This window comes from Lutjanus erythropterus, chromosome 2 (genome assembly GCF_056507025.1).
Source record: "Lutjanus erythropterus isolate fLutEry1 chromosome 2, fLutEry1.hap2, whole genome shotgun sequence".
Lineage (NCBI taxonomy): Eukaryota > Metazoa > Chordata > Actinopteri > Lutjaniformes > Lutjanidae > Lutjanus > Lutjanus erythropterus.
Genome location: NC_139318.1, coordinates 9259068 through 9403246, shown reverse-complemented (window position 1 = coordinate 9403246; position 144179 = coordinate 9259068). Strand labels below are relative to the sequence as shown.

General features: G+C 38.3%; 1 protein-coding gene across 1 annotated transcript; it reads left to right on the top strand.

Moving 5' to 3' along the window:
* The first annotated feature begins 49998 nt into the window (after window positions 1-49998).
* cntn6 (contactin 6) lies at window positions 49999-131849 on the top strand. The gene is given in 24 exon segments (XM_084744061.1): window positions 49999-50604; window positions 56104-56210; window positions 56213-56237; window positions 58981-59104; window positions 59450-59625; window positions 63468-63563; window positions 68680-68883; window positions 69430-69532; window positions 70443-70627; window positions 80041-80183; window positions 82923-83052; window positions 83376-83526; window positions 96022-96149; window positions 96729-96901; window positions 99938-100055; window positions 104362-104520; window positions 107621-107770; window positions 108410-108480; window positions 110294-110528; window positions 110621-110736; window positions 120809-120989; window positions 126984-127096; window positions 129093-129261; window positions 130739-131849. Coding segments are annotated over 24 exon segments (3207 nt in total). The 5' UTR covers window positions 49999-50543; the 3' UTR covers window positions 130828-131849.
* Window positions 131850-144179: the final 12330 nt, after the last annotated feature.

Here is a 144179-nt window from a genome sequence, read left to right as displayed (position 1 = left end):
TCACAGCACACAGTTTGAGAGCCAGTGGTCTATTCTACGCAGATTATTTCGTCAGAGGTTATTTCCAACACCACCAACATGAAAGATGTGTTGTCTTATAGTTAAAGTCGAACTTGTCTAGTGAACTAGCTCTCCCTCCTCTGTAGTTAGCTGTGTTTGTAGCTTAGCACGTTTCAAATAAGCTTGGAGTTTGGAGGAGTTTCTGCTTGTGTTTCTTTGTAGTGATGTTGTTGCAGTCTGAGAACACGTTTATTAACTTGGTGAGTATCATTACCAATATGTCCCAAACTATGAACAGAACCTAAGTTGTATGAAATTACAAATTCTGTTACTTTAGCAATACATTCAAAGAAAAGTTATAGATTTGTGGTTAATGATGCAATATTTATGACATCTTTTTTACAAAACATCCAGGGCTATAAACATTCTATATGGTTGTCTCGGGCCACAGCCATTAGCTGGGAATTGATTCAGACTTTCCAAATCGGTTCGATTGAACTCAGTATCTATTCAGTTGGGGATATTACAGTTACAATACCAATTCTCAGAGAACTAATGCTGTAAATTGTACAAGGAGCGTTCTAACCTGGTGCTTTACTGAAAATATTGTTTCCCCAAAGTAGTTACATTAATAATGTACCTTTCATTTAACATGACCTGAACAACACACTAAAATTTTTGTGTTGCTCACTGCTCACCACTGGAAAACTGGGCAGACTGACTTATCAAACCGGCAACAGAGAGAGAGAGATAGAGAGAGAGAGAGAGAGTGAGAGAGAGAGTGAGTGAGTGAGTGAGTCCTTGGACAAGCAAAGTGAGCATGCAAAAATGTTGACATGATATAGATTTTATTTGATCACGACGGCCACAATTCTGTGATTTACACTGCAGACTGGAATCTGGTAACAGTGAAAACCAGCTGGATATGCATTATATATGCTTGTCTCCTGCTCACTGCTGTCCAGGCACTGTATCTACCTATGGAAGCCCATTTCCACCAGTCCATCTCAGAATAATGACTTATTATCTCACTCACTGTTTTGAGATAGCATATACAGTATAGTATATAAAATGAATCAGACTTATTCCTTAAGTTAAATTCATTATTTCCATGAACTGTTATCTTTTATCTGATGTCTGTCATTTGGCATTTGTTCCCTGCTTTAATAACTCCATGTGTAGCCATGGCAACACAGGTTATCTAGCAAGCAAATAGCTAGAAATCAAGCGTGTTCTAATGAAAACAGCTATTAAAATTACATTCATTACTTTCGAGCCAGCTTGCCAGGTTAAAATTGTTCAGTGTATTGTTCAGTGTAATTTATTTAAAATGAAAACATGACTTTAATATTGCAAGAAAACACTGGTGGGTAACTGTCATGGTGTGTCAAAACAAGACGGTGGACCCAAAGATGCAGGCGAGCGAAGCAGAAATAGTTCAAATATATTTAACAAAGAATACAAATAAACAAAAAGCTTATGTAAAGGCAAGCAGGGCCAAAATCAAACAAATCCAAACAGGGCAAAACGAGGAACACAAACTCTATGAAAACAAATCCAGAGTCCAGCAGGAGGAGGATCAGGAGTAAAGGGGACGACAGACAGGGGTGATGACCAACTGACACAGAAACAGAGAAACACAAGGACTAAGTAGGCAAGAAACTAATTAGACACAAGTGGAATTAATCAGGCACAAGTGAAAACAAATGCTAATCAAAAAGGGCGGGAAAAAGACGGGAAGTAAAGTGAGGACACATGACTACAAAATAAAACAGGAATTAACTAACAAAAGCCCCAAACCATGACAGGAAACATTGCTAACAAGCAAAGTGTGTGTGTTGATTCAGTCATGAACAGTGTGTGTGATCTGATTGTTGTTCTAGGAGCTTTTCTGGAGCCACAAACAAAATTTTGTTCAGGGCCACCAAAACCCTAGGACTGGCCCTGAAGACGTCTATGTAATATTGGACTTTGTGACACAGTAACAGGAAAAACAGAGTCGAGGAGTCTAATTGTTGTGAAAACCACCCCAGCGTAAGAAGATGTATGATCTATGATAGCAGACAACACATGACAGCAGGGGATTCAGGCCGAGCACACTTGACATGTACAACATGCTGGAAGCTACACCACTGAAGTGTTTGCTGACTCAATTTGATTTATTGGATGAGAACAGTGTCGCTTGACTTTACATGGCACTAAATCTCAAACGTCATCCTCCAGGTGATCTGCTGTGAGGTTCATTAAGAAGAAGGACATATTCAGGCCAACTAGAGCAAATGACCAAAAAAAAAAGACTCCTGGCAGCAGGGAAGCTGCATAATAATCAAATTGAGTTTTTTCTTCACACACACTTTGCCAAACTTTTAATTGTTAAATTTGTTTGGACTCCCTATTGCTAAAATCTCCTACTTTATAGATTACAAAAAAACAATTGCTGAAGCTATTTCTCGGTCCGTGCTTTTGTTAATGGTCTCCGGTTCTCTTGAACTGGGCAGCTGGAAACTAAACAAAGCAAACACAAAGCTGGAACAAAACAAACTTTACCAGTGTGGAAGCAGGATTGCACCCAGACAACGCAACACTTTTGGCACTGGTCCATGACTCTGAGCAGAGAGAAGTGATACTTTAAGAGCAAACTGGCTTATACTAAAATGTACTAAAACATATCCGCTCAAAATAGATTTAACGCTTTACACAATCGACTTTGCTCTGGTTGGGTTATGCCTGCTCAAGTCTTTCTGTCTGCTTGCAAGTTGCATTTTTGTTCCCGCAGCTGGAGTTCCTGCTGCGTTGTTGGAAACCCTGCATGCGATCAAGCTTTGGCTTGTGAGCTCAGCAGCCCTCTGCCTCTCAGAACATTCGTCTCTGAAATGCAAAATAGCCTTTGTGGTATTTTGGAGAAGTTTGTAGTGCACTTTGAATTACCTTTTTTTGGGATGTTTGTCAAGTCTTCTTGGTATTTTTTTGTGATACTTTGAATACACTTTGGACTACTTTGGGTTGCTGGAAATGCTGGAGCATAGTGTTAGTTAGACAGAACACTGAAGTCGGGCTTGCAGTAGCTGAATGGCATCAGCTGCTCATTCACCAGCTCTTTGATTACTGTGTGATTCATCCAATCATATTCATACAGGGGTATAACCTGACACTTCTCATTATTGCTCTGCTCATGCCAAAGCTGTTTGCTACTGCAGATGCCATCACTACCCCAACCTTCTCCTTACTCGAAAGATTTTCTGTTCATTTAGTACTTTATAATTATCTTTAATAATTTGTGGGGAATTCTCCTCAAATTAGATTTAATACAAGAAGTATGTTCCCCCTATGTGACACAGCAAAGGTTAGGATGATGAGGTCACTGTGGATGAATATGTAATTTGACAAATGAGACCATTTTGTGTCCGATGCCAGGTCAACAATTCACAATGTTTGAAGAAGAAGGCATACTTTATTAATCCCTTAGGGGAAATTACATTTTTCTTTTTTTTACACATACATATGTAAGCACACATGCACACCCTCGCTAGTTGGCACCAGAAATTCTAGCTGGTGAAACTATTTATCAATATTTTATTCATGAACAATGCCAGTTTACTTTTGCCTCTAAGGTGTTATACAGCCGCCCGCCACTAGTTGGGGCTGTGGCCCCATCAGACGGCAGCCCCATCTCGTTGTGGCCCAGGCAACCCAGGATGTGTTTATCAGCAAAGTCGGACAGATGATAGCTCATACAACAAGCGGAGTTTGGCAGTGTTTTAATCTAGAAAATGGAAATAACGCTGAAAGTAGACTGACAGAATAAACTGTTATATAAACACTCAAGAAGAGCAATGTGACAACATTCAACACAGACATGGACGTTAACCTGCAAGCAGAGCAGCTACTAATGTTAGCCACACTGTGTAGCAGGCTGGCAGCTAACGTCAGGTCGGAGTGGTTTACCCACTGACACTGCGATCTGCTGTGGTCTGAGAAGGTGAAGCATTTAATGAGTTGTCATGTCTTGTAGGTTAATGTGTAATGTTTGCATTGCACAGTGGTACACATTTCAGCAGCATTTTAAATGCAATTTAGTGATTGCAGACTGTGATAAACGGCTTCAGATGGCTCTTACTACACACAGTATTTCTTTGGACAGTGTTTAACACAATCAATTAATAAGTTGTGCTCGATTTTAGCTGCTTTCTGAGTGTTTTCTTACTGTTAAATTAAATTTTGCATTTAATTGGCAGGGAAATTAGTTGCCAAGAAGATCCCTGAGCGGTTAGGGATTTGGTGCTGTTGTGCCGTACAAGGATTTCCAACAAAGGCCTACACTTTCTTTGTTAACTTTTGGGCCTACATGTAACAACCAAAGCCTGAGACCACATGTTGGTGCACAGAAGAACAAAGAAATCCGTCAACCCCCTCTCTCTGTGTGACTCAGCATCTTCAACCCCCAACACAGGGCCCCAGCTGACCAGCAGGGGTCCTGTGAAATCCGCAGCTCCCATTGGGTGAGATCCGCCATGGCCAATGACATCACGCAGCCTATATAATCACGAAGCATACCCGAAAGAAACGCTTCCGACTGTGACTCCCATAGTCAATGGAAGTAACCAGTAACTGTTCCTAAAGTTTAGCAACTCGTCCCATGTGGCGACGCTTTAGAAAGAGTTACTACAGTGCACCATTAGACGCAATTTTAGGCCTACGGATTTCCCTCGCTGGTCGAGCTGATCTCCTCTCCTCTCCCTCACTCTGTGCGCTGAGGAACACAGAGCAGCCCGGTACGAGACCACGGATTGACCCTCTCGCCCGGATGCCCGCGGATGCGAAGCCTGGCAGATAACAAGGACTGCCCGCTTCAAGAAGAAGGACAAGGACCCCTTCTTTCCCCAAGTAATTCCCTGCCACGAGCCGGAATTAACTCGCCTCGCCAGAGACTTGCCCCCTCGCCGAGGACCCGTTAGCCGCTGTGAGCCGCTAACCCCGTTACCTCTGCCACAACAAAGGACACTCTACTGCAAAGTAAGAGACTTTAGCTCTGGGCAGATACTAGCTAGTGTATGTTTTCTTTTTAAGTTTTGTAAAGGGCTTGTTGATACGGACCGCCGCGTCCGCTTTTGGCTGCATCAGTATTGTAAAATTATTGTCTGTGTTGCTGCTGCATATTGTCCTTCTGCTCGTTTGTGCCTGATTGTGTTACATAGTGATCCGACCTCATCGGACCGCTATTGTGTCGCCCCGCACGCAGATTGGTCAGTACTTCGATTGTGTTGGTTCAATGTCCAGATTCACGCCGCTCACCAGCTGAGCCGAGTGCGTCTCTGCGTAACACAGACGGGTTACTGCATCTCAATACCGCCTGCATGACCACACCTCTGAGTGCTTCACCTTCTATCTCTCTCTCACTACTAACCTACACTTGGAGCCGAGTAGCTTGAATTTCCCTCGCTCCCGACGCCCCTCCCTTGTTGTGAGTCACGTGCTTTCTTGGCGAGCCGCCATTACGTGACGTGGTCAGTGGCCCTCGCGTGACATAGCCTACAGCGTCACCGCCGCCATCTTGCCACGTCTTACCCCCCCACTCGGGCTCACACACCCCACTCACTCACACACACACACACACACACACACACACACACACACACTCGTTAAACTCCCCACTTTCTTCCACACCCTCTCACACACACACACACACACACACACACACACACACACACACACACACACACACACACACACACACCCTTCTTGATGCTTGTTGATTTTGTAATGTTTTATAGTTAATAGGGTTTATAGAACAATGTTGATGTTGGTTGTAAATTAATGTCCTCAGTGTGAATAAACCCTGTTATACTGCAAAGACAAGTTGTCCTGGTTTTTCGTTGTATATTGTGATAAAGCTGGTTGACAAAGTCAGTGCCTGAGCTCTTTGAGACTGAACTTACGCCTGATCATTGGTCTGGGTTTTCCCGGTGGTGCCCCGTTGTAAGTTGATTTGAATATTATGCTTATGTAATAATTAACTAATTATTAATTAATAAAATATTTTAATAATCCATAATTAATATGATTAATTATGAATTATCACCAATGATCATATGTAGCTCCTCCTCTTCCCAACAGTGCCTTGCTTGAGGGCACCTCGGCAGTACCCAAGAGGTGAACTGGCACCTCTCCAGCTGCCAGTCCAAACACATACTTTGGTCCATGCGGGACTTGAATTGGCCAAATTTTATATGTTTAAAATTCTATGAAATATGTATGTATGCACCAAAAATTAAAACTTTATTGTTGGCATTTTGTCATCACCAATTTGAACTTGAATGATTTTTTCTAAACTGATTTACAAAGTAGAAAATAATAATAAAATGTTATATGTTTTTTGTACTGGACTTTTAAGAAAAATTTAACCATGGCCACGATCTTTCTTTCAACTTAAATAGTTGAACCTGCTCAGCTAAAACCACCATCTGTCTTGAATCAGTGTTGTGAGGCAATAAAACATGGAAAATAGTACAGTATAGGACTTTAAAGAAGCTATGTAAGCACTGTTCACTTGCCGAATTCATACACCAAACAAAGTGGGTGCAGCATATTTCCAGACAGCTGAAGTGTCCACCCATATCATAAAAAACTTCAATTGCATAGGACAGCTGAAGATATGACAGAAAGTAGGAAAGAGAGTATGGGACCAGGCTACCAACAATACAAGTTACTAACTGTTTTTTTCTCATTTGTTTTGGCTCAGTTCTCGGAAGAAAATTAACAAAAAGTTCAAATCTCTGAACAATTAGTTTCTTGTTCACAACAGATTGGAATTTCTCATTCATTCATGTTAATTGCAGGTGTTTTGGCAGACGTGTGCAAAACATTAAGAGCAGTTGTCTACAATTAGCACAATAACCACTTGCACATGGTACCTGATCAAACTGATGAGCTGATTCTCAGCGTCAAACTCTTGACAACTTCTAAATATTCTTTCATTGTTTTAGCCCACAGCTACACAAAAAATGTACTGTATACATACAAATGTCCATATGCTTTTTCTGTGCACTACAGTGTTGTACAGTGTTGACTTTTCCAAGTACTGTAAACTTTTACCTGCTTTTGAAATCTGAATCTGAATATAAATCTTTGTCTCTGGCAGAGATTTGTAGAGAAACATTCACAGAGTTGACTGTCATGGTGAAATAAAAACATCTAAACATTTTGATCCGTACGGTTCACATGATGAGAAAACAACTTTTCATTTTGGTGGCATTGGCTCATATACTGACACAACAACTAGGTTTTGAAGGATGAGTGAAATGTTTTGGGTGAGTTCTGACCTTTTGAAGACGTGCAATGGATTTCTGATGTTCCATGAAACAGTTGTGACAACTGCACTCACAGTTTAGAGACTGTTTTGAAAAAACTGTAATAGCAATTGTTAATACTGTCAAAAACATTATGCAATTAGCTACCTTTATTAGCTATCACTAAATAGGCAACGTTAGCATTAACAGCTGGTTACTTACCAATCCAGGCAAAACGTTGCAAGTTCAGCATCAAAGTTCATCCCTGTACTCTGCAAGAGCTGCCTCCAGTGGTGTTACCATTGTAAACTATTGTTTTGCTTCTATTTTTGTCACACCAAATAGGGCTGCACGATATGTTTAGGGAAAAAAAAGCTGTTTGACTGAAATTGCAAGTATGATACAATTAGTGGAAATGATGATTTTGCCTCACAATTTTCATTTTCACTGAAAAGAATTTTTGGAATTGTGATGGTGCAACTTTTAAAAACATGTTTTCTTACATCTGGAGAACAACACCTTTAGGCCAGGACATCTCTACAGCATTACAGTACTTCATTACTATGATGTTTTGTCACACATTTTTTCTGTATTGAAAAACTGCACATGCAATTTCTGTTTTTTTTTTTTGTTTTTTTGTTTTGGGGGGGGGGGGTCTTGTACTTGGCCATATTGCGATATGGATGACTTTGCAGTTAATTGTGCAGCCTTACCATCAAGCATTTTGAGACAGGATGGACTGGAGCGAGTTTGTTGGCATTCTTACTAATGTAGATATCTCAACAACACAATACATACAGAGACATTTTTGACAGAGCACAAAAATAGTTATTTCTTCACATTCTGTTGATAATATTAGCTAAATTCTGAATGTTTTGAAATTAAATTTGCACATATATCTCTTTTAAAATTCTCTGGAGCACTTAGACAATACTAAATAAGATACATCAATGAGGATCCATGCTGGAGTTTATTTAACTGTGAAATGATAGCTATTCAGTTATGCATTACAAGTGCTCAACAAGAAAAGAATCAGAAATCCTGATTGCACATGATTGTCACTGTAGAACTAATGAGTGTTTCAACACACAATACAGATGCAGTTCTGCAAATGGATCCAGTGCATCTATTATCCCAAATGAAAACATGCATCAAGTTGGATCAGCCACACTTTATGTATCAGAATATAGGATCAACACTCTTGTTGCCATAGCAATGTGAAACTGAACTTAATATTTCATCCAAATGAGAAAAACTGAATGGGTGTCCTTGCTTCCACTTAGTCTTTACTCTGTCACAGAGAGAGCCTTGGCCTGCTGATGTGCAGCTGGCTCATTCACTGCTGCTTTGAAGCCTCTTGATGCCTTGGAAAGACATAAGGCCTGTGTGACCTGACATCACCCCGCGTGTCTACCTGGCTGTAAAAGCTGACAACAGCGCTGAAGTCCTGGAACTAACGTGTCTTTCTGTGTCTGCCAAAAGAGTCTGAACTACCACCACCCTCCCCACCCAGCCGTTTAGCTTGAGTCCAAATCTGCTCCCTGTCTGTCAGGACTGTGGAGCGAAGGAGAAGCTCGAAAAAAGTGAAATGGCACATGTGTATTTAACCGTAACAGAAGAGGAACCAGGCATAGTTTACTTGAAATGTGTTCACATTTTATCCTTGCTAACAGCTCTATGGATGGGAAAGTTGGTCCTTCGGATGAATCCTAAAGACTCTGATTATCCTCTGACCTTTTGTCCAGCACCGTGTACAGGTGTTTTTCTATTTTTCCTGTGAAATATCCCAACGTCTTCTGAATAGACTGGGACATCATTTGGTAAAGACATCCATGGTTCCCACACAATGCAACCTAAAGAATTTGGTGACCCCCTGACCTTTCCTCTATTGTCCCCATAAGGGTGGTTTTGAGTGAGTTTCAAAAACTGGGTGGACGCTATTATGTCTCTCTCAGGCTGATTGTAATAACATCAGTGATCCTGGGTTTTTCATCTAGCACCAGTGGCGGATCCAGACTGCCTGAGGGCCAGGGGTGAAAAAACATAAAAAGGCCACCAGCTGTAATGCAGCCCATATGGCACTTTTTCACATTTTCTGGAAGGGCGTCTGAAGGTGAACTAAATCATGTTTTGTCAACTTCAAGGGCATCCCAGATGACATTTTATCATGTTTAATCCACTGGAAGGGCACCTTAGAGGGCAGTTTACCATATTTTGTCTTCTTGAACAGCACCCTACAGGGAATTCTGTCCTGTTTTGTCCTCTGGAAAGGCACTTTAGAGGGGACCTTACCACATTTTGTTCACTAGAAGGGCACCCTACAGGGCATTCTGCAATGTTTCGTCCACTGGAAGGGCACTTCAGAGGGCACTTTTCCACATTTTGTCTGCTAGAACATCACCCTAGATTGCACTGTATCATGTTTTATCTATAGGGACTCCCAAGAGGATACTTTTGCATTGTTTTTCACTCTCATCATTTGTGCCAAGTAGCAAACATTGGCATGTTTCCAAGCTAAACTTAAGAGATAAACATTAAACATTAAGTCTGCTTAACATCAGCATGTTAGTTAATAATAGTGACATGGCAAGTAAGGGGTTCAAATCAAGTCAAGTCTATTTTATCTATATTGTCTCAAATCATGTAGTCTTTATTGTATTTACAGAGACCCAACAATTCACACCATGAGCAAGCACTAAAACTCTCATTTTAAAGGGTGAAACCTTGAAACCGACCAAATTCAGGTTGGGCAGCCAGCTGTTTGGCTGAGAGAGACATAGAAAGGGGAGAGAGGGGGGTAACCATAGAGCAGTTGCCATCCTGGGAAAAATGTGAAAACAATCTTTTGAAAACTGCCATCTAGCTATTATCACTGTTATTGAGCATATTGGGATTAATTGTTGGCCTTGGGGACATTCATACATGTGTTGAAGATTAAAATTTCCTCTAAAATCACGTCATTGAGGTCCTGTGCTGTACTTGAGCCAAGCGATGACACCTGAGCAAGGTCCATTCACTGAAGAACACTGTGGGATACAGTTCTGTTTAAAATTGCCACCACTTACCAAAGTTCTTAGTGAAAGGAATATAAATACTCAGATAAGGCTGCACTCAATGTCATCTTTTAAATTTAAGTTTTTTTCTTATTATTTTTGAAGTGCTTGCACACTTCATCGGAGACCTGATCTGACAAATTAAATAAGCAGCTTATTATTATAAAAACGATGCTAATATGTTGTGTCTTTTCTTCCCCTCCTGCTCCTTTTTATTGTGATTATTTGTATAGTCACTGTTATTTTTGCACCATTACATTAACTGATACCACAATTAATGACACATTTGGAGAAAATTCGGCATTCATTATCATTAATTAGGGTAAGAGGAAAGGCTCAGTGGATGATAAATGAGTTGAAACCTCTCAACACAGAGCCACCTGCAGTCAGAAGTGCTCTAAGTTGTTAATGATCACCGGTGGCAATTTTGCCATCAATTAAAGTGACAAGAGGATGTTAAAGGTGTCTCGGCAGGAAGTCTCTCTTCTTCTGTGTTAAAGCACCGACAGGGAAGTGAAAATGAGTCTTGCGGACTGCTGACTGCAGCGACACACAGTTCCCCTGTACGTGCCAGATAGTGCCACCGCAATTAAGAGCCGAGCTTGTCTAATGGAGCAGCAACATGAAGAATATGTGGAGGCCACCAGTGTGAAAGGCTCGACAGTCTGAGCCGCGAAGTCTCTGAGCTTCAAATAGACTTAGAGTAAAGCTTGTCTTAAATGATGGCTAGCAGATCAAAGTCACAGGACTTTAGCATGGATAAAGAGCCTGGGCATTCAGGGGAGTTCAGGGGAGTAATACTGGGCTTTCAGGGAATGTGGCTCTTAGACACAGAAACATCCATTTTCACACCGACTCGTAATCTCCGTACACAACAGCAGCAGAGGCCCAGGAGCTGCCTGCACCATTACTTAGCCATAGCCTCATGTATAATGGATGATGAAATGTGTTGCATGACTCCTGCGACCTTTGCTCTTATGATTACTGCATGAAAATCACAGTGTGTTACCCCGGCTGTGTGCTGTTGCGTTTGCAACAGAAAACGATTCCTCCTCTTTCAGCGTTTCTCCCATGTTTGAGTTATTTCTTGTTTTCTTAGAGAGCATGTGTAAGGTCAGGAACCACCGATGTCGAAGGTTTGTAATTCGCTTTGGGACATTGTGTGTGATATCAGCATAAATAAGCTTGACTTGGCTTGACTTCTCAGCGTTAAGAAATTGCATTTTGAGTGTCCCGGGCCAGCATCAGAAGGCACACAGAGATTTTTTGAGACATTATAAAGAATTACAGGTTAATGCCTGATATTTAGCCACACTGGCTGTGTGGCAATGTTGGCCTGTCAGTCGCTCAATGAATAGGTGGACCACTTTGGTCCAGGCGAAAAAATTTCAGCAACTGCTGGATGGATTACTGTTAAATTTTGTAGAGACATTCAGAGAACCAAGGGATGATGTCTACCAAATCCTCCAACATTTTCTCTAGCATCACCATGAGGTTTACATTTGTAATATTGAGTGAAATGTTACAACAACTACCGGATGGATTGCCATCAAGTTTGGTCAAAACTTTAACTAATTCAGTTTCTGACCAAATGCCAGCAAAACATTGACATCAGCCTTAGCCATACTTTGTGTTTAGAGCTTGTCAGAAATCGGTGGCTTTCTAAAATGTGAAACAACATTAGCATCTTTATTTTATTATTGTGAGTATGTTAGCATGCTACATTTCGTTTGCAGTACAGCGGCACAGAGTTAGCATGGCCATAGATGGCATTTAAAGTTAGCATAAAATAGAGTGATATGTGCTTGTTGCGTCCTGTTTCCTGTAAAAACAGGCAGCTATAGAGAAGGAATTTTTACGGACACTGATTGGCGGTAACAGTAGCCAATAGTGCTAACTGTGCGTAACTCGAACTGCTGTCCTCGTCCACCATGCATCAAGCCAAGCTGTCTTTCCATCAGATGACCCCGCAAACAGCTCTGGTACAGTCTTGCCTGTGGGTCAGTGTTCACTGGGAGGCTGTTGAACCCAGTTCTTTTGCTCAGTAATGGCAGCCAACAGTTAGGTTAGACACTTTAGTAACAAGTAAGCTACTAAAGCTAGCTGTCCATCAAGAAACTCTGGAATTTAATGACAGAAAGTTGAAGCTGACCAGCTGGAGGACAACAGAGACATAACGAGACAATATTTCATCTGTTAAAACTAAAAAATATATATATAATTGTGTTTTTGTACAGTGCACAAAATAAATCCAATGAATGGATACAGAAAGCGGCAAGAGAAAGGGTTTCATTATAAGCAGGAGTTTAAGCCCCCGAGTGCAGGATGAGTCATCAATAGTCTTTAATTGTTTTCTAGGAAAAAACAAACTGAAATACCCAGGAATATCTACAAAATGACTTTCTATTTTAATTGTTGAGCCACGTACTCACATATGTGATGTGTAACAGTAACAGTGAAACAGTAATGACAAAAAACAGCCTGACTCTGATCTGTCTGGCAATTTACATAACTTTAACTTTAACCTTTGTTAACTTTTTTTTATGGAATCACTGGAGGGGGGCAGTGGGGGGCCTCACTGTATTATTGTATTATTTACAATACTTATTTCTATTTTTTACTTTAGGTATTGTCCTTGTGTTGCACTTGATTTAAACAAAACAAAACCATTGATTTTCATTGGAGAGGGCACCAAAGCAACCTTAAGAGGAACTTTAAGCTGTTGACCCTAAGACTTGCCTCAGAGTTGCCCAATAAGAATGATTTTGTTGAATATTATTTAAGGCCCCTCTGGCTCCAGCACACACAGTACTGTGAGTGTTCACACACTAAACTGTGAGCTAATGCCATATTCCAGAGATACCAGAAATTTCTGCTCTTGAATAGACCAGAATGCTATTCAGAGTTTCTTAATGTTCAAGTATGATCATCACATCTTGGAATGTGATGCGCTAGCTAGAACTCACCTGCTGCATGTTGTTGATGTACTTTTAAGTGTAAATGAACGAAAAATAAAGTGCAATAAAAATGCACACTTTTAGGTCGACATGACAGTTTTGTGTTACTGTAGATTCATAACTCACGTTTTCAGCAATGGTTGGAATGTGCCGTTGGAGCTACAGCAATTTGTGTTGCCTAAATCCATCTTGTCATGTGCACCTCTCGAATGTGTGTCTTCATCTTAGCGTTATAAGACAGAGGTTTGATACATTCCTCACACAACCCTATTGTGCATTGCTGTGAAAAAAAGAAGTGTTTTGTTATGCAGCCGTAGCAGAGGCGGAATAAATGTTCTCTTATGCCTTTAAACTGCAACAAATAGTTTAAAATTACACAGGTTTTCTGGGAAATGGTTGTTTTCCTTTGAGAGAAATGTCTAGATGTTCCAAGTAGCTGCATAATTTTCATGAGACCTTTGTAAAATCCACTTTTACTATTGTCTTTGCTGCGCTGTTCACATTTTTAGTATTTTTTTGTGACACAATACTTGAACCTTCATACCCACAGCTTTACATACTGTGTGTCCCTGGTTTAAATGACAGGCAGTTAGCTTGTTAGTGTCTGACGATGGATCCAGGTGGCTCGCTAACCAAATATAGAGCAATCACCAAGAAGTGCAAGGACATGTTCATGCAACCTTCAGCACACCTCCATGCTCAGGGTGCACCTGTGCTAGAAAAAAAAAAAAAACACCATGCAGAAGTTTCCCTGACCTGTTTTCTTTTCTATCGCTGTGTTCACTAGCTCCAATTTTTCCAACAAATGTCACCGTACATCTTCAAATATGAACACATATGTCTGTATATACAGCTCTCATTCCAGATGTGGAGAATGGTGTCCTCACCCTCGTGTTGGAGCATTCCTTCCTCAGCCGTGTAGTCTAAATGGAGCTTGAGACCTGGCAGTAATGGGTGTCTTGTCTCCTGGGCTGATATTCTCAGGCTGAGACTCAGCGAGAGCCAAATTAATTGAAACCACTGAGGCTGTGGGAGGTGAGTTTGGGGTGCATGTGAGGGCAGGGGTAAAGGAGACTGTAGGGGATACTGCAGTTTGGACTAGTCATTTTAAGGTGGAACAGCCCAGCCATTGTTGAGACTTTTAAATTGCAGGCAAAAAGAGAGCATTTCAGTTTACTAAAACCTGGGTCTTATTGCTGTTTCTTTGGTTATCATCGGGGGTATAATGACATTCGAAAGGACATCACAATCACACAGTTTTGTACCAGAAGTGTGGTCTCACACATGACTTGGACTGGAGTCACTCACATAAAAAATGTAATGACTTTAGACTCGGAAAAATCAAAAAGCTGGACTTGCACTTTAACACCAATGACTTGTGATTTCAGTTGAATATGAGCCTCCTGACTTGAGAGTACTTGATAGCCTGCCCCGAGTCTGTTAAGTGAATCAGTTCATTTCCTAAATCAACTAACGTTGTCAGCATTCATACCCAGAAAGTCAACGCTTAATTTAATTCAAGTTGTAGGAGAAAACCACGCAGAACTTATTTTACATTGGTGAGCTCCACTTAGAAAAAATGATACCAAAGATAATTTTGTTCAGATACAACAACTACAAGGATTTCAATAAAGGGCATCCCATAAAAATTACTCCGCCCCAATCCCCTCAGTCCATAGTCCACACAGGGCATACACCAGAGCAGACAGAGCAGAAAAAAAATAAAATGGAGCAACAAGCATTATGTTTAAAATCTAAGCATTTATTCATATTAGAACTGCATATTTATATATTAAAACAAACTTAACCAGTTACCTTTTTTTCCCAGTCCCATAGTGAAATTGACTCCCATTCAATGGAAATCCCACAGGAATCCTGTGTTCCTTGGGATTCCCAAAATAACATCAGCCTCTAGAGGTTATCAGGAAACCACCTACAGTATGCAAAACCTATTACAGACAGAAACCCAACGACTTTCCCTGATATTTGAAGTTGCACAAAGAATGGCAAGCTGAGGCTAAAAACTAATAAACTAACTAAACTAATGCTAAGCTAACATTAGCTTCACACCTGAGTCTCTTTGTAAATCAATAGAGCTGGAAAACGGACTTCAAACTCAAAGTTTAGGACTTGGGACTTGCCTTATCTTCGAACTTAACCTGGGACTTAAGTGCAAAGACTTGAGACTTGCAAAACAACAACCTGGGCTCACCATCTGGTTAACACAAGCCAACAGCTTAGCCAATTATCTAAACCACATTATTTGGAGGTAAAATTAAAAGTGAGTGCACCCACAGTGTTAAAGCATGTTAAAGTATGTCAAAATAATGAGTTATTTAAAAAGAAATTTTTCATAATTTTAAGATACTAAGCCAATTTTCTGAGATAGTAACTCAAGATTTACAAACATTACATCGATATTTTAGCTACTAAGTCAGTTTCACGAAGTTTCTCATTATAATGACTTACGGGATTGTTTTTTTTTTTCATTGTATTTGAGGATACAGCAGTTTCATAAAGAACGAGCATCCAACTGAGATCAATCTGTCTGTTTTCTCACCAGAGACGTTAGTCTGCAGTGTATGTTCATACACTTCTCTGATAAACTGCAACAGTCTAGAGAAAACATCAGGCTTCTTGTCAAAGAAAGTGTTTATATCATGTTGACACTTCTGTCCATATTCATAGCACTTCTCTGTCACTCATCCTGAACTCTCTCTTTCTCTTATGTATGCTCTGCTGCGAGTTGATCAATTGAAGGTGTTTGTAATGCTTCCTGTTTCCTGGCTGTTTCAGCGCCCAAGGATCCTGTGCTACTTCTTTACGTCATTTGGTGCTGATGTGATGTGAGAGACAGCATTACACACTACACTGAAAGAACTTAACACTGAGAATCATTATTTAAAGAAACATCTCAAGTGAGATATTTAAATGATCCACCACCTCATACCTTTTCTTTCCTTAACAGTGACAACAAGTCAATACTTCTGTGAAGTTTTACATTTCTATTGCCTTGCTTTGAGTTAATGCTCAGCTTATATTATGATACAGAGGCTTTTAAATCCTCTGTGTTTGAAGCTGCATTGTGTGCAGGGATTGTTTTGCTCTCTAGGAGGAGGCAATTCTTGATTTTTGGCAGTGTATGACCCTGTTTGCTGTAAAAATCCCAAGCTATTTGCATTCTGAAATTGAAATGTCTCTGCTCTCAAAACAGGTGCAGTGGCGTCCTCTTTTGCTGTTTGTACACAGACCAGTGTTGTTAGATTTTCAATATATGTAGTCCTGTCAAACCCCCTTTTGGCCTGAGTGGCTGTCAGGTGAGATTTGACACTCAAAACCACCCCGTATCTCACTCATTCCATCTTGATGACTGTAGTCTGAACAGCCTCAGCCATCGAAACTTCTGATGAGCTTTGACAGCGAGCCTTCACCACACAAACAAGCCCTCCAGTACCAGAGGAGGGAAGTAACTAAAGACAAATACTTTTTTAACATACTTAAGTAGATTTTTCAGGTGTCTGTACTTAACTTCAGTATTTATTTTTCTGACATTTACTTCATAGATTTTAACATAAATAGCTGTACTTCTTACTCCTTACATTTTCAAAACCAGCTCCTTACCTCAGTTATAATGAATTTGAGGGAAACGGATTTCAGCCTATATTGATGGGACAATATCACACTGAAAAGACAATCCCTTGGTTTATCAATCACTACATATCACGAACGACGATTTACAAGACAAAAATGATATAGCGACCAAAGAAGACACAACAAAATGAAAAATTACGTAACAAGATAAGAAAGATGTAAGAAGATGAAAAAGACATACAGACAAAATACAATATAAGAAGACGAAAAATAACTTAAGAGATGTAACAAGATTAAAAGATGCACCGTGGTGAAAAATTATGTAACAAGAAAACAAAAATGATAAGATGTTACAAGGTGAAAAAGAGATGACAAGACATAACAAGACAAAAAGCAGTGTAACAAGACATAACAAGATGATGTAAGAGATGTGGCAAGATGAAAAATTACGTAAAAAGACGAAAAAGATAACAGGATGAAAAAATGTAAAAGATGAAAACAAGATATCAAGATATAACAAGATAAAAAAGATGGAACAAGACAATGAAGTAAAAAGACTAAAAGACAATAAGATAAAAAACAATACAAAAACTTAAGAGACGTAACCAGACAAAAAGACGTAACGAGATGAAAAATTACATAAAAAGATGAAAAAGACAACAAAAGGAAAAACAATGTAAAAGATGTAACAACACAAAAAACAACGAAAACGACATAATAAGAAATAAGACGACAACGGCGCAACAAGACGAAAACAACATAACAGATGTAACAACACAAAAAACGATATAACAAGACATAAGACAAAAAAGATGTAACATTATAAAAAAAAGTCATAAAAGGTGTAACAACACAAAAAATGACATGACAAGACATTGAACAAAAAAGACGCAATAAGATGAAAACAGCGTGAAAGAACTAAACAGACAGAGAGAGAGAGAGAGACTCGACTGCAGAGAAAAGTTGAGGCTCAGTTATCTTTGCACAGAAACAGCTGGTAGAAACGTCCTTCAGTGAGCTACTTTGTACATTTATACTATGAGTATACTTAAGTACAGAATGTGTGACTTTTGCCACCTCTGTCTGGTATAAACAGAAATGAATCTGCGGCCTCTGATGTTCTGGGAATGATGAAGAAGCAGCAGCAGAGACAATCGCTCCCCAGCATCCAGGAACAGAAGTGTGCTCCATGATTCAGCACCACAGTAATGAAAACAGAGAATAATGTACTCCATTACCTTATTTCATTACCTAATTTCCCACAGAGATCAATATCAGAGTTTGATCTAATCTATCTTAACTTCTCACCATGGATCTGTGGAGGAGAGTTAACGAAGCTTTTGGGGCCAATGTTAAATACATTTCAAGTAGATGGGATGTTTTTTTTTTAAAGGGCCACATCAAGTTGAGTTTACTTGTCACAAGGAGTGCTACTCAGCCCGTGAAAACACTTATAATGTCCTCTGTGGCTCTGGAGGAGCTTTTTAATGTAGAAGTAAATAACCTTGGTGATGTCATTAGGGTTATCTCAGCTTGTGCTGGGAGATTACAGAGCCTGCATTACAACTTGGCAGTGTGCAGTTTGAAAAACATAGCTCAGCAGTCAGGGAGGGAACAAAAGAAGTTATCCGTTCACACTGTGGGAAATGTAGGATTGAGTGGTTTGGGGTCACACCAGGGTCCACACAAGCCTGGATATATGGACTCCTGCTGCATTGATCTTAAACATTTTAAAATAATTTCCTCTGATGTTCCCTAACTTTATGCAGCTGTTATCAAAATCACTGGAATGAGGCTTCCTTCACAGTCATTTTTAATATAATGTCAAATGAATGCTTGAATGGATTACTGATCCGCTGCCCTGAGCTTCACCTGCAAGATGTTCAGCTCAACACGCACAAACTGACTGCAGAGAAACACAAAATGACCACAAGGACATGCAGAATGACAATGAGACAGAAGCTGAGTCCAACCACAAAAACATGAGTCATGAAAGACAAGACATGAAATAACTACAAGGAAATGTCTAGAGAGACACAATACAACCACAAAGAGACCAAAAAAAAACTACAAACTGTCATAATAATGATAATGAAGACACAAAAGAGACCACAAAAGACACAAAACAAGCACAAAGAGACAAACATTAACTACAGGGAGATAACATGACTACAAAGAGACACAAAGCAACCACAAAGAGGTGCAAAATAATTAGGGATATGCAATACAACTACAAAGAGACCGAAACTCATAGAAGGAGAAACAAAACAACCACAAAGAGAAACAATCAACCAATATACAAAATGACCACAAAGAGACACAGAACAATGACACAAAACACAAAGGAAAGACACAAAATACCACAAAATCACCACAGAAAGATACAAAAGACCACAACGATGAGCAAAACTGAAGCAATCTTAAAGCCGATGAGAGCACAAAACTACAGGTAAACTTATAACAATAACAAAAAAGTGCACAACAACCACAAAGAGACAAAAAATGACTACAAAGTGACACAGAACAACCACAAAGAGATGCAACAATGGCTACAGACGGCTGCAATTTGAACACAAGGAGACGAAAACAACTACAAAGAGACACAGAGCAACTGCAGAGAGACACAAAATGTCAGAAAAAAATACTAAATACCACAAAGTGACCACTAAGAGACACAAAACAACGTCAAAGAGACGCAAGATATCTACAAACTACATAATATGTATAAAGATGTATAACAACTACAAAGTGACAACAAAAATGGTAAATCAACCACAAGGGGCAAAACATTATTGCAGAGAGAGACAAAGTGACTACAAGGAGGCACAGATCAACTACAGAGGGAGACAAAATGAGGACAAAAGGATAAACTGACCACCAAGAGACACAAATCACAGAAAGATGTCTAAAAACTGCAAAGTGACAACAAAAAAAAAAGGCAAAACATCCACAAAGTGTGTGTGTCTTGCTCTGATGTAGGCGAGACGATGCCACCTTTTACACGTCTGTGCCCGGGGGCCTATTACATCGTCTCATAATCCGTCCATGAATGAATGATACTCTGTTGCTGATTGCTCACTTTGGCCACGGTGTAATTCACCACATTCATCATTTGTTTTATTTTTCCTACAGAAAAACAAAGCAAACAGCAGCTCATCAAGTAAAACCAACTCATTTTATAAGAAATTCTTTAATTCATCTGTACTATTATTCATTTTAAGACGTCTTCATAATGTTTTTTAGCCTGTCTCCTCAATCACCAGATAAGGCTAACGTCCTCACACTGTGGTGGTGAGAGTGTGTGGGTGGAGAGGAGGGGTTGAGCGGGACTGCCATCAATTGATGCTGACTGTCTCTGAGACCCCCAAATCCATTGGCCTTTGTCGTGTTAAGAGGCTTTGAAGGCCACTTCATCCTTACAAATTAAATTTAGACTTGAGCTTCTTTTTGCGCAGGTTGCAGGGTTGTGATCTCTCCTTTTGACAATCCCTCTCCCTCTCCCTCAACAAGTTAATAGACGTCTGGCCATTTGATCCACGCGCCGCCGCAAAAACACGAACTGCACATGAAAGGAGGCGTTGTTAAAGACTCCACAACATCAGACGTAAATATAATCTATACGGGTAGCCGGTGTCCGCCCCACAGGCTCCCACTCTGAGACTGACATTTCAAATCTCCCGAGAGCTGAGAGCAGACTCCTCTCTTCATCAGCCTTCTTCCAAGGAGCCGCCACCGGAACCTCTGAAGAGATTCAAGCGTGGAAGCAACAAAATGGCATGAATTTTTTATGTAGTAGCTGCATTGTGGGGCTTCTTCTTATGTTCTGCCACATTTCCTATTGAAGTCTCTCGCTGTGAGCCTCCCAGCCCGAGCAAACTCCTCGTAGGCTCACTTTCAGGGGTGTCAGGGGGGATAATCAGGCTGCCGCGAACCTGATTTTGTCTCCTGGCGCCGCTCAGTCAAAGCCTTGTCAGAAAGAGCAGTCACTGTTTATACCCCACCTTTGCTAAAATTAGTCATTTGCTGTGTGACCTACTGCAGGAAAGATGATAAAATCCCTCTCTCTTGTCTGAAATACCACCGCCGACTCCAACATTATTCAGGTGACTGACAGCTACAATTGCCCAGCCAGCGAGACGGCCGGGCAGCGTCGACAGAAGCCTGAGTAGCTGTGATGATACTCTGTATGGTGTGATGAAGCGGGTGTTACAGCATCAGCAATTTATGATTGAGACTTTTTTTCCTTCAGCAAAATTTGTTTTGGTGCTGTTTTTTTTTTTTTCTATGTCACACACAGAGCTGTCATTGCATCGTGCTGAAAACTGTAATTCTGAGTGGACCGTTTTTCTTCCCTCAGCTTTTTTTTTTTTTTTTTTTTTTATAGATATAATATGCCCAGGCGCTCACCAAAACACTCTTTTCATTTTCAATTTGAGTGTGCTCAACTGAGGAAACAAAGATGGGTTGATTGGTTTTGGTGACATTGTTATTCCATTTTCTTTCTTTGATTGCTTGACTTTTAAAGCAGTGAAAGTGCTGTAATTCAGCCTCGCAAAGTAGTCCTCAAAAGTAATAGGAATATTTACCCAGACGTCCTTGGATTTATCATTTCCACAGCAGTCAGTCAGAGATTCAGAGTTGGATTGTTGTCAACAGCAGTGTGATTATAATACCTGACCGATACTGGATTTTGGGGATGGATGATGATACAGATACTACGGACTAAAAATATCCAATATCCAACAGAATATAATAGACACATATATACATAAGCACATATTCTTTGCAATAATCCTTAAATGTGCTTATCAAACATTTATTACAAAGAAAGATATGTAATGGATGCAGGATAATTTGCATTTAACTATAAACTTTATTGTCAATTGTCAATATTGGGTCAATGATATTGCCAGGCTCTAATTGTCATAGCTGTCATGAGGGCAGTTTACATCATGATAATTCCTTCCTGGGTTGTGTTGTGTCAGCCCGTTCTCATTCCCAGCGTTTTGTCACTGCCCCTCAGCGACTACAGGCACGCACAGCGCAGGCTGATATTTTTCTGGGACTCCCGCGGGACAAAGCATACCTGTGGGATTCTTGCTTAATGGGAGTCAATTTGACAATTCTTCAGGGGGCTGGGATGGGACGTGAAAAAACAACAGAAGTGTGCGGGAGCGGGAACATAATAACAATAGATCCGTTTTTTTTTATAAATATATAAAAATGTATGGATTGGCGGGAGCACGACGGGATGGAATTCATCTTTCTGTGATATTTTTGTTGGAGGGGGATGGGGCAGGAGTTAAAATCCTCTCCTGTCTCACCCTTTAGCTCATTGGCAGCTGTATGAGACACACCAGGGTTTTTAACGTTGTATTAAGAGGGAGAAAGTCGGCGTCTGGTTGAGGTGGGGTGGATGAATGGCTCAAACAAACACAGGACTTTACCCCAAGAGACTGGGATTTGTGTCCCATATGGAGACCAAAACTTTTAAGGTATATGACATCACGTGTGTCACATGATTTGCAAGTCGTTTCAGTGACGTCACGTGACGTACATCCTTGAAGGGTCATGGTGGGGCTGGAGCCTATCCAAGCTAATGGGGTACACACTGGACAAGTCGCCAGTTCATCTCAGTGCTGATACACACAGAGACAGACAACCACTCACACTCACATTCACACCTATGGGCAATTAAGAGTCACCAATGAACCTAATTAATGTCTTTGGAAGCTGGAGTACCCGGAGAGAAACCACAGAAAGGCCCTACCCCAGCCACAAACTCCCCGGCCCTCCAGCCGGGTGGGGGTTTCGAATGCAGGACCTTCTTGCTGTGAGGCAATAGAACTAACCACTGCACCACCGTGCTGCCATGTACGTAATGTTACATCCTTGCTGTAACCCCAAACATCGTCTCACCCTACACCCACCCAAGTAATTTTGTTGCTTGAACGTACCCCAAGTGTGAGCGTCTGACAGTGTTAACCATGTGTTAAAAAGCTTCTTGGCAGCACTTCATACAGGCGCACAGACAGACAAAACATCAGTGTGTGACGAGTTGGGATGAGACTGATCGGATATGCCCCAGATCCAAAGCAAGCCTATAAGGGATTATTTTAGTGTCTCTGTATTAAATACATCATGTTGACATCATATCTGAATGAACTTTTTAACTTTTGATATTGATCTTCAAAGGTTTTGCAACAGACTGAGTGAAGTACTGACTGAATCTCAGTATAACATGCTGTCATGGGAGGGTAAATAATTAGCACTTTTTAGGACATTTCTCGTGTCATTTGTACTGCACATATTTGGCTTTTTGTGTTTCAAAAAACAACACATTTAGTCTGGTGTATTTTATCAGTTTTGGACATGGTAGCAATTGTCAGGAGACTTTCTTCATCATGGTTAGACCTAGACAACAAAACTAGATAGGTTTAGGAAAAGATTGTCTTTTATTTGGTAAAATAAGTATGTTAAAATAAGTCAGTGTTGATTTTTTCCTTCACCTGATATTTTTTTCTCTGTGACATTTGTTCATAAAATTAAATGCCATTTGTGCATAAGTCGGTGCAGACTACATGGTGTGAAGTAACACATGAAAAGCAAAAAACGTTGATAATATCATGCAAAATGACTTAAGACGCGCCATTTGGTGAGAGCAGGCTGGCAGGACCCGTTCCAACAGCTGAAATTACTGCAGGATATAATTCTAAAATGAACAACAACAGCACTTCAAAGCCTCCATTTCCTCAAACGCATCAGACAAACATTTCCCAACTGTGAGACTGAACTATTTGGGAACATGAATGTGTCAGGACAAACTGTGTGGGCTGGCTTTTCTTTCCATTCAAAAGCATGTTCGCGTTTAGGATGAATTGCCCACATCAAACTGATGAATTTGCCGCCAAGAAAGCAAGAGACTGTATGTTATTTATGTCATTCATGTTCTGTCATGTACGGTGAGTCAACGTCATTTGTTTGTTTAAACATGACAGGATTTCTCAGTGCTGCTGTACTAAAATGTGTCAACACGTCTGTCAGGAAACTTTCTCAGAGTTGTTATTTTCCTTTTTTTAAGGTGAGCAAACTGCTGCTTTAGCTGGGTGTGATGCTGTTGTAGCACCCTACAGAGCACACTGTGTTGAAGAGAAAAAGCACACAGACACACAAACATATTTGTTCATATTTATTTTCCTCTTTTCCTATTTCCATTCAACACTACAATTGCCAGAAATCCATAACTACTAGTGATCATTGTGACCTTTGACCTTAAAACTGCATTGTATTGCAATGTATTCATTCTGTTAATCTTTTTTTTAAAAATGAAATAACACCAAAATGTAAATTTTGTAAAATGCATTTACATATTTATCGATATGCATTCAATCGTATGTAGTAAACCACAATGATTGCATATATTCACATCAGTATGTGTCCGTAGGATAATAACCATCAGTGATCTGATTCAAATTTTAGATTAATCTAGAATTTATAAAATTATAAACATGTTATTTTAATATTAATAATACAAAATTTTCACCTAGAACCATCACAAAAATAATAATAGCCTGTGGGAAAGGTTTGGAAACAAGTACAAAAATAAAAACAGAACAGAATAAAAGCAAAAATAAGTAAGTATACATTCACACAAAAATTCAGTGAGTTATAGGTGCTGAGACAAAGTGTTACAACCGTCCCTGGTCTCCCCTACTTTGTTTTTAATTAAGTCTAATTAAATAATTATTTGTATTTTAATGTCGGGAAACTGGCAAACAAGGCAACCTCAAGTTTTATTGACAGAGACAATGATAGTTGCTAAGCAACCAAGCTGCATCTCCAGCTGTACAAAAAGTAACAATAAACAGAGGCAGTTTCCGTGTGGTCAGTATGACCGCCTGTGGCTGGTACAGTTAAAAAAGGCACCAGCAGCAACAGTCAACAAACATGAAATTGTGCTGCAGTTTAACTTGATCTTGACTAAGTGTGTTATCCTGTGGTTTGTATGTATGCAGTGATAAGTGTCTCTTATGCCAAGTTTGCGCAGGGCATCACACTCCTCCTGAGACATATCTGAGCATGGAGTGTAGTGTGTCTACACAGGATGCATTTAGGCAAGGTACTGAGTGTAGGTCACCTGTGTTTTGACCGGCACTAGACAGAACAGACTTAAAGCATAAGAACTGACTGTCACTGTCACTGTTTTTTGCACCTATAGTTTGAGTGAAACATGAGCGACTGGTTAAAACACAAACGTGAAATGGATGATAAAAAAAAATGCATGTGAAAGGTTCAGTCATAAAAATGTGGAATCACAATTTAGTTGCTTTTTGTGAGCTGACATATATGTAAAGTAATGTGTCAGATGGACATACTGTCCGATATCGATCGCAGGCTTCTGAATTGAATCAAATCAAAACCACACACTCGCAAACTTTGTGATATCAGCAAATATCATATCGTTATCCAAATAATCACTATGATAAAATATGGTATAACAGAATTTTGTATGATAATCGTATCAGGATGAAACTCGTGATTGACACACTATTGAGTTAATAAGTGTTTTTGCCCACTTGGGTGCAGCAGAACCAGCTGAAATCTGCATGATACAGAGTCCCACTTTGAAAATATATAGTATAGGTAACTTGTTTTAATTTTATTCTTCAGAGCAACAGTGTTGACACTCTTTCATTTACTTTGTCTCGGGAGCAACAGTGAGTCCGTCTCACGTTGTATGGAACTGTCATACAGTCTGCATGTTTACATTGTTTCCTTCACTGTGATAAAGAGTGTGGGTCATGGTGAGCACAAGATTTGCAGTGGAAATGGCTTTCCTTGAAGTGTGTTGCTGAAAAGGGGAAGATAACGGAGCCTTTTTCCAGCTTGCTTCATATTGGCTTTACTATGTGATGGCCTCAGGGTTGGCCCTGAATTTGTTCTTCCTGTTTGGCCGTGCGTTTCCCTTTGTTCGGGGAGGTTGGTTGGAGAAGCTGAGACCTCATCTGAGATGCAGCACACCTGAGCGGGCTGGGCTCAGGAGGCTATAAAGTAGACCTGCAAGACCTTCTCATCCTCTTCCCCTGGCCGACCAATTGATAGTATCAGTTGTTTGTACTTTGCATTCTGCACTCACACATACACACCTCACCACTCACTCACATCACCTTTGCATGCACACTCTCTGTAGCCCTGCTTTGTAGTAACATTTCTGAGGTGGTGTGTCGGCCACAGTGTAGTTCACTGCATAGCTATGAGGGCTACACACTAGTGGTGCTCAGACTGCAGCTACAACCACAGACACTGTGGTGAATCATAAAATTGGGTGGCCAGGGTAAGAGGCACTGTGTGCGCATTTACGCATGAAACAGCAGTATAATTTTGTTGATCAATCAATTCTGGGTGTCATCTGCTGAGTTTCCTCTGTCGTGTCAAGTTTAAAACTACAGTTTTTAGTTTTGCCTCTTAATGTCCACATATTTATGTAACATTACTGCAGACATTAAAAACACAAAACTGAAAACAGCCTCTCTAATCATAAAAGTAAATTGTTAAAGAAAACACTCATACATCAATACAACATATGATAAAGAAATCAAGGAATCAACTGCAGCTTCAAGTCATGATTTTCTCTGATTTCTGATTATTAGTGGCTGGATCGTGGGTGGAAAAAAGGGTGTGTCTCCTCAGTGAAAGAAAGAAAGAAAGCGACAGAGAGAAAGATGCTTTGTGCACATTTACACACAAGACAACAAAACTTCACTGATTATTTATTTATTTTTCCACTGGAGAGTTTCCTCTGTCCTGTCAAGTTTATCACTACAGTTTTTAGTTTTTCTGCCACAATATTTGCTGTAGCGACATAATTGAGTGCAGAAAAAAATATGAAATTGAAAGTAGCTCCTCTAATCGTTAAAGTAAATTGTGAAAGAAAAGATGTATACATTAATTCAACATACAATAAAGAAATCACCTGGAAAGCGACATAATTTAAAACAGGTGTCTCCCTCAAATGCCTGGATGACTTAGCAAAGTGTGAAAAATTGCAGAACACTGACAATGAGAAGTTTCACTACAAAATAATCTGTATCAGATTTGTATTTTACAGTAAAAATGTGTGAAGCCTTGTTGCGAAGGCACTGCCAAATTTTAGATTTTGATTAGATGATTTGTATGTCAGGGAATAACTTTACCTTCTTACTAATTAGCTTCCATTTGGTTGGTGTTGTGTGGTGATGCTAGCGTGAGTGGAAATATATGGACAATTGAGAGAATTTCTACAGTAGATCTTGACAAGCTGTTTAAATCACAAAGAAGTAAAATACTATATTGTAGTTGTAGATTGTGATCTGAATTATACTGCACATATACTGACAGTAGACTGACTAAATGTGGAAAAAAATGAGACACTGTTGAAATTTTTCATAAGACATTTGTGTGTTCATCATCTTTTTTTTTTATGAATGGGTGTTTCATTAATTTTAACATTTTCAGAATGTATCTGTACTTCTTCTCACAATAAAGGGAAACTTTGAAAGCATTATTTATAGGTTATTATGCAGTGGTTTTGCTGCTATGTCCCACTTAAGATCAAATTTGGCTGTAGATGACCCATGGACTAAAATGTGTTTAACAACCCTAATTTAAAAGGATGAACTCAGAGCCCACCCCATCTCCTTTTAGCTCTGATTTGGTCTCTAATAGTTCCTCGGGGGAAAATCTGTCTTTTTAGATGCTAAACGTTCCACTATGTTCTCCAGCTAGCAGCTAACTTTGTCTAATGGCTGTTTGGTAAAAGATAAGACAGGAGGGTTGAGAATAAAACAAAGACTTTTTAAGTTGCAAGCCATAAAACCAAAACACTGCTATAAAATGCACTTCATAGAGCTTAGGGGAACTGCAGCTTCATTTTACAAAATCATTCGATACATTGTTAGTATAAAAATATTTATTAGTGCAACTTTAAATTTAATAACACTTTAATAACATGATAAGTCATAATTACTAATATTATTAAACTTTGCTTAGTATAACTGAAATTGCTGTAGTGATCTCTGGCTGGCTAAATGTGTTACCAATTAAGAAAAGCCACAATATTACCAATATAAAAATGAACCTGAACCTGAAAATGAAGGCAAGCTAATGCAAGAAGCTCACAAATCATGTCTGAGGTTATCAGAGGCTGCTCTGAAAAGCACAGGAAAACACTGCCCTAGATACACAACAGAAAATGTACTTGATATAGATTACACCTCACATAAGTGAGAACATTATAAGATAACACTTTAACCGCATTGCCACTCTAAACTGGTGTTTCATTTCTATAATACATAATAAAATCCAAATCTGAAAGCACAACCCCCTCTGGGAGGTGGGTGTTTATGCAGATTATGCAAGCAGGGTTCATATGTCACATATCTGCAGGCCAGAGGGCAAATTATGAGCACAGTAACAATGTTACTGTCTCTTACAAGCAGCTCCAGGTGGAAACTAAGAGACACGGCTTCTCGTGGGTGGTTTATCCCTTTAAGCATTCTTCACTTTGAGTAGAACATTTATATAAAAGATGTGCAACTGTAACAACATTTATGATTGACAACTCTGACATTACTGACACAAAACACATTGTTTCATTAAAACATGGCTTCAGCAAGTAGCAGCAACTACTTACTGCACTGCACTGCAATGGTTGTCACCATTATTAGATAGATATGGGTCCTTTCTTTCTATTGAATGGACTCCCTGACCAGCAAATACATCACTTGTACTGGAGGCAATCAACTGGAGAGGAAAAGGCCTCGTGCAACACAGTTGACTATTTGGAAGCCTGAAATTTGAAACCATGAATTATTCATTTGTGGCACTTTAATGAATGTGAAAAGGAGTTTGCCTATCATTCATAATCTGCACAGCTGCCGTAATGTGACTCTCTTGCTGTGGGCACTTAGTGGGGTTTCCATCAGGCCATGTGATACCTAAGCGTGCAGAGAATGGGGTTGAAATGAATGTTCCGTGCGTGCAGAGATGGAGGAAAAGCTGGGAATTTTGCAACATATCTGATACTATTTAAGGAACGTTTCCCAAAAATTTCACTGAGGGCAATAAAAAGCATCTAGTTATTGAGATTTTCATCTTCAAAATATGAGTAATATATCAGCAGCCCTTAGAGAAACAATATCCAGATTGTCTGGGAGCTCAGGAACAGGGAATCTTATATATATTATTGTTTGAAGGTAATGCAGATCTTCACATATAGTAATAATTACCTGCTGGACACAAGGAAGGACACAGATGAATGATGACAGAGTAATGCATCATGATTCATGTTCCAAATTTCTGCTTCATCACACTGATATTGCTTTAAAGGATGGTAATCCTCTTCTTCTAGACACAAAAACTAAAGTATTTCATACATTCTCCCTTGAGACATTGAAAGGGAAATGTGAATTGCCCTTGAGTTATCACTTTTTTTATTTATGTGTTTCATGTTCCGTGGGTTTGCCGTCAATAAAATCAGCATCCCTCTATTTTTCGTCCGGACAGCCATGGTGGCTTGTTGTACATGTTAACTACTCAGGTCTCCTACTTATTCAAAACAAAGCCCTGTTGTTGCTGCCAGAATCATAAAATGCATTACTTCCTCTGAGAGTCTATATTCCCTGCAGTCAGAACAGACACGCAGTGTTTACAACATTGAATGCAAAGTTTTTTTTTTTCTGACTTGACAATAGGTTGAATTTACATAATGTTGTGTTCAAGGACAGTGAGATGATTATTGTTTTTGTAGTTGTGATTGGTACGTTTCCTTGATTATTTAATTGCATTCTGACTTTCCATGAAAAACGTTTGATATGTAAAAGTGAATGTATGCAAAGTAAATGTATGCAGAATCACAACACTATGTTTCCCAAATCTAGGTCAAACCGAGACTCAGTTCTTGCAATATGCATAGTTAATGTTTTTAGTAGTGTTTCACTCAGGCATATGCCTGAACTTTAGTGAATTGTATTTTGTTGTAGGCTGCTAAGTGAATTAAGTGCTTTTTAAGTGCCAGGCTGAAGTTTTTGTTCTGTTGTGACAGAAACAACACATATTTAAGCCTAATTTTTTAAAGGATCAGTGTATAGGATTTTGTGGCATCTGGCGGTGAGCTTGCAGATTGCAAACCTGTCACCTCAATAGCCCCTTCCTAGCATGTAGGAGAAACTATGGCAACCGCAAAAGTTTGGGAAAAGCATGTTTGGTGGTATGTAGAGCCAGTGATTGGTTTATTTGTTCTAGGTTACTGTGGAAACATGAGAGAGGACCAGTACTCTCTGAGGATATAAACGTCTCATTCCAAGGTAACAAAAACAAATTCTTATTTAACAAAAATCTAATTATTCTGATTGTGGGTCAGGGTTAGGGAGGTTAGGTGGTTATTCACTAATGAAAACATGCTAATGAATATTGCATCCCATTTCTAGCATGTTCTGCCAGTAGAACCTGTATATTACTGTTCTTTTTAATTAAAACTAGTTCAAAAGTTTACTTTTACTGACCATCTTCATGGCATTGTTAATGTTCTAAGTTGGTTTATGCTACACTCACAAAAGAGAGCTTCCCGAAAAGCTGATGTTCTACTCAGAACCATTTTCTTCTGAAGAACTCTTTTTGGAAGAAAGGGTTCGTCAAGGGTTCTTTGTAAGACATCAAGAACCCTTTTCACCAAAAGCAGCCTTCTTTATAAACCCCCAGAAGGCAAGAGATTATAGGTGAAACCCTTACAAAATATATTTTATATTTTCCCTGTGGGTGGGTACTACATGAAATCTCTCTTGGGCAGTTTCTAGATTTTCTTTTTTCTAGGTTTTTGTTGAACCCCCTGGGTTGATTCTTGTAAGTGCTCTTAGAAGGTGGAATGGGTCTGGATAGATCCCCTGCAGAGGGTTCTGAGTGGAACCATTACACCATAGAAGGGTTCTCTTGTAGAACCTCACATAGGCTGTGTTCACCAACTGATTCCAGCTCCTGCTTATGATCCATTCAGAGCGTTTCTACCAAAAATAAATTGCTTCGGAACCCAAACAATTGGTTCCCAGCTAGAACCAAATAATAGCAGGTTTTCCTTGGGAACCAAAGCAGGCATGTTAAAATGTTTGGTTTAGTCTAGTTGAATGTGTTCATCTAATCTGACTGACCAGTTGATAATTTGTTTTTTTTCAAGTTTTTGCAACCATGGCTCTGAAATATCAGCAGCCTATCAGTAAATCCATGATGCTGCCCATGGTGCTGAAGTAACAGATGGATTTGTAAGTGTGCTTTATCTCCTGTTAGTCCCAGTCTTCTGTCAGTTTCATCTTGGATCTATAATAGTCCCTAAACTATATAACTACTGAGAAGAACCAAAAGAGTTGGTTCTCTGGTGTATGAACAAAACAAATTGGGTCACTTAAAAAGAACCAGTCTTCTCATTGCCGGGATGTTCCAATTGGGCCATCCCCCCTGTTAATAGTGAACAAACCTGCTGGTTTTTCGCTTTGTGGGAGAGAAACATCTACTTTATGTGTGTCTGAAATGATGAGTGTAAAAGAAGCGTAAGAAACCTGAATATTTTCAGGGTCAAGGGACTGAATAACCAGAGCACTTCATGCATGGAAATGTCAAATACGGTCAAAACCAGGATTCACAGAATACTAGTGTGTGTAAACTGTATACCAGCATTGCTTTTTTTTTCTTTTCACTTTGCCTGTTTTGTGGAGACATGAGGTTGAATCTGGCAGGAAACCTGGCAGGAAAGTTTGGAGTGACCCTATGAATGTAGGCCTAAGGCTGAACATTTGAAGGATGTTAGAGATAGCCACTGCTGACTCGCTTTTCAATGATTTTCACTCGGAGACGGGCAGAGAGGAGGAAAAGAAAATTGTAACTGCAAAGATGAAAAGTGATGAAAGGCGTGGGTTGGATATATTTTTTCCCCCTACATTGAAGCAACTACCCGGCTTCTCCTGCCTATCACAGAAATAAAGCAGCTGGCCTTAGGTGTCTCAGTTGGCCGAGTCGATATGAATGAGCTTCCCGAATTCATTAAAGACGTTGGAACTTCGTCACTGTTGGCCTTGTATCATTGTATTGGTACAGAATCTAAAGGTAATGTACCTCGTGAGATATCACCTTTTATGCACTTCTTGTTAGAAAAAAGTCATATTCAGGGACCTATTACTGACTTATCTAGATGAAGTGCAGCATGTGAAAAAGATGTTCTGATGTGCCATTTGCAGACAGGGTCGAAGTTGTCAGTTTCAGACAAACAATTTGGCCTTCAGAGTTGATTATAATCAACTTCATTTTAAACTAGTAGAGTGCACTCAGTAGAGTGCAGACCTCCCAGAGTACAAAGCAACGCCTGGCAACAGAGCCGCCACAGCTGCCAGATGCAACCAGCAGAGATTTGCACGGTTCCACCAGCATGAACATGACCCCCACATACATTGTCCCCAATATAAAGCAGTTGTTGATCACTTGTCAAGTTGTAGTTTTCCATGTCTGTCCAGATTAATATGGTGTATGTAGTGAAGACTCTGAGCAAATTTAATATGGAACTTACCACTATATTGATCTGTAACTTTGAAGGAATTTAATCACGTATAAGTCACGTATATGTTTAATGAGGTCACTGTGACTTTGACCTTTGATGACCAAAATCCAGTTCATCCTTGAGTCAAAGTGGAGGCTTGAACCAAGTTTGAAAAAATTCCAGACACAGTGACCTTGAAAAAAAACTGTTTTTTCAAGGTTTGTGAATCACAGAGGTCCTTCAGCATGCAGTCAGGGATGTGAACTAAAAAAATTGGGCTTATCGGTCCAGTAGTATTCAAGATAAGCTGCGGACAACCTGCAGGTCCAGCGATGACGCACAAAGCGATTACATGATTAAGCCAACATTCACTTACCAAAGATGTGGTGATGGAGTTTTTGTTTTATGTACTGACTGTTTGACATATCCACCTCTGAAACTCTGCCACCGCAGCTTAGAGGTGACTTGAATTTCATTAGTGTTCCGCACAGCGCTGAAAAATTACATTTGAAAACCCCTACAACAACACATCTTTCTCTGGGAAATCAGGCCTCCCTGCCAAGCCATTTGAAGTTTCAGTGAAAAATGCTCACAGAGAGAGAGAGAAACAGCCTTGTAAAGTTGTTTTGGCTAACATTTTAGCAGCAATTGCATTTGGTAGTCACAGAAGAACATCAGTGTCCATTTGGAGTTTTGTACCTGTCCACCTGACAAATGCCTCTCAAATACTGGCACTGCTTTTATCTCTTTTTTGTCATTTTCTATGGTCATTTTCTGTGGTGAGCAAGTAACCTGGCAACATGGTGCATGATGTGTGTATGTGGCACAGTGAGCTGATGGACCAGACAGGTGTTTTACTCACCCATTATCACTACACACTACCCTCAACTTGCATGTAAGTCACAAAACTCAGATCAGTCTGTCAAACTAGGCAGTGCTGATCAAATATAACTCAAGATTCTGTCACGCTTTGCCTGTTTCTCACTTCAAATGTTTTCAGAAACATATTTCGTTGTACATTTTGGCAGTAATAAGAAGAAGCTGAAAGGAGACAAATCAAAACTGAGCACCACCCAACACCGAACGTCACACGAACAGCCGGAGCTTTTAGTGTTCTGGTGTGTCTAGATGGATCCCCACCAGATTCTTTATCTCTGCATCTTAATGCATGGGTCTTTTTTGCTGAAAACTGCTGCCATCTTGGTCATTAAAGGGAGTGGTGCGACTGAAACATACTCTAAATTTATATTGATTACTTTTCATGGCCTCTCGCTGTGTAAAAAAATGTCACTATGGAAACATTTTGAAGGAGAAATTTGTAATTTACCAGAATGAAGCATAAACTGTTTTTGTATGCCTGTTACATGTTAACTGGACTTAAATTTGACGTCAAAGGTTTGCGAATGAGTAACTAACTGTTTACGAATTGTAAGAAATCCCTTATAATCTTATAGAAGCCGTCAATGTTTATAATGGTTAAAGTTCAGAGTGTGTATTTTCAGAGCAGTGGGCTTTTGTTTTCGGGATAATGGGCTAATTGGTAGACAACTGACAGTTATAAACAGCTGATCAACTTACAGTGTAGGACTCATCCTCACTTGTTATTATCAGTTTACCCATCCTGTCCTGTGCTCCTGCAGAGTCAGCCATACTTCAACCATAGGTCATATGTTAAACAGGATTTCAACCTATTTAATATACAATCTATGGCTCCAACTCTATATTTGGACCCTTTTTTGCTACACAATGTTCCATCTTTGAAGAACTAAAAAGTGCTGGCAACAATCAAATCAACGTCTCCACATATGGCAAACAGGGCCCTGGTTTGCTGGAAAAAAATTTAATTCAACAGTGCAAACTTCAACATTTTAAAATGTACTCTTGCAGAACATTTCAGAACATGGTCTGAACATTAGTCTTGAATTTCAATGCATTTCACTTCCTGAAAAGTTTCCACTCTCCCGAACAAATTCTCAAAGGAGGCTGTTTATAGCAAGGTTCTATCATGTTTTCTGCAAGCACACCTCTTGCATAATACCTAAGAGCTGCTACCTATTTTTTTCCCAAAAAAAAAAAAAAAAATACTCCTTGGTGTAAAAATGTTTGCCATTTCCTTTTCTCAGGGAAAAGACACCTTTTCCCTCTGATGTTTACAGTGCAATCGAGTGAATATAGAGTGTTTTTTATTATGGCCAGTGCAAGCAGGGCTCTATCCACCTGCAGAATCAATCAGTCTTTTTGTGATAGCTCTGCAGGAGTCTGTCTTGCTGGAAACCAAATTACACTGAGTAAATGGCCTCTATGGTGCCAGTGCAGACATTCAGGTCATTATGATTAGTTTTGGTGTCTGGAAGTATGTGTTTGTGATAACTGACTTTTTTCTCCTAATAAATGTAATCTCTTGTGGAAGTGTGCTTTCATATTCAGAAAAGTGGGACTTATGTTTGTTCCTGCAGTGCATGTCCTACATAATGTTAATCCTCTGTATGGGCTGCCTCATCTGGGGAGGAGGTGCAGCTGCTCAGCACCGTAGCCTTCAGTCATACCAAAGCTACACCTTTGTAGTCCTCCTTCTTCGAAAGAGGCAGCCGCTGAAATGGGTCACAGCTGCTGACACAATGAAGCTCAGTGAAAAGGTGTTAATGTGGAGCCAGAAACCATTATGAAGCTCTGCTTATTGAATCTAGCTGATTTTCAAAGTTTAAATTAGCAATACGAGCCTTTGACTTACTTGGCTGCTGAGTTTTCAGGATGAACGGAGTGAAAACAAAAGTTGTTGAGGATTACTGTTGCTGATTAGTTTGACTACATTTCCCAGTAGCATTTGAGTGGAGTATCTTTTATCTTTTAACTGTAAGTAGCAAGGAAGCACCATTGTTAACCTTTTCTGATTGTGTTGTGTCCCTAAAAAGCCTTAATCCCTCAGACTGGGGTACCCAGAATCTCGAGAACACCTTGATGGACTTTCTTCAAATTTGACACAAACATCCACTTGGACTCCAGAGTGAACTGATTAGATTTTGGTGCTCAAAGGTCAAAGTTCAAGCTCACTGTGACCTCACAAAAACACATTATGGGCCATAACTTCAAGAATTCATTCGCTAATTATGCCAAAATATCACACAGATAATGAGGAGATGACATTTTGTATTGAAAAGGTTAAGGTTAACGTTCAGCTCTCTCTCTCTGTGAGGACAGCACGTTCCATTTTATAACTTTTATTTTGCCAAAATACATCTAGTACCTTTTATTTAATTCCTACAAAACCTTATATATAAACTATGTTTAGACATGGATGTAAACTGCACCTTGACTGGTTGGTTTGTTTCTGTTTTAATTTATGCCAGCGCAGTCGAAGGCACCCACTTCCACCTATCCGGTTTTAATAGATGGAACTATTAGATGACATCACCATGGGACTTCATTGAAAATGTCACACACCATGGTAGGGGCGCTCTGTCAGTCATTAGCAAGGAGAAAGACACAGATGCAGCAGACACAGATTTACTCATCAAAATAATAATCTTGAAATGAATTAAATTAAAGTTGATATTTGGTTGTTTATTATAGTTGCTTATTCTTTGGGTCCCAAGGGACCCCAGTCATCAGTCTTTGCATGTGAAAACAAGTTGGTAGGATGAGGGTTAACCACTTTTCCTGGTAGCTTTCAGGTATCACAGCTGCTTTCTGAATCAAGTTGTATTTCCATTTGTGAGCTACTGTTGAGCTATTTTTTTGTGACTTGCTTTTGGCTGTCAAAATGTATAGTGTATCTGCGGCTTGTAGCTTCAATAGCCACAGTCTTAAATGGAATTGGGCTGTTAGATGATGGCTGACCGTCATCGACCACTGAGCCCTCTACCACTGTAACAACATGATTTAAAAATCTGTAATTGAGGTTGTGTGTCCCCTCAGAGTTGCCATAGAGTTCTGTTTTTGACATGTGGGAGACAAAATAAAAAGACGCTGTTGCTGTCTATTTTCTTATTAAACACAACTAAATTTCAGTTGTGAGGTGTCAAGAAAAAGACCCTTCAGCGACAAGATCATCATCCATCTCAGCGTTTCACTGGGGACGTCGTCATGTGCCAGATCAGTAAACATCTTTAAAGTAGCTTCCCCCTTCACTGCTGTTCACCAATAAAGTTGAAAAGTGATTTTGGTTTCACCTGTCTGTTACCACTGTCAAACTACTGTAGAATCCAAAGATGGGTTTCTGCAGTTTGACAGATTTAGCTCAGTAGTTACTAACAGATAAACTAAAGAGGTACAAGCTGCAAACTGTTATGTGTTTACCAATCATACACAACAGTATATGACACACATCATTGAACTAACCAGTACTGGCAGGGCAGCAACTAATGATTATTGTCATAGTCAATTATTCTGTCAATTATTTTCTAAATACTCATAGTTGTTTGTTTTTAAATGTCATAAAATTTAAACGTTTTATTGTGTGTTGTTGTGTTCCCCAATGCCCAAGATGAAATCCTCAAATGCCTTGTTTTACTCACAACCCAAAGATATGAAGTTTCCTATCAGAAAAAAGTACAGAAAGTAAAAAAAACAAACAAAAAAACACACATTTAAGAAGCTGAAATCAGAGAATTTTGATTTTGTTTCCAAAAAAAAAAATACTAAAACCGATTAATCAACTATCAAAATAGTTGGCAAGTAATTTAATATCAATGAATAATTGATTAAATGATTAATTATTGCAGCACTAAACCACAGTTTAACATAATTATATTTAAGTCACTGGGGTCAATATCTTGGAAAAAAAAAACAGCATTTCATAGTGACCATTCCTGCACCGTTGTTTTTTATTCTGCCCATCATATTTCTGAGTCACATATCTGTCCTTGGAACTAATGCATGAGTGACTAACAATTACAACTCTAAGACTATGTCCACTGAATATCGTAGTTATCAGCACATGCAGCATACATAAATTCCGCAGGATTACAGTCAAGGCGAAAAATTCACATCCGTCAGTGTACTGTAAATATGACATATTGGAAGTTTTCTGTCACAGCGGCGTGTTCAAACAGACACGATCTGAGTCTGTTTGATCTCCTAATGCTGATTGAGAGAGCCCATGTACAAATACTGCATATGCTTTAAGGATGAGTTGTTGGTTTAACAGCACTGTTTTCAGCAGTAAAATCATCATTTTAATGGAATATGATCATAAACCTGCCCTACACTAACCCTACACTACAGCCTTGTTTACCTTTAGATTATTTCTGCATATTTAAATATTTGCGACCAAACCTCAGTCTGCATTTTTATCAGAGCGGTGGGTGTCGATGTCCGTATTTCTTTGTGTCGAAGGAGCAGACTAAACCCTGGTGTGTCCTGTTGTGCCCTTCCTGCTAGACTAACCAAACTTGTTTCATGTCTTTAGATTATTATTATGGTTCCCAGTACTTTGTCTCTTTTCATCTCTCTCTGACTCTCTTTTTCTCTTGTCTCTTTCCCTCCTGTAGCTGGCCAAAGGGCTGATTGTGTCTCGGCTGTGGAGGAAAGAGCGAGCAGACTCTGCTTACCCTGTGAGTACTCAATCAGTGAAAAACATACTTGTCTGTTGGGCTTCGTGATTTATTACATGCTATAAATGACTGCGACCATAGCTGTTTTTCCAGGTAGAGGAGCTGCAGTAGCATACAGTAATTTCCTCTTCCCTGAAATGTGTGTGTGGGCAGATATATATATGTGTGTGTGTGTGTGTATGTGTGTATGTTCTGTTCTATTGATCCACAACTTATTGCTGGTTGTTGAGGTCAGTGATCGCATCCAGTGTGCTATGTTGAACTCATTATATGTGATGCATTTTGAATATTAGAGTTAAAGGTCCAGTGTGTGAGATTTACAGGGGTCTGTTGGCAGAATATGCCAGAAATTGAGTATAATATTCAGAAGTATGTTTTCATAAGAACTGTGTGTTTGTTACCATAAAAAAATAGGACGTGGGTCCTCTTCCATGGAGGCTGCCCTGTTGGACTGCCATGTTTCACCAAACACTGGCTCAAGATAGGGCCCTTTGCGTTTTTTTTCTCCGTAGGTTCTCCTCCACACTTGGAAGGGGAGGGTGAGGGAAAATATTTGCAATCTGCACTGGACCTTCAAGTTATTAATCTGAAATATGGCATCAGACAAATATTGTAAAGTAAACTCCATCAAAGCTACAAGCCTATGGAGCCGAACGTGTTCAATATTAAATGAAAAAGACATTATAAAAAGAATAATCATAAATTGTGTAAAATAATGTCTTTTCACTTTGGTGCTCAGTAATAAAGCAAGTTCACAGTCCCTAAGTAGTTAGCCTGCTGGGTAGGTGGAAAATGCAGCTAAGCTTAAAAAATATCAGATGTTATTTTCTCTGTCCATGTACTCCATGTAATGTGTTTATTGACAGCAGCGGCTCGCTAGTTGATTCAGAATTACTTACATTGTTGCTGTGGCTAACGGGAGCTAACAGGCAACATTTGGTAGCAGCTGACCTTGTTTGAAGAGGGGGATGTGATTGGCTGAAAGGTGACGCAGTGGTGACACCTCAGTCTGGACAATGTGAAGTCTGAAAAGGGGCATTTAGAATGAAAACTGCTATTATCAATTAAATTCAGAGTTCTAAATAGTAATAAGTAATGATAAAATAAGTGATAAACATTTAATGACAGTGAGTTAGAGTTTCAATGATTTCTTCAGGTGTTTCATTAATATGTTATACTGTTTATTGATGTGATTTATTTAATATTGTGGGCTTCATACAGGTCTGTAGTCAGCTCAATTAAAGAAATATGAAGACAGAAACATAAGTAGTCCGTCTATAAGAATGCAGTTCTAGTCCTTTACTGACACAGATACAAGTTACAGATAGATAGCTGTTAGTTGATAGTCATTAGAGAGATAATAGACCTTTGCACATCCCCGATTTAATCAGTGAAAATACTGAAAAATGAAAATAAAACAGAAAAGGTCTCATTAGTCTTCTTTTTAATGACAGTGAAAGAGAAAATGGTAAATATAAAAGCCAAGCTTGTCAAGACTGTCTCCACATTTAGATCACCTAATGTTGTTAATCTCTACACTGGTGCTGTCTAATGAAGGGTTAAAGTGCCTTCAAGCATAATTTTAAAAAATCCGATTCTAATATATTTGAAGTATATCACATATTTTTGATAATGGTCCCTTAAATGTAATTATGAAAGATGAATCTAAAACTACAATTACATATTTTTACTTAGTTAATAGTGACTTTATTAGGCTACACTGTCAATATCAATGTCAAAATTTGTTAATACTCTATGGTGTTTCTGTGTACACTGTAAACTCTCCCATTAACCCCGCCACACACCCCCACCTCCAGACATATGATACAGAAATTAACTGTTATCCATGTGGACAGTCTAGACCTTAAATTTGTCAAGAAATTGTAGTTTACTGTGTTGATCAGTGCCATGCATCTCGGGTAAATTTACACCTACAACTATTCTGTCATCCTCTGTCGCCTCTGCTGCATATCTTGAAGTTTCAGAATGTTGCCCTAAACGTAACCAGACTGCAACGTTACCTGAAATGTTGCTCACCAAGCTTTATTTTGAAGATATATCTGGATGCGGTATATTTATTATTCTCATGGAATGGGAACGTGTTGTTTTCACATAGGTGAGGCAATATGTAACACCGTTATGGTGGACCAGTGGGTCTTTATAACAGTTTGGTGCGACCAGTTACCAGCGACATGTCAAGTCAGTGCTCTCTGATGGACAAACTTTGTAATATCTCTTGTTTTGCTGATCTACTGTTTCCAGCAGACATTATGCAGTCCCAGCATTCTATTGGTTGGTTTCTAATGGATGAGGGCAGCAAGAAAAAGTTACCTACACTATGGAAGAAACTGTCCTGAAAAAAACAAAAACAAATGGACATTTATTTAGGGCCTCTAATAGTCAACTAAACCATCTTAGTCAACTTTGTTTTCATTCATTCATCAGAAAGAAAAACAATCAGACAACACTGTAGCACACTGTCGCTAACTGTGCTTAGTTAGTTAGCTCAGTTAGCAGTCATATTAGACTGGGATACAGCCTCTGAGACTTATGGAGGCCAGTTTGACTGCAGCTGAGGTGATTACATTACAGCGGCTCTGACCAGGATTCTGACTCCTGAGATGATGAAGACATGTCGGGTTTAGGTGAGTACAGGAGACATGAAACAGTTGCAGAACAAGTTTGTAAAGTTAGCAAGTTAATTTCTAAGTACGCATCATCCTTTAGTCTTGATATGTCTGCGAGTATTTGTTTTTGTGGCTTAAACGAACCACTACTAGTCGACCAGTAAAAGTTGGGTGCAGGCTTGTGGTTCACAGTTAAAGTATGGAAAGAAGACAATGCAGAAACTGGTCAAAAACTTGGCTACAGGCCAAACTCTCTTCCAATAAAAGCAAAAGACAGCCCAGGCTCTTTGAGCATACATAAGTATTCGTCTCACATCTGAGGTCCTCCCTGCACTTTCCACAACCCAAACTTCATGTACGGTTCTGTTTGCAGAGCCTGTATTGAATTGACAGGATGTTAGCTTTCAATATTCTCCTCCACCTCTTAGTCGATGTGTAATATGCACTCGCACAATGAGTGACAGTTTGCCACCTGAGCTGCAGCCCTGCTTGTGCTCCCTTGTGGCTGACTGGATTTAAGATGGACTGTAACCTGAGATCAGGAGGCTTTTCTGGATATTTACAGCCTGGCACCTTCTATGATGAAACAGAGCTGTATACCAAAGCCTATACGGATAAGGGATGTTGTGACAAAGCATGAGTTTATTGAGCAGTTTTAATATGAGTATTAGTTTATTAGTTTTAGTTTTATTTAACAGTTATTGAAATGAGCTAGATTATAGCAAGGCTGTGCCACACAATTAAAGGGAAGAACAGTCAATCCCCCATATGCTCTGAAAAACAATGTGTTTTTAAGTTTAGAAAGATTGCCTCCCCCTCTCATATGCCACACAGTGGTTTGGTCCGCTGCCTGACATCACTACATGCATTAGCCGTCTGTACGAGACACGTTTCTATGGAGCAAACTCTTGAAGTGTGCGGCAGCTGACCTCCAGTAAGTAGCAAAATTGCATTAACTTGGAAATGTGTCAGACGTTTTTTCTCTACTTCTACCACTAAATAGAAAAACACACATGAAACGCATTTGCAGACCGCATTTTGTTCGCTCTATTACCTTGTGGCTGAATCTTGTGCATCAGGCACTGCTTCTCAACCTTTTGTCACTTAAAGCAGACTTCTGATTTCTAAAACATTTCCAAGGACAACCTTCACAAATAAATAAGAAAAAAAAAAAAAAACATGACAAAAATGGGGGAGAAATAAACTGGGCTGTGACATTCAGCACATGGAACATGAATGTGAATTGTTACGCACAAAAATAAGTAGCTTTGAAAATTAACAAAAAGGAATAATCATTTTAATCTAATTTGCCCTTGTGTGCTAGTACGCCTTTGGATGCAGGAGGTCTAACCTTAATTAAATTCATTATAACTTGCTGAAAGTTTGAAGCTGTTTGCCTTGTTAAAAATGTTCTAGGTGTATTAATGATACAGCATACTTGGTTAAATCAGAAATGCTCATGTTCATACTAAAATACTTTGCTTTGTAGATGGTAACAGTAATATTTCTATAATGTAACATTTAAAATTAACTTACATGACATAATTAGGTTCTAAGTATATCCTTAGTTTTCTTACTGCATGTAAAATGGCTTTGCTGGTGTGATTTTGTTTATAGACTTAAATGAAGACTTAATTCAAAAAAATACAGAATTACAGCAAATTCTTTGTTAAAATATCACGGGTAGAATCATTAGGATTTGTCCAAACTGTTGGTAAATGCAATGGGGAGGTGCAAGGAAGCGAAATACCAGTTTTTGGATTGGTTCTGAGCATCCTGATCACAGCAAAATGAGAAAATAAGGAAACACAGGAACAAAGCAGGATCTCTGATGATACAGACACCACCACACACTTCTAATGGGTCATAAGAGTTGACTGAAATGGATTATATTTCTATGTTTTATTTTATTTATTTATTTATTCTTTAGAAAATCAGAATCAGAAATACTTTATTGATCCCCGGGTGGAAATTGTTAGCATAACAGTTGCACCCATTCAAGAATAGAATGGAATAGAAGTATATGTATCTATATAAGCATATAGAAATATAGAAATTATGATAGAAATCTCATGTAGAGATAAAATATGTCAAAATAAAACTATGTACATTACACATTAAACTACATACAACAATAGAAAAAATAGAAATAAGAGGTGTAAACATATGTAAACAACAACATGTACAACAATATATACAGCAGTGGTACACATAATATTATAAAACAGAAGCTGAAGATGGGGGACAAGTATGATAGTCAACCCATATTATAATAAGAGTAGAGGTTGATTTGAATGCTCAGTATAAATAAATAAATGTAGTGGTGATGCCAGTGTAGCCCGTGTGTTGCACTATTGAATTGTTATTATTGCACAGAGGGTTGAACAGTTGAAATTATTGCACATGTAACCATATTGTTAGGTCAGTATTGGACATATGAAGATAAATGAAATATAAATAATAATCTTATGATGCAGATTATGCCTTTTTTCTGGATTCTCGTCTTTCCTTTATATACATTAAAACAACAGTACTATGAGTGTCACTTTTTGTGTCCCCTTCAGGAATGACTCTTAATTTTTTTTTTTTTTTTTTGTTTATTGCCACCACACAGAACAGTGAAATATCTACCCTTGGTGCCACAATACTGTAGTGTCAGGTTGATGTCTTCATGTTGCGAGGCTGAATATATTCGCGGTGCCCCGTGCGCAGTTGAATATCGAGTTTAGCATAGTATACCCAAATAAAGGGGGGGTGAAAAAGTCTTAATTACCTCTCACAAGGCTGCAGAAGTTAATTTCTGCAGTCACGTGTTTAACCAATTACTCAGTGTGTAATGAAGTGGAACATGGCACACCAGAGTTCACAGGACACCCTCCATCTCCCCCTTTTTTTTTTTTTTTCAGCCCAGTTTGGCTATTCCAGAGTGGGGAGCTAATAATCACTAAACATTAAGGCAGGCAATACTTCACTTTGGATACGTACATTTATCCATGTCAATATCCATCCTTCGTTTAATCATTTCTCCACAGCTATCTCAATATCACGGGCTAGTGAGAGAGGCGGGGGAAAGCACATTATCTATGCTGGGGTGTTACAGTATTAGGGATTATCCCTGACAGATAGTTTCCCTTCCAGGCACCATTAGCTTGGCCTCATCCCATTTGGTATTTCCAACACCTGTGACCACCATCCGCCGGGCACAAGAATTATTACCATTGTATTTTTTCTAGGGTATATAAATTAATCATGGGGATCACAAGCAACTACTTTAAATTTCTGGACTGTGACCAAGAAACACATCCTCCCCAAGGATGCCAAGGACCTATGCATCATTAAAACTGAGCTGTGCTATCTGACAGAGGAACAGTGCCAGCTCCCTCACTTATATACCTAACGGGATTGTGGCCTCTGCATTTCCACACGATATGCATAATAGCTACTGTCTATGGCTAAATGCAATCGGGGTCCTTGAGTCTGACTTTGAATGCTAAATGAACAAGGGAGATGGAATAAAGTTGATCAGCTTGAAAGTGAAAGTGGACAGCTGACTACAGCGAACATAAATTAACATCGATCACCGGGCAGAGCACGTACGCTAATGACTCAAGGCTGCAGGGGCTTGTTAGACAACCTCTGCAATGGACTGTAATGGTTCCCATATCCTCACAATCCACTAAATACCAATGGCTGTAATTCTTCATTGAGCATCCTCGCATTGGCAAATGATTCGTCTTTGATTCAGATGCGTGAATGAATGATGTGGGCATTAATGTAGGTATTACCTGGAAGTTGTACGTCAAATTGTGCAATTAGATCCACCTCATGTTGTGGCGAGAAGCAAATGCTTCTCATTACAAGCTTCCAAATCATTTAAATTCAAATTTAGGCTCCAAATGACCGAGATATAATGATTAAATCAGTTTGATCAATATGAAGAGCCTCATATTTTTTAAATATTTATCAGACATACTCTTGGAAATAAACTGCTAACTAGAACTGTAACAGGTTCTTCGCCTTGGTCCAATAGAAGAACCCTTTTTTTATCCTATTAGAACCTTCCACTTGGAACCCTTTCAGTGTTCTTCCTAGAACCCAACATAAAAGGTTACATAGAACAATTTGTGAAAGGTTTCCCACAAAGCCCCCAGTAAGAAATTCTATCAAGAACATTTCCACCTTCGCATTGCTAGAAACAAGAGCCAGCCAGGGGGTTCTACTGAGAGCCTTTTTATATTCCAAAGGTTTTATCTAAAACCCACCCAGGGGGCTCTCCCAAGAACCCTTTTATAAAATGATACAAAGGACCCATGACAATTTTAAAGGGTTTCAACAATCCTTAAAAACTCTTTCTTTCAAAAAAAGAAAAGAGTTCTCAATAGATCTTTCAGTCTCACACAGAACCCTTGACAAACCCTTGCTTCAACAAAAGGGTTTTCAGAAGCAAATGGTTCTGGGTAGAACTTCAGCCTGGCAGGAAGAACCTTTTCTAAACCAATTTCTACAATAAACCATTTTATAGTTTAAAGGTTTTCTCAAGAACCCACCCAGAGTGTTCTACCAAGGATCATTGTATATTATGGTACAAAGAACCCATAACAAATCCTTGGCAAAAAAAAAAAAAAAAAAAAAAAAAAAGTTCTCTAGGGATTTCAACAATCCCTAAAGAACTCTTTTCTCAATAAAGGTTGTTTGGTTGGAAAATTTTCAATGGAACCTACAATGAAATCCTGACGAACCCTCTTTTCAACAAAAGGCTTGATTCTGGGTAGAACCGCCGTCCCTCAGGAAGAACCCTTTTGGAACGCTTATTTCTAAGAGCATAGAAACCACCTGGGCAGTTCTGCAGAGAATCCATTTATTTTCCAAGGGAAAACCCTCGATAACCCAACATGAAGGGCTGAGAACATTTGTGAAAAGGTTTCCCACAAAACCTCCTGACTGCTAACAAGAAACCACCCAGTGGGTTCTTCTGAGAAGCCTTTTATATTATGTTAAAAAGAACCCATGAGGAACCCCAATGAGTTTGCCAAAGATTTCAACCATCCTTAAAGAACAATTTTTTTGAAAAACCGTTGTTTGGATGCAAAGGGTTCTTCAAGGAACCCTTCATCTTACAAACAATCCTTGATGAACCTTTTCTTCAAAAGTATTCTTCAGAACCAAATGGTTCTGGCTGGAACCACATCTCTTCAGGAAGAACCCCTTTTGGAACCCGCATTTCTCAGAGTGTAGCTAGTCCTAACTGTCAGTCAAAATCATGAGACCACTTTGAAGATGCTGGTTTTCTAGTATTTTCATCTGAGTCTAATTTGACTTCTTCTGAGTTCTTCGGCTCGCATGGTGCTCGGCGAGTGCATCTGAATTTCAAATCGTATTGATTTGGAATTACTTACAGGCGCTGGCCTATAACAGTATTGATTGCAGATAGGCGTTTTGACAAAATGTCTGGAAAACATTTCACATCGATTTAAAGTTTCTCAGATCTCAAAATAAAAGCCTTGCATCTAAATGTACAGTAATTGTCATATGCAGAATTGTGTCTTTCATTTAAATCCTATTCATGCAGCACCTCAATCAACATATAATTACCTTGGCCTCTTAAGTAGAGTGAGAACAGCACCAGTCTGAGACGTTTACTGAAAGAAGAGAACGTTTCATAGCTCACAGCCTCAAGTCGCTCAAAAGAATGCATTTTCTATTGTTAGATGGATAAAGTTTCTTCATTGGTTTTCTGCAGAACAGGCGAATATATCAACCCAGTGAGTCTCATAAGGAAAGACATCAACCAAATCTCCCTTTATTGATCCATCCCTCCATATTTGATTGAGACTCATGACAAGCCTGTGGGCAGGATGACAAACAAAAAGGCGGAAGGTTAAAAAAAGTGGAAACCAAATCAATAATGATGACTGACAAGATGAAGCTTGGATGATCAGTATTGTGCCCTCTTAGAATAAATAATGGAGAGCAGAATAAATCTACTCCACTCCCTGCACAGCTAATGCTTTTTCTCCTTTCTTCCCTTCATGACTACTGATTCGTCCTTTTTTGTTCCGTCCAGCAATTTACCATGGGACCTAAGACAGAAAAGGACAAAGAAGAATTGTAGGCAAAATGTTATCTTTTAAAATATTTGTTTTTAAGTGTTCATAAACATTTACACGTATAAACCTTTGCAACATTTTCACATTTACCAATTGTTACCTTCTGCATGATTCTCAAATGGTACAGCTTTTAAGAAGTGGTGGAGTCAACACATCTTTTATTTATATGACACTAAGGACAATTGTTTGTGTGTACTTTGATCATAGGGCTGTGGTTTTGGTATGCTTTATGTTATTTTTTTGGAACATATAACAAAAACACCAGGTATCGTTTTTGTTTATTGAAAAAATGCAGACATTATGTTCATTTTCATTTGCTGTCACCAGCAACACTTGCTGTGTGAGCGACCCTGGGTGAAGTATTCAGGTACTTAAGCACCCGATGGCTATAATAGATTCGGTATGACTTACACTTTCTGAGGATAAAACCATATCTGCAAACTGCACACCTATGAACCTGCTTAAAAATCATAGAAAAAGAAGCTCCTTATAACCCCAGAACTTGCCTGAGAAACATCATGTTTTTAAGTTTTCTGCAGAAGCAAAGTAATCCAGTAATAGTTGTTAATGCATCTGAGGGCACAGTGCAAACAGGAGCTGCTGAGAGCTAAATCTTTTAAAGGTGCCAGTTTGCCAAAATGTAAACAAACCCAGGCTAGAAAATGCATGGGGCATCCAGGAGAAACGATGGTGGCCACATGAAATGTGAAAGGCAGAATCTAGAGCCAGTGTTTAGTTTGTCTGTTCTGGGCTGCTGTAGAAACACAGAAGGGCAACATGATGACCTCAGTGCAGATATGAAGAGCTCATTCTTTGGTAACAAAAACACTACAATACGGTACAGTTTTCAGGTGATTATACACGACTTCGAGCTTCAAACATGATTATTCTCATCGATTTATAAACTCGTAGTACTGCAGCAAGAAATTTCCCCTGTGACCCAAAAAACATTTTCCCCATAGACCTCCTTTATTAGAGAGGTATCTGTAAAAGGGTTGACAGGACACCTTGAACTGCAAACAAGGTCCGCTATGACTCTTTCTATTAAGAATTTTTGGTCCATGGAGGTTTTATATGTTTTAAACTTTACTTTCCTGAGAAAAGCAATGTAAAAATGTCAAAATTATGGGCTGAGCAAGAACTTGCATGCACCATTTGCACATATTCAGTAGGTCATATTCTACATACCTTGGAAGTAAACCCAGAGACTAGAAAACTTTTCTGGTGTACAGGCCAAGCAAGCAATCTTCAGTGAACTGAACAGGCGCCATCTTTGGGTCTGCTCTCAAATCCGTGATAGATCTATGGTTATTCTCCATACAAATAAGGCAAAGAGTAATCCATTTATGCTGTCCTATCAATATTTTTTTACATTACTCAGTCCTATCAACATGGTTGTTATATTCCTGGAACACTGAACAGTGTTGTGAGGTGGGGGTTTAGTGGGAGTGGGTATTTGGTTAATGCAACAGTAATAATTTTGCTCACATGGTGTTCCAAACCTTGTACTGAGTAGTCTTGGGATGAAACATATGAGCTAAGACTATGTCACAAAGGCTGTTTAGACTCATGTCTTACGTGTGGTTCACACTACCTGCATGTAGCTGTGTGTGATGGCTACCCCGCTGAGCTGCTGCGGCTCGCACGCCCGCGGTGTCCGTAAAAGGCGGCATTTATGTCGCGGGGACGGCTGCTGAAAGCCTTGTCTTTTTATATTAAGTTTGTACAAACATTTTGAAGAGAGTAAAAGTGCTGTGAGCACAAGGCAAGACCTTCAGAGAGAGGAGGAGAAAAAAGAAAGAAAAAGCAAACGCAACTGCTCTTTGCAGCGCTGCTCCAGCGGGGTTGCATGGCTGCTCTGACCTATTAAAGGGATAGTTCACCCAAAAAATGAAAATTCAGCCATTTTCTACCCACCCTCATGTTGACTGAAGGTTGGGTTTAGTTATTTTTAGTCCACAAAACACTGCGGGAGTTTAACAGGAAAACAGCATTGTAGAATCTCCCAAAAAATTTGGAGTGAATGGTGACCAGTTTTCAAACCTAAAAGAAAACTGGAAAAAAGAAAAAAAAAAACATAAAGGGCTTTCAGCATCCGTCTGGCAACAGACCCTCAGTTAGCACGTGTGTGAGTAGATAGTGACTGAATTTCTATTTTTGGGTGACCTGTCCCTTTAATGCCACACACATGCGCTGCTCAAGCATGTAGTGTGAACTGACCGTTAAAGCTATGTGATGCTCACTTACTGTGTGATCACATTTGTGTGAATGTAATTCATTTTGTTTTATTGTGTAGTGTGTATATCTGGAGGTGATATCTGCACTTTATTTTGTTTTGAAAATACTGGTAATTTTTGCAAAAGAGTAACCTGATATTAAAGTGATAGTTCACCCAAAAGTGAAACTTCACTCAATATCTACTCACCCCTGTGCTGATGTGAGGATGGGTGAAGATCTCCAGTTCACAAAAGCTTCAGAGACAAAATATTTGTTTTGAGGTTTGAAGTTTTATTGCACATGTGTTTTATTAACATGGAAACATGTCAGAAGCGACAGTAAATGTGCAGTAATAGTAAATGCTAGTTAAAGGACAAATGCAAACAGTATGAGATGAATGTGTTGTGATATTGGATTGTGAATAAAGATAACCGCAGAGGATTTAGCAGAGTCAAGCCACGTCTCCTTGTCTCACCGTTCTCTCCTGTATTTCAGGATACATATAACAGTTTATGGGTGCTGCAGCCCCGGTACCTGTAACACCTAAATTAACTGATTTTTTTGGTTAATAAACACAAAACTGACAAATTAATAACTTTAATTTTTTATGTCTAACTTTAGTTTCTTATTAACACAACCAGCTGACCACATTAGCATTCATTTGAAATCATGTTTTTGGCCAAGTCTACTTTTCATTCTCGTTAGAGCTCAGAGCAACTGCAGAGTCACGTGTTTTTTCTTTGTGGGTTCATCATGACAAGCGACTCTTCCAACATAAACATGGCCATTTGATCCATTGATACAGAAAAGTATTGATTAGAGTAGCTTTCAACAATGGGCTCAGAAGTAACATCTGACCACACAGACGTGTGGGACCACAGACTGCAGCGAAACAGCACTAACCATGTGTTGCTGGTAATTTTGTTTGACATGTTTGGCCACTGATCAAAGCTTTGTTTTTAAGTTGTAAATCAATGTCAATAGTTCCTGACATCGTGATTCATGGAAGATGCTCTGGCTGTCCGCATGTTTTGAAGTGAAATAATTTGCCCACAGAAGGATTATTTTTCTGCTTCAGACCAGTTTGCCTGACCGCATTCATTAGCATTCCCTGAGATATATACTGTATACTTAATACATCACACATTTTGCTAGAGTAAATATGTTGAACCAACAGTTTTCATGAGCTTAGTATTACCTTTGGCAGGATGCTGTGCTCATCTGTTGCTGCTGCTGCTGTGGGTGTCTTTTTTTTTTTTTTTCTTGAATTGCTCCTGGGAGTGTAACAGCAGTGTGTGTGTATACACTAAATACCAGCACCCCAGTATCTGCTGCTAGCTGGCCCTTCAGCGTGGCATCCAGGCTCTGCTTATTTGGTTGAATGAATTATTAATGGCTCACCGATTTTCCACAAGTTCCAGCCTGTTTTTTTTTTTCTTTTTCCACAAGGCTTGATGTGGGCTGCATCTCCTCATCTCCGTGGTGCTCATTTTGCCCTCCTTTTCTTCCAGAGCCAAGCAGAGGAGCGTTCGCCCAGGAAATATTCTCCACTCTCTGGCAACTGGATGGGAAGGAGGAGAATCTTTGACCTTGGAAAATGAAGATGTTGTTGCCATGGGAACTGTTAATCCTTCTGTCACTCAAAGAGTGCCTGGCTGGTGAGATGCCAAGTCAAGTCGCCTTTCATGACACACCTGATATGCATACGTCTCTCACAGTGAGGGCGTGCCACGCTCTCTCATCCACGTTTAGGTTATCATTTCATTTCAAAGGGGATGATCGCAGTCTCAGAGGGAATCATAATTTTAGTAGCTTTTGTATCTGTACAAAATCTATGGTAACATTTTGTGGGAGGGGTACATGAGTTGTCTTCAGTTTGTGCATGAAAAAGAATGAATTCATTCATGTAGAGCTTCATGAGCTATCAGGAATATACAAGAATTAAAATGCACACCAAGTTAGGTATTTTAATCATCGTCATTTCTGAGTTTTTAATGATGTCCATGTCTTCTTTATAGGCAAGTCTGTAGTTAAAGGACAGGCCAAAAAACTGACCAGTCACAGCAGCGCATATGAATCACAAGTGTCATAATCGGGGCAGGAATTTTACAACCAGCTGCTGTCCCCCCTCCGTTTGGCCTTTCGCCTTCAGTCAGAAAAAATGATGGCTTTCTCCTCTGCCTTTCCTGTCAATTCAATTTTTAGACACCACTGTCCTCTGTTCTGATATGGCAACATGATGTGAAACACTGCACACACAAACAGTGCTGGGTTAGATTTGAGCCTGGTATAAACCAGGCTGCAGACTCGCAGCAGAGGTAGGACACTCAGGATAAAACTCTGATCATGAAGTCTAATATTATTTTACAATTCTGTGCTTTACACTGCAAACTAGAGTCTCTGTTAACAGTGACAAACAGCTGGATCTGTGTTATATACACTATATTTTCATTGTGCTGCTGTCCATGTATCGTCTCTCTCTATGGAAGCCCATATACTTCTAGTGTGATGAAAAAAAGTCATTATAATGAGAAAAGTTTTCAAAATAATGACTTAGTATCTCAAAATCATGAGAAACTTTGAGAGAGTAAGTCATTATTTCAAGAAAGCTTTTTTCAGATGCTAACTTATTATATATCTCACATTTTTTCATGTTTGTGACCTGGTCTGATTTGACACTGTCTCTTTACTTTTCTAAGGAATTACTGTTTAAGTGCCTTAGTATGTTTTTGTGACGCGAGTATGAAAGGATTTTATGCATCTGCAGTACATTTTGTATAAATTCAGTGTATTTAGTATTGTTTTGCCAAATAAATCCATTATATCTTAATACATTTAGTTTCATGCCAGCATTAATCATGCATTATTTATCAGTGTTAAATATGGATCAGGTCACCACTTTAGCTGAAGGACAACAAATGATGATGCCATGAAGAAGTAATGCTTACTTAAAGGGACAGTTCACCCCTGAATCAAAAATACATGCTTTCCCTTGGGCCTGTAGTACTATTTATCCATTTAGATTTTTTGGTGTGAGTTGCAGAGTTTTGGAGATGTCGGCTGTAGAGGTGTCTGCCTTCTCTTGATTATAACACTCTCAACCCAAATAAGTTAGCAGTACTTAAAAAAACTGTGGCAACTGATTGCCTTGATTTTTTGAGTTCATAAATTCAAAAGTTGTAGGTTATCAGAGCTTAAATATTTGTGACATCTGTACTCTTTGATTACAGGTGAATGAAAATTATTGATTAAGCCAACTCAGAATTTGTATTCTCACCTCTCATTGCAATAAATTAACAGAACTGATTAAATTAGTATAGTGCAGTACATAGTATGTTAGTATATATGTTAGTATTTGTAAAGTATAGTAAGTATATTGGCCCATTATTTCATGTATCAGTGAACTCAACATAGTATTTTTTTTAATTTCTTAAAATATTTGCATTTAGGGACCTTTTTTAGGACCCTTATTCCCCTCAATAATAAAAAATTATAAGTTTAATAAACACAAAGCAAAGAAAGTTCTACTGGCACTCAACATTTTAATTTAGTAGAACCTGTAAAGAAATGTAAAGTTTTCACTGCTTCATACAAATAATTAATTTGAGTATACAGTTTTATAGTGAGTGGAACTAAATGGCACTCAGCTTGTGGTGCTCAAAGCACCCAAAAATACATTTGAAAAGCGTCATGAGCAGTTTTATGTAGGAACTACTGTCTGTTTAGTAGACAGAAAGTAATTCTGATAGCTTCTGGAGTAATTTTGCTAGATTCAGCTGCAGAAAGTAAGTTAGTAAGTTTTTACAAGTTGCTCACAACAAGTTGTGTGAATTATCTTAAGTAACCTTGTAACACTGGTTTTAAATTTTTCACATGTATCTTGTTGGTCCTTTGAGCACCACAAGCTGAGTTCCATCTGGTCCCATTATATCTGAGAGAAGGCAGACATCTCTGTGGCCCATATCTCCAAAACTCTGCAGCTCACACCAGAAATATCTAGATGCATAAATAGCACAACAGGCCTGGAGGAAAATATGTATTTTTGATTTGGGGATGAACTGTCCCTTTAATCCTGAATACAACACTTTGAATTCAACAGAATCCAAGAACACTGCTGTGACTGGTCAGTTTTTGGTCTGTCCCTTTATTGGTTAACTTACCTGTGAAGATATGAACAATCATTAACAATTAAGAAATCATAATTATTGAAATACCCTATTTGTGGCATTAACTGTATTGTTCTTGCATAAAGTCATGTGTGAGATACTGTTAATTCTTGTACATTCCTTTTTCATGCATGAATTCATAATTCATGTATTTTTTACTGATCTGTAAAAAAAATGTGCAAAACATGAACAAATCTGTCACCTTCACTTTACTTTTAAGGGGCTTAGTGTAGAATTTCAGGGAAACTAAGAACCACGGAGGCAGACATTTGAATTGAGCGGAGTCGTTTTTGTTCTTTAAAGGGATGAAGTTGGGCAAAATGAAACTGCCTCCTGTCACTCTAAAGATTTACCATTACATTGAAATTCTTTGTTGTTAACAGAGTTAACATTTTCTTTTCACTTCGCCTCTGATAAACGTGACCCACTGTAAGATTTACATTTGAGGAGAGAACATACAGGAGAGGATTCACTCTCTCTGCTCTTTTTTATGCCTCCCTGTTTTATTATGCAATTTTCTTGCTTTATGTCCAACTGCTGCCACTTACATGAAATGTGGCAAGCGCTATAAAAATCCACACTAACTCTTTTCTTAACACTAATTTATTCTGCACTCCGCTCTCAGCAACATAGATCCCCGCGGCGTGCCGAGGTGCTCCTCTCCGCTGAAAGAAAAGCGGAGTAGCCCTCACATACCTAATACCTGTATGAGCTACAGCTAAGGAGTTAAAGTCTCTCCAAGAGCTTCCACTTTATGTCAGGATATGCTAACCTGTGAAGCTCAGACAACCGAGGGAGATTTAACGTCGGCAGTTTGACGGATATACTGTATACTGAACTTAAGCCAACCGTTTACAAGTCATCAGACAAATGCATTTAAATTTATACAGCATATGGAGAGGGTCTATTGTTGTGTTATGTATGTTTCCATTTCCATTGATTTAGCATCTCATCTCAAGTCAGCACTTTCACTGAGGGCATATCTGTGCAGCCTGCAAACACCAGAGAGGAGACAGAGGGCTTAGGTACAGAGGAGAACGTGTACACTGTGAGAAAACGTATATCAAGGCAATAAATCAAACTTTGAAAATAAACTAAAAGAAAGTTTTGCCGACCTAAAATATTTTGTTGAGATATTTTACTTTTATTTCTTTAGAAAAGCTTGAATCTTTGAACTTTATTTTAAAAACTGTTGAGCTGTGAACCTGTTTTGTCATTATTTGGGTCGTTGAAAATGTAGTGGTTGCAATTGAAAAAACAATGAATCAATCATTTTTTGAGGCATCTTGAATATAAGTCGATATAAAGAAGAAAAAGAAATGATCTCATCAAAACATAATGATTTGAGAAAACACTGTTCAAAACTTAAGGGTCTGAGTTGCCACTCAAAACTCCAAAAGTAAGTTTTGACAGTGTACTCACTGTTCACGTGTTTTAACTTTAAAAAGTTAGCAGCACATATACACTGTGAAAAAAAGTTGAGAAAACTCATAAGCTCTTACATTTTTGGAAAGAAATATAAACTAGTTATAACCTTACCCTTTTATTGGGATATTTTACTTCTCTTCTTGTTCGCAGTGAGCTGTCAGCATGATTTGTCATTATTTGGGTCCTTGAAAGTTAAGTGGTTGCAACTGAAAATTAAAATTTTAATTATGATTTACTTTCACTTGTATGAGTTTACACAGCAATTTTTGAAACACAGGTTTCGAGGTTTCTAAAAGTCAAAGATTCAAGTTTATATAAAGAAGAAAAGTAAATGATCTGAGCAAAACATTTTTATACAAAAGTATTTAAAAACTTTTTTCAAAGAAGCTTGAAAACAAAACTCAAAAATCTATTCAGGTAAGTTTTCACAACTTTTTTTGTTTTTACAGTGTTCTCTAAAAGAGCTGTGTGTTTGAACTAAAAAGGTCAGTGCCAAGACAGCATTAAAATTTTAATTTGATTGAATCTGAAAAGTTCAGGTAATTTTGTAATGATTCATGACAGATGTATTTGTCAAATGAACAAGTTCAATAATATATTATTAGATAAGATATTGATTAAGTTGAACCAACAACTCTTCACTCACTCTGACGAACATTACAAACAAATTTAATATCCTTAACATTTTCCCAGCTTTTCATTTCACAGAAAGAACTGAGAGCTGCAGCTCCGACTGTTGGAGCTACTTTTACTTCAGCATCGGCACAAAGACAATATATCAAAGTGCTCCCAGTGAATTTATTAAATTTTAAGTGTGAGGAGAATAGGGACTGAATTCAAAATTAACTTTCATCATTGGTTGGCAGTGTTTTTATTATTGTGAAAAACAGCAATGACTTATCTTAAAGTGAAGGCTTCTTAGCCTACACTTTACCATAATACTAGTTTTCATTATGTGTCATATGTTTTCTTCAAACTATAGAAAAGTAAGGATCTCAGGAGAGTTTTAACTCCGAAACAGTGCATGCTGGGAAGTATGCTAATACGCTGATCATGTTTCTTTAGGCTTAATATAATGAGTTGATTGATCTCTGTACAGTACATTCATTTAAATCATTATTTCAAGTCAAAAAAATCAGGGTAGAAGAACTCATGTTCTGAAAATAAATACCGGATACTGTGAGTTTAATTAATTTGAATTAATTAAACTTGTATATTTACATTAATTTAATGAGAAAAGATTTGATTCCACTAAATTCATGTATAATTTTTTCCAGTACTGTACATATATATATATATACCTGCTAATGAGCTCTTATTTATATGCGTCTCCTTGAAAACTAATTAGGTAAAATTTGTATGCGTGTGTGTCATCTGTGCTACTGGTCAGTCCAGTCGGTGTGTTTACAGGGCAGGCCTGTTTTCAAGCAAACGCACCTACACACACACACACACACACACACGCTCATACACACGCACTCACACAGAGACACACACCACTGGATCATTTCCCAGGTGAAAAAGCCCAGCTATTAAAGGTTCATTAATTTGTTTAATTTAAAGGACATCGCAAGCAGGGTAAAAATGAAGCACCTCCCTCAGAGGCCGGGGAAACAAGGCCCTTACCTGAGGCAAAGACTCCCACTCTCATTAGGATGATGATGATGTGGGAGGGAGCACTCTTTGTCCTAGTCAAGGTTAGGGACGTGTAAAAAGGCGTCCCATCCTCTCAAGTGAACAAAAAGAAAAATGAGCGGTGTGCAGCCCCGGCATATGACGCACGGTGTCGGAGGAGAGGGAGGGTGGACACTGCTAGCGTTCCAGCACCTATTGAAGAAATGTTAGATTTCACGGGAGTAATTAGTGCAACATCGGTTAATTACTCCTGTGTATTGATCATTTGGCTGGAGCTAACCAAAACAACAAGCTCGACTGAGCAGACACACATGCCCAAATGACATGCATACAGACAACAGCTCTGCAGACTCTAATAATTAGATTATAAGCAGAGTAAAGCAGTACTCTGATATTGCAACTCTCATGTAAGCACTGTAACAAAGTTATCCTACTTGCATCAAGTCTATAATATAATTAAGTATAACTCAATTAGCCAGCTGGGTTGCTTGTCAATCTTTCTAAGTAATCTTGACATGTAATACGGCTCGGATCGGTTTCTGCATGTGCATTGATTCTCATTACATGTGCATGACAATGCAGAGAGTGACACATGCAGAGTTTAAATTAAGAGTGTAGCTCTTTGTAAAACTTTGCTTATTATACTTATCACCACAAGTAATAGAACTTGTGTTCTGTGACGTGACTTTTTGTTAACTCCCCCCCAAGCAGCCATTGTCCAATCACAGCTTAGCAGCCATATGTCGGTGCTGCAGGCCTGTTGAGCTGTGGATTTCTCCACAAGCTGAAATGATGTAAGACTGATGCTCAGAAAGAGTGAAAACACAAGAACCAAAGTGTAAGGAATGAGTTAAATCTGCTGTAATCCTCAGTGTGTCTGCCTTACTACCTCACTAACTACAGTAGCAACCTCACTCCAAACACAAACAGACCCACAATTGTCATTTTACAACCCAAACCTGAGCCAGACCCGTCTATTATTTGAAGACTCGGACCAGGAGACACACAACCAATTGATGTGTAACAATGTCACAGCTAATCGCTGCTTACAGTTTAATGTGCCTTACCCAATGCAATGTTAGCAGCCTTCTCCCCTGTGCCGGGCTTGACATATATAATCTTAGTACCAAAAAAGTAAAATACATCCAGGTCTTACCTCTTACTGATTGAATTGACTGCATGGCTAATCCACTCATTATATCAGTTTAATTCCCTGCCAGTGTCTTTTTAAAAACCAGTGCCAGCTTCTTTTTTAAAAAGAAATTCATTGATTTTATAACACCCACAGAATATTCGGTTCTATGAATATGTTAATATGGAATATATCAAAAGAAAGAACAGAACTGATAGTTTCAGGCGCACAAAAAAAGATTTGTTCTAGCTTCATTCATTCTTTTTTATGCGCTTGAATGTTGGTTGGTTGAATAAAAAAAAATCTACTTTTCAGACAAAAAAACTGACAAAATGACATTTTTTATGAAAGAGAGCAGAGCAGAATATCAATGTCGTGTCTTTTTTTGTTTATTTTTCTTTTTTGTCACTTCACCAGTGTCGCTAACGTTAACTGTATATGTATCCCACCCCCCGCCTGAAACAATGTCCAAGAGGTACGTGAGTCACAGGGGCTGCAGTGTGAGCAGCCTCTCTGTGTGCCAGTGTTGCAGTCCTCGCTGTCCCTCAGATATGCAGCTGAATACCAGTGTATGTCATGCTACATAACATCATCTTCCTCCTCTTCTGCTGAAGTCTGGCATACAAATTTTTGTCAGATGATCTGATGCAGTGTCCCCGACTGGCAGTGAAAACAGCAGCTGACAGAATATCTCGTCATTGGCGGAGAAGTGTTACGTCTTAAAAGATGGAATATCTTGCCAATAGTGGGGAGTTGAGAGTTAAAAAAAAATCCACTTGCTGCCACGGTGACAGAAAACAAACACAACTCATTTAGGATCAGCTGTGCAGCTTTGTTCCAGTTGATAACTTCTGTCAACTGTTTGCCCTTTTGAACTATAATTACAATGGCTTGTTTGTTGCCCCAGCTGCTAACGTTAGCATAGCTAACTTCTGTCAATCAACTGTGCTCCTGGAGACAAGTCTGACCTCACACTGGTCATTTTGTACCACCTTGTGGCCACTAATGTTCTTTGCTTGCAGTTGAGCATATCATTAACTAACAACACTGATTGCAGGTTTTGACAAATAAAAAACCTTATCTTAGAGCATTAGCGCTCTAACCTTTTGTTAACAGGTGTTTCCATTTGGAAATCACCGTTTTAGGAGGTGGGGTTTAACAAGCTGTGAATTAATCTGTGCAGCAATAATTTTACTTTTACTATAGCTGCACTTTCATTTCAACAGTAACTTTTATAAGAAATAAAAAGCTGGGTTGGTGTAAGCCATGTGTGCTTTAACAGAACTATTTCTTTAATCAGTGTGTTCACACAAATAAAATTACTTGTGTGCATGTTATCATCCTGACAATGAAACAAAGGCAGAAAAATGAATCACAACTTCTTGACATAGAATATGCCAGTTTGCCAGGATGCTACAGGGTTATCTTTAGTTAATTGCTCTCTCATCGCAGTACATTATCTGCCTTGTGACATGTGCACAAGAGGGTTTATTAAACGCACAATCCACTCAAAGAGCCATGTTGACAGCTAATTATATGGGTGTAGAGTTTATATACAGTTTTGTGAGCGCTGAGTGATTTATTTTTGCATTAATTTAGTGTCACTTGTTCAGCACCATTGTACAGCTAATGTGTTTTTTCCTTTTTTTTTTTTTTTTTTTTGCACGATACAGAGAATACACGCCACGGACCTGTCTTCACCCAGGAGCCGAGTGACAGTATTTTCCCACTGAGCACTGATGATAAGCAGGTGTTTATTAATTGCAAAGCAAAAGGAAACCCACCCCCGCATTACAGGTAAGTGTTTTGCCTGCCCTCTGATTGTCTATAAGGTGAAACTACAGAGTGTAGCATCAGTCAGTGTGCACTACAAAGTGCTCCGCTGAGCTGTAAATGATACCAGGCTGTGTTACTGAACGGGCTGCATTTGCATTTCAGTGTAGTCGTTCATTAGAAGTGGGAGGGTAATTACATTTTTAACCATGTGTGTCCTTGTGGGATTTTTTTTGGATTTTTTCCAAATATTCAATAGAAAAAAAAGAGGCTTCCTTCACGGTGTTGGCAGACTTGGAAGTGACCTCGTACCAAAACCCACAAATGTCGTGTTTGATCACGATGATTCATTTTGCAATTTATTCACAGGTGGAAAGTGGACGGGAAAGAAATAAACACAGAGTCTGATCCAAACTACAGCCTAGTAGAGGGGAACCTGCTAATCAATAATCCTCATGTGATCAATCATGGAGGAGTGTATCAGTGCATCGCCACCAACACATTTGGGACCGTTGTCAGCAGGGAGGCAAAAGTCCAGTTTGCATGTGAGTACATTCATTCTTTTCCATTACACTGTATGAAGGCTCAGTTGATCATTTAATTGCTCTATAAAATACTCAAAATTGTTAACAATTAATTAATTTATTTTGTGCATTGAAATAAAAGACTTGCAAAACCAGGGAGGACAGAAAGAATTTTGACCATTTTTGCTTCAGAAATTACCTAAATTATTAATTTTGCAGTTACATTTCTGTTGTTTAACTAGTTTTAATTAATCAACAAATCACCGCAGCTCCATTTGACTTAATGAAAACAAATTAGCATACAGTTGCCATGTTTGCTAGTCAGTTTCCGACTTCACATCAAATATGTCATGACCAGATGCCTCTAAAACTGTGTCAGCTCACTAGTATTTTGAGATAATTAGCTAATTATTTGTAGCAAATTAACATGCTAACAGATAGTTGCCAGCTTTAGCATGCTAAAATGCTAAACGTTATATATTATAGATTGATAGTCTTGTTTCCACTTATTGTAGGAATGCTTCTTGTGTTTTTAATATGGCAGATGTTAGCAGTTGGTAACAGACCGAAGGCTGTATTTTCAAACCTGTGAACAGCACTGAGGCTATTTTCTCAATGGCGTCGGTTTAGCGTCTTGGTGCACCCCAGAAGAGGAAGCGCAGTAATGTAGTACCATCTGAGCAGTGTACTGCGATCTTTGCACAAAGAATGAGTGCCTTTTTAAGATAAGATAAGATAAGATAAGATAAGATAAGATAAGATAAGATAAGATAAGATAAGATAAGATAAGATAAGATAAGATAAAACAATTAGTCCTACAACAGGGAAATTTTCTGTGTAACAGCATACAAAGTGGAGAGCAAAAATATATAGAAGTATTAATAAAAATATAAAGGAGAATATAGAAACATTAACAAGAGGAAATACAACAATAGGAACAGTATAAACAGGGTAGATGTAAAAAAAAACCAAATAGGAAGAATGTATGCAATATAAATAGACTCAACATTTGTATTTACACCATTGCACAGAGGGAATATTAATGGATGATAATACACCTGACTGAAGTGTTGATTTGCACTTTGAAATTCAAATTCACCTCTGTGAAATATTGCACATAATGAAGTGATATTACACCTGAATAAGTACTAATATTGCAAAGTGTACATATAAAAGCTCAGAGCTGCTCAAGTAGCTGCCGCTACCGCAGCCCCATCTTGCAAAAAAAAAAAAAAAAAATCTATATATGTATATATAAGCTATAATAATAAGACTTTATTTTCTGAAGGCACAGCCACATAGACCTCTCTGAAATCACACAAATGTCCTTGTCAATGTTTTGTCCTCCCACTTTTATTCTACGCATTCCAACCAGCTGACATGTCATCACGCAGACAAAAAAGTTTTATTCTAATAATGGTATTAATTCCAGCCAGATAAAATAAAGCTTAAGGAGCTGCAGCTATCTGTTCCACCTGCACTCTAACTGGAGTGATGCTGCACATTGTCAAGCCACGATCATTTCTGCAGTAGAAAATAAAATAAGTGACTTAATACAACAATATAGTACAATGTGAAAAATATAAAGCAGCAGTTTTAATTCAGCTTTCTTTTATTTTATCGCACTACAGTGTTACTTAACTGCAGATGGTTATTGTAAGAATAAAATTGAGAACAGACACAGACAACATGATGACCATTCAGTCTTCAGTCTGTCTAAAAAAGAGACATCATCTGCTCTTTGCTGCTATATATTCATATATATTATATAAAGCTCTGCACGGCCCAGACAGCAATAAGTTTCTGCAGAGAGAAAACTCAGTGTGTCATGATGAGGACAGCCCTGAGTTTAAAAGTAATGAAACTAGTGAATGTGAATGGCCATGATAGGGATGTAACAGTCAGTGGTGGACAGTAATTAAGTACCTCAGTTCTGTACTTGAGTACATTTTTTGAGTGTCTGTACTTTACTTGAGTATTTGTTATTTTTGTTTTTTCACTCCACTACATTTCAAAGACAAATATTGCATTTTTGACTCATTTCTGGGAAGTTTGCCGTTACTCGTTACTTTTAGTCTAAGCACAGCTTTGAAGTCAGCTGTTGATGTTTTTTCTTTTCTAAAATGCAGTTGGCTTCACGCTGTGTTCCTCGCAGAAGGAAACCAATCACAGTACCTGCTCTCAACTGGGATTGATGTAAAAGCAGAAATATTTCATGCGCTCTGTAACAAGAACAAGCAAGGTCTGCCTCTTTCATTCAAACAAAAACCTCAGTAATGGTGACGGCAGGAGAAAGACAAAATTAAATCTCAAGATGTTATTATAATTAGAAAAAGAGAAATAATTCTAGGTAAGCTTTTAATGTTGGATTATTTTTGTCAAGGTGAAAAATACCACATAATTAACGTATATACTGCTCCTGAAGACAGAAAGAAATCTCAGTTATTTAACTCCTAACAGTTGACTTCAATCTAATTTTATTCAGTGATTTTACATCAGAAAATGACAACAGCTGTCCTTTTTGTTTTTGATTTCATTTCTATGCTGAAGTTTTTATAGGTGTTTCTATAGACTTTGTGTAGCAGAGTGGTTCTACAAGCAGGTCAGCGCATCATGAGGTGGATTCAGAGAGTTACAAGGTTCTGTGAATGCATCATGAAAACAATACAACAATGTAGTGATATTAGAAAATGTACTTTGTAATTTGTAATTTTGAGTACTCAAGTGTTTTTAAAAGCAAGTGCTGTAGTACTTTAGCTTGACTGAGCAACTTTCACTTGTAGTTGAGTAATATTTGACCAGAAGCATCTATACTTTGATTCAAGTATAGATTTGCAATTGTACATACATAATGCCAGTGTTTCTGCACATGTCAGGGTCAGGGCTGGCTCCTTTTATTTTATTTTGTTAAAGAGGAAAAAGGAGGAAAGCATAAATGTTTTCAGTGTTGAGGAAAACTGAATTTTATACAAACAAAACATTCTGCACACATCAGATTTAATTATTTATTATTCTCAAGATGTAATTTTTCTTTGTTTTTTAATATTGTGATAAATATTGTGTAATGGACTTTTTATCATGGTATTATTGTACCGTGAGTTTTTGGTATTGTTAAATCCCTACCGTATGATCATGTATTCATTCTGATCCCACCCTGTATCCAGGTGTGCCACAGGTGAGCCAAGGAAGTCTGTCCATGAAAACACAAGAAGTGCAGCATGCTTTCCACAGGCTTCAACATTTCTGTCTTTGAAACTTGACAAAATCACGTGCTCCATGTACATTTTAAAATGTTTGCTTTGTGTTGTTTGATTGGATTCTTAATTGCATTTCCATTAAGTACAGATTTAGAAAGGCGCCTGAAATTTTACCTGACCAAATGTCACTTGTCACTTGTCCGAAATGTGTTACCTTCTCATTCTACTCTGTCGCACCAGTGGAGTACATGAAGAAAAGAGGACTGTATGTCTTGATTTGGGGGACTTTTAATCAGCCGAGCTCTGATTTGACCACCGCTGATATTTGCTTGATCCCTCCCAGGACGTTGCTTGGCATTTCTAAGACTTTTGGATTGATATGTCTTCCCACTGTTTGTTCTCTCACACACGGCGCAGCAGCATTTAATTAAAGGTGAAAGTAATCTCTCAAGCTCGATTGGCGAGGAGCGCTTCGGCGCACCCTCCAGCCCGATCTCCTGCGATATTAACAGGGGACCCTCAGGCTTGACTTGTAAGCAATGTGAACAGACAGGGAAATATTCTGCAGAATGAAATGCCCTTCCCTGGATGTCACCTCTAAGTAAAGTTATTACAGCTGTCAAACCCCTGAAAAGTTTTTTTTTTTTTTTATTTTATATTCAACAGTTCTGCAGAACTTCAGCAGGAAGCCGAGGAACACGGTGTCGGTGAGAGAGGGTCAAGCCGTGGTTCTGCTCTGCGGCCCTCCACCCCATTACGGAGGTACGGCCCTAACTCTTCTGCATTGTCTGCCGTAGTCTCACACTCCTGCTTGCCTCAGCAATCTTTATTGTTCCTCACTCTGCTGCTTATTATCTCCCTGTAACACTGCTGTGTCTCTTTTGTTTTTATACCTTCCCACCTTCTCTTTCTGCTGCTCTCCTCTCCGAACTCTGACACACTGTTTTCCTCTCACTTCTCCTTATCTGTCGCTTTTTTTATGACCAGCCACCGGCCCTACCTGCCCAGGCCTCCGTGCCTTCACATCTATAGTTCATAGCCTCGCACTTCTTAACCTTGAGCTCACTTTTTCCTCGCCCATATGATCTGTGACCATGCTGTCATCTATAAAGTCTCCGGTGCTCCACTTCCCCCAACTGTCATTTTTTTTTTCTCTCTCTCTCTCGATGTGGGCAGGTTATCTTTGGGTAATAAAGGCTGCTGGTGGCTGCCGCCGTGGCCGCGGGAGCGTTTATCCCATGGCACAGCTGCGAGTCGGCTCATGTGTCTGTGTGCTGCTGATTAGCAGACCCTCAAAGTGGTCGCCGCTCCTGCAGCCATTCGGTGCCCACCAGCGCAATTTCACGCCAGCGTACCAGCCTTTTCTCTGCTCTCTGTTGCCAGCTGAATCCCGCGGCCACGTGGGATTCCACACTTTAGCAATTTGCCCTCCAGCCTTCCCTCCCTCCCTCTTTTTTTAAAAGCCTCCATCTCTTTATTTTTCCTCTTAAACAGAGCATAGTCACACATTTGATGGGATTTGCGCGACGCGATAATGCTAGCTCGAGGTGTTTTAGAATTGAAAAGTGGTGCGAAGGGATGTTTTTTTTTTCCCATCGCCACAAGGTTTAAATCATGTCAAGGCCTCTTTAATGCTTGTTGATGCACCACTTGAGGAGTACAGGGGTGCACCTTATTAAAAGAGGAATCATCTGAAGCTTCTTTGAGCAATCAATAGGTAAGTGGTCTAAAAGGAGCCGTGCTGAGAGTCAAACTCTGTCAGAGGACGGGAGATTATGTGCCTGCAAGTCCTCTGTTGCTGTGAGACTGCAGCTCTTAAACAGACCCAGTCTCTGATAGTCCCTAATCATGAAAGGTCTGTCAGTTTCTGCCCCGACTTTCCCAGTAATGATTTTAATTCACTGTTTTCCCTCAAGGAAGCGAGTGGGACTTTTTACCGTCTGCCCAGTCAAAAGGGCTGACTGCAGAATGTCATGTGTCTGATACAGGAGGGCTGCACTAATAGCCAAGTTCACTCTGCAGTCCCTGCAGACATCTCCGCCCTTCTCTTCCTCTCTCGCCGCGTTTTACACTGGTGCAGTGACATTCTTATCATTGCGTTCCATTCTTTGTTTTGACATGAATCCTCCTCATTAATCTGTTGGAGATCAACTAAGAATTAATATTTCCTGTGAAGTCTGTAATTCAGATTTATGATTAAAGGACCAGCGTGTCAGATGTAGGGGCCTCTGGCATGAAAAACACAAAAGGCTATGTAGTTTTATTGGTCCCATTTTATTTTACGGTGCGCTGATAAGAGTTAATATGCTGTATATGTATTTTTTTTTTGCATGACGCGCAATAGACAGTGAAATTGATCTGTTGACAGTCATATGGATATCATACAAGAAACATGACACCTTACAACACTGTTTCTGTGTCTTGATCTGTAGAATTTGTCACAGACAAGAAAAGTTGGGTTACTGCTCTTGAAAACTCGGTGTAGAAGTGTAATGCTGGCAGTAGCAGCCCTGCAGCAGACACGCTGCCTGTGTGGTCACCCTGTTGTCTCTTGAAACTAGTTGGAGTTTTGCTTACATCCTCAAATGCCACCAAATTACACTCCTCTTCTAAGATAACGGAAATGCTCACTTGCGCTTCGGCTTATAGACTTCATCTTTAACTCGGGGAGCTGGCTCACTCCTTCGCTGCTTCCATGATCACCTTGGCAAAAAAACATGTATTAAAGTCTTTTTCACCCCTTGCCCATGTGGGCAAGTGAGTCATTATATTTATCAGCCCAGTGTCGCATTTTGCTTGTCCTAGGCAATCTTTATTGTTGAGCCCTGTCATTGCAAAGGAATGGAAACACAACATTTTTTTATTTTCAGTGGAGCATACACTGATGAAAACATATTTAGGACTACTATAATCAAGTTCTGCCATATTCTGCCAATAGATCCCCATAAATCTCACACTCTGGACCTTAAGTACGCAAATTAGAAACTGACAAGCAAATGCATGACTTGCATGCCAGCATCTGCTGAAAATTCCATCCTTACTTGATTTTACTGTGATACCTAAGATAAGGCAAGAGTTATTCTGTGTTTTCCTGTTGTTAACAGATCATATGAAAAGACTAAAATCAAATCTGCCAAACTGGGTGTTGAGGCCAAAGAAAGTCCTATATCAAAAAAGCAAAAGGGATATATGAGTTTAAAGGGTTATAAGATATCAAGACACTGCACAGTGGTATATAACACTGCAAGTAAAAGTAGATTACTGCAAAGTAATCTACTAAGAATGGATGCTTTCAAATATTTGATTGCTGAAGGACGTGGCATTGTGTTCCTGCAAAAGTTGAGCCAGGTTCTACTCCTATAAAAGACGACCCTGCATTCTTCCACCGGAGCCCTGTGTGTTGACACCCCCGCCGAGCTACACAGAGGTCTGATTCAAAAGAAAGAGTGGGCTGCGTTATGTCACACAGCGCCATTGTCTGTCTGACCTCAACCCTTAGTGCACCTCTCAATACTTTCAGCCCTCACTAACCAGTCTGTTGCACTCAGTCTGAAGCCAATTCACTCCGACTGAACACACAAGTCTTTGAGAATGAGCCACAAATATCTACTTCAAGTTTTGGAAAATGACATGATTTTCAAAAACAGCTTTGCACTGTAATTTTTCTTCCAAGGGAAGTAGAAGTAAAATTGTTGGTGACTATTTTCAGATGTGGACTAATTCACATTTTGTGGGTTTTATGGTAGCAGGAGGTGATTGGCTCAAAAGAAACCACAGTGTCAATGTTCAGTGTGATAATGGAACATGTCACTCAGTCCAACAGTGTGGCTGATTTAAAAAGTTCTAATAATTTGTACTTGTGTTAATTGCTCTGTTATTGCTTGGTGCAGGCTAAATATAGTTATATTTTCATTAAAGGTCCAGTGTTCAAAAGTATTTCACCTGATAATAACAATTTTCCTTAACCTTCCTTAACTGCAGTGGTTCTTAAGGTTTTTTGTGCCAGGATCTCTCTCCCCATTATCCAGGTATCTTACTGCCCCCACATCAAGTAAACTGAAGACTTATTGTTTTCCCTGAATATTGATGTTCAGTATTATTCTGTACTATATGATTAAAAATAGCCAAATAACAAATAACAGCCAAATAATAGACTTTATTTAACTGGACATTTAGAACATCATTATCATTATTACAAGAACAAAAGAGCCCAGTGAATAGAAATGATATCTATGTGTGTTTAACTAATGCAGAAATTTGACTTTCAAGCTTTAATTAGGTCTCATCAATGATTACAAAGAGTTACTAATACTAGAAATGCCAAACAAGAAACAGATTTATTAATTGTTAATGGAAAACAAAGAAAAAGTTTGAGACTGTCGAAAAAGCAAAAAGATGTGTAGGCTGTCCTATTCAGTAGTAGAGTAGTAGTAACTGTACTCAAGTAAGTAATTTTGCAAAAGCAGGTGCTCAAGTAAAAGTCAAATTTTGTCTTCAAAACAATTCCTTAATTTAGATCACAAAAGTATTACTAAAAAATGACATACTACTGTTAAAGTCTTTTATTTGATGTGGATTATTTCAATCTCACATTCTTTGCTTTTCATCTCTTTTATTATGATTTGATCAATAAATAAGAAAATTGTTTGCATCTCTATTTTAGACCAAACCTGTTAGTTGAAAAAGTAAATAGAAAAAGTCAACATGTCACAGTGTCCTTAAACTTGAACAACTTGAATAATGTATCAGACCACATTATTTTGCAAGTAGGCATAGTTTAAAGTTAAATTTTGTCTCGTTATGAATCTTTGGTGTAAATTTGCCATAAATGCACCCCGAAGAACACCTCAATGCCACCCTTTCAAACATGTTGCCTCTTGATAACGTTTGAACACCCCCTGGGTGGTGGTGGTATATCAGAGTGAGCTCTTATCTGCAGAGGGTGCAGGTCCTGCTGTACAAAATCAGGCACAGAGTTTTTTTTTTTTATGTTATACACACATTTCACAGCCACCATACACATTTACAAGGGAAGGGTGAGAAGAGATGTTTGTAATCTGCAAGCTCACCACTAGATGTCACAAAATCCTACACACTGGTCCTTTAAAATTAAACTATTTTTTGATGACTCACCCACTCAAAAAATGATTTGGGGCAACCAGCTTGACCATTAGCTTGTGGGTCGTAGTAGCAAGCAGAGTGACATTGTGTGGCTTAAGAACAAAAACTTTGTTCATATTTCCAGATGAGCATGGTCTGTTTTCTGGGTTTGTGAGGGAGGTTTAGGTCGAGGCCAACAGGTCAACTACAGCTTTTATTTGTCTACAGTTCCATAGCTTGCCAACTCCCACTTTTGAGCAAGCCAATCAAATCTGTACAATTTGATCAGCTCCCTCTTATAATTAAAGATTATGAAGCACAACTAAACGGCGCTAGTGTATCTTTTCAAATCATGACCTGGTTACTCAAGATAATCCACAGATCTTGTTGTGAACAGTTTCATGCAAGAACTACTTTCTGTTTAGCATGAAAGAAAGATTCTACTGCAGAAAGAAAGTAGTTGACCCGAGACTCATTTTAATGTAAATGCTTTGATTGAGATTCCTTTAAATAGGCCAGGTTTGTCTACACAAGACTTTGTGCAATCAATTCATTGATGGTTTTGTCTTTTTGTGGGATTTGTTGACCAAAAGCAAAATATAAAATATCACCACCTTATCCTTTGAAGTCATTCTATATCTCTATTTTTGGCAGAGAAATAGAATATCTCATAATTTATTTGCACTAAAATGCCTTCCTATGTATGTGCTACAGGTCTTATTCATTTTGAGAATGTCACTGAAAGCCGTATCTGTCTTTTTTTTTTCTTTTTTTCCAGAGATCAAATATTCATGGGTTTTCAACGGTCAGCAGAGCTTCCTGCAACAGGACGCCCGTCGTTTTATCTCTCAGAGGACCGGCAACTTGTACATAGCCAAAGTTGAAGCCTCTGACGCCGGGAACTACACGTGCGCGGTGAGAAACATGATGACCAACGCCACAGTGTTCAGCTCTCCAACCCCCGTGGTGGTGCGGAGGGACGGTAAGCATCCTCAGTTCGCCTCCGCTGCCTCCTGGTTATCTTGCGCACTGAACTGACGCGCTGTCGGGGGGGGGGGGGGGGGGGGGGGCAAGCCTGGGAGATAAATCGCTTGTCTTGAGCGTGACACTGTTTTTGCTTTTGCTTAGGAGCACCATCCCAAAGCCTCTGAACTATACAGGGTTATGTATGCAAGGAACCCTCTCTATCTGCATGAAGGCACATATTTACATAAACAGAAATGTAGTCTGTGCTGACAAAGATGCACACAGACACACACACACAGCAAGGAGCCTGCTGCACACACTAAACCCCATCAGGAGCGTTTATGTGTACCACTTCAGATTTGAGCTGAGGCAGATATGTAATCCAAATTCATCCATCCGCTAAGCCAAACGCTGTTGTATACAGCGTCAACACGCGCACGCTCGCTCCCTGCCAGTGTCATCCGCCGCCACAGCTCCTACATCCAATATGAGTTACAGGAAACTGCGTGTCCTTTTTCTTTTGTGTTTTGACTGATGTGATTTGCTTTTATCCTTCATGCAGTGGTGATGGGTGAATATGAGCCAAAGATTGAGGTTCGCTTCCCTGACACCCTTCACGTCTCCAAAGGATCATCAGTGAAGCTGGAATGCTTTGCCTTAGGAAAGTAAGTGTCAGAAACATTCAAAATATGTCAAATATGTGACGTTATCAGACAACCTCTATTAGAACAAGCAGCAACACTTTCCATTAAGGTGTTTAGAAAGCATTAGTTAATAGGTAATAAGATGCTTATTAAAATTAATATGTGTTTATAAGTCTATATAACTGTTAATAAGGACATTTCTAAGAATTTAAAATTAACTTGCTAATAGTTTAATGACTGTGTAAGAATGTAAATAAAAGCTTGATGAGTTTCTTATAATCGTTAACACACAATTTTATTTAGCTTAATTAACTTTCGTATTATGTCGCTGTTAAATTTTTACAAAGCTTTTGTTGTTGGTTTATTAATATTTTTACATACTTTATTATGCATTTTTTTAGCAGTTAAATATGCATTTTGGGGTATTTGATCTAAAGCGTGAACAGTGCCTATTAAGGTTAACTAATGCTTTATTATGTACTTATTAACAAGTAACTACGAATATTTGGGGCATTGGGTCTAAAGTGTGAACATTGCTTATTAATGTTATTTAATCCACTTATTAACAGTAAACTACTCATTTTGGGGGCACCAGATTTAAAGTGTGAATAGTGCTTATTAAGGTTAATAAATCCTTTATTATGCACTTATTAACAGTTATCCATGACTTTAAAAATCATTAGTATTTAAATAAAGTGTGGACAATGCTTATTAAGGGTTATTAATGCTTTATTATGCATTTCTAAACAGTTAACCATGACTTTCTCTTTTAGATTATCGGTATTTGAGACTTTTGCCTTTATTACATTGCAAGCACCTTAATATAAGGTGTTATGAAACAAGCAGACGGACAAACATGGCAGCTGTCTGTCTGGTCAGTGTTGGCGGGGAGCATTTGGTCAGCCTGACCTTTTGTGTGTGACCTCTGCAGCCCTGTGCCTTCCATCTCATGGAGGAGAGCTGATGGAAATCCACTCCCTGGCAAGATTAAAATCAACCACTCCAGTGGGGTTCTAGAAATTCCATATTTTCGCCCGGAGGATGCTGGTGTGTACGAGTGTGTAGCCGAAAACAGCAGAGGACGGAACGTTGCCAGAGGGCAACTTCTATTCCACAGTAAGAGCCATGTTTACTTTTGCTTCCTGTCTCATGGAGATGACTGCTGATCATTTTCCCCCTCATCAGTACTATTTAATACTTTACTATATAGATCTCACTTTTTTATTCATCGGTTTTCCAGAAACAGTTAACTATGCATTTTGAGAGTAATGGATCTCAAGCGTGAACGTTGCTTATTAAGGTCAATTAATACTTTATTAAGCACTTATTAATAGTTCATATTTAACTACGCATTTTGAGAGTACCAGATCTAATATGTAAACTGTTATGCACTGTTCTTATTATTTTCCAAGAAAAATAAATGATAAATAACTACATATTGATATACAAGTATACACAAGACAAACAGAAAATATAAAATAACATAGAAACCCATCACATCGTTTGTTTACAGGAATTTCCAACATGTTAAATGTTTTCTTTTTTCATGATGTTATTTCGAAGTGTATACATGTGATTAATCTAAAATATGTTTTTTGTGTTTTCACTAACATTAGGTTGGAAACACACAACCACAAACACATCTACACACAGGGCCACAGACTAAAGAAAATAACAGTCTGAGTTTACCCAAAACTAGCAGTTAGGCTGTTTTCACTGCACTTTCTCTCTCAAACAAATGGACACAAACCAAAGGAAGCTTCTTGGTATTGCTATTTTGCAATATATAATCTGTGAGACAGACCCACATGTGGTAGCTGGTGTCATGAAATACACCAAACAAGGACACAGCAGGACTTTCATTGTTTAGTCCATGAACTCTGTTTAGATTGCACTCACTCAGTTTAAGAGATATTTCAGGCTCAGTTAGTCTTACTGGTACTGAGATGTCACTGTTGGTTTATCAAAGACATCAGCAAAATAATATGACATGAAATAAGTACAGCAGAAATGCCAAAAGATCAGACCACCATGTTTACCTATATATTTTTAATTTAATTTTGTTTAAATTTTAATTTATTTTTAAATTACAGCTACATATTTTCCAATTGTACATATCTCCACAATTCAAAACTGCCAGTTATCTACCTGCCAATATATCATCATCATCATCATCATCATCATCATCATCATCATCATCATCATCATCATCATCATCTCCAAATTCCCCCTTTTGCATTAGCTTTTGTTTTCTCTTAATAAAATAAGTAATCCTTCTAAGGATATACAGACAATTCTTTTACTAATACTTGGTCTATTTACCTTTTTCCATGAAAGTGCTATAATTGGTTTGCCTGTAACAAACACACAATGTCTTTCTTTTCTTTATGCTCTTTTGGATATAACAATCTAATATGGAAGCTTCGGCTTCAAAGTTATTTTTTTGATAAAACGTATTCATCCAAGATTTTCGGATACCATTTTTCCTTCCCATCTAAGATTCTGACCTGGTACAAGTGTGTTGAAAAAATAGGCACAAATTATTATTTTCTCAACAGCTGTTTACCCCTGTATGAATGTAATATGATTGTTATCATTGCTGTATGGCCTGGATCAGGTTAAATCCTTTATAAAACATGAACAAACACATACAGAGAGTGGCTGCTGAAACATGTGGACCACATTTAAAGCACAAATCCGGTATATAAGCTAAATTTGTTCAGCTTTTCTGGAGTAATATATGTGAACATCTGCCAGTTATATTGTAGAAGCCTTAGATGGGTATTTGGTGTTCATGTTTGAGCTACTATACTGCAAGCATCTTCCCACTCAACTGAAACGTCGTCCTGTAAATCCTCTCTCCAAACTCAAAGTTTAGCTTTGGCAGACTGAGGGGACCCAAATATAACTCATAAAATCCACATTTATTTTCCTGTACAGTTTTCTCTAATGGTGAATATGGAAGTACAGTTTTTCTTTTTTATGAATCAAAAAATCCAATTAATCTTCTGAGCTGTAAGAATCTGACAGAATGAGTAGCATTTTAGAATAAGACCCTTATAAGCAATTTATAAATGTTTCGAAACTACCTACTACTTTATATTATGTTATGTCAACTAATGTCAGCAGCAGTTACACCTGTCAGCTTCATCACATATTGTTAAGAAGTAAGTGGTGTTTAACCCCCATCAGCAAATACTGAGGCTTCGGAAATATTGTTTACCTTCACATTTTTAGCACGTTATCAGCAGCCTTCTTCATTATTATCGCAAGTGTTGATAAGACACGTGTTATCAGTTTATTATGCACAGAGGATGTTAAAGTGGAATATTTTAACGCTTACATTTTACAATATGGCTTTCTTTTGCCAGTTTAGATACACAATATGCATTTTTTTTGTTTTTAAATAATGTACTGAGTCATATAAACATAATATCCTTCAGTCATCGCATATGACTGACTGGAAGTTTTTGGTAGTGGCTGTATCTTCAGAGATGCTGTGTGTATTTTCTTTTTTTTTCTCATTATTTAGCTCTGCTTGTGAGGCTTTACCAACTGAAAACATCAGCATTTGACATCCTGGTATCTTTTTGGTGTGTTCACGAACAGCTTCAACAAATCCTACTGATTCTATGGTAGAAGGTCATTTATAAATTGATATTAACTCAACATTTTTGCTAGCTATAAATGTTATTAGCTCATGTAGTAAGCAGTAGCTAGGTTTTGTCAAATAGTGAGCCCATATCAATGTATTAAGACTGCGATATAACTTCTAAATAATTGTTAAATAATGATTCATAGTCTTTACAACCTAATTATGAATCAAATTGTAAACCATTGCTAAGGGGTACCAAAAAGCTATCTGTGGAATGCCATATTTAGTTACAAAATCCTCAGCTGACATCAGTTTATCATTAGGTAGCCTGTCCAAAGCCTGAATTATCTGCACCTCCTTATCTGACCAAGTGCTCAACCCAGGGGCAGATTTAGTCATTTCAGGGGTCTGAGGCAAACACAGGGATGGGACCATCCACACCCATTGCTTGTCTACTTTTTCAGCCTTTGAATAAATAATAAGTCATAAGAATAAACTTTAAATCATGCTGGAGTAAACAGAGGAGTCTCACAGCCTCAAGATAGAAGCTCTTCTTAAGTCTGGTTCTACAGCAATGAACACTTCTGTATCTCTTGCCAGACAGCAACAGGGTGAGCCGGCAGCAGCACTGGTTAGCTTTACTTACTTTTTCAACAGTCTGTACACCACAACTAACTTCTTTATGTAAGTTGGCTACTTTCTTATTGACTTATTTCTGCAGATTCGCAGTAAGAGGGTACATTCACTTCAAGCTTTAGTTCAATTCTGACATATTACTCTGATTGGATGGTTTTGTTTGGCTGTTCACACTGTCTTTTAAATGTGACCAAAATCAGATTCCAGCGTGAACCGGTCATGTTCAGCACACTGTTGTACAAAAATAAATATGCGGCCAATGAAGTCAGCATTTACTGGATCATTTTTAAGTTGATGTGCAGTGGAGGTCAGCAGATTTGTAAGCAGATAACAAATGACATCACAGAAATGGATTTTATTCAGAAGTTCAGGATGTCAAGGGCTAGTTTTAACTACATCTGTCAGCACCTATCCACAAGAGTCCTGCTGCAAGACAACTTCAGGCGTAAAAGTCACATAAACTCTAGCATGACTGTTCAAATTGAGGTTTATTTAAAAAAAATAGGACCTGTATCTGACTTAAGACCATAAATGAACATGTCCCAAATCAGAATTGAAAAGAACATATGCAATGTTATTTGTGTTGTTCACACTGGCAAAACAAAACAAAACAAAAGAACAAAAGAAAAAAACAAAAACAGATTTTGGCTAATTTTGGCTGAAATGTGAACATAGCCTAAATTAAAAAGAAGGCCTTGAGACTCTCGTGAATTAGGCATTGTATTTTTTTGGATTGGATTTTTAGAACAGCTTTATTAATTAATTAAAAAATAAAAAAACAAACAAACAAACAAAAAACTTAACTATTAGTTCATGAGGTGTTTTATGGGGCCGTTGATACCTTGGGCCCTCAGGCTATTGCTAACCTCTGCCTAATGGAAAGTCTGCCTCTGCCTGAACTCATTGTCACCTCTACCTGGAGTGAAATCTACATTTCTCTAATTTGTCCTGAAATACTTTTATTATATTGTCAGTTGGCATTAGCCTCTTTTGGTATATAATATAAAATGCTTTATTATTTATTCTATTTAAAGTAATTGAGTTATTTTCTCAGCATGAAATAGTATTACAACATCAGTATAATCTCAGCTTAATTGTGCTCATTATCGTCATTATTACTGCATGTGCTTTTTTCTTATCACAGCATTAAAGATCTCCTCTGAGATACTCAATATTTCTTTTAAGCAGAGGCAGAAAATGTGATTATTTATATACAGTAAGATAAGTGTACCACCTCCATAGAATCAGAAGGAAGCAGCTGTTGATCTGCTTTGTTATGAGTCATTTATATGTCGAAGCAAAGCACTTCAGACCGAGAAGATTCACAGCTGTCTGTCTAATAGGCACAGAGATGAGAGCCTTCACTGTTGATAAGTAACTGTAAAAGCTGGAGATCAGTCTGTTAATTAGTTGAAGTTAGAGTTTTGGTTTTATGTAGGACTTGCATAACTGTCGTTCTGATTCCAAGGCACCCAGTTTGACGTCAGTAGCGCTGACAGAAGTTTATTTGTGTGGCACAAATGCAATTCAAGGTGCTTTACATAATGCATTCAAAAGCCGATGAGAAACACAAACATTAAAACACAAATTCAACACATATAAACCCTTTAAAGGATTTTTTTTTTTAAAACGTAAAAACAGAGAGATATATTAAAGTGCAAGGTAGAAAATAATTAGGGCTGATGGTTCAGTGAAGGGCAGAGAAGAAAATGAAAGAACCTGGATTTAAAGGTAGTTTGCTCCCGTTCTGTCGCACAAAGCCGCTTCCCCATGTTTAATTTGGACTCTGTTAACAGACTACCTGAGAGGTCGAGAGGCTGCGTTTGATTTAAAAAAACAAAACAAAAAGAAGAGATATTTTTAGGTCCTGAATGACTGAGAGATTCATCAACAAGCAGCAGTGATTAAAACTAGTCATGACAAACTGGAAGCCAGTGCAGAGACCTGAGGACTGGTGTGGCGCGTGGTGTTTCCTTGGTCCTCAGATTCTAATAATCATCATATGCAGACTTAAATATTGATTTGATGTTGCAAAGAGGCAAAGTTTCATTCTGAATCCATGATTAAACTAAAATTGATTTCTTTTTTCTTTCGTTGCTTTTCTTTGTTTGGATCCCCATTATCTGTTTCCAACGCAACAGATGCTCTTCCTGGAGTAAACATGGAAAGAACACAGTAATTTTATGTGCTTGTGTTAATTAAAAGAAAGTGATACCACTTTAGTAATATCAAGTATTACATGTGCATAATGATGTACATGTACTTGCGTATAACAGTTTAAAACAGCACAGTGCTACTTTGCAGTGTTGGGGAGTAGTGAAATACATGAAGTACATGAGTTCTGGTGTTACTGGCTGTATGTAGTTCCTACATGAAACTGCTCATAATAACGTCTGCACATTATCTTGAGTAACTGGGTCATGATTTTTGGAAAAAGAGGCTATAGTTTAGAATTTTTCTTTTCTTCTTTTCTTTCTTTTTTTTGGTGGTTTGAGCGTTTGAGCATTGTATTTGAGAGAAGGCAGACACCTCTACAGGTGATATCTCCGAAACTCTGCAACTTACACCAGAAAATGTAGATGGATAGGTAACACTACAGGTCAGGGAAAAATATGCATTTTTGATTTTGGAGTGAACGGTCCCTTTAACTAGTTGAGTTGACCCTTCGCCAGGCCCCACCTCCAAACGGCAACTGTCCAATCGTACCTTAGCAACCGTAACTAGAGCTGTCCATCTTTCCATTTCTCTACATGTTGACACGGTGTGCAGGGGGCTCTGAGGAGAGCGATACTCTGCATTTCTGAGTCTAGAAATGAGAAACTGCTTTTGTTGATGTCTCTAAGGTTCCAAAGACCTTGTGTTTCAACAATTGCTCCCAATTTCGATGTTAAATCTGCAACCGTTATTACTGTAAATTGCATAAATGCAGTGCAAGAATGGAAAGTTTGACAGGCTTAGCAACAGTAACTAAGGAGAGGTGAGTAGCGAAGGGTCAATTATGGTTGCCATGTCTGTGTAGTTAAGCACTGAAACAACAAACAATTTGGGGAAAAGCATGTTGTTGTTTTTTTCTTTTGTTTTTGTTTTTTTGTACCATTGCTCCTCCGTGAGCAGCACTTTGAGCACCACAGGACTAATGTCATCTAGTTCCATTATACTAAGAAGGCAAATATCTCTATAGCCAAAATCTCCAAAATTAGGGAAGTCACCCCAAAACTAGATGAATAAATCACACTCCAGGCCAAAGAACAAATATGCATTTTTGATTTCTGGGTGGACTGTCATTTTAAATCTGTCTGTGACTCATTAGCAAACTCCTCAGCTGTTTTTTAAAGGTAATCCTCTCAGGTATTATCTAATTAATGGCAGAAAATGATTTCACTGAATGGCCGCTATGAACAAAACACTTTTCTTTTATGCATAAGAGCTAACTTATCCTCTGTCACTTGTCTATTTTTGTAATAGCGTTTAATCCTAGTTAAGTTTTCTTGAGAAAAGACAATCTGACTGTTTCAGAACACATGTTCCCGAGAGGACATGAGAGCACAGCTTTTAAAGGGGATGCCAGGAGCTGGTGTGATTGGCCTTTGTTGTACCCAGCCCATGATGCACTCACTGGTCGGGTATGCCAGTTAATCCCCTTTAAACTCAACCTACTTCTACATGTCCCTGTTCCTTGATTTAAAAATGTATTGAGCCCACAGAGTCAGTACTTTCTGTTGTTAAAAAAAAAAGTGGCAGCGTATGGGAAACACTCATCAGTCTACATGGGAAGTTTATTTATCACCTGAAGCGCTCTCAGTTAAGTGTCACCAGAAAAGTGAGCATCTCTCCTTAATGTCTAATCTATGCATCCAAGGTTAGATGGTGAAAAGAGCAGAAGGAGTCACTTGTGGTCGATTGTGCATCAGGTTTTGCATAGAAAATACAGCCTTTCTCAAGAGGAATTTAAAAAAAAAAAAGGTCTTTGTGGGAAAGACAAACTTGAAGGAGCAGACAAGAAGTGAACACACCACGAAAACATGTCGCAAACTGGGATGATCTACAGTAGTTGGCAAAGAATAGATAAATTAATAAAAGCTACATAACTAAAATAGATTCCTAGAAAGAAAAACAGGGCAGTGATAAAAAACGAACTATGACTAAATGAACAATATCTTTAGAACATCAAGCAAGGAGCGAAAAAGATTTATGGTTTTGTTCTCATTAAACCTGAATGCGACGATCAGTGAAGTGTAAAATCACTGGGAGTTGCAGCAGCGCTTTTTTCACAGTTAAGACACTTATAGTTTCAGTTTGGTTATATTTATCTCAGCATTGTAGTGAGACATCAGCATCATCTCCATCCTCCTCTGCCTGTACTCCTCTGTCAGTGACACATCATATTAAGGTGCTTGTAAAAAGCATTAGTTAATAGGTAATAAGGCCCATATAAAAGGTTTGTTATGTGTTAATAAGACTGTAAGTATTTATAATAGCATAACGTGGTTATCGTGAGATTACAAGACATCTATAAGCACCAGAGGTGGAAGTAACTAAATACAGATACTCAAGTTACTGTAAGTGTGTAGGCTTTTTGGGGGGTACTTGTACTTTTATGAGTAGATTTGCAAGTTTGTACTTTTACGGGTACTTAAGTATCCATTACAACATGTAATCTACTTAGTTACTTTCAAAATTATAATTGAGAATTGAGTACAAGTTGAATTAATATCCAAACGTTTCATCCACATTTTAATATCCAATAAGGTGATCTGATCACAAACAGGCCAATGAAAACCAGGACATGTGGACAAAAAACTAAACACTGCAGCAGCACAAGTTTGGAGGAATGATGTTAATGATTCATCGACTGGTAAGATTAATATTTAATCTGTACTGAAGCAATGGCAGTAATTGCACCTCATCTGACATTGTTTCGTCTGGCAAAGTCTTTGTTGAATAAGGAAACTAAAACTGAAAAATGAGGGAAAAAGTGACAAAACAAAACAGAACAGAAAGAAAATGAGAAAAAATAAAAATGAATGTGTTTTGTATCTTGTGCTGTACATTCTTAATGTTTAATTCATTGTTAGCATATTCAACTATCAGTTAACTTAAGCAGAAATTTGTGACCCCAGTTTGGAGAAGTGAGTGTGACCACTGAACAGAACAGAGAGGAATTTGTGAGTAATTTAGACTGAAGATTTGGAGAAACAGAAACCTCTTTGATTTAATCTCTGCTATCAATAATGTATTATGTAAGTATTCACATCAGTGGTTAAAAAACCTCAAAACTCTAGTAGTTTTTGAGAAGAGTATTTTGTACTTTTGCTTAAGTATTTTTCTAACACTGGTATTTTTACTTGTAAATCTTAATAAAGCAACATCAAAAGCTCGGGAAAAGTTTAATGATGATGAAATAGGCAAGTAAACTCAATAAATGTATTAGTAAGGCTTTTATAAAAAAGTATGTTATATTAAGTTCAGTATATTATAAGAAACTTGTTCACAGTTTAATGCTTAAGAACGTTGATAAAAGCCTTCTAAATTATTAGCACTTATATAATCTTAAAGGGATTTATATGTATTAAGTAAAGCTTATTGCAGACATCTTAGTCTCTCAGCATTCTCACCTTTGATTGCAGGTCATGTATTTTCTTTTTCTTTCTTTGACTTATATTTGGTTTATTGACCCCTGTTGCTTCAATAATGCAACGAGGCCAACAGATCAGGCCGTATTGTAATTTCATGAGTAATAGAATTTTCAGAGTTGAATTGCATCTTTTCACTTCATTTTAGTGTGTGTGTGCCATCACACATTTTCATTTCTGCTCTGAACTCTGTGATCTCCAATCCACTGCCTGCAGAATGGGCCTGCAGGTCAGTCCTGGGCACTGACTGCGTAATGAGCGGCTGCCTTAGTCAATCAGGAGCTAATTACACGCAGATTGCGAGTGCAAACTGAATGAAACGCGTAGTGCAAATTTGCCATGGCCTTTTCGGAAATGTAAATCTGACCTGACGACGGCAAAATCACTCCAATGGTCAAAATAAGACAGAAATTTACTTCACAAAACCTTAACACACAAAGAAACACAGCTTTATACTGTTCAAGCAGTATTTATGAGAAATAACTGAGAAAAAAATGTCACTGCATTTTATTTTTTGAACTCCACAATGCATATTGTCACAAAAACAAAACAATAAAAATATAATATTAAGAAGAATAATCAGATACGGGTCAAATCAAATATATCTGCAATAGAATTTTGACATTTTTCTCAATAAATATTCATATTCATTGGTATTTTCACAGATGTTGAACATCTGCAGTGGGTCCAGACACTGAAAGATGCTCACATGGCAATTGATGCTAATCTGCAGTGGGAGTGTAAAGCCATCGGTAAACCCAGGCCGACATACAAATGGCTGAAGAACGGTCAGCTGCTAACAGCAGAGGTAAGACACCACTGAGATTCAATATGTGTGAATGAAAAAAATGGAGAACACAAAAAATGTTGCCTCCCTCAAACAGTACTGCAGAGGTCTCCTTTTTAAGAGCTTCAGTGACAAATCTTACTCAGGTTTAGCTTATACTGAACACCTTTAAAGGAATAGTTCAGATTTTTTGAAATGGGGTTGTATGGCTGTTTTACCTACAGTAGATGGAAGTCAGCACCCCCTCAATTTGGCAGGAAGCTAATCAGTGTACTGCTGTGGACAGGGTCAGCAGCAAGACGTATTTTAGCCACCCAAAAGAAATCAATATCAGTTGAAGTATACACTGTATTTGGAATATTTTCACCACTTAACCTTCCCATCAGATACCGCTGTGTAAGCCAAATATCGCCCTCTCCAAAGCCGCCAGCCTCCTTTGATTTTACTCACAGAACACAGGAGTTGCTGGTCTAGCGCCGCCTCAATCATTTTGTTTGTTTGTGTTATTGTGTGACTTTGGAGTTTAAAAGCTTAGTTCAGATAAATTTAAGTCAAACAGCAGCACACGCAAACGCAACTACTTTAAATTATTTGACAAAGGAGCCTGGTGGCTTTAGAGAGAGCGATATTTGGCTATACAGGGGGGGAAGTAACTAATCTACTTAGTTACTTTCAAAATCATAATTGAGTATTTTTGTAGTACCATCTTCATGTAGCTGGTGGCAATTACAAAGCAACATGTTTGAAATTTCTCTGAATTTACCTGCAAATTACCCCCAAATTTCAAGTATGTGGTAATTCACAAGTGTTGTTTTTAAGCAAGCAGGTGGTAATTACCATTTCATATATTTGATTTTTACTTGAAATTAACTGCAAAATTAATATGTTGCTTGGTAGTTACCACCCACTACATGAAAAGGGTACTTATAACATAATTAACCATGGAATTTGGAGTTAATCTGGGGGTAATTTCTAAGAAATTTCACGTATATTACATGGCAATTACCACCTATGTGCCATGAAACTGTGTGACCAAAGTAACTAATACTCTGAGTAGCTTTGTGCTTTTATTTCAGTATTTTTTTTATTAACAAGTAATTGAGTAGTATTTAAGTAATGTAACAGTAGTTGTACTTGAGTACAGAATTACAGTACTCTTTCCACCACTGCTTTTATTATATACATTGTTTTCCCATTGGAAAAGGCTGTGTGGCAGCAAAATAAGGCTGTGAAAATATTCTAAACACTGCGTATTCTTAAACTGACACTGATTTTTAGGTGGCTAAATACACAATACATTGCTTCATACAACGGTACACCTGCCCAGTGGACAGAGTGGCCATGGGGATGATTGGCAAGCTATTTGGCCTGAAGTGTCAGGCCAATGTTAAAAATGCTAAATGAAATGAGTGAATCAAAGAGAAAACAACACAGGGCAGCTTGGGTCCACACACACGTAGATATACATCAACACAACGATCAGTCAGGGCTTGGCACGTATGCCAGAGCAATGTGGCGAAAAAGTGGACAGCACAGCAGAAAGAGAGAATGGGAAAAGGTAGAACTGAGAGGAGGCTCTTTTAAAGATGAAAAACCTGAGAGGAATCTGTCGCTAAATGCTGTAAAATTATAGATACCTTCACAAGCAAGGGGCGTGCTTGATGTTTAAAGACAAAACATAGTCGTAAGGCTACTCTTAGCGCATCATATCACACCCTTTCACAAGTTGATTATATGTTTTATGAAACTTAATCACACTATGTCAGGAAGCAGGAGACACTGTAATCTGAAAAATAAAGACCTGTATACTAAATGATGATAAACACCAGTCCAGCTAAAGTTCAGATGCCAAACGAAGTGCACAGAAGTTATATGAATATTTATTTCTGTTGCCTTAACAGAAGTGTGATGGACTAACTCTTGAAACCAGAGACACTGACGGCTGCAAGCCCCACCAGCAGTGTTTCAGAAGCATTTCAGCAGTGGAGTGTTTTGCCTGCCTGATTATGTTGACTTGGTCAGATTTTGTTAAATAGGTCCTCTTTCCTTGCTCTTCGTACTTCTACCATGGATAAGCAGGCTACGAGGTTAAATAGTTTCTCTTCTATCTGTCTGTATGACCCTGAGTCTCCACGGGGTCTTTTATTTTGAAAATTACCCAGATTCTTCCTGCCTTTTCTGTGTCTGACTTCCTCCCCGTTCGATCTGCTCTGTGTTAATTGCCAAAAAAAAAAAAAAAAAAAAAAAAGCGGAGAGGAGAGCCGCTCCTCCTGGGACATGCTGAGGTGCTACTAATTACAAACACTGTAGAATGGCTGTGATCAGCTCCAGCTGACGTAGCACAGTCTTAACACGACATAGTCGCGCCTGGTGGAATTTAGCCGTTAACTGCTTGTAACTATTTTGGATGTTTTTTTAAACTATATTACTGAAATAAACAATACACAGAAAAAATATTTTAACAAAAGGCTTGGCTGTGGTCTGTTGTGATTGGAGTCAATGTGGATTAGCCTGGACTGATTGCAGATTCCCAGCCTGAATTATTACCCCTATCCACCCCTGCTCCTGGGGAAGTACCACCCATCATCTATTATAGGAAAAACACTTACTATGGATAAGTACCTCATGCAGCCCCACTTAAAAAATGAACTATCCCTTTAGGGCAAGGGATAATCCAAAAGCTTGCATTTATCTTGCAAAAAAATTTAATAAATCAGCAAAAGATGTTATCGGACATTAATGAGCTGGCCAAACTTGCAGGGGAGGATCCATGTGGAAGCTGGTAGACTGACCATATCCAGGATTAGTCTGCTGGACTCTGGGATGTATCAGTGTGTGGCAGACAATGAAGAGGGAGCTGCCTACGCCAGCGCTGAGCTCAAGGTTGTAGGTAAGCAGTTTGTTTGCTCTATATCGTTTACAATGAACTGAACTGAAGGCTGAGACATGCTGCATGTACATGGTGTTGTCTGTGGAGTGAGAGCGCTTCTTTTCTGAAAGCAAATTATTAAATAAATAGAGGCTGGACTAGCTCCTCACTGAGCCATGGCCTCGCTCTTTCATTTACATAATTCTTTCATACAATAAGCCAGTCTGCTGGTGAAATATAATTTCCGTAATTGCTGGTGATGCACTTGACATTTCTGCTGATGCACAGCTGTTGCCCCTCCACAAAGCGAGACAAATGGCCTTAACACGGGTCTGTTCCCCCAGCCTCCCCACCTGACTTCACCCGCCGACCCGTGAAGAAGTCCACAGTGATCCAGAGGGGGGGCGAGGTGGTCCTAGAGTGTCGCCCCCACGCTTCCCCCAGGGCCATGATCTCCTGGTGGAGAGGGGGTGAGCTCCTGAAGGACAGCAAGAGGTAGGAGGACTTTATGCACCGCCGCTCCTGCTCCTGATGGCATCTGTTAAAGGGTTTCCTCGTGTGGTCACTTTCATTCCTAGGACTCATTGTTATTTATGCCTCTGTTCAAGGGGACTTTGGAAGTCAGTGTAGCATAACACAGACTTGTTTGGTCCAAGAAAGTCTTTTTGGTAAGACTTAATTTGAAGGGAGTGTGCATAAGACTGTCATTACACTGTCATTACCGTGTCATGACACCTGATGTTTTATGACTGTTGTCTTCAAGTGTCAGTCAGTTATGTCATTTTTAAAGCCAATTTGGCATCATTTGAAATGTCATTGCTATGACAACTTTACATTATTCAAGCCAAAAATGTCTTTTTCATGAAAACCTGATATCAAACTTAAAGAAACTATTAAACTTCATGCTTTAACATTATGTTAAACTGTCATATGTGGTTGGTTTTGACAGTGACTGTCATTATATTATATTCAATATTTTCCTTGACTACAGGCAAAGTGGTACAATTCAGACCTGTCATAAAGATGGAACTAAGTTTTATTATGCTGGCAAATGTTTTTGTAACAGTGTCATGAATAATTTCCAGTACTTCAACAAAAGTGGGACCATTTGGACTTGTCATGAAGATGTTATTAAATGTTATAAGGGCAGTTTGACGACTGAGTACAGTACCAAAGTGACTGAGGTTACATTGTTACCTGATGGACAGATAGCAGTTAGCTAGTTTACTTGTTGCTAGTCATAACCATGTCATGACATTTGTCATGAACATAAAGGCGTCTTTATGAATGTTTATAACTGTTGTCATGAAGTTCCATTCAGTCAATTATGCCATTTTGACACACTAACAGTGACCAGTTTGACAAGAGGGAATACAGTACCAAGGTGCTTACTGAGCTATCTGTCTAACTTCAGCTACAGATAACAGCAGACAGCAGTTACTTTAGCAACAAGTAAACAGCCTAACCACTATCTGTTCATCATCTTACTCCTTAAGCTAAATCAATTTGGTACTGTCCTCTGTCATTAAACTGGCTTTGTAAAATGGTAGTTGGGCCAAATGGTACCACTTTAGAAAATATTCATGACATACTTGTAATATACATTTGACAATGTTATAAAACATCATGACATCTTTATGAGATGTCCCAAATATACCACTTTAGTTGAGGTCTAGGGCATAATAACTCTTTTATAAAAAAGCATTTGCAAGTGTAATAATACTTAATGACATCTTTATGACAAGTTTGAATCGTATCACTGTTGAGATCAAGGAAAACATTCATAACAAAACTATACTGGTCTTATGACAGCCAATGTCAAAACCAACCACATATGACAATAAAGTTTAATGTTAAAACATAAAGTGTAACAGTTTCTTTAAGTTTGGTAATGTCACGTTGTCATAGGGAAGACAGGTTATGTTGGTTAACATCAGGTTGTCATAACAAAGATGTTGCACACAGTGTAACTTTGCAGCAAAATTACATACGTTCATAAACATGGTCATGACAGGTGTAATGACATGGTTATGACTGTGTAATAACAGTCTTTTAGACACCCCTTCAAATAAACAGCTACCACAGACACCTTGTTCTTCACACAGAAAGAGATGTTGGTTGGTATAAAGATGTTTTGACTGGTGCTTTTTTACTTGATGTAAGAATGAGGCCATGATCCCTACTCTGTCTATTTTTTACGGCATAAGATGAAGAGCACAATATGATTTAGCTGTTTGAAACTTCAAAGCATCCACTGTCCCACAGTTTCACAGCTCTTCATGGCAGTCAAAGTGCTGGATGTAGAACAGAGATCCTGTAGGGACACTCTCTGTGTGAAAACCAGAGAGAAAAACAATCTGACTATATCCTTCAGCGAAGTTTAACCTCAGGCTACATGACAGGCCACACTGTGTCATGATTTAACGTCTGAGGCAACTCCTATGAGCTAAAAGAAACAGTTTGTTGTTGCATTCGGCCTTAGAAGAGACCAATACACACAATAAGAACCAACAGAGTTCAAGCGCAGTATGAGAGCCGCTTTCATTAAATGTTTGGCAGAAGAGTGTTGGAGGTAAATGTTCATGTTGGTTCAGGAAAACAGTATCTGGGGCTGGTAACTGATAGAAAGGTTCAAAAAGTAGAGACTCAAACTGTTTCTGGAAAACTTTTAGCCGTTGTCAACAATCAGTGAAAATCACTTTACAGCATGAATCCACTTGCAGCACTGTGGGATGATGGTGCCTTCAAACTGAAACTCTACAGGTTCCATTGACATCATTAGCCTACTTAAGACCAATGACATCAGGTTGGAGGATTTAGGTAATTTCCTAAAGATCCCTTCTTTTCAAAAATGTGTTTTTCTCATGTATATATCACCTAAAATGTGTGTCTGTGCAAGGTTTGTCACTAGAGAGATGTTTTCAGCTTCATAACGACAGAGATATCTGTGTAGTTCCTTAAAATCTGAGATTCAAAGGTGGGAAGCTGGATTTGGTATGTAACAAAACCATTCACTGTAAAACCTGTGACTGTGAAATCTCCAGGCACAGCGGACTTGACAGTACAGATGGTGAGAGTTAGCAGTAGCTGTGTCAGCTACTGCCAGTTACAAGCAAACAAACAACATAAACAAATAAAAACTCTGATCTGTAATAGGTTGCTGATTTAGGTGCACAATAGACTCCGTTGTTTTCGGCTTTATGTCTTTTTTTTCACTTTTTTTCTTATTGCATGTTTTGCATCTTATTAGGTATTTTATGGCTTGATACGTCCTTTATGTCTTGTTACATCTTTTACGTTATGTCTTTTAGGTCTTGTTTCCTTTTTTAAAACAATTCTTATCTTGCATACATGGTATGCACTGATGCTAACCTCAACTCATCCATTTTGGTTGTAATCAGTCTTGAAGTTGGGAAAGCAGTGCAATGATGCAAAATGATGAATAATTCCTTTTGGATGCAGTAAAACTTAAATTACAATAGTGTTTTGAAAATGTAAGGAGAGGAAAGTACAGATATGTGTATTAAAATGTAGGGAGGAAAGGTAAAAAGTTGCCAGCAAAAATATATAATAATAATAATAATAATAATAATACAATTAATAATAATACCTAAGTAAAGTACAGATACCTGAAAATTCTACTTAAGTACAGTAAAGAAATATCTGTACTTTGCTACCTTTCCACCTCTGACAATAACGATGTGAGCATCCACACTAATGAATGATAACGTTCATGCACACATGACAGCTGCACAAACAGATTAAAACGAGAGCATTGCAACGAGTTGCATGAGACATGCAACTGAGAAACGTATTTGACTTGCTTGCTGTTGAGACAGGGGGCAAGACTCGTATATCTTGGGTAAAATGACCTTTTGTAGTGTTTAATAAGCAAGTTTTATACCACAATATTTTATGGATTTTGTTTGGCTGTTCATCATATTGTTCTGAAAGTGATCCCAACTATATCGTTCACTAGTGTTGTTGTTGTTGCTGTAGCTGTGGTGTGGTCATTGTCCAGCATGCTCACGTAACTCCAGACACACAACTGAAAGCTCGTTTTTTATGTAAACACCATCAGAAAGTCTTGTCAGTCTCAGGCTTTACAATTAACTTCATAGCATCAAGTGAGAGCCTCGCTTCTTTGTTCTGTTTAGGCAGCAACTTTAGGAACTTAAAACTTCCCTACAGAAGGAAACTTTGTAAGAAAGAGAACAAGAACAACTGTCTTGTCTGAAACTTGTACCTTTTGACCAATTAGCTGTTTCAAAATTGGCGATTTAAAATGGCCATGAAGTCATACAATACTTTCTCTGATACTTTAACTGTAAGCTTTACTGCTAATTGTGAACTGACTTTAATGAGTATCACCACTCTAAAAAGACACTTCAAAAATAACAGGAGCTATGACCTAACAAATATGAAAATGTCCCCCAATTATCATAATGTGCGTTTGCAAATGAATGTAGTAGGATTTCAGGAATGCATGTTGAGCATCAGTAGTTATCTGTATATTAATAGACAGCTACGACAAAGTAAATGGTAGTTCACAGCAGAACCACTGACAATGTGTGAAAATCAGCATTAATTCTCAAGGGAGCTGTGTTAGACAGCTGTGAACATATAGTCAGAGGGCAGGGAAGTTGTCCTCACATGTAACAAACAATGGAACTCTACATATTAAAAAAAAGGCTTGAATTTATGCTTACTGAAGTTCTCCAAAATGTTTCTCTTGTAACATTAAAAAGATACTCGATGGATATGTGAGTCAGTACATAAGCTAAGCAACCAAACAGGGTTTTGCTTATATTTTTCCTTAAGATCAATCTGTTTCTTTATGTCCATGTCTTTAGCAGCTTTAGCATGAGTATTTTAGCCTAATGTCATGTAGCTTTCAAGTGCATATTTAAGACTCTTTGAAAGGGTACTTGTTTTTAAACTAAGTCTGCTGGAAACATTCAAAATTCACACAGAGATGATGTTTCGAACTAAAACAGGAAGCATGAGTAACTCAAGCAAAAGACTCATGATCCCTCACTGGCTTCCCACTCGCAAACATTTTCAGTTGTGTTTATTTGGATGTAAGATTTGTGGTAGTGAGAACATATTTATTTTATCGCTGGTTTATTTTTAGCACAAACTTAACTAACATTTGCTCTTCCACTTGTCTCTGTTTTGAGGCTTTAGAAAATATATACCATGATGGGAGACTGTGGCCAATCACAGGCCTGCAAGACAGTTGCTGAGTCTCATCCCCAGTTCATCAAAAACCAACCCAAAGCTTATTTTAAGACCTGGGAAGGAGACTCAAGAATCAAATAACTTACTGTGACTGGGCAAAGTCTCCCGTCATTGGACAGATTTTCTTATATTTATCCTGAATCACTTACTGCACCTTCAGTCGCAATCACAAATTGCAGTATCTCAGAATCATTTTTATTAACCAGTTCATACAAATTTCGTTCCCACTGAGAATTCTGCAAATGTTCAAAATTAAAATGTTCCTCCTCCTCAATTGCAGCAATAAATGACTGAGCCCAGTGACCTGACCTGATAGCACTAGTCTTTTGCAAATCAAACCCCAGGAATGTAATTTCTCTCAAAATTGAGTTGAGTGTTAGAATCTAAAGAGGCACGTTTCTGCTGAATTTCTGAAATTAGTTTCACTAGAAAAAGTTCTACACCCTTGCCTAGAACAGCTATATCCAGGGTGCAGGTCATTTCACCCATTTGGATTTTTAAACCTGAGTAGCTCATTTAAATTTGCTGGCAGTAGATCAGAACAAAGTGTACAATAATAATCTTTTTGCTTAACACAGTTAATGGTCATTCATTTTGATGCTTAGACACGAGTGAATGAACAGAAATCTCATTGACTTAAAACGTGCATTTTGTAAGAGCTGTTCATTGTCTTTGGAAAACTACCAAAAACCCTCAAAAATGTTGCATAATGGGTAAAAAATATATATATATAAATTAAAAATGAACTAATTATGAGCAGGAAGCAGGTGAGAAACATAAGACAAGGCTTAAGAAATTAGAAATTAAAATGATTGTGTAGTGTTTCTGACAGTTAATCAGCTGTTACAGTAATATTAAGCCTAATCAGTCGACAGGATTTTATTGTGAAAGTCTATGACACAACCTTTGAACCCACATCCTGGACAACAATGGGACATCCCTGTTTGATTTGGCAGAGATGATGGCTAGCTGCTTGCCATACTGATGACATGAAGGCAAAAATAGCCAGTGGAGGATACCAAAATGTGGACAATGCATCATCAAAGACCAAGTTGGACGTCTGAAAGGATTTTGGTTCCCTCAAAGACAAAAAGTTTCAAATAGAATTAGCTTTTGATAGCTGTGAGCTGGATTTGTTGCCTTCACTACTTGAGAAAACAATGAAGCAGTGAGTCACTTGTATGTGTGCTTAATCATGTTTTGGGTCATGGCATTCATATTCACTGTTCCAGGTAGTTCTACTTTTTGTAGGACTGCCCACCATCCCACTTATTGTAATGATATCCCACATTTTAATTGGAATGGTAAAAATTAGCCCTCCCCCTAGATTTGGGCCTAATATGATGGAACCTACCACAAAGCGAAGGAAATACATCTACAATAAAGACTGGAAAATTACTTTCCTGTTGTCTATTGTGTGCTACCCAGATGGCAAAGCATGAGATAGAAATGTTTATTTCTTAAGTTAGAAAGGCATATCAATATTTCCTCTTATCATTTATAATGTGTCTTTCTCTCGCATTTGGTTTGTTGGGATCTGGTCACCCTTGTTCCAGGCACGAGCGGATTTAACTTAGGATAATTGCAAGAGATGATCGTGGCTAACAGGTTGTACTCAGATTTGCGGGTACAGGCGGATGCAGGTTTGTAAAACTCGACCTGTGCAGGACTCTGCTGTCTGTCAAAGAACAAACTCAAGATGCCAAAAGGGCAGAAAAGACAGAGTTAGGACAGCCGGGATAAGAGCTAAGCTAACCCCGGCTTAGACCTGAGACAATAAACCAGAGAGAGAGACATCATCATTGATCCGCTGTGATTCTGCATCAGCCCACCTCCTCCTCCTCAAACCCCCACAGAACAAAGGCAGATGCAGTGGGATCTAACAAGTTTGGCTGGTGGTAAAGCTACTGTAGCTAGTAAGCTAATGTTAATTTGCTGGACATGCTAACATTTGCAGCTTATGTTAGAGCAGCTAACCTATGACTGGACAGTTGCTGTTTGGAGGTGGGGCTTAGCGAAGGGTCAGTTCTGGAGATAGACTGTTAACCTCTCATTCAAGATTTCTGGGTTCAGGATTTTTTGGGTGGACCCGAAACATGGCTCTGGGACGTGCCAGAGCCGTGATCTCCCAACACTATATACCCCACAAACCGACGCCCATCACCCTCCCTAATGGTTAGTTACAAACGTACCATGAGCGACTCTCTCGGTCCAAATCAGCCCAGCAGTTCACTTCAGCTCATTTCGGTTCCAACAACCCAACACAGAAGGAAAAAACATCCTGTCACCGTCCTCTGGCTCTGCTGATTCAAACATGTCTGGAAAAGCTGCTAGATGGACCATCTGTGTTTCAGGACATGCCCCCAGAGTTACGGAGCAGATTTTGATTTTGAAACCTATTTTTTTTATACTAAGCCACTTTCTTATCATTCAATTTTGGCTGGCTGGTTAATAAAACGATTCTGTGATGTGACAAACTCAGAACACACATTTATTGTTGTTTTACATGATCTTTAATGTACTTATGTAACACTGTATGCGTGCCTATTCTGGTAGTTTTAACTCGATTGCTGGTCATGTGTCAGATATGTACAGTGTAAACAGTAGCTGCTCTCTTGCTGTTTTTTCCGCCCTCACTTTCTTTTGGGCTCTGTCTCAGATCAATATGCACAGCCAGATTTCCATAGACTTTACATAACTCATTGGACCTGGCTCAACATGTGACCGGTGGGATTGATTAGTTATCATGTTTTCCATGGCTGGGTCATGAGGAAAGGGAGAAAAATTACCCAGGCATTACCCAGGCAGCGCATTTGGAAAAGAATAGATATTCACAGCATGGAACGGAGTTTGTCTACAAAGCAGATAGTTCTTTACGTTTCTATTTGTTTTGCAGCTCATTGCCCCTCAGGTCATGTTCCCAGTGTGCCTCCATCACTCAGTGTTTGATATTTTTGTCAATAAATCAGCGCAAAGCACCCCGTGTCAGACATGCTCTCTGGGTCTCAGCTCGGCTCGAGTGAATACATATTTATTCTTGGGAGCCAATGTGAAATTGTTTGATTTTTGAGCTGGCTGCTCACAGCATTTCTGTTTGATTTACTGGATCCAAAGGTCACAACAGGAGAGCATTATCTGCCTCATTTATGCATATGTTTACATGCTTTCCAACTTGTATATGTAGAATGCAGGTGCCAAAATTTCTGTTCCAGGCTAGGAAGTGAAGTATCATAAACAAGGCTGTAATTTCCACAGAGAATGTGGGGAACATTTGCAGCTCATTTTTTTTAAAATCCTGTTTTTGTCCCCCAATTTAATTGTTACGGGTTGATTTCCTTACTAAATTCTTTCAGGGAAGTGTCTTGTAGTCAAGATGAGATTATTACCGTGCACTCAAAAGCAAATGAGCAGCAGCGAGCGGGACAGCAACCTGCTTTCTAGACTTTTTTGTCCTTGGCTTTGCCTCTCAGACTACACACACAGGCCGGCGAACCTTACTGATGAAGGTTTTTGGGGGCTGTATGCAACCTTCAAACACACAGTTTTCAAGTACTGTTTTTATTCACAATTACATTTTTCTTTAAAAACAACTGAATAAAATGAACATCATCAGTCAAAGTCAGGACAGGAAAAGACAGCGCTCTTTGTATCAGAAAGTATAAGAAACAAAAATGATTGACTAAGGCTGCCTTCAGGGACACACACAAAAAGACAGTTAGCTGAGGATGCTTTTCCAACTGGGGACAAAAGCTGTGCCTGCTATTGCGAAAGGGCTGATACTCTGCCCAGCATTTAAAGCTGCTATAGAAACTTTTATGTTGTGTTGATTTTTGCGCTTCCTGTGGACGGAAGTGGTGATTTTTTCATTGTAATAACCAAAAAATATAACACCAAAAATAAAATGATCTCCTCCTGCTCCTTTTTAAGTGGCTAATATACAACTCACAGTAACTTTGCCTGGGAATATGTAAACACAGGCTCGCAGAGAATCTGCCCCAGTGGCAGCCATTAAGAATAACTTTATAGAAACAGCCAGTCTTCTCATGGATAGTCTCATTTACTTAGGTGGGTCATACAGAGGCATCAGTATTAAATTGAGACTGTTTCATAACCAGTCAAAAACTCCTGGTAGTAGCTTTAAGTTTGTGGTTAGGGTGAGGTAAATAATGATTAGGGATAAGGTTAAGGCAAGTCTTCAGGAAAATGTAAGTGTATATAATGTCCCCAAACTGACCTAAGTATACATGGGTTGTCATGTGTGTTTTCTTTTTTTTTTTCATTTCATGTCCTGTACCCCCACAACCCCACCTGATACACAGATCTGAAACCAAACCTATAAGAATATTTTCACACTATTATAAAATGTGATTTAATCATCTACATATCTACTGGAGGAATGTTATAACAAAGGAAAATGTAGTTCATGAAAGTATGTCACAATCTGTTACACCCAGACAACAATGTGGTCAACATCCCGCTGTGTAATTGCTCATTCTCTTCAATCTAATGACATGACTTTAGACTTCCAAATTGCATGTTGTGCATATGCCAAAGTCCAGTTTTGTGTGCAGGTGAGGGTGGATGGATGAATCAAACAAACAGAGGACTTACGCCCAGGAGGCCAGGGTTTAGTGTCCCATGTGAAACCAAAAGATAATGTTGTTTTAAGTTACATAACATAACTTAATGAAGTGTATTTATTCTAACTCAAACCAAAGTCTAGCATAGCCAGTTCTCTGCAGCCTGCAGTGCTCGAGAAAGATCTGGTTCCGTGTATTATTTTAATTCTATAGGAGGAAGAAATGCTGTGGCTTTTTGTATTTTTCCAAATGCATCACAGTCTTCTTGTGCAGTACAAAGCCCAAGAGGCAGCATTGGTGCTGGGGGGGGCTTCTTTTGGAACTTTTGCACATCAGGAGGTGAGCCCTGGCTAAATGGCAAAATCACCACAAAAGAAAAGCTAGCAGCTGCTAACATTCTTATATTTATACCATTAGTGACCCAGGTGCTAATTTTCCATTGTGTGTTTCTAGCTCAGAGGTTGTTGTTACTCTGGTAGCAACAGGGGATGCTGAAAATGCCGCATCAGCACCTGAGCAGGCCACCTATGGCAGGATGAGCTTTTCCAATCTAACCAAGCTGCGACTGCTTCACAACATTAACCATGTGTAGGGATGTTGTGATATACCAGTATACCAGATGATAACCATTATATTTTTAAAAAATGAAATATTAATATCATGTTATTCTTACATGAACTTGTTGAATACTCAATTCTAATTGGTTGATTACAGCATGGTAAGGTGTGTTATTTCTTTATAGCAGACCATTGTTATGAAGAACAGACGATTGCTATGGACACAGTTCTGATCATAGACTCTGGAAGAACAATAACATCATTGTTAAATCACTAAAATCACTTTAACATTAATATTTTGTCAAATTAATGACATATTTTGGTACATAACCATGTAATAAGCAGGACAGTGTACAATAAGCAGGTCACTAGTGTCAAATAAAGCCATAAAATAAATTAATATTTTGGGTCACATAAATATGAGTAGGATGATGTAATTATCCCTTACATAGTACACATATGACAATATAGTGCAAATAATTCAGCACTTCTTAAACAGACTGTAAATCATTTTTGTTTCTGTCCATTTCTTTCCATTCTTGCTTTATATCCCCCCAACACCCCCCCGCCCCACACACACACACACACACACACACACACACACACCTTGTCACTATCAATTTAGTGTAATTGCACTTTTTGCATGCTATCTACAATTAATTTAGTGTAACTGCATTTGTTGTACACGGTGTACAGTTATGGTTCTACACTCTCTTTCCACCTCCTTACACTCGTACTTTGAGTGCAATTCATGTGCCAAAAAAAGGAGACAAAACACAACAAACCCAGTTAAACATGAATTTTACTGTTGTTTTTTTTCACTTTTTCTACAGAAGATGAAATATTTTGGCCACAGTAATCATGTGGAGAAAATCTGGTATTGCGACAGCCCAAATCACATGTTTATTTTTGTTGCCATGACAGTGACGGTCACCTGACAGATAATGGGAAGGACTGGTGTCTGCACTGCACGCAATTTGTAAAGTCATGTTATTTGCCCACAGATGGAAGAGAGCTGGTTGGTTTGCTTTAGTCATATTTCTTTCCGGCGCTCTCATCTTACTCCTGCTTTATTTCTCCCACGAGACCTGCCTGACATTTTTTCAAGTGTGGTGCTTCTGTATGCACATGTCCATGTTATTACTTTTCAGAACCGGCTTATAGCATGTTGATAGTATCTCCACGTGTTGTAGTGCGATAAGGCTGCAGGTAAAGATCCCATTCAAATTGCCTCTCTCTGGTGCTGCTCTCTTCTTCCTATCGCCGTCCTGCCCGGCCCTGGTGGCCTGTTGTGTATCCAATTAATATGTGCGTTTAAGCTACTGTGCTGTCAATACTATGCTGACCCTACAGCAAATCTGTTCTGCTTCAGCTAAGATAATTGTTATCTTCTGAGGCGTGTAAATAGACTTTTGGAATGGATTCTGAAGCCTTCATTCAAAATTAAATAAATGGGGGGGAAAAAGCTCAAATGGCTCCAGAAATGGAACCATATCTCAGCCAGGAAGGAGTTAATTTGACTTTTCGTTCAATTAACAGCTAAGGAATTAATGACCAAATCAGGTGAGAACTCCTAATAGGCTGCAAAAGTACACACATTTTGAACTCAAGCAAAAGTACAGATATGTACAGATGTACAGATGAGTTTCTTTCTGTCTGTTTCATCTCATTTTTGTCTTGTGAGTCTTTTATGTTATTTTTGTCTTATCTTTTTTGACATTTTTCTGTTATTTTGGCTTGTTACATCTTTTACATTGTCTTTGTCTTAGCATGTCATTTTTGTCTTGTTACATCTTTTCATGTTTTGTTACGTCTTTTATGTCATTTTTGTCTCATTTTTTTCTTGTCTACGTATTTTATGTCACTTTTGTCTCATTGTGTTTTTATGTCATTTTTGTCTGTTTTTTGTCTGGTTACATGCTTTATTTCATTTATGTCTCATTTCTACGTTTGTCATCTTCTTCATTTATGTATCGATACTTCTTTTACATTGTTTATGTCTTGTTACGTATTTTATGTAATTTTTTTCTTCTTACATCTTTAACATCATTATGTTGTTTATGTCATTTATGTCTTGTGTCCATCTTTTTTGTCTTGATATGTCGTTTACGTCATTCTGTTGTGTTATGTCATTTCCATCTTGTTATATCTTGTACCTCATGTTTGTATTATGTCATTTTTGTCTTCTCACATCTCTCTTGTCTTGTTGGGTCTTTTACGTTGTTTATTGTCTTGTTCTGTCATTTTCATCTTGTTACATCTTTTAGGTCTTTTTCTTCTTGTTACATTTGTAACAAGAAGTAATTTTGTTTTTGTCTTTTTGGATACACCAAGGAATCATCTTCTCTATGTGTTCTTGTCCCATACAGTTAAGTTGGAATCTATCTTGATGTTGGGAAGGTGGTATGCAAGAATGTAGAATAAAAATGATCAATAATCCCTTTAAAATGCATTCAAACTTAAGCGACTAACTGCTTTTAAAGTGTAAGGAGTAGAAAAGTACAAAGTAGAAAGTACAGATATTTAGAGTACAAATACCTGAAAACTTTACTTAGTTAACAGTAGAAAAATATTTGTACTTAATTACTTTCCATCTCTGTCCCTGTCCTCAGACAGACTATCATGGAGGACGGGACTCTACGAATCACCAACATCTCTAAATCTGACGGAGGCAGGTACACGTGTGTGGCCAGAAACCATTTTGGGACCTCGAGCAGCACAGGAACACTGCTGGTGAAAGGTATTTCTCTCTTTTCCACAGGTTTCCACCGCTGTACCTTTTGAGCCAAGGCTTTAAACTTTTGTTAAGGGAGAAAAATACTAGCTCAAGCATGAAATTGATAATGAAATATATAGCCGTTTTATGTTCCCGCCGGTTTGACAGACGTATAAGTCATCCATGGTTTTGTCAGCTGTGAGTTATTGTTCATGTAGCCGAGTGGGGCAAACCACCGCCGTCTGTGGCTGTGAGTGAAGAATATTTTGTCACCAACATTTAATCTTAAAAGAGCTGCTGTAGCATTTTCAGATTTGAGTTTTTAAATAATGATGATTATAGGGAGCGAGTTCTTTTTTCCTTTCTAGTTGACATTGTGATTGCAGTGTGTTTAATTATTCATTACTGAGTTATGGGAGGCATTGGCTTCCTAAGTGAAGTTATTTAAGGTCACTTAATTACACTGATAGAGCCAAATCAGTCTCACTATTCTGGGCAAATTAAGCTTTATTACCTTCTTCATTTGGCTGGATTTTATATAGATACAGTGCTGCATACAGCAACAGATTATTCTGCTGTTTTTCCCCTCTCATAATGCCACAGAGCCTACAAAAATTACAGTTCCTCCCTTGAGTTTGGACGCCACAGTGGGACAGAGCCTTGTGTTGCCATGCGAGGTGTCCAGCGATTCGTCCCTGAGTCCCATCTTCAAGTGGTTTTTCAACGGGAAAGCCATTGATTTCAACAGGCAGGAGCACTTTGAGATGATTGGAGGGGTATGTATAATGGGTGAACCCTCACTGATTTTAGACAAAGAAAATCAGTGCCAAAGATTTGACCTCCACAAGCTAGAGCTGATATTAAAGCTCCCAAGAGCTGTGTTTTTCACAGCCACTTTATGCCTACAGTAGTCTGTGATGTTCATATAAAAAATCGTTAAGTTTCATTATGCATTAAATTTCCCTGAATGCTTTTAAAATGTCTAATTTTTCATCAAAACCTGAATTAAAACTATACATATTTAATGGTAGCAGGATCTGTAATAGCAGTGGACCCACTGTAGCTGTTCAGTAATAGTGAAACTTAAGGAAACATTACTTACAGCACGATATAAGGTGCTTTCACGCCCACCAGTTTTGGTCCAGACTTTTGGACTTTGCAGTTTGATCTGATCCAAAATTGCTGGTATAAAACCTCCCCTGGACCACAGTCTGGACCAAAACAGCTGAAAAATTGAACCATGGTGTGTTTTGTTTCCAGTGAGAAAATGTTTTTTTGGACGGTTCAGACTTTTGGACCAATTACAGGAAGTTCTGCCAGGATGTTTTCAGAAACTAGAAAAAAAGGAAAAACAGCACAAAAAAACAAAATGAGCTGTGTTTGCACATAGGGAGACCAAATATTTAACTGACATTTGGGTTGATGACTTTATTACGAGTCACTCACAAAAATTCTTATACTTACTCTTATACTCTTATACTAGGGGATGCAGCTTGCATAGGTCATTGCGTCAGGACACAGGCTGAGGTTTGTCATGCACAGTTATTTTGTGTGCTAGCATAATTGTATTGTAAAACCAAAACCAACCTTATCAAATGTATACAGTCTAACAAAAACATAAACCTTGGTTCTGAGTTTTCTATAACATGACTTTTTGTGTTGAGAAGGTTAATACCGTGTCACGTCTGTGCATTAAGTATGAGACTAGGGACAGGAAGCAACCAACACCTCAAAAGATAAAGACCAACTGACACATTGTATATTAAACACATTATATCACTTTATATTTGTTCGGTACATAAAGTACCAACAATTTCTTTTCTTTGCACACAGAAAACCCACATAGTTGTGACATTGTGATAAATTTTCATTGCAAGTTTACTGATGGCAGCATGTCAGAATACAGCAGAAAATCACTGCACCGCAACCCGGCTGTTGTTTGCTAATTAATAGTTATAGCATGTACTGTGAGTCTGTTGTAATCACTGTTTAAGTCACATTAAACAAATGAGATACAACATATTAAAGAAAGAACAGTGCATCATTTTGGAAAATATGCTTTGCTTTTCGGTGAAGAGTTGAGCGATGTGATACCATGCTCACATCGGTCTATTAAAAATATATGGCTAAAGCTAGCAGGGCGTTAGCTTAGCTTAGCACAAATAAAGACCGGATGTGTCCAAAGGTAATATAATCCACCAACCAAGCACATATGAAGATAATATTATATGTTTTACATCTGTGAGGGTCCACTGGGGTCAAATGTAAGTGAGTGACCACTGCCTGCTGCTACAGACGCACGCAATCAACCACACTTCTCTGCTATTCAACTATGTGACTTTGCCAAAGTTGACTCTGCTCAAAGCAACTAATATGTCTCTCATTTTCATCTTATTACATCTATTACATCGTGTTTGTCTTGTTACGTGTTTTTTGTCTTGTTACATTATTGTTTTGTACATCATTGTTAAGTCTTTCACGTTGTTTTTGTTTTAAGTCTTTTTTACGGTATTTTGTCTTGTAACAACTTTTGTGTCATTGTCTTGTTTCTGTCTTGATACATCTTTTACATCATGTTTGTCTGAAGTCATTTTTTTTTTTTTTTTATCTTTTTTGGTCTTGTACCATCTTTTCAGTCATTTTTGTCCTGATCTTTTACATTCTTTTTATTATGTCATGTCTGTTTTGTCAATTTGCCTCATGCCCGTCCTGTTGACATTGTTTGTCTTGTTACATCATTTTTGTCTTGTCACGTCTGTCTTGTCTTGTTAGGTCTTTTACATTGTTTACGTCTTGTCTTCACTCAAAGCAAAGATGCAGATTTGTGTTTGTGTGACAGTGCCTTTAACAGAACCACATGTCAGCCTGTTGAAGTGTATTCAGGCTTTAAAGCCTTCTCAGTACCATGCTATATCTTGTTTGTTTAATCCATGCAAACACATCTTAAATATAAAAGGACAGTTTGCAGGAGAAGGGGTCATGTATCAGACTATTTCTTGGCACTGAGCACTTGCCCACCAACCAGGGGAGATTCCAGGAAGTGACTGGTGGGTGGCTTTTGCCTTTAAGCCCATGTGTCAGAAACCATGTACACATAATTCAGAAATGGCAGCACGCACAGCTTTGTGTTGTGTCTGAGGGGAAAACCTGTAAACAGGGATGACATTTCTCCAGCCCAGAGGTGATTTCACTGTATGAGCAAATCAATCAATATCGCCCCGAACAAAAGGAGCCTAAATTTTCGTAATCACAAGATTTATGCTCCCTCTGGTTGAGCACACCAGGCCCTCTGGAGTCGCCGTACAGCACTGACATTTCCACAGTGAACATAATCACAACAGCTGTTAACTTGCCTTTGCTTTGGACTGATTTCTGAATCGCTGTATTTTGCTGGGAAGAAACTTTTGAAAATTATATGTGGGTGTGTGTGTTAGTGCGCGACAGCAGAGTGCAGAAAGCAGCTTTGAAATTTCTTACTAAAGCCATTCATCTGAGCTGAAAGGGTAAAGTATAAACACAACAAACCCTGATTCAAAGAAAAAAAACTGTTTCAAAACAAGTCATTTTTGTGTAGCCTCCCTTACAATGCAAAACTGAATTAATTTGTTTTGCTAGACTGTCATGTCATTTTTTTTTCTAGCAGTCCTGTGGTGAATTCTTCCAGGATTCTTTCATGGAGGATTTGCTGCACAGGACCGAGAGAGAAATTCAATGTGCTCTCTGGATTTTCCATACCTCTGTTTTTGACTTTGCTACTTTTGCTGTTTTCGTTCCTCTCCAGGACTTTCATACGAATGTGTCTTTGTCATTAGGGATTTGCAGGTGACCTGATGGTGAGGAACATTCAGCTAAAGCATTCTGGGAAGTATGTGTGTATGGTACACACTGAAGTTGACACTGTTTCAGCAGCAGCAGACTTAATTGTCAGAGGTATGCCTCTTCTTCCTTTCTTGCAGTGCTTGTCATTTTGTACTACTCTCTATGGAGGATTTTGATTTTTTGTGGTGAGTGTATGTGCATTAAGATTATGACACACATATCTCTGCTGTCAGATGAGAGTGTTACCACCAGCATGTCACTTTTCAGAGATTCAGAGAAAAACAGCTTTAATAGACCTTAAAATTGACAACCAACAGGGTTTTGAAATTTAAGGATTGCTCTGATTTTTAACCAAACTCTGTGATCATCACTCTTACCTTGAAGACATACAGGTAAGTTACCCTGAAAGCTTCAGGGCTATTCAGCAAGATCAGAGGGCAGCTTCATGCAAAAATAAACCACTTTCCAAAGTGAGTTTTCAACTACTTCAGTTCTTTTGAGGTAATCTTTGATGTTGAAAATAAAAGTGTTTTCAGTGTCATTCAGTCAATTATGTATTTTTCAAAGCAAAGTTGAAATGTTTGAGATGTTGAACTGTCAGTTGTGGTTGGTTTTGACATTGGGAGTCAAGAGACTATTACCATTGTGTAAGGAATATTTTCCTTGATCCCAATTACAGTGATGCATTTTGGACTTGTCATAAAGATGTCATTATGTGTTATTACACTGTCAAATTCTTTCATAATGGTGTCATGAATCTTCAGCCTAAGTGATCCCATTTGGACTTGGACTTGCAATAAGGATGTTATTAAATGGTATAAGGCCAGTTTGACTCTTGAGTATGGTTCCAAGATGAGTTACAGAGTTACATACCGCTGGTTTCACAGCTGTGTTTCTTCCTGGTCTCACTGTGTTCACTGGGCTCTCGCAGTCCTGCCAGAGTCAGCTTGCTAGCTGCATGGTGGAGGAAAGTGCCAACTGATGCTCATTCCATGTGTTTATTTAGGGCGTGAGCACCAAACAATGCAAGGACCCTATTGGATTTGCTCAGATTATAATTCTCAGAGTTTTATTTCTTCTTCTCCTTCCTCTTCCTCTTCTTCTCTTACATTTTTGAGGGGCTTAATGTGCTTGATGGTGCGTGCAACTTGGCACACACATTAGCTCTGATGAAAAAAATGGTCATAGGTGGTCGTAGCCAAACAGGTTGGCCACAGCCTCTAAAACTCAGGCACATTTCACCGATACTAGAAAATTGGTACACACGTGTATCACGCCCAGAAGCATAAAAATGTCTTTTGGACCCTTAGGCTAAAAAGCATATAAAAATTCCTCACTGACCAGTTGGCATATGGCATGCCCTGACAGGCGCAGCGGTGTGAGGAACCATCCAATGCTGCTTGTAGCTTTAATTCAAAATGTTATTGATTCAAGACATTTTAAAAACAGGTTTTAACATCACCTGGATGCAGCATGTTCCCTTGTCGTGCAGCTACCATCGTCACCATCTAGCTGACTCTGGCCAGACAGGAATATCTCCATGAACACAGCCGGATCAGAACTGAACACGACCTCAGAGACCAACCGTGATCCCTGGCAGGGAATACAGTACTGAGGTGGCTTTCTTGCCGGTTTTGGCTCCTGCCACCCCGGGGCTGAGTCAGCTGGCCAGTTTGACCATTACCAACTGAATGAATAAGAGAAGAAGAAGAGAGGAGAGAATTTTCAATTTTTTAATTTTTTCCCTTTACAAATCCAAAACAAAAATAGCTCCCACTGACAACACTGACAACACCTATTTTTGCTGGGTATTTAAACATTAGAGAGCTTACCATCTACTTCTATAATTTTAAAGTTACATGGTGTGACATTAATTAAGTCCTGAAAGTGGGATGTCACATACAAGGACACCTGCTGTTTTTATTCATAAAGGCGCAGTGCACTTCAGTATGCTTTAAAAAGGTCAAAACAAATCAGAGGGGTGTGGTGTTGACTTATTATGTTATCAGCTGGTCACACTATTGGCCTGATCCCTTGCACAGCCATAATGGAAAATAATCAAATGTAGAGGAAAGTCCCGGCCGGCCTCACCAAGTAGGAAAATAATCCTGTTGTCTGGGAGGTTCAGATTGGCAAAGCGTGGCATCAAGAGTCTGCAGCCAGTGTCAGATGGTGCAGCTTTTGCATGCGGACTGTACGTTTCTGTATGCATAAATCTGAAAGCAAACATTGTTGATACCCAGTGATCTTCCTCCAGCAGCAGGTAGTCCCGCTGAGGCTCAGAGCTACTTTTGCAGATTTGAGGGCTTAGCAGGAAATCTCATGTCAGTTATCCAAGTCCCAGCTTGTTTGTTTGATCTCATGTTGCTGCTTTTCCTAATTTCAATGAGATCCCAACTGAAAATCCTGCCTTGTTTTTTCCAAATCCCTGGTCATTAATGGTCTTTCATGTTATTGTTAAATAATTAATTCTCTTGGTTAGTTATGTTGGACGTAGATAGATGGATATTTTGCTACAAATGCCAGTACAAACAAGGATGATAATGAAAGTAACATCATGCAGTTACTAGGATTAAAATTTGTGTTTTAGGGGAGATATGTCAAAATAATAATAATAATAATAATAATAATAATAATAATAATAATAATAATAATAATAATAATAATAATGAGAATAAGAACTATAATTATTAGGGCTGTCAAAGACAAAATAATTCTCGTAGATCACTAGTCATTGCCATTGTTGAGAGTAATTTGTTGCTGTAATTCCACTGATTTTGGCAGAAACTACTACTTTTATTAAATCAATAGCGCAATTACAATTAGAGAATATTAAACAGGCCCATTACTTGTTGCATTTGTCTCATAAGAAAACAGTGGACTGCAAAAGATAGCAGATGTAACTGACAAACACAGCCTGTTCCCTGATCGAAGATTGAACGTACTTCGACCATATAGCTTGATTCCAACGGACATGACTGCACCTGGTGCTGGCTGTTCCACGTCCACCAGAGCTGGCCGTTCTACATAATGCTTCCACAACCTGGGCAGTAAGTCAGACAATTAATCAATTAAAAGACCCCATGTAGACTCTGGATCATAAAAACAGACAAAAAATTATTTTACTACGTAGCATACTTATTCATGGTAGAAGCACAAAAAACAGGAAAACATAATCAACATAAATGGCCGCCAAAATGTGCTGCTGATGAAACACTTGAAACGCTGCTGGTGGGGCATGAAGCCCCGTCAGTTTGGTGTGGCGGCACGAGACAATTCAGAAACTGTTTACCATAGCAACGCTTGGTTAACATACATCCAGCATCGTCTCTAGTCTTCTTTTATGCCAACTCCTGATGTCTCACCCATATACAATAAAAGTGTAGCTCACAGGTAGACCCTAGTTGTTGCTGCCCCCTGGTGATCGGGAGTATCAATAACTCCAAACAGTGATAATGGGTACAATGATAGATAAAAATTTAGACAGTTGTCAAATAAAATTGTTGAAATAATAAAACCACTCTAAAATAATATAGCTACAGTAAAATAAAATAATATTGCTAAAATAATATGGCTCTGTATGCATAAGTAATGCGAAAGGTGCTTTCCCAAATAACTTGTTACTTTTAAAATGTGAAATGATAAATAATTTGAAAATGTTTTGAGAAAAGAACCTAGTAACCACAACTAATTACTAAATTTCAGTAGCTTGCCCAACACTGGTCGTCACACATTTATGATATTAATTTACTTTGTAAATATATATATTTTGGGGGATGACGCGAGCTGCCTGTTAAATGCTAACAGCATAAGTGGTAATGATTCAGAATGTGTCTGAACAGCCAGCAAGGACAACTCAACGTGCTGAACTTGTTAATTTATTTCAACACAGTATAACCTTGTTGTTCTGGAATAAATAGCATCCAACTTAACAAAAGCGAACACTCTGCGACTTCTCAAGAAGACGGATGATGTGCACTAAAAAACTAAGTTGCAAACTCGTTCCCTTGCTGCTCCACATCCCCTGCCCCGACCTGAACCAGCCGCGTCTTCATCGTGACCATGATTTCAACATCACAGACCTGACGTCCATGACCTGAGAGGTGGTAATGTCTGATCACTGGCACAAACTCACTGGCCTCATATATAAGTAAACTGAGACGTCTAACCTGAGTTCGTAGTGAACTGCACTATTCAGTGTATTGATTAGACTGGCACTCCCAATAGAACCAATTACAGCTCCACTAACTCTGAATTGAGGTTGTTAGCTGGGTTATGAATCACTTAACACCTGTGCTGGGATCTGAGTGTGCCACGCCGACCTGAAGTGATTCCATTTGTTTTGGCTGCTGCTGTGCTGTGAGGCTGATGCAGGTGTCTGTCCTTGTTTTTTTTTTGGGGGGGGTGGGTGTTGCAGGGCCTCCAGGCGCCCCGGAGGGCCTGGTGGTGACTGACATCACTGACACCACTGTGCAACTGTCCTGGGGCTCCGGGCCTGACAACCACAGCCCTGTTACCATGTACATGGTGCAGGCCAGGACCCCCTTCTCTATAGGCTGGCAGACTGTGAGAACAGGTAACAGCTGCACCACATCACACACTTCCTCTCAATTAATGTGAGTCAAAACTTAGGAAGTACACTGTGATACATGAGTCTGTGGTTATTTTGGACATAGATGCTTGTCTTACGGAAAAGTATTTCATGGATCCTCCCATGATTAGAGTTTGTTTAATGAGCAGTCACACCAAGAAATTAGTTACAAGAAAAAACGAAGAATCTCATTGTTGAAATTGTTTCCCAGAGGATCTTCTGTTTCTTATTTTTGAAGTTGACATTTAATAATAAACTATTTAAACAGCGTTTTTAACAGAATCCAAAACAAATCAAATAAAATCAAGTAATTAAAGTAATACAGAAAGATAGATTCTAATAATGCGACATGTTGGCAATAAGATAAGTTAATAAAAGGCTTTATTTGAAAAGTGACAATTTGAGAAGTAATATTGAAACATTGAACAGTAGCCAAATACGCAACATGTTCAGACTAACTCGTACTGGATTTTGAGGACAATCCAATGATTTGAGAGTTTAAAAAACACTGGATTAGACAGATGTTATGTAACTGTTTCACAGGTAGAGTAGTAGCATCTGTGACAAGTAAACTGACCTTCATGTGTAAAATCAGTGGAGTGCCCCTTTAAATTGAAATTTTTAAGTTTTATTCAAAGGATTGTGATCAAGATAAGTAATGTAGGGGGCATTTTACAGTTAAAAAATCGACTTGTCAAAGCTCTGATGGACAAACATTGCTAGGAAGACAGTGTTTCAAACTTTTTTTTTACTATGTTCCCGATTTGCAACAACAGTAGCAGTTCAAGCTACAAATAAATCACCCAGTACTTGAGATTCATCGGTAAAAGTCTTAAAACAAGGACTGAATGACAGACTAGATCAAGTGTTTCAAATTATAACATATGCAATCCACTTAAGCAGCCCAACAATAAATCCTGCTTTGTGAAACTTACTACTATACTATGGTATTCAGTTTTTTAGACTGTATGTCAGAGAGGATTTTCAATTTAAGCCCTATTCGCAGGGGACTGGTATTACCTGGGGACCTCATGAGTTAGAAATTACACCCCACGCTCGTGCTTCATGCGTCTGTATTTTACTCAGATTTACTGACATTATCCTCCAGATGTGATGTCAAGGGTCTGTTGTCTGTCAAGCCTGTTGAAAGCTGCACCACATGCTGCCACGCATGTCACCCGTCTCATCATCTTCCAAGATTTCGCTGCTTTGATGGATTTGAGCGTGCTGTTTCTGTGAATTGTTCTCCATGCTGTGTAGGGAGATGAGCCCCCTGAATTTTGCACCCAAAATGCTGTCAAAAATTTTAACTATAATTGCCAATGTGAAAAAATTACCCTAAATCGTGAAGTGATGCCAGTTTTCACGGGACTTGGAACATGTTTGCAAAATACAGTGGGAATCTTGACTTTACAAATTCATTGTTGGGGAACCTTACTTTTAAAAGTAATTTGTTAAAATACAAGGTCACTGTAATAAAAAAGCAACTTGTTATTTACTGAGAAAAGCAACCTGTGCATGTTGGTTATATTGTCCTGACAGGCTGACAGTGAACTGGAAGGAGGCGTATCACTGCTGCCTCCATGAAAAAATAAACACATACACACATATAGTACATCATGCCTCAACACAGTTGGCAGCAGTTCTTTGAAAAAGTAACTAAATAACTGAGTACTTGAATTGCAAAATTAACGGCTTGATTCTATCAGGCGTGGCCGCATCACATTTCGGTTGTGTCAAATCAGCCAGAGCTGATCGCTGCTGTGCTTTTGATTCCACCAGCAGCTCCAATGCCCCGTCCCAGAAGCGGCTTTCCACTCTGCCTCGAATACACGCCAAGTCCGGGTCAAAGTCAGACACAGGTCAGGTCAATTTTCAAAATAAAAGACCCTGTTCAGACTCAGAATGAATGATAAAGACATAGGCAGAAAACAAACTTTACTTATGTAACCTGCCTATCCACGTTAGCAGCACAAAAAGCAAGGAAATTGGACAAAATCAACAAAATCTGAGCAAGTCAACACAATCAGGCAGCTACTGCTGAAACACTGTTTGACGGGACATGCAGCCATGTGGAGGACGGATCAAACCCGTAACTCAGACGTGTTGTGCCCAGTGGATTCAATCGGTAACATGTTATGTTGCTCATTACAAGAAATTGTGATTTTGGGAAATACAAATAAAATGTAACCTGACTTGAAAAAAAGTAATCTTAGCAATAAGCAGTCACTTTATAACACCTCACCACTAACACTGTACAAATTATTGACATGGCACACTGGTGTGGGATTAAGATCACTCTTTAATTACTTCATAACAAATTATTAGTGGTCCCTAAGGAATTGTAGTCCCATGTGAATAGGGCTTGAAGTAGTTAGTGTAGCTCGGTGCAATTGTATCATTAGAAAGTTATTTGTAATATTATGCTTTTCCTCATGTATGTAAAAGGGAAGGGACAAAGTATTAGAAGCAGAACCCTGTTTTGCAGCTTATTAAAACTGCCTTCATGAGTTAAAATATTTTTAACTGATTTGGTTAGTATATAAGTCAGTATGAAAACATATGAAGAAATGTTTCTGCTCTTCATATTCCTTACACTCCACACTACCTACCAGAATATTTGACAGGAATAATAATTGAGGGCTGATTAAGTGAAATGCCTGTTTTTGTTCAGATCTACATTAATTTCATCCTTCCTTAACCTCAACCCTGCTTTATTTAAGATTACATTTTTATCTGAAAGACACAGATTTAAAACATAACAATCCGATTACAGAAAGATGTCAGCCACGGTAACTGAAGCAACCTCGTCTGACAGCTTATTAACTCTATTAATTGCATTTATGTGTAAAATTTTATTGTGAGATGCAGATATCCACGATAATTGCAGAACATGCAGAGCTGATGGACTGCTTAGACCCTGAATGTACTTTAATTGGAATAATATTAAGATTTCACCATTTCATTTTGATGTACTTCACTGCCTTTGAAATGTTTTTTATACTTCTTGAAGACAAAATGTGAAATGTGTGTTAGTAAAACGTAAGAAAAGCACAAAACTCAATTCTAAATTCTTTAATCCTAGTTCCTGATTCTGTGCCTGGACAGATGATGCATGCAACAGTGAAAGATTTGAACCCCTGGGTGGATTATGAATTCAGGGTGGTGGCAATCAACAGTGTTGGTGTTGGAGAACCCAGCACGCCGTCAAAACAGATTCGAACCAAAGCAGCAGGTATCCTCTCAATTTGTTGTTTCTCTTCATAACAAATTAATCAGTCCCACTTGGAAAATGTAATTTGACTGTTTCCTTCAGTGCTCCCTGCGATGTAACTTATTTCAAATCTGTTGTTCGCTTTCATGCCAATACTTTTGATTACTCACTCGCATGAAAAATGGGTGGAAATTGAAACACACTTTTAAGCATTTGAGTATCAACACTAAGCCCCCGTGTGTCAGCACTCTAGAACTTATGCCATGATTAATTAATAGTCGCATCAACAGAAAATATGACCTATCTGCAAATGCCATGAGGCAAACGACATGAAAGTGTCTATTTTGAGCAGGTTAGTTGAGTAATTCCATCCTGCTGGTTGAATCACAAGGGAACAGGTTTCCTGTGGCGCCTCACACATGGGGCTGACATACGGTGCTTGGGCTAATAACGGCACCGTACACGAGTGCTAATGCCACTGTCAACAAAAAGCTAATTCCACTGCTGTGTGATGAACCCATTTTGTAAATAAGAAGCTCTGCAGAGTGGCTGTGATCGCCTCATTCAAAGCTTTGGCTTTAATAGAATCCTCTGCACCTGCCTGAGACGTAACGGTCCAAACCGAGTGATGATGATTACGTTCCCTTTGTGCCTGTTTAGTTCCCAAGGTTGCACCAGTTAATGTGAGTGGTGGCGGAGGAGCTCGAGGAGAACTTGTCATCATGTGGGAGGTAAGAGGATCATGGGCACTTTTGAGTGGGCATTCATTGTGACAGAGCATTCTTTGAATCTTTTGACGAGAACGGACTTCTGGCAGAGTTACTGTGTCTGCAGTGGCCTGGCTTCAGTGGAACGGCTTTTTAATTAAAGGCAGAGCTTTTCTGATTTGCTGCCTGCTGACTCCCCCTGTTGTGTAAATCAAAATGGAGATAGGGAGCCAGTGCAAATTTCATACGTGTAAATCTAAAATTGGGTGACAATTTTACTTAAAAAAATTTTTTTATGTCCCTCACAGCACTGAAAGGTGCTGCATTTGCTCAAAAGTTTGTGACTGTAATTAATTTTACAATAATTACAATGTATGGGGGAGCAATGTAATGTTTATAATACATTATAATGGATTTTAAACAGTCTTAGAAGACACGATACTGTTCTTACAGCAAATTATAACAATAAATATTCATAATGTTTTCTAACAATAATCATAACATCTCTATATGCTATATGTTATTAATATGTTACGTTTGCATATTATAATCATAAGTTTTTTTACAATGACTCATAAGGCCATAAGGCTCATAAGTATCATAATACATCAGAATTGCTGATCACTCACCAACATGTTTTGACAGAGATCATAATGTATTTTTATTCTCAAAGTTATGATTATAATGCAATTAATGTATTAATTGTAATGTATTACAACTACTTTTTTTTGGGGGGGGGGCATAACAGTGAAATGCAATGTTTATAATGTATTATAATGGACTATAAATGTTCTAATAATGTCTTAGACTGTTCTTATAGCACACATAAATCTTAATAATGCTTTAAAACAAAAAATCATAACACATTAAAACACATTTTATAATAAGGTCAGGTATCATAATACATTATAATTGCTGGTCACTCACGAACATGCTTTGTCAAGGATCACAATGTATCCCATAGTTGTAATGCATTCTAACCATTTTATAGTGCATTATAATCATTGTTGTGTCGTGTGATTATAATGCATTATAAAATGATTATAATGTATTACATCTGTGTGATTGGGGGCAACATAGCATTAGTGAATTATAATGCATTATAAGGAATTATAAATGTTATTTTAATGCATTATACTCCTCTTATAGAACTTAATAAGTGTAAAAATAAGCACACATAAATATACATAATGCTTTATAACAATAATCATTATAAAGCATTTTATAATGACCTGTAAGGTCAAAAATCATAATATATCATCATTGCTGCTGACTCACTGACATGTTTTAGCAAGAATCATAATGTGTTCTTAAATCTCTTGTGATACATTACAACCATTTTACAGTGCATTATAATAATTATAATATGATTATAATTCATTATAAAATGATTTTAATGTATTACAGCAATGTTTTGGGGGGGAGGGGCATAATTTTAGTGAAATGCAATGTTTATTATGCCTTATAGACACAGTGATAGTCGAGATGTATTACTGTATATTCTTATCTATTTAAACTGCAGTGGCCTGGCTTCAGTGGAATGGCTTTTTAATTAAAGGCAGAGTTTTTCTGATTTGCTGCCTGCTGACTCTCCCTCTTGTGTAAATCAAAACGGAGATAGGGAGCCAGTGCAAATTTCATATGTGTAAATCTAGAATTGGGTGACAACTTTACATTTTTTTGGATGTGCTTCACAGCGCAGAAAGTTGCTGTATTTGCTCAATAGTTTGTCCGACATAAAACACTATTTCTACTTTACTTTTTCACAGCTCCCTAATTAAATTTCTGCTCACAGTTGTCTGGGTCAAAGGCGTAACTTCTCTGTCCCCTATCTCAGCCAGTTCCAGAGGAACAGCAGAGCGGAGAGGACTTTGGATATGTCGTGGCTTTCCGCCCACTTGGCAGCAGCACCTGGATCCAGACAGTGCTGGCATCGCCCGACGCTTCGAGATATATTTACAGAAACGACAGCATCGCACCTCTGTCCCAGTTTGAGGTGAAAGTGGGAGTCTACAACAGCATGGGGGAGGGCCGATTCAGCCGCGTCGTCAGAGTGCTCTCTGCAGAGGAGGGTGAGATATTAAGTTGACTCTTAATTCAAGAAAAGGTATTCTTTCACTCTTAATTGCAAACATGCATAATTCATGGTCTCCACTGTACTTAGAGCCCTCTGAGGCGCCATCAAGAGTATGGGCCCGCGCTGTGTCAGCCTCCGAGATCGAGGTGTACTGGGAACCGATTCCCCCCGGGTCCAGCAGCAAGAAGATCATTGCATATGAGGTATAAAAAAGAAAAGTTGAAATAATAGTGCTATGAGGAATATTCAAACAAGGAGTAGACATTAATCCCTGAATGACTGACAGTACAATAAGCTGGCGTTCATTTGAATATAACCGCCTATGGGGACAGCGTGGAAATATTCTGACATTAAAATACTGCATGTGTTGGAGCGGCAGATTTCTCACAGGCTAATCTAGGGGATGAAGAGGTCTGTTGGCAGCTGTCCCAGTCCCAGACTCAATACCAAGGCTGTCTGAGAGCTGCTATTCAAAAAAAAGAGGGAGAAATAAATAAATAAAAGAAAGTGTGAACATCATACATCACTATCCTCTACAACAAACACTCTCCTGGGATTTTACTGTGGAAAACCTGGATAAAAATAACATTCTCTCCTAAACCCCAGATATCTTACATGGCCGGGTATACCCAGGTGGCCTGACCTCTGCTGAGAAGCTTTGAGGTCATTGCCAGTGTTTGGTACACACCTTGTTATAAGACTGGGGTTTGAAGCACCATGATGATGTGTTAGGGTGCCAGGCAGTTTGCATGAATATGCACGCTAAACAACGGGAAACTAAATACAAACTTTCCTCCAATATGAAAAGATACAGTTCCTCAACTGAGTTTACAACTTTTTTATATTAAGAAATACTAAATTTATGATTATTTTTATATTCACTAACACTTTTTCCCATGTCTATAATGCATTATAATGCATTACAAATACACTTACAATGTGATATACTGTGCTTAGATAGCATTGTATAATTATAGTTATAAGCATTAAATATTCATAATCTTTTGACAATAATCATAACCCATCATAAAACATTTCCTGCAAGATCATAGTGTATTAGAATTCTTTTAGTTGTAAACCAATATAACCATTACATAATACTTTATAATGCCTTATAGAAATGTAAATTCTAAATTACAACTTTGTTTTTTGGGGAAATATTACATAACTGAAATGTAACATCTATAATGCATTACAAAGCATTAATAGTATTTATACTGCATGAATAATGTTCATATTACATTATAATGTATTATAACGTAATTATAATGCATTATTCTGTGTGTATAACAATGTATGATTATAGTCAAAAAAGCTCAAAACTATTTAGAATGCTTTTTATCAATGATAATAATAAGCATTTTATAATGACTTATGAGGTCATATATTATAATACTAAATAATTTCTAATCACTCATTGACCGATCATAGTGTATTATAATAGGCAATGCATTATAAAATGATTACAACTTTATAACAACTACGTTTTGGGGGTGAAACATTAGGCCTACATTAGCGAAATGTCCCAAATGAAAAGACATGGGCATCATAAAAAGAAAAGAGACAGAAGTATTAAATTATCTCAGTCTAGGATTTATTTATCAGTATTTGGACCAGGTTCAATCGTTAAGCATCTACATCTACTGTGGAAAGATATTTATTTAAACTCTCACATTGACAAACTCTTCCTAATCAAGTCCACTGTGTTTTCACGACATATATTCTAATTTAACTAATTTAAACTTAAATTGCCTCTCAAATCATGTTTTAGTGGTTGATTTGAATTGCAGAGGCTGGGCACAGTGCCAACAAGTGTACTGCACAAGGCTGCTACGGCACCCAGACAGTTAGTTATGTTTCACTTTGGTTTCTAATTTGAGCAATATAGCAGCTTCAAATATGCAGTAATTATCAAATATTATATGCTGGATGAACAGATGCTGAGTCTGCTTTTAAAAATGGACTTATTTCAGTTTTAGTTAGGTATTTCGTTTGAATTTCACCCCTGCATAATGAGGGTGAGGTTGAGAAGAGGTTGACATTAAATCACATATGAAAGATGTTACTAGATTTTGGAGCAGATAGGTTTAAATTTCAGCTAATGATTTAAAATGTTAAAGTAATAGACCAGGTCAGTGATCTACATATTAGTCCGCATTAAAAAATAGTGACTGATGTTACTATAATAGGTTGTTAGAGAGAAGAGGGACAATTATCATATCTGCAACTGGCGATAAACACAAGCATTCAAGTTTGATGAGAACAGTTATAAGGCTTTTAGCACCTGTATTTCTAGCCGTGGGCCAACCCTAATCATGACTTGTTTAAATTTGATGAGACAACAAAGTTGCTTTTGTTGTAACCCCATGAGACGGTGTTTTTCCAGAGGACATGTCTCATTAAGAGCATAACTTATTTTGATATTGGCTAGTGTGACAATTTGCATTTAGACTGAGGGGGTAATTAAGTGATAGCGAGCCAGTTGGCTGATGAGGCAGCAAAAATTATGCCACCAAAGTACAGATCTAAAATCTGATCTAGCATGGCCTGTCGACTGTGGTTACTTGGGCTTGCTTATACCAAGATTTGATGAAATCTCACATTCCAGGTTGCAAGTGTGAAAGCACTCTTAAGTCCTCAAGTTTCCTAATCAGTGTTTCCACCTAATTGTCAAGCAAACTTATGAAAAATTAATAAGGCGTGTTTCCATCAACTGGTTTTGAAACAATAAACTAGACAAAGTAAACAGCTAGTCAGTCATGTGAGTCAAATATTTGCTATCTCAGAATGTATCCAGAAAAGTGTCCATCTTCCATTAAGCGCTTTTTCAAAAAAGGCTAAAGCCACCCCAAGCGAGTGTAAAAGAGAAAGTTATTTTGAATTTATTTGTTTCCATTAATCTTTTCTAATGCAGTACTTCAAAAAGCAAAGAAAACAGTACGTTGATGGAAAAATGACTATTACAAATATCTGTAGAACTTTGGAGAAAAACATCTCAAAGTGTGGAGAGAAACACAGTATCTACCAAAGTAAAGCACACACTTCGGTATCAGTAACCTCAGCCGGCCCTTTGTAAATAACTTTGTACCTTAAAAGAGTAAAACAATATTGTTTTTGCACCACTCTTCAAAGCATGTGCACATTAATTTGTGCTGTGATTTCATGGAAGGCACTGGGTGAAGAAATCAAACAAAGTAAAGATATCAGAAAGTTTAAAACAAGGTACACACTAAGGGTGATACTGTTGTCAGTTTTCTCAATTCGTATTCAGTTTATTTTATACATGGGGTAATACAGGTTATCAGGTATTAAGAAGTGCAGCGGTGTACATGTGGGTTGATTGATGGCGTTCCTGTTGTGAAGACTTCCTCATTCCTTCAGTGGACTAACCTGTGAGGGAACTGGTCAGCAGGTGCACTGACGCTTATACCCGCATTTATCGATGGTTAAATGGGGGCTTTTAATTGACATGGCAACATTATTAGGAAACAGCTGTTTGCGCAACATTATAAGTCCAATATTCTCTGTTTTTGGTCTCCACCAACTCCTGAGGGAAATATCTGGCTCTTTAGCTGCTAAATACTCCACTGTGTTCACTAGCTGACATTGCCTGTCTACAGACTGGTGTTAGGCAGTGAATTATTAGAAAAGTTTGGTTGAAAATAGAGTCCTGCTGTAGCTGAAAAAAAAAAATTATGAGAGCAGTGAGAGCAAGAATCGAAAGAGTACTACATACTAAACAGTAAGTTTGTTTTTATCAACACATTTTGATGTATTGCATTACGAAAAGTTGAGGGGATTTGCCGTTGCCAGTTTCGAAAAAAAAAGTCTTTACACTTGCCTGAGGTGGTTTTTGCCTTTTTCAGAAAGAGGGTTAATGCAGTTAATATGAGAAGAAACACCTAGGGACATAGTGAACATTTAACACGCATGATTGGTCAGATCTGAGGGAAAAAGAAGACATTTTTGCGCTGCTTGCATTGACTGTCTCATGAAAGAAAAATTACAACTTGCTCAATTGAAAAAACACTCCTGCAGACTTCTCTCCATTTTTTGTTTTGTAGATGGCCAAGGTGACTGGTTTTGTTCCTTCTTCTTCTTTGAGATTTATTAGCTGTTCACAGGCAACTGTTTTTTCCTTTTTTGTTTGCAACCTCTACTTTTTATACTCTTTATTTATGTAGCTTATGCCACCAGCTGCTGATGGACCCACACTTTGCAAAGCTGAGTTTATTTGCTCCAAACAAGCCCATTACAAGTAACATAGTGGCTTCTTGGGTAGCACTTAAGAAAAGCATACCTGCTTTTCATGAGTCCCAGAACATGGAATACAACCTTTTGTATCTACATTCCTCTGGAGGAATCCCAGAAATAAACTCTTTCTGTAGCTGATACTGAATGTTGCAGAAGAGGATGCTCACAACCTCATGAGAGACCATAGTGAGTCCTTCCCTCCAGCCAAACAGGGAGGGAGACAGTGAAACTGGAGAGCTTAGCCCATTCATAACGTTCTGTTCCTGCACCCCACCAGAACATAGATCCTTGCCAAAATGAATTTTATCAGAGGCCTTTAGTGATGGGAATCAAGAAGTCATCTCTGCTCAGAAACAGCTGCGAATGATTTATTCCGGGAGAATCATATAGCACCAACTGATTTCTCTGAAGTCTAACACAAACAGTAAACCACGGAAGAAAAGATAGTATGTTTCATTGTGTGGGTGTATTTTATCAAATAGAAGTTTTTGTCTTGTTAGTTTTTGTTCTTTTGATGTTTGTTCCTTATGTTTTTTTTAGCTAAGAAGTTTAGTTTCTGAGTTGGCAGGTTTTGGAGTATTCGGCCTTATGTCTGCCTTCTCACGAATATCATAGAACAAATGGCTTGTGGTGCTCAAAGGAGCAAAGAAATGCATTTGAAAAACTCAACAGCAATATCGCTTTCTTGAAATCATGACCCGGTTACTGATGATGATCCACTGACCTTGATGTGAGGAGTTTTATAGTCGTTTTGACATGATTGTGCTTTTTTCCTCTGTTTCCTGCCTGGAGACTATAGATGTAAATTAGCACTTTTGCTAAATGTGGCATATTTACATCAGGTATTATACACTGATGTTCATTAATGTAATCTGCCCCAGTTAAATAAATATCTTTAAACTCTACAACTCACACTAAAACCTTTAAAAGGGATCAATAAAGGAAAAAATAAAGTATTGGGTTGACAAGTAGAAACAATACCACAATATGAACTGGTACAATGCTTCATCAGTGCCTACCCCCAGAGGCTGAGCAGCCAGTTGAGCCTGGAAAGCTCTCATATGTCTCTGCCAGTCTGTCCCAGCTGGTTAGGTCGGCCCCAAAGGGCTCCCCGTGCACGGTGGCCAACGAATACCATTCAGGCATTGGTAACAGTACCTTTGATTTCGCTAAGTGTCCTCTCATATGTCTGCCTGACGTGTTAAAAGATGACAAATACATTTACTTGAAAAAAAAAAAAGCACACGATCTATGTTTGGCTGCAGATTTGTGGTGGCGTGCAGTTCCATCTTACCCAACCGAACCACCAAGCCAACAAAGCTGTTTTCTTCTCGAGGCCACCGTCTCTGCTCAGTGGCATTTTCGCCCTGTGCCGTTTTGATTGGAACGGCTGTTGGAACGGTATGAGAGAAGTGATGTGACTGGCTGAGAGGAGTGACTCATCACCACCTTCCATTTGCTCCCACTTCACCCAAACCTTTGATTTGTAGCACTGCTCCACCTATATGAATGAAGCACTTTGATACCTCCTCACTGACCGAACGCACAAGACCTAAATTAAGCTCAAAGTGTGAACAGACTGAGAAACTATAAAATACTTACTCCCCTCCACCTCTCAACACTTTGAACTGCAAACATCCAACACTGTCTGCAACACTGTCAAACTACACACCACTGTATAAGACTCCAATCATGGCATGAATAACCTGTTAGGGCCCCAGGGCTAAAATGTGCTGCCCTCCTGCCCCATCTAACTCCAACTCAAAGTCCATTGCACAGAGGCCTCTCTGCAAGACAGATCCACAAGACTGTATAATAATGCAGGACCAACCATAGTTAGACATTGTACCTTAGCGCAAAACTTCTCCATCAAACACACAATTACCAAAAGCTGATTGATAATGCCAAGGACGTTTGGGGCTCCGGGGGTTTAGGGCCCCTGGGTGGTTGCCAGCTTGCACCCTTGCTAATCCTGCCTTGTCTCTGTCCGAGACTTGGGTGGCATTGGTTTAAATGTTCTCAAAACACCCCTCCCTAACATTATTTCACTGAGCTCTGCCTCAGCTTTCCATCCTTGTAATGTGGAGCATACAACAGACAAGTTTCCATGAACATATTCTCATGCACATTTTCAAATATCACATTAGAAAAGGTTGATGGAAACAACAAAAAAAAACTTCTCATGGCTCATGGTTTCCCCACAGATCTAATGGAAATTTTCTCACAATACCTGAAGCAAACAGAAAAATCATGTTTCAGTCATGTTTTCTGCATTGTTTTTCACTGTTTGCAGTTTAGGTGGAGCTCTTTTAATTACAGCATCTTGTTGTGCTCTCCTCTTCTGCAATGGTATAATGGTTTTCCAACTTGAGAATTGCAAATACCGACTACATAATGATAGTGGATGAAAACATTTGCATTTTCTTTTGCCGATTTACTCGAAATTTGGTTAAAATTTGCAATGTTTCCATGATTTAAGTCAGGAGGAGCCAAAAGTAGGCACTCTTTTTGCTAAGATGAAAACTGTGACTGGCAGATTTTATTAGCTAGCCAGCTAACAGTAACTGTGTTAACCATAACCCCATCTCCTGCATTTATTTTAATGTTTTTGTCTTTTTAACTGCTCTCTTATTGCAGGGAAAATAGTTAGCCTATAGAATATGTATTGTGCAAGTATTAAAATAATAAAAAAAAAAAACATACCAACCTTTCACACGTTTACAATAGAAATACACTGTTAATTACTTAACAATGTACTAGACCCAAAACAGGTCTTAACCACAGATATACTGTAGTTAATCACCACATGATATGCTAACTTTGGGCAGTTAGATTTCTAATGTACTTTCTAAAGACTGGCATGCTAACATAAAAAGCTTTTGTTGGAGCAGGAAAAACAAGTCAAGTCAAATTTTATCTGTATAGCCTAATATCACAATCTGCTTAAGGGGGCTTTACAATCTGGACAGCGTGTAAATTTCCCCTTTCTTGTAGGACACTGTTTAATACAATCCTTACACTTTGGCTATCTTTTTGGGGGTTTGAAGAGGCAATGAAAAAGACAGATACCTTGAAACTATTGACTGTACAAAGAGGTGGATGACATATCTCCACATCTCCCCGTTGCATACATTAATGAAGCCAAAATACCATGGATTTGATCGCTGAAGTCTTGGTGCCATGTCATTTGGTGCCAGTCTGCACACTAGTGAGCAGGGTTGGAGCCACTGTATCAAGGTCCTACCCGTACAACCGGCCAACCCTATTGTGAGCAGGGTCAGCTGTCGATCATTACATAAACCCCTTTTTTATAGCATCAAATAAATAATTAAAATGAAACTTAAAAGAAAATTGAACTCTTGAACAAACAGTGTGAATACCTATGTAACCCAAAATAACAGACACTATCTGTGATGTTTATCCTATCTGCTAACATGGAGGGGGGTGGGATTTACCACCTCTACTACTGCCAGCCACCAGGAGGCGATCGAAATGTTTTGGCATCACTTTTGGAGAGCTGTCATATCGTCCATATTTAATCAGTCAGTGCTCCAATCTCTTTCATTGCAGGGGATCACTTTTACCTCAGCTTCCTGCACACTGCTTCTGCATGTGTAAAAATAAAACAATCCAAAGACTGACATGCCTTCCATTCCTATTTACAGTTGCTAAGCTGTGATTGGACATTTGCAGTGTGTATTTTTGATACTGTACTTTTGGTACTACAGGCTAATAACCTTTTGTATTCTAAACTTCTTTCTGCCAGGATTTAATACAGAAAGTGAAGCTGACTTTATGAAAATAATATTTAAATATTGCTTCCCACACACAAACACTGGCATTGTTAAAACTGGTGATATGATGCACTTTCCTGTTACTGTCTCCATAAGACTTTAAGGTGCAGCAAGACAGCTTAAGTCTCCTTAGATCCCCTCTTTCATCCCTCTTCGAGCATGTGTTTAGATTCTTTGCAGAGGTGGTGTAAAAACTGTAAACTTCTTCTGCTCAGGTATTTTAGGTATTTTCCCAAGTGCCAGTAAAACTGCTATAATTAAACTGCTGGTGGAAAAAAAAAAAAAAAAAAAAAGACACCCGAGATGCATCTGTTATCAGCAACTCCAGGCCCTGTCGCTAATCTGCCTTTCCCAAGCAAGATCCCCGAAAACCCGTGTGCAGCCAATTGAATAAGTACCTACTCTCAAACCATCTGTTTGACATTTTCCTGTCTGGTTTTTCCGTCTCGTGTTAGGGTCATAAATGATCTCCCTATGAATACAGATTCTGACAAGCTCCTTATCCTTGTACTCCTCACTCCCAGTGCTGCTTTTAGTATTGCTGATTGTCAGATACAGTATCACTGGGTAGTTTAAAAATGTGGGTTGGACTGCCTGAGGACCTACAGTAGCTGATAGTGTGGAGCTGTTTTTTTCCCCCCTTCTCCTTTTAAGTAAGGTCCTAAAGAATCACTGCTTCAGCATATTAAAGACTTAAACCTAGATGAACCCACATTTCTTACAACTTAATGAAGAGAAAGCGGAAGCCCTGAAATGAACCTCCTTAACAGTAAACGACATATCTGTATCACCGTGTGTGTGCGTGTGTGTATGTATGCGTGTGCTACTTCACATCTGCTGCCATATATTGTGTGTCAGCAGTTTCTTATAGCATTAATTAATATGTAATAAGCCTTTATAAGCTGCTTATTAACATTAATATATGTTAAGACTATATGTGTTAATATTAATATAATAAACATATTTTTATATTATAAGATATTTATCAGCAGTGTTACTATAATAAAAGCCTCATGAGCTTCTTAAAATTGTTTATAATCACAGTACAGACGCATTTATTTACTAACTATGCATTTATTAACGGTTATCTATAGATTTTGGGAGTACCGCATTAAAAGTGTGAACAATGCTTATTAAAGTTAACCAGTCCTTTGGGCACTTGTTAACAGTTACCTGTGCTTTTTTTTTTTTGTTGTTGTTGTTGTTTGTTTTTTAATTATTACTGTTTCAAACCTATTTCATCCACTAAGAACTGCTAGATAAATGCATAATGAAGTATTTAGAAATCTTAATAAGGAAATAACAAAAGCTCAGTAAAGGTTTGACAATGATGTAGGAGGTAAGTTAATTAAACACATTAACTGTGTTTGTAATGGTATTATAAACATTTATAAGCAACTTATAAGGATTTTATTATGATTCTTAAGCAGTCTATAAACTGTAAACAAGTTTGTTTTAAGTGTGTTCTATAATCTAACAATAAACATGTTTATTATGCAATTATTAGCACTTATACAGTTTTATTAACACACATTGATGTTAATAAGCATCTTATAAGGGCCTTATTATCTATTTACTAATACCCCCTTAATACAAGGTGTTACCAAATACGGGTCCATATAATAAATACATTATTTACTTGTGTAGCAAGATGCTATTAATGTTTATTCCATAATAATCATTAACTAAAAGTTAATTAACACTGTAATAAGCTGTTAACATGTATTAAAGGTTTACATACTAATGAGGGTACTAAATCATGTTAGTATATGGTTGATAAATATTTTAATTTACCTTAATTGATCTATGTCACCCTTATGATCAAGTCAGAAACATGCAACCCTTAAGTAACACTTCATAAATGCATAAGGATGCTGAATAAGCGTTACTTAACCATATTAAACCATGTGTTAGTGCTCTTTGTGACTCTTATTGTAAAGCTGAAAACATGTGTCCCTTAAGTAATGCTTTATAAATGCATAAAGATATTTAATATGCATTACTTAACTATTGTTAATTAACCATGTATTTATGCTGAATCAGCATTAGTTAACCAAAATGAACCATTTATTAATGTTCTTTAATACTCTCAGTAGGAAAATGGCAAAATAAAAATTGACTCGGCTGCCACAGCTTCACTGATTTGACAAAATGTTTCAAAAGGGAAAAAGACAAAGGGAGGCAATATGGTTGGAGTTGTGTTGTAACCCTTGTGTCTTTGGTCCAGGTTCTGTTTTGGGAGAAAGGATCTCAACAGAGTGAAGCGCAGAGAGTGAGGATTATCAACACCACGGCTCAGCTCTCTGGCTTGAAGGGCAGCACAGTCTATCTGATCTCAGTCAGAGCCCAAAACAGCGCTGGACTTGGACCCTGCAGCCCCGCTTTTAACATCACCACCAAGAAGCCACGTGAGTGCACACACACACACGACCTGAAAATGTGCTTTGTTTCTTTGTTTGCTCAGCTTTTTGCCGGAATCTTCTTTTGTTCCTTCACCCAGTAGGTGTCTGTAGGTAGTAGCTCTAGGAAGGGATTTCTTCACAGCCAGTATGGAGAGAGGAGGAATAACTACAGTGACCACTGAATGCCTGGCTTCTTTTGCTACTGCCATATGAGGCCTTTGGTGGATTCATTTTTAAGGGCTACATAGTTTCTATTGTAAAACAATACATATTTTCCCCCAGGACTGTAGTGGTATTTATTTATCTAGATTTTTTTGGTGTGAGTTGCAGAGTTTTGGAGATATCGACCATAGAGATGTCTGCCTTCTCTCCAATATAATGGCATTAAGTGGTTCTCAGTATTCAAAGCACCAAGAATAATACATTTGAAAACTTCAAAACTAGTGTCTCTTTCCAAAAATCATGACCGGGTTACTCAAGATAATCCACAGACCTTGTTGTGAGCAGTTTCATGTAGGAACTTGGGTTGAACTCAGTAGATTCTAAAGTAGTTCCGTAGATTCTACTGAAGATAAAAAAAAAAAAGTCTAGATGGTTAAATAGCACTACAGGCCATAGGAAAAATTTGGAAATGCATAATAATAAATTAGGAAATGTAATTTTGATTTCAGGGTGAGCTGTCCCTTTAAAAATGACAAACAATATTCAAACTGCCTTTAAGACATAGTCTCACACTAAAGCATATAATAGACCCATCAATCCACAAGAACATACTCTGTCAGTGTCACGTTTTGCCACATTAAAAGGACATGTGTGTGTGAAGCTGCATTAGCAGGGGGTGATATTGACAGGAACAAAAGACAAGCATAGTATGAAGAGTGAGAAAGGTCACACACTATGGAGGAGGCCACGGTGGATGGACGAGTCAAACATGGGATTTTTGTAGAAAACTGAGGTTTGGTTCCCATGTGGCACCTCACTGGTCAATGTTGATCATTTTAAGGAGATTTTAACTGTCAGCTCTTTGATGAACTGGTGGCTTGCCCAAGATGTACCCTGCCACGCACCCAGTGTCAACTGGGATCAACTCCAGGTCCCCCTGTAACCCTTAACGGATAAGATGGATGATCATTTTCTAAACCTAACCAAGCAGTCTTGTCGCTTAAACCTAAACAAACTGTGACCAATGCTTGAAATGTTTCTCAGCAAGCTTTATTTTGAAAGTCTAACCAGACGTTGCATGTGTATCATTGCTAAACTCATACCAGGTTGGCTTTCAGTTTGTGACACAAAGTAATTTTTACTTTCCAATTGAGAAGTCAGATAAGTCAACTGACATTCGTCTGACATTGTGATTGGAATTTACACCAAGTGCACCAAGCCTGACTGACAACGGTTGCAGCTGCACCTTGTCTTACAATGTGTGTACATGTCAGTACATGCAAGTTGGTGATTGTACCAAGCAACACACTCCTATAGCCTGGCATGCTGTTGTACAGTGTACATTTATCATGTCTCCCATAGTATTTTGAAAGGCTCTGTTGGCATAAAAACCTGAGCACAATCAGCACCTGCATGGCGGGGGACAATGTCGCGTTTCTGTCCGACAGATGCTGCAGTTGAGGGGGCAACCTCTTCAGTTAACTCAAACAGCACTTGTCTGCCAAAACGAAACCTCTCTATCCGCTCACTTTCTGAATATATATGGAGTGGGTTTGTCCTGTCACAGATGACTCTTTCTCTTTTGAATGCCCTCTTGTTAATCATCCTGTAAACAAGACATGCTGCCATCCTTGTTTCTCTTTTCTGGCTGTGTGATTCAGTTAAAATTACCATGGATACAAGTCTGAGTTTCCAACTTACACCTGCTCCGCACTAAGCGTGAAAGTTACACCCCTGCAGAACACACACAGGGCTTAACTCTTACTGGTGCACTCGTCTCAACCTGGAACTGGTTGTAATTTGCCGTTCTAAGTCGGGTGTAATGTTACACCCAGGTGTACAATCATCTGGTGCACTCGGCTCCTGACTGGCTATCGTGATACTGGTACCAATGGAGTTCTACATTCAATGCCTTTTTCTAGATCTACATGTTTCTTGGGTGATCAGATAACATGAGCAGGTGTGAATGCACCCAAGAATCACTGAGAACACACTCACATCTGATTGTTCAGGCAACATTTGGAGGTGATCTAATGGCCACACTATTTTAGCAGTGTATACATGAATGTGTCCTGGGCCACAGTGAAGGGCCACCTACTCAACTGATGTGCTCTGCGTAAGTGAAAGTATGTACTCATTCACGCTCCCACAGAGTCATGATAAAGTGTAAAACAACATGAAGGAGCAACAGCAACAACAGCAAAATGGATTCTGTTGGATAGAGCACACACAAAACATGCCGTTTCATTTCCATTTGGGCCAAAGAGTCAGTAAAACAAGCAGCGCCAAGGTCCTTGCAAACTTCTTCTTCTTTTAATTTTCGGCAGACTGGGAAGGGGAAGTGTATTGATGCCTCCTGCCAGTTAAAAACAACAGTGCTGTTGGTAGAACAGGGAACAGGGAAGTGTGATCCAATCACAAGCAGCTACTCAATGTGCATGTTTCATACTAGGCATTAGTTGCTATAACTTCCATAAAAATACAATACAACAAAAAGTGAGTAAGGAAGTCTGCAAACATGACTAAACACAGCATGAACTTAAGATCTTACGTCATCGATAAACATGATTTCCGCCTGATTCCTGTCAGGCAGCGATGGTGGTTGTTTAATAATAGAGAAAACAACTCATGCAACTTCAGATGTCCTCAAACAACATCTATTCTTATTGTTTTAATGCGAGACACACCCTTAGTGGTAGTTTTTTGCGTTTAACTGACAATATTTCAATAGCAAAAAGATATTTAACCTATTTGCCTATGCAAGCTTACATGATTACTGGAACTACAGCTTGTCCACAGCCAGTCTCAAATACTGCTGGACTGATCGACCTAATTTTTTTTGGGCACATTCATGATTCTATGCTGAAGGACCTCTGTGACTCAGAATTTTTAAGAAACCTTGAAAAACTTTAACTTTTGTGTCTTTTCATGGAAGTCATGTTAATGTTGATGGAAATTTACAAATCCCCACTGGTTGCATCTGGCAGTTGTGGTGGCATTGCAGTAGGTGCTTCACCATCTGTTTCTTGGCAGGAATCTGCACTCTCGGGTGTCTAAGACAGGTTGACACAAAATAAAATATTCCACTTACAAAACAGTAAATACAGGCTCCAAGATATGTTGTATTGTGTTTTTATTCCTCTAAATCATGTACTGGTGTCTAAAAAGAAAATACCATAAACAAAAGCTTCTCAGTCAAGACAGTGCATCAAATCATAAGTTCAAACTTGTGGTCATTTGGTGGTGATACATCATTATTTTTGGAGAAAGGCTATTGATATGCTTACATTTGGTATCATTCTTACAGTACATTGCTGCACCACTGTAGTCTCATTAAAATCTGTTCCAACTGTTTTTGCCACCTCACATTCACACACCCCTACATCACAGCTGCTTTTCCGACTCTCTTGGCATCTATTTTTTTTTGTGCAAACACGAGGATACATGTGACTTCAGCCTGATTACACAGCCAGGAGTTGTTTTAACACAGCGAGTGAGTGATGAGAAATAAATTTCTGTTCATTAGAGATGAGATTGAAAATATTGTGAGCACGAGACTCACGTGAAATCTGCACTCAGTGACTTCTCTTGTGCTAAATGCTTTGCAAAACATGTTCCTAATGTGACATTTCTGTGAAAACAAAACCATGTGTAAAAAAACAGAAATCATTAAAGGATAAGTTCACAAATGTTTTGTCTGTCTTGAAAGAGGGACTTTTGTACTGATGAGACTGTATCTTTGGAAGATACCCACTGGATTTGTCCGATTCAGACTCATAAAAGGTAAACTTTGGAATAAAACTGGAATGAATACAGCAAGAAAAACCTGATTCAGTGTTCATATTGGCACCTGACTAAAGCAGATTTTTATCTCACAAAGTTCTCACCAACACGTAAAAATCAATCCAAGATCTTTTTTTTTTTCTTTTCTTAACTTCCCCCATCAGTGTCCTCTTCAGTCTCTTTGCCTCTGCAATGAAATCTGCCTGGGCCCAAAAATATCCTCCTTCCGGCGGTCTAAAGCTCCTGTTAGAGGTGTAAAGTTTTTGTAAGTTTTTGGTGAGATATCTAGAACAAAAGTTTAAGAGATTTTCATGTTTTGTGCTATGACATAAAATACATTAGTAAATAGCCCACTTGTAATTTTTGAAGCTTTATGTGTCTTAAAAAATACAGTTGCTAACAAATGGCTAAATGACACTACAGAGATTGTCGGGGACTTTAAACATCATCACACCAAACACTAGTCACTTACTGGGGCTGAAGTCTGGTGTAATTCATCTAGAGACTAACGCTTTTTACTTCTGCTAATCGCCTTTACGCCTCAAAAATCATTTTTAAAAAAAACTGCTCATTTGTCAAGATTATCTGGCAGAATAAATGCGCAAGTATCATAAACTTTTTTAACAACAGTTGACGCAGCGGGGGATTGTTTGATGAAGTAAGCTTCCACCATAAATATCACCTGCCACCAGATCAGCCACTAGCAGAATTAAATTGCAATAGTCAGTTTTCAACAGTTGATGGCAGGAGCTATGCAAATTTATAACACGATATGTAAAAATACTTTGAGTAAATGTCAAGATTTGGACTGGACTCATCCAACAACACAGGTAAACATCCATAGTTTTCAGCTAAAAAGTGCTTTGAGGGTTTAGTTAGTGTTTACAAAAAATCTGAACCTATCCTTCACATCTGTTTTGCTTCTGCCAAATTTTATAAATCCTTTTTTTTAGTGCCACATATTACTGTTTTGTTTCTATCATTATTTTCAGTACCACTTTCCAATAAAACTATCCTTATAAATGATAAATATAATTGTGCAAGTATCATAAACTTTTTTTTTTTGCCACAGAGCTTATTTCTTGCACTAATCAAAAATCCAATGGAAAACAATGCCATTGTTTTCCATCAAGGGACAAAGCAAAGCTAATTTCTGGGTTTGCCTACACAAATACACCATCCCTGCAGCACTCTATAGTGTTACATGCTTTTTATGGGAGTTCATATCCGCTCAACCCGAGTTACATAACAAGAGAACAGGCGGTCTGGGCACAAAGTGGCGATGACAGAGGGGCCGCTCTCCCTGTTTCAATTCAGAGTCGCATTAAAATGATTTTGAAACTGTTATTTAAGGTAAAATAGTTGCATAATGTTGCTTCAAAACAGGCTTGAAAAATTGTGAACCTGTCACTGCATCTGCAGCCTTTTGTAAGAAATATATTAAAATCAATGGAGGTAAACTGTAATTATTTTCATTATCATAGTGGTATTGTGTTCAGGGCAATTGCAGAACTGTCCCTCAATGCAATACTTATGTAAGACACTTTTTTTTTTCTTTTTGACATTATTCATTTGTTCGTTCGTTCAATTTATTCGCTCATTTATCGTCCTCACCCTGGGCAGGCTACTCCTCATTCAAATTCCTCTATCAACTTAAGCTAAGTTACAGTTTCATGTTATATTCCATGTTGTTTTCAGCCGCACTACCCGACTCAGAACCACTCCCAACCACTGCAGGTTTTCACTGAAATATGATGCAGTAAAGACTTTTGTGCTGCTTCAGGGTGAACTCTCCATTTCATCCTTATAAGCTGTGTTTTCACACACATAAATGAAAGGGTAATCAAAGAGAGTGCTTTTGCTTCTTTTTTCTTGACCTCCATTTCTTTCAGCGTCTTCCAGAAGGTTGAGGAGTGTATAGTATGAAATGCGTTCTGCTGGAGCACCAGATTACTCGAAGGCCGACTGCAGAGTTAGTGTAGAGAATACTATTGATGACACAGGCTTATGCATTCATTTGTGAACCCTCTGTCTGTATAATTACATGTCTTACAGCTCCAAGTCAGCCTCCAGGGAATATTGAGTGGAACCTGACCAACTCGAAGATCTTTCTAAATTGGGAACATGTCAAAGCGATGGAAAATGAGTCTGAGGTGACAGGATACAAGGTGAGTTTGTCAGAGTAATAGCAGAAAGTCCAGAACTGGGGGAAACAAATAGAGCCTCGGCAGCTGTCATCCCAATAAATGGCTTTCTCATTGCAGTGGAAAGATAGACCTCAGCACTCCAGTGTTACATTATGGATTGGCCCTGTCTGGCCTTTTAAAATTAAAAGATCTGTTCCAGGTGATAAAATGAAAGACGTCATGCCACAGAAGGAATTCAGCTCCTTCCAACCAGTACGACAGTGAATCATATTTGATCCAATTTGCATACCTGTGTGGAGAAAACACTGCTTTTGATAATGCTTTCCATAAATATATATATTTATTCTCCAGAGATATGCGGCCCTGCTCATTTAATGATAAGTCTTTTGTGAAGCTCTGTTGTAAGGGAGCGTGCACTGCATGTAGACAGGAGTGGTTTAATAATTTGGCAATACAGTGAATTAAAAGTGAAAATTTCTTATTATATTTCATATTTTTGAAACGAAATTGACAGTTTGGCTGCCTGTATCGCATGTTTCTTTTGAACTACAAAATAAAACATTATGCTGCATTTTGATGAAGGTGAAATTACATGACTAAATGTGTAAAAAGGCTGTCTGAGGTCCTGTTTTGAAAAGCCTATGCTCCTCCGCGTTGAGTCATCAGGCCAAAGCAGCACCTCACAAGTCTGAATTCATTACCTCCTCTAGAGAGACTGAATAACCACAATCTGGCTGCACACACGCTTCTGCTTGTGGGGCTCGATTTGTTTTTAGCACGCTAATTTAAAGGGGAAATATGTAAGACCCTAGCATTCAAAAATGAGTACAGCAGTCCAAATAGCAAGTTGGAGCAATAGATGGTATAGGCTGGTAAATAGGTTGAATACGGGTTTAAAATACAATCTATTGTTGAGGTGAGTTGTTTCCTCCACCTTTCCCTCACCAGTCTCAAAGCTCTGGACGGGTTACCTGTAGGTTGCAGGGACAGAGGTTACACCAGAGGAAGACAATAACAAGTGATGGCAAAGTGTTTATAGCTGTTGTCCATCTTACATACCAGGGTGTATGTAGGTCATTATACTTAAAACAAAAGCCCACTGCTCCACAAATACACAGTGGAGTTGGTGTTCAGGGACTGCCTGCCAGACTCCATTAACATATTGTTCAGTTTAACCATTGTAAACATCTATCCCTGCAAAAATTCAGCATATCATGGTAATTTTACAATTTAGTACAGTAAATATATAACAGATTTTGGTAACAGTTTATATTAAGGTGCTTGTAATAAGCAGTAGTTAATAGGTAATAACATCCATATACAATGCTTATTAACACATGGTTAACTGTTAACAAGCACATGCACTGTTCACACTTTAGGCCTGGTACCCTCAAAATGCAACTGTTAATAAGTGCCTAATAGACGATTATTAACCCTAATAAGCACTGTTCACACTTTAGATTCAGTATCCTAAAAATGCATAGTTAACTGTTAATAAGTGCATAATATAGGATTAATTAACCCTAATAAGCATTGTTCACACTTTAATCCACTAAACCCAAAATGCATAGTTAATTCTTAATAAGTGTGTAGTTAATTGCTAATAAATACATAATAAAGTTTGTAGAAATCTTAATAAAGCAACAACAAAAACTTAGTGAAGGTTTAACAATGACGAACAATGCTGATAGGTAGGTTAGTGAAACTCAACAAATGTATTTGTGATGCTATTATAAACAATTATAATCTCTCATAAGTGCTTATAAATGTCTTAAAATCGCACAATAACCATGTTTATTTTGCTATAATTGACACTTATATAGTCCTATTAACATATATTAATATTAATAAGCATCTTTTAAAGGTCTGTTTATTACAAACAGCTTAATATAAAATGTTACCCAGATTACCTCTTTAATATGCTAAATGAAACCATAAACGAGGTCAAAGGATTTTTTCTGACTGTTGCAGCCAAAGACTAAAATGTTCACCACAGGATCCACTCACTCTTTTCCAGGTTGTGTACCGTCAGACCTGGCACAGCAGGACCACTGTACTGGAAACCAATAAGACCAGTGTGGAGCTGCAAATCCCCTCAGGAGAGGACTACCTCATTGAGATCAAAGCTCTGACCGAAGGGGGCGATGGCACCAGCAGCGGGCCCATCCGCATACCAAAGATGTCCAGTAAGTTTCAAATACTCTGCAGCATGCAAATGATTGGAGTTGGAATTAAGCAGAGAGGCAGTGGGATGGGTGCACTCTGTGTAACTAATCCCCTGTGTGACTGATACTGTTTATCAGCTTTACTGTAGCTTGAACAAGGCCTTCAGAATACACACAGAAATTGCAATAAGACTGCACCATACAGCTCGGAAGAAGAGACAGAAAATATACAAAGTAATCTCCGTCCACAGCGTTGTGTTTTCTGTCCTCTTTGTCTGTCTGTGGGTTGGCAGGATATCTCAGCTTGGTCTCACCAAATGGCGTATGAATAACACACCAATGTCTTAAGTCATTTTGCCTGTTATATAACAACACCTTTTTTTTTGCTCTTTGCGTCATTTAATGGCATTTAGTCTACAGACTTATTCAGAGATGATATGTCCCTTTACGAGCAAATGTCAATCCAGAAGGCCACAGTTCATGTCCCAGGTAAAACAAAGAGTCAATTAACTTTAACTTTAGTGCTTTAGTTAACTTACGTCACTTTATTTACATAGCTGAGATACTCGTTTAACCCAAACCAGGATCTTTTCTTTAACCTACCCAAGTAGCTCTGGTGCCGAACTCTAACCAAGCTGCAACTTCACAATGTTAATCACCATGACGATGTAGGTCATCTTACTGTGATAATTTGACTGTTGTTACCACACCTAAAATGCATAGCAATGACACACACAAAAAAAGCAAAAAAGTGGCATGCTACTAATACACCAGCCCAAGAGATCATGTTGGATATCAATAAAAATGACAGAGCAGATTTCAGTGACATTTGCCCAAAAGTTATGTCATGGGCCAAGGTAGAATTTATTAGATTTTGGCTCGGATAGTGCCACCATCTGGCCCTTTACAAAACACATTAACTTCCACCTACATGAATTTACATTTTGAATTTTTCATCATCAGGTGCCCTAAAAAAGTGAAATTGCACTTCAAGCATGTAAATTACAACAGCTTGGTCAGTGCTCCTATGCTCCAGAGTGTGACACTGTAGGGATCCCTTTAACCCAAAACATCTTTCCCAAACCTAACCATGACATTTGTGTGCCTTTATTTTGAAAGTCCACCTGGATGTTGCATGTTTAACATTGTTAACTTGACCATGAGGCTCTGCATGTGCAAAACTTGTGCTAGAGGACCCACAGCACCATAGTTTGAAACGAAGCGCTACTGACCAAACTGATGAGTTGCTTGTGAGAATGTGTTGTAACTTACATCCTTGTAGAAAGCCCAAATGTCGAAAGCCACTATCTTTAGGTGTTTTCTTTAAAAAAAGCATAAATTTTCATTACTTTGATGCACATTTTGTATTTTTTTTAAATTAAGAATTGAGATTGTAATGCAGCTTTTGCAGAGGTAAGTGCTGTTTCTGTAAAGTTCTTTTAAAAAGGCCATTATGCTTTCTATCCTCAATGTACACTTTTTTCCCTTTTCTTCCTAGGTCTTAACTCAAAAGGATGTGTGTGTCCAGTTCCAGTGAAGATTTGCTGTTTCATTATGATCTTTGTACTTTCTATGTTCATTTTGTAGCTTCTAATGCATTTCTATTTACCTCTGGACATTAGAATGAATAGGAATCTCTTTGACATGTCAGATTTGTGGAATAAGCAGCCAACTATAACAGTTTCTCAACTAGTGGTTTAGAAACCAAACCTGGATGATGGGAGCATTCTGACAGGTTGTCAAATGCCCACAAATCTGTGGCTGGACTGTTACTCATAGGCAACAGCATAGTTAGAAAACATTTTCATCTGCCTATTTTCAGGACCACTGCAATCCTCCAGGATGCATGAGTTTGATAAACATGGAAAGATGAATTTCTTATCTGGCATTTTGAAATGAACCTGAGCACAGGTTCATGTCCCAGTTTCCCTCTTCCTCTGTCTGTCTGTTTCCACCTATTTTGCCTCAACTTCCAAGTTATTTCTTGGCTTGCTTTGACCTCTATGAATGTTACAGACCAAAAGGTACTAGTTTCTCTTACTTCACGTACAACACAGATGCATTTGAAAGAATTCAGTTGATATCTATTTACTTTGTTCTGATCATTTGGACTTAAAGTGTTAATCCAGGGTTCCAGATTAACCATTTGTGGCCATGGAGTTTAAAATTCAAGAAAAACTATTACTACTGTCAGGGCTACTTAAATATGGGTTAACAAAGCTTACTCAATATGCTAACCAGAACTGTACAGAAAAAAAAACAAACACACAAGTTGGACAATAGAAAAGAATAAACTGTGATGAAATTGAGCAGCTAGATGACACATCTATGGACAAAATGTTTGATGCCGTCAGGAAACACCACGTCACCATTCATGGGAAAAGTGGAAAACTAAAGTGTTGTTGTGTTAACTTGCCGTTTATGTATTGTTTTTACATACATTTACATTTGGGCCACCAAAAATGTAATTTGGCCACCAAATTTAGAGGCTTAGTGGTCCATGGGGCCAGTGCTTAAAAATATTAGTGTCCATTAGGGCTTTGTATCAGTTAAATTAAATTATGATACCATCACTCTTACCAGTACACACCAGTGTACCAGCACAAAGAACACTTGCAGTGATTGACTGTGAGCAAAACTATCTCAATTCTATTTTTGTTTTCCAGATTTGGGTACCCTGGGTATCCTTTGACTTGAGAAGATTCACTACTGCTTGGCACTACCCAGTCCTAGTGTTTATCCTTGCAATCCTTTATATGAAAACAAATTCAACAAATTTGTAGCCATATGCAATTTTTCATTCTTGGTGGAGTCACAAAATTAAAAGACATCTTAACATTTTTTTGTTTTCCGGTTTTTATGCTAAGCTAAGCTAATCACCTGTCAGCTCTAGCTCCACAGTTAATCAACACACATGAGAATGGTATTGACATTCTCACCCAATTCTCTGCAATAAACAAAAAGTTATATTTTCCAAAATGTCAGGTATAAGTACAAGATGTACAACCACATCACAGTTTATTTAGTTTGTTTCATATGTAACTATTAGCTTGAAGTAGCATTAGCTCAGCTTCTTAGACTAACTCTCAAACAAGCTAGCAGCATTTGCCTTAAAAGAGTACTCCACTGATTTTGCCTTGTACTTCTTTAACATTGTTGGACTCACAATGAACAGCTTAAAAAAATTTCAAGTATCAAAATCGATACAGCAGAACCTGACAGTTTTGAGTGCGTTATGCTTTTAGTAGCAAATGTAGCCTCAAGCCTCTTTTGTCTCAAGCAGAGATGAGTGGGCTACTGAGGTCTGGTTAAGTTCACTTCTCCAGACCTACATTTTTTTTTTAAATAGTCTTAAAAAGTTTGTTAGTTTAAAAAGTTTTTAAATACAACTTTTTATGCATCCAGGCCACAGACATTATGTTTCTGGGTTGTCCGTCCATCTCATTCAACACACTTTGAGGGAATTTCCTCAAATTTGGCACAAATGTCCACTTGGCCTCAAGGATGAATTGAATTGAATCGGTGGTCAAAAGTCACTGTGACCTCGCAAAACCACATTTTTGGCTGTACATCAAAAATTCATACACTCATTATGACAAAATTTTACACAAATGTCTTATGGGAGTTAAAATTATAAAGTGATGACATTTTATATCCAAAAAGTCAAAGGTCAATTGTGCTTTGACGTTGTAATGTTCGGCAAAAAGACTTGAAGCTTTCTGTCAGTCCTCTGTTCTCCACTGTGAAGACAGTCTCCAAGTGAGGACAGCACATTTCTCACTGGAAATTATTCACTGGAATCATACATGTCGATATAGTGATGACTTTAACTTTGCCAAAAAAATTACATGAGTCTGGGCAGACATGGATGGAAACTGCAGCTTGACTTGGTGAAGGCGTTCAACCATGAGGCAGTAATTCTAATTTAAATATGCAGCAGTGCTCCCCAAAACCTCTAACCATGTTTGATGTGTAAATTTAGTGGAGTACCCCTTTAAATCTGCTGGCATTTGGAATATGTAATAGAATTTCAACTTCTACTTTCAATACACAAGTGTGTCTCCTCTTAGAAAAAAATACTTTTTTGACTTCCTTGTTTGAAAACAAACAGCTTAAAATATAAAACAATAGTCTTTATTAATTTTATTAATTTTGATACACAACAACTTTCAGTGGTGGAAACTTTACTGAAAATCTGTACTCAAGTACAAGTACTGTTACATTACTGAAATATTACTCAATTACAAAAAAAAGTGCAGATGAAAGAGAGACAAGAAAAAACAGTTTTCACTTTTCACTTCAAATTACAAAGTAATCTTGTCAAAAGGTACTAAGAGTATTAGTTGCCTTGTAACCGTTGATGTCTAACACATCATCAATAACGGTCATTCAGTTAATTATTAATATTGTTTAAGACACAAAATATTTTTCAATTTTACCACTGGCTGAATATGCACAAAATGGCATTACACCTTAACGGCTAATGGAGCCTAAACAGTTACAATTCATGACATTCCTTCCCTAAAACACGTCTGGTCATATTTTTCTACTGTCATCTAATAAATGTAGTCTGTCTTGCACTCCATATTAGTTATTAATGCAGGCCATGCTAGTTTATTAGGGGTTATAGTTGTACAGATTGTTAAACTGAGTATCAGCCTGCTGCCTCTACAGCTCATATTACATATTTCATGTTGCATGAAACTATTTCGGTTAACCTGAGGTGACCTCCAGTCACCACAGGTGTTCTCAAATTCATTAACACAAATAACCTGAAGGATTAACACTTTAACACCAGCCTCCTCTCTTCATCCGCAGAGTTAGTACAGCTGTAAATGTTTCATGTGATGATTATATAAAAGGAAAGACTGGATAATCTCATGCTGTTTCTCAAACACGTATAAACAAACACGTGCGTTTTCTGCTTAAATGGGTTGTACACTGAGAACAGATGTTAAGAAGAATTCTTCACAGGTGTGTAAACAAAGCTGCTTTGCCTTATCGAGTTAATATTTTTGAAAGTCTGTCATCGACCTCTCTTTTAAACATGCAGATTGAAATTATTTTGCAAAAGGGCAAGCTTATCAAACATAGAATGTAGAATAATGTTATTTACTTTATTTGTAAAATTGTGTTTTATGTGATTTTCTGTGAGGATAAAAAAAGGGAATTAATTGGCAAAATGATGGCACAAGATAGAACAAACAAAAGACACCTACAATATAAATGTGTTAGACAAAACAGATACAGGTAAGTAAGTACAAAAGCTCTCCTGAATCTCTTTTGTTGCCACTTCTTTGTGCAACTGCCATAACCAAGTAAATATGAGCAGAATACTGACAAGTGAAACGGCATCTCATTTAGTTGCAAATGTTGGGCAAGAAAACATTTTCTCTGTACTTAAGCACACAACAGGATATCAGATTATAGCAAATATTTTGCAAATAACTTACATTTAGCATTGCGTGATAAAACATAATCAGAATTAACACAATATCACATTTAACCTGAGATGTATTTTCCTGATGCAAACCAGTAAGATGAACATAATTTGTCAGATACAAGGTCAGTTGTCACCCTCATCTGATGCAGAACTGATTAAAGGTACAGGAGATAAAGGTCACAGTAATGTTGCCATGATGAAATGTTGTAAGATGTAAAGTCGTGCTGTTGTAATGTTTTAGAGTTCAGATTAGTTTGCTATGCACAGATTATTGTTTCAGATCGTTTGATGCCTTGTTATCATGTTATCAGGGTTGTTTTCAACACATCTGGGTGGTACTTTGGGGCTGACACAGTTTCCTATTAATATTGAACACACACTATGTTGATCATGCAAAATGTTAAGACATCATCTGTCATTTATGAACATGTGTTGCTGGAAAATACGACGCAGGTGTTGAAATGACGTACTCAAAGTGAAGAATAGCTTGTCTTTCATGTGTGTTGATCCGCATTATCCTTTAATTTGATGACTTGAGTGCTAAAAAAGCATTTATTTTTATTTATACAGTAGATTCTGTGTTCTGTTTTACTCTCAACAACTAGAAAATGCTCGACTCAAACCTTAAAGGATTTATTTTGTATGGAAGCGTACTGCTGCCACGTCAGAAAAAGAAAAATGGATCAGTATCATGTTTTAATGTGAAAAGTTTATTGTTATAACAAGATATTTCTCTTGTAATAACAATATAGTATTTATCTTGTTAATTAATTGTGATAAGTTATTGTTAAAAAACAGTTCACATCATAAGGTGATAAATTATACTGTTATAACATGATGTTAAAACCATGTATGTTATGACATTATAATGTGAAACATCTTATGCTATAATGTGATAACTTATATTGTTATAAAAAATCCTTCCTGTTATATCTAATAACAACATGTTTCACATTATAACATAATAATTTATATTACAACAAAACACTCATGTCAAAATGTAATGGCCTAAATTGTTATGACATGACATCATAAAATAAAAGTTATTACGTTATAATTATATGTTATCTAATTATTAGTTATATTAGTTATATTGCTAAAAAAAAGTTTCATGTTATACTTAATAGCATAAAACACTTAACATCATAACATAATAATTTATATTATAAAAAAGGAATCCATGTTAAAATGTGATAACTTATAATCTTATAATAATCTTATAACATGAAACTTTTCATGTTATAATGTGATGAGTCATATTATTATAAAATATAAATGATACATTGTGTCATGAAACATTTCACATTATGACATGATTACTTATATTGTAACAAAACAATCCACGCCATAATTGTAATAACGTAACAATATAAAAATATAACTTATAACATGATAATAACAATATCAATATCATGAAAAGTTTCTGATGAGTTTTAATATTGTAATAACATGAAATTACTTTATTATAACAAACTTTTAGTGTAATAATTGACAGAGATATGATTTCTTTTTCTGCTGTGGCAGTAATATGCTGCTAAAGTCTTGTACTGTTTCATGACATAAAACTTTAAATCCCTTTACATTTACCCATGAAATGCTGTTAATATTTAATGTTTTATTTTCCAGAATATCTCATTATGATGTCTCAGATTTGTGTTGTATTTCTTTCCCCTTTCATGTCTGATTACTCTGCTTCTTTAACTGAACCTGTAATTTGTTACTTGAGTAATGTAATACCATTGTATTAATACGATAAGAAATCTCTGTGAGATGACAAGAAGACTGAATAAATAAAATTTTCACATTGAAAGCCTTTAATCAGTGGATGTGTTTTAGCTGGTGGGATTCACACTGGGAGGTAGCAGATCCTGCTCTCAGGAGATTTCTGCTGCACTACAGAGCGTGCAGCAGAGAATCACAGCAAATATGGTGAGTAAGTACACCGAGGGATCTTCATCCTGAGGGACTATAACAGGTTGCATGACTGAAAGAAAGGTAGCGAGGACGAGGCAGAGTTTTCGCCCAGGACTGAGGAAAAATTACAGGATTAGTTTCTAGAAGTTAGTATAGCAAAGACAGAGATAAAGACAAGTACGTTTTTGTGCTTCATTTTATAATGGACTTCTGACAAGTTAATGACAGTCTCTCTCCACTGGAATGTGAGGCTGCACAGAATATGAGGTTTATTCACCAGATACTAAGAAATTAAAACATCACACATATGATGATACCACTAACCTAAAAAACAACAAGAAATATGGTTTCCCCAGTGTTTATCTTAGTGAATGAAGCCCTTTCACATAATTAAATAGGGTTCCATATAATAACAGTTACTTTATACAGACTTCCCAGAAAATATTTTATATTTCTGAGTTATTAAACTGCCCTACATAAGACAAGATTATAGATGTTGAGGATGTGTTTGGTCTTGATTCTCCTCAAAGACTATTATTATTGCAGCCCGTCCCTGTTTTCATTGGATCCAGTTCCTGCTTCATCTCTTTACCTCCAGTGTTATTGCTGGCTATGTGAAAACAAGTTTGCCTGCTTGCTGATGCTAACTTTTCAGTATAGGTGATGCAGGTTTTTTTTAAGGTAGAATCAGTAGGATTTGTCTGAGCTTTTCATAAACGCACCAGAGAGATGCAGAGGCGTCGGATGTCGCTGTATTGGGTTGGTCCTGACTGTCTAGAGCACAGCTAAATAATGAGAAAATGAGAAAAAAAAACAGAAGTCTCTGCAAATACAGACACCACCACACACTCATAGAAGGTCATACTGTAAGCGATGATTCAAACAGATTATGTTTATATGAGTGTATACATTTTTTTTAAAGAAAATCTTGCATACCTTTAAATTTAACATAATTTGCACTTAGAGTTTTACTTTGTTACTCCTGAAGCCGATTTATCACCATGAATTAAAACACATCTTTTCATCAAACTAGGCCATCTAACATAATGTATTTTAATAAGAATATAATTTGGAATAATATGTTGTTGAAAAATAATTAGCCAGTGTTGGGAAGGTTACTTTAAATGTAGCAGATTACAGATTACTCTCACCCTGTTAAAAACGTAAAGTATAGTAACTATAACCTCATTAAATAATGATAACTTATTCCATTTGATTACCTTTTGATTACTTTTCTAACAATTGTTTTAAACTGGGCGATGAAGCTCAGAGTCCTAAAACATGAATTCAAACTAAGCAGTGTCAATCTCACATCTTGATTTTATGTGACTGATTGTGGTTACATTAACTTGCCTGTATGTGTTTCCTCATGTTTGACATTGAGCATTTCAGACAGACAGAGATTAGCACCCTTTTTTTTTATTTCATAAGGAAATTATTCTTAAATTTCCAGCGCCTGTCCGACAACCTGGCTGCCTACCTTGATGAAGTCGGCCTGTTGCAGGCATGGTAGACTCAGGTTTGTCTAGAGCAGCGGGCATCAATTTGACTGGCAGATGAGAGGCAATACAAGTTCGAGCAGGAGAACCAATCACTTGATGTGCAAAGTTACTCGCTAACACTGAGTGTAACTAACCTGATGAGTCTCCACTGTGACTCCTCTGATCAGTCAGCATGACTGTTGTCTCAGTAACATAAGCCTCTAACTGCATCTTACATGATATTGTCAAACGAGTCAGTGTCACGGCAACGCAACCCTGGGAAACTTGCTGCCACTTTTAAAGTAAAGCACGTGGACTAACCTGCTCTCTCTATTCTCCAGCACCGAGTCTGACACGTTTCACTCAGCTGCTCGGTGCATCACCCCTTTTCGTTGTTGACAGGTCATTTTGAGACGATAAACACACAGGCAATAACTCCAAACAAAACTTTTGCACAGAAAGGGTCAAAGTCGACTGTCCTCTTGTCACAGCACTCAAACAAAACATATCTCATCTCACACCTTCTCCCCGTTGTCTCACTTTTAAACTTTCAAACTACGCCCACTGTGTGATTAGGTAAGCCCACCCCGCAGCCCGACAACCATGCATGACAACAAATGACATCAGATATTCATTAACACGCAGGCACAGGGTCCGATTGTCCATAGCACATCACTCATCAACTCATTTGGCCACGAGATCTAATAACTTGTGGTTTCACCAACTGACCTGAAGACCTTTTTTAAGTTGACAAAACACTACATGTTAGCTCACACTAACAATCAATCATCAGTCAATTTTTAATAAACCTTTCTGCAATGCCGAATTGTACAGATCGATCAGCGTTCTGTGCTCACGCTGAATGAAAACAAAGAACACCTGATCAGTTTATTACTAACAGTGAAGTTCTCTTCCAATAGGATGGCTGCTGTCAGAGAGAAGCGCTGCAGTGTGGCTAAAAATGTGCTTGTTAAATATGGGTAATACAATCTGCTGAAGATGTTTTGCAGAGTTTGATTTCAATCACAAATTCAAAAATGCGTATTTTCCTCCAGGCCTGTTGTGCTATTTATGCATCTAGATATTTCTGGTGTGAGCTGCAGAGTTTTGGAGATACGGGCCACAGAGATGTCTGCCTTCTCTCAGATATAATGGGACCAGATGGCACTCAGCTTGTGGTGCTCAAAGGACCAACAAGATCCATGTGAAAAATTTAAAACCAGTGTCTCTTTCCAAAAATCGTGACCTGGTTACTCGAGATAATTCACACACCTTGTTGTGAGAAATTTCATGAAAAAAACAAAAAACAAAAAAAAAACCTTACTGTCTGCAGCGGAATCTCTCAAGACTACTTCAGAATCTACCAGAACTATTTTCTTTCTGCTGAAAAAAAAATAGTAGTTCCAACATGAAACTGCTCACGACATTTTACAAATATACTTTTTGGTGCTTTGAGCACCACAAACTGAGTGCCGTTCAATTCCATTCACTGTGAAAACAACAAACAGTGAAAATCTGGTTCTAAACAGGTTCAACTAACTTCAACATGTTGACTGCCAGTAGAACTTTATTTCTTTTGTATTTACTTAATAATTTTTGATTAATGAGGGAAGTAAGGTTCCTTAAGGTTCCTAGTAATAAATTGAGTTTACTGAACATAAAATAATGAGCTAATATACTTACTATATTATACTAATACTATATACTAACATATTATATACTGTGCTATACTAATTTATTCAGTTCTGCAGTGAGAATAGATAATAAAAATTCTGGGTTGCTGAAAATATTTGAGCTGGCTTAATCAATAATTTTCATTCAACTGTAACCAAAGAGTACATATGGCACCAACTCCAACGCCTGAAGTGGGTACGCAAGTTGGGCCTTTTTCAGTCTGGAGAGGATTTTGTACAGCTACACTGCCAGGTTTCTGTTGCTCTCGCTCTGTAGTCTGCAGCTTCATGTGGGTGTAAATGGTGTCTTTTGGGGTCAAAATTTAATGTTGTGGCTTATGGACACTTGGATTACACCACACGAGCAGTATGGAGACATTTTGAGGTTTTTTGTGTTCTTTTTTTACATTTTAAAACTGGTCACCGTTCACTTACATTGTACTGGATTTGGCTGCAATGCTGTTTTCCTCTGAAGCTCCAGGAGTGTTTTGTGAACTGGAGATCTTCACCCATCCTAACATCAGCACAGGGGTGAGTAGATATTGAGTGAAGTTTCATTTTTGGGTGAACTATCGCAATATGCTCTGATAACCTACAACTTTTGAGTTTATGAACTCAAGAAAATTGCGGCAACTGATTGCCTTCATCTTTTTAAGTACTGCTAACTTATTAACTTACAGTGTTATAATGAAGAGAAGAGAGAGAACTCTGCAACTCACACCCAAAAAAATCTAGATGGATAAATAGCACTACAGGCCACGGGGGAATGTGTATTTTTGTTTTGGGGTGAACTGTCCCTTTAAGCATCATAGGGTGCAATTCATACACTGTAAAAAATAATGGTTGAAACAACTTAAAATTTCAAGGCAAGGGAATGCGATATGTTTTTGAGTTTTGAGCCCAAGTCAAACTCATAAGCTAAATAAACTTTAAAAACTTCTGCTGTTTTAGAAACTCAGAAAAAAAAATCAAAAATTCAAAAATTGGTCACAGTGAGCTGTGAACCTCATTTGTCTTTTTTTTATAGTGCCTGAAAATTAAACACTTTTAATTGAAAAATTTAAATTTAAAACACTTAAATAATGAATTTACTCAATATTTTTTCAATACCATGTTTTGAATTTCTAAAATTCAATGCTTTACGTTTATCTAAAAGTTAATTATCTCAACAAAAGATCAGTAGTTGGGAAAACTTTTTCAAAACTAAGGAATTTTAGTCAAAACTCTATTGTAGTCTGTTTTTACAATTTAGGGTGACCACTGAGGTTAAGCTCAAACAGCAGCTGAGCAGGTGGACATTTTGCGCAATTCTTAAATGAATCGAAAGCAGCCAATGCAGCATCAAATCAAGGTTATTCCATTCAGTGTCTGCACACAGAACACACAAGCAGGTAGCTAAGATACAGGAGCTGAAACACCGTTGTGTCTGTAAATAGTCACGACTCTGTACTCATCAAGCCAGAGTTGTGTCAGCTGCCAGAAAACAATATTACTCATCATAAGAAAGACATCATCTTATACCAAACAAAGCGCAGGTGTTTTAAAAAGACGGTCTGACTTTCAGTCTCATAATATCACCTGGTATTTAGAGAGGCAGAATATTTAATCAAAGTCATGTACACACACTCATAAAGTTGCTATCAGTAGCAGAGATCCAGGTTGCAATTAAATGTATGATGGATTAGGCAGTTTATCCCTGGCATTAGTCCTGGAAGATAAAATCAGCAGCGATATGACTTCTCCTCAGAGCTCACCGGAAGCTTTCTGATCTCAGCTCATAATCTCTGTGTCATGAAGAAATTGATTTACTGTAAATATGTCCAACATGGCGGGATATCTTCGGCTTTTTTAAGACTACAACCAAACACTCTCAGCTACAGATTTACAGGGAGAGAGCCAAAGATAAACTCAGTGCGCAAACAAAATACATTTTAGCACAGTGATATGTATATTTAGCCCACGCTGGCTGACACGTTACTTAAAGGGACAGTTTAGCTAACTGGAAGGGGTGAGCATTTTCTAAAATCTGCCGTGTCAATCTTCCTTTAAGGGGCAATTAAAAAAATAATGAAGGAATGAAAACATTTGTTTATGCCAATGGTGGCTTTCTCGGGGGGGGGGGTGGAATAAAAAGGCAACCAGCTGTATGCAGTGGGGCACCGCCAAAAGCCTTTGTGCATTTATGGTGAAACAGTTCAAACCCCTTCTTTAGATTAAAATCGGGTCCACTGTTTAGCAGTGCACAGAGGCCAACTAACTTTGTAGGATTTAGCAGGCTTTGCCCAGTGGCAGGGTATTTTATCATGTTGTGTTGGATATTGGGCCACCCTAGAGGGCACTTTTCCATGTTTTATCTATCATAGATGCATCCAAAAAGAACATTGAGGCACTGTGTAGCAAATACCCGTCCCCTGACAATCCATCAGAGGTTTATGCCAGAGATTCACACATTTTTAAAAGTCACCAGAATGTAGGAAAATAGGCTACAAAGTCTATGAAACTCACATTTTTTGAGGTAGGACCCCAAGACCCCCAGCCTTGATTTTAAAATCATCCCTGTTTTTTGACGTTCACTGTTGGCAGGTATGGGACAGGATCAGCAGCAAAGTGTACAACCTATTATATTTCTAATTATTTCTAATTACCTATTATAATTCTATACAAGTTGAGATGTAAAATGTACTCACTCTGAATTCGATGCCTGCAGCACATTGCGAAAAAGTTGCACTGTTACATCACATTTTCTTTTACCAACAAAGTTTTTGGGAACTGAAGACAGTTTCTGTTCAAGTTTTGAAACAGTTTAGCTTTACATATGACTCTGGGTGATCAACGTTACAGGGTCTCTGTTGTCATATTTTGCGCTTCATAATGCACCACACATTATGATCAACTGGAAACAGGTCTGGACTGCAAGCAGGTCAGTCTAGTACCTGAACCCGAACTTGTCGTGAAACGTGTATGATATATCTTTCCATTGTCTTGCTGAGTTAAGCAGGAAGGTCTCTAAAAACAAGACGTCATCTGGATGACAGCATATGTTGCTCCAAAACTTGTATGTACTTTTCAGCATTAATGGGGCTTTCACCAATATAACAGTTACCCATGATGCCATGGGCACTAACACCCCTCCATACCATCACAGATGCTGGCTTTTGAAGTTAGCGCTGGTAACAATGTGGATGCTCCTTTTCCTCTTTAGCCTGGATGACACAATATACGTGATTTCTGAAAAAATTCTGAAATGTGGACTCTTCAGACCACAGTGCACTTTTCCACGTCGCGTCAGCTCAGAAACGCTGCTGATGTTTCTGGATTTTGTTGATGTATGTCTGTCACTTATGGAATTGCGATTGCAATTTAGTCACTTGCAAAAAGCATACTTTAGAATATTTTTACAGATGAACAGTCTTTGCTGACAGGCAACTGCAGTAATATTAGCCAAATACTGATCTTTCCAAAGTCTCCAGATTCCTTTGACAAAAACAGTCATTTTACCTTGCAGAACAGAGGAGTTGCTGGTCTGCAGCTGCCATGATCAGTTAGCTGATCTGAATCCAAACTGAGCCTTTAAAATGCCAAAGTCACAAAATACCACAAACAAACTAACTGATCAAGGCAGCAGTGGACCAACAACTCCCATGTTCTGTGAGGTAAAATTACTGTTTTTGTCAAAGGAGTCTTGCTGGTTTGAAGAGGATGATATTTGGCTTATGTCACAGTGGATTCCTGTTGCAAAAACGTTGTCTAATGGAAAGGTAAAGGTAAAGCCATTTTTTAAGTGGCTAAAATATGTTTTGCTACCAACCCTGTCCAGAGCACCACAATGCTTTAGTTCGTACCCCATTACTCCTGCTGCCTCTCCGAACTGCGGTTGTGCCAACCACCAGGTAAACTGTAATAACCTACACTGACTATCGACAAGTACCTCATACGACCCCACTTCAACAAATCCCAACTATCCCTTTAAATTAGAGACCTGATAAGTCATTTATGCTGAGAATTTCAGGAACTTACATAAATACACTCGTTCTAGGACTCACTCCTATTTTACAAAACTGCTGCACAATCTTCTTTGACTTTAAGCCGCCTGTTCTGCCGGTGCAAAATTCGGCCTTAAATATGTAAAGCAAGTAGAAGAACCAGAGCTTGACTCACAGCTTGTAGCTAATCCGTTATTCATGGAAATCTCCTGAGAATGGCAGCATTCGAGGAGTGGCTTCTTTACCTTCGCTGCTGCGTCGTGCATGTTGTGCTGCTTTGAATCCGCCTCCGCTCATTATTATCAATGTGTGACGCCTTGTGTGGGACAATCCAGAGAAACCGCTTGGGTCACCTGATAAGCACAGAATGATCTGTCACGAGCTAAAACCGGAGCTCTTATTTTATCCTACACATCCCCATCCACACACGCACACACAGACGCGC